The sequence below is a fragment of the Anas platyrhynchos genome, chromosome 11, assembly GCF_047663525.1.
Source record: "Anas platyrhynchos isolate ZD024472 breed Pekin duck chromosome 11, IASCAAS_PekinDuck_T2T, whole genome shotgun sequence".
NCBI lineage: Eukaryota > Metazoa > Chordata > Aves > Anseriformes > Anatidae > Anas > Anas platyrhynchos.
The window spans coordinates 2717478-2861656 of record NC_092597.1 but is presented as its reverse complement, the minus strand read 5'-3'; positions in this window follow the sequence as shown (position 1 = coordinate 2861656).

Here is a 144179-nt window from a genome sequence, read left to right as displayed (position 1 = left end):
CAGAGGAAGGCTTTGGGTACAACTGAACTCCCCAGGGGAGCCTTTACGCAGCCCCACATGCAACTGGACCCTCCTTGTTCACTGTTTACGAGCAACCCTAAATATAATCCTAGCCACCATGGCAGAAGACTGAAAACTCGGGCCACAGAAAATGCGTTTCAAGCCCCTTTCGCCCATCCAGAAGTGCCCCCAAAGGAAGGCTTTGGGTACAAGTGAACTCCCCAGGGGAGCCTTTATGCAGCCCCACATGCAACTGGACCCTCCGGGTTCCCTCTTTCACCGCAAGCCTAAATATAGCCCTCGGCGCAATGGGAGAAGACTGAAAAAGCAGGCCTCAGAAAACGCATTGCGATTCCCCTTGGACCATCCAAAAGTGCCCCCAAAGGAAGGCTTTGGGTACAACTGAACTCCCCAGGGGAGCCTTTACGCAGCCCCACATGCAACTGGACCCTCTGTATTCGCTCTTTACAGCAACCCTAAATATAATCCTAGCCAGCATGGCAGAAGACTGAAAACTCGGGCCACAGAAAATGCGTTTCAAGCCCCTTTCGCCCATCCAGAAGTGCCCCCAAAGGAAGGCTTTGGGTACAAGTGAACTCCCCAGGGGAGCCTTTATGCAGCCCCACATGCAACTGGACCCTCCGGGTTCACTCTTTCACCGCAAGCCTAAATATAGCCCTCGGCGCAATGGGAGAAGACTGAAAATTCGGGCCTCAGAAAACGCATTGCGATTCCCGTTGGACCATCCAAAAGTGCCCCCAAAGGAAATCTTTGGGTACAACTAGACTCCCCAGGGGAGCCTTAACGCAGCCCCACATGCAACTGGACCCTCCGTATTCGCTCTTTCACAGCAACCCTAAATATAGCCCTGGCCCGCCTGGCAGTCGACTGAAAACTCGGGCCCCAGAAAATGCATTAAAAGCCTAATTCGTCCATCCAAAAGTGCCCCCAGAGGAAGGCTTTGGGGACAAGTGAACTCCCCAGGGGAGCCTTTACGCAGCCCCACATGCAACTGGACCCTCCTTGTTCACTGTTTACGAGCAACCCTAAATATACCCCTAGCCACCTTGGCAGAAGACTGAAAACTCGGGCTCCAGAAAATGCGTTTCAAGCACCATTCACCCATCCAGAAGTGCCCCCAAAGGAAGGCTTTGGGTACAACTGAACTCCCCAGGGGAGCCTTTATGCAGCCCCACATGCAACTGGACCCTCCGGGTTCACTCTTTCACCGCAAGTCTAAATATAGCCCTAGCACGCCTGGCAGAAGACTGAAAACTCGGGCCACAGAAAAAGCGTTTCAAGCCCCTTTCGCCCATCCAGAAGTGCCCCCAAAGGAAGGCTTTGGGTACAAGTGAACTCCCCAGGGGAGCCTTTACGCAACCCCACATGCAACTGGACCCTCCGTATTCGCTCTTTCACAGCAACCCTAAATATAACCCTGGCCCGCATGGCAGACGACTGAAAAATCGGGCCCCAGAAAACGTGCTACAAGCCCCATTCGACCCTCCAAAAGTGCCCCCAAAGGAAGGCTTTGGGTACAACTGAACTCCCCAGGGGAGCCTTTATGCAGGCCCATACGCAACTGGACACCCCGTGTTCGCTGTTTACAAGCAACCGTAAATATAACGCTAGCCAGCATGGCAGAAAACTGAAAACTCGGGCCACAGAAAAAGCGTGTCAAGCCCCATACACCCATCCAGAAGTGCCCTCAAAGGAAGGCTTTGGGTACAAGTGAACTCCCCAGGGGAGCCTTTATGCAGCCCCACATGCAACTGGACCCTCCGGGTTCACTCTTTCACAGCAAGCCTAAATATAACCCTGGCCCGCCTGGCAGTCGACTGAAAACTCGGTCCCCAGAAAATGGGTTAAAAGCCTAATTCGCCCATCCAAAAGTGCCCCCAGAGGAAGGCTTTGGGTACAAGTGAACTCCCCAGGGGAGCCTTTATGCAGCCCCACATGCAACTGGACCCTCCGTATTCGCTCTTTCACAGCAACCCTAAATATAGCCCTGGCCCGCCTGGCAGTCGACTGAAAACTCGGGCCCCAGAAAATGCATTAAAAGCCTAATTCGCCCATCCAAAAGTGCCCCCAGAGGAAGGCTTTGGGTACAACTGAACTCCCCAGGGGAGCCTTTACGCAGCCCCACATGCAACTGGACCCTCCTTGTTCACTGTTTACGAGCAACCCTAAATATACCCCTAGCCACCATGGCAGAAGACTGAAAATTCGGGCTCCAGAAAATGCGTTTCAAGCCCCATTCACCCATCCAGAAGTGCCCCCAAAGGAAGGCTTTCGCTATAACTGAACTCCCCAGGGGAGCCTTTATGCAGCCCCACATGCAACTGGACCCTCCGGGTTCCCTCTTTCACCGCAAGCCTAAATATAGCCCTCGGCGCAATGGGAGAAGACTGAAAAAGCAGGCCTCAGAAAACGCATTGCGATTCCCCTTGGACCATCCAAAAGTGCCCCCAAAGGAAGGCTTTGGGTACAACTGAACTCCCCAGGGGAGCCTTTACGCAGCCCCACATGCAACTGGACCCTCTGTATTCGCTCTTTACAGCAACCCTAAATATAATCCTAGCCAGCATGGCAGAAGACTGAAAACTCGGGCCACAGAAAATGCGTTTCAAGCCCCTTTCGCCCATCCAGAAGTGCCCCCAAAGGAAGGCTTTGGGTACAAGTGAACTCCCCAGGGGAGCCTTTATGCAGCCCCACATGCAACTGGACCCTCCGGGTTCACTCTTTCACCGCAAGCCTAAATATATCCCTCGGCGCAATGGGAGAAGACTGAAAATTCGGGCCTCAGAAAACGCATTGCGATTCCCGTTGGACCATCCAAAAGTGCCCCCAAAGGAAATCTTTGGGTACAACTAGACTCCCCAGGGGAGCCTTAACGCAGCCCCACATGCAACTGGACCCTCCGTATTCGCTCTTTCACAGCAACCCTAAATATAGCCCTGGCCCGCCTGGCAGTCGACTGAAAACTCGGGCCCCAGAAAATGCATTAAAAGCCTAATTCGCCCATCCAAAAGTGCCCCCAGAGGAAGGCTTTGGGGACAAGTGAACTCCCCAGGGGAGCCTTTACGCAGCCCCACATGCAACTGGACCCTCCTTGTTCACTGTTTACGAGCAACCCTAAATATACCCCTAGCCACCTTGGCAGAAGACTGAAAACTCGGGCTCCAGAAAATGCGTTTCAAGCACCATTCACCCATCCAGAAGTGCCCCCAAAGGAAGGCTTTGGGTACAACTGAACTCCCCAGGGGAGCCTTTATGCAGCCCCACATGCAACTGGACCCTCCGGGTTCACTCTTTCACCGCAAGTCTAAATATAGCCCTAGCACGCCTGGCAGAAGACTGAAAACTCGGGCCACAGAAAAAGCGTTTCAAGCCCCTTTCGCCCATCCAGAAGTGCCCCCAAAGGAAGGCTTTGGGTACAAGTGAACTCCCCAGGGGAGCCTTTACGCAACCCCACATGCAACTGGACCCTCCGTATTCGCTCTTTCACAGCAACCCTAAATATAACCCTGGCCCGCAAGGCAAACGACTGAAAACTCGGGCCCCAGAAAACGTGCTACAAGCCCCATTCGACCATCCAAAAGTGCCCCCAAAGGAAGGCTTTGGGTACAACTGAACTCCCCAGGGGAGCCTTTACGCAGCCCCACATGCAACTGGACCCTCCTTGTTCACTGTTTACGAGCAACCCTAAATATACCCCTAGCCAGCATGGCAGAAAACTGAAAACTCGGGCTCCAGAAAATGTGTTTCAAGCCCCATTCACCCATCCAGAAGTGCCCCCAAAGGAAGGCTTTGGGTACAAGTGAACTCCCCAGGGGAGCCTTTATGCAGCCCCACATGCAACTGGACCCTCCGGGTTCACTCTTTCACCGCAAGCCTAAATATAGCCCTAGCACGCCTGGCAGTCGACTGAAAGCTCGGGCCACAGAAAATGTGTTACGAGCCCCATTCGCCCATCCAAAGGTGCACCCAAAGGAAGGCTTTGGGTACATCTGAACTCCCCAGGGGAGCCTTTATGCAGCCCCACATGCAACTGGACCCTCTGTGTTCGCTCTTTACAGCAACCCTAAATATAACCCTAGCCAGCATGGTAGAAGACTGAAAAGTCGGGCCACAGAAAAAGCGTTTCAAGCCCCTTTCGCCCATCCAGAAGTGCCCCCAAAGGAAGGCTTTGGGTACAAGTGAACTCCCCAGGGGAGCCTTTATGCAGCCCCACATGCAACTGGACCCTCCGTATTCGCTCTTTCACAGCAACCCTAAATATAGCCCTGGCCCGCCTGGTAGTCGACTGAAAACTCGGGCCTAAGAAAAACTGATAAAAGCCTAATTCGTCCATCCAAAAGTGCCCCCAGAGGAAGGCTTTGGATACAACTGAACTCCCCAGGGGGGCCTTTACGCAGCCCCACATGCAACTGGACACTTCTTGTTCACTGTTTACGAGCAACCCTAAATATAGCCCTGGCCCGCCTGGCAGTGGACTGAAAACTCGGGCCCCAGAAAATGCGTTAAAAGCCTAATTCGCCCCTCCAAAAGTGCCTCCAGAGGAAGGCTTTGGGTACAAGTGAACTCCCCAGGGGAGCCTTTATGCAGCCCCACATGCAACTGGACCCTCCTTGTTCACTGTTTACGAGCAACCCTAAATATACCCCTAGACACCATGGCAGAAGACTGAAAAATCGGGCTCCAGAAAATGTGTTTCAAGCCCCATTCACCCATCCAGAAGTGCCCCCAAAGGAAAGCTTTGGGTACAAGTGAACTCCCCAGGGGAGCCTTTATGCAGCCTCACATGCAACTGGACCCTCCGAGTTCACTCTTTCACCGCAAGCCTAAATATAGCCCTAGCACGCCTCGCAGTCGACTGAAAGCTCGGGCCACAGAAAATGTGTTACGAGCCCCATTCGCCCATCCAAAAGTGCCCCCAAAGGAAGGCTTTGGGTACATCTGAACTCCCCAGGGGAGCCTTTATGCAGCCCCACATGCAACTGGACCCTCTGTGTTCGCTCTTTACAGCAACCCTAAATATAACCCTAGCCAGCATGGCAGAAGACTGAAAACTCGGACCACAGAAAAAGCGTTTCAAGCCCCTTTCGCCCATCCAGAAGTGCCCCCAAAGGAAGGCTTTGGGTACAAGTGAACTCCCCAGGGGAGACTTTATGCAGCCCCACATGCAACTGGACCCTCCGTATTCGCTCTTTCACAGCAACCCTAAATATATATCTGGCCCGCCTGGCAGTCGACTGAAAACTCGGGCCCCAGAAAATGCATTAAAAGCCTAATTCGCCCATCCAAAAGTGCCCCCAGAGGAAGGCTTTGGGTACAACTGAACTCCCCAGGGGAGCCTTTACGCAGCCCCACATGCAACTGGACCCTCCTTGTTCACTGTTTACGAGCAACCCTAAATATACCCCTAGCCACCATGGCAGAAGACTGAAAACTCGGGCTCCAGAAAATGCGTTTCAAGCCCCATTCACCCATCCAGAAGTGCCCCCAAAGGAAGGCTTTGGGTACAACTGAACTCCCCCGGGGAGCCTTTATGCAGCCCCACATGCAACTGGACCCTCCGGGTTCTCTCTTTCACCGCAAGCCTAAATATAGCCCTCGGCGCAATGGGAGAAGACTGAAAAAGCGGGCCTCAGAAAACGCATTGCGATTCCCCTTGGACTATCCAAAAGTGCCCCCAAAGGAAGGCTTTGGCTACAACTGAACTCCCCAGGGGAGCCTTTATGCAGCCCCACATGTAACTGGACCCTCCGGGTTCGATCTTTCACAGCAACCCTAAATATAGCCCTGGCCCGCCTGGCAGTCGACTGAAAACTCGGGCCCCAGAAAATGCATTAAAAGCCTAATTCGCCCATCCAAAAGTGCCCCCAGAGGAAGGCTTTGGGTACAACTGAACTCCCCAGGAGAGCCTTTATGCAGCCCCACATGCAACTGGACCCTCCGTGTTCGCTCTTTACAGCAACCCTAAATATAACCCTAGCCAGCATGGCAGAAGACTGAAAACTCGGGCCACAGAAAAAGCGTTTCAAGCCCCTTTCGCCCATCCAGAAGTGCCCCCAAAGGAAGGCTTTGGGTACAAGTGAACTCCCCAGGGGAGCCTTTATGCAGCCCCACATGCAACTGGACCCTCCGGGTTCACTCTTTCACAGCAAGCCTAAATATAGCCCTGGCCCGCCTGGCAGTCGACTGAAAACTCGGGCCCCAGAAAACGTGCTACAAGCCCCATTCGACCATCCAAAAGTGCCCCCAAAGGAAGGCTTTGGGTACAACTGAACTCCCCAGGGGAGCCTTTACGCAGCGCCACATGCAACTGGACCCTCCTTGTTCACTGTTTACGAGCAACCCTAAATATACCCCTAGCCAGCATGGCAGAAAACTGAAAACTCGGGCTCCAGAAAATGTGTTTCAAGCCCCATTCACCCATCCAGAAGTGCCCCCAAAGGAAGGCTTTGGGTACAAGTGAACTCCCCAGGGGAGCCTTTATGCAGCCCCACATGCAACTGGACCCTCCGGGTTCACTCTTTCACCGCAAGCCTAAATATAGCCCTAGCACGCCTGGCAGTCGACTGAAAGCTCGGGCCACAGAAAATGTGTTACGAGCCCCATTCGCCCATCCAAAGGTGCCCCCAAAGGAAGGCTTTGGGTACATCTGAACTCCCCAGGGGAGCCTTTATGCAGCCCCACATGCAACTGGACCCTCCGGGTTCACTCTTTCACAGCAAGCCTAAATATAGCCCTGGCCCGCCTGGCAGTCGACTGAAAACTCGGGCCCCAGAAAATGCATTAAAAGCCTAATTCGCCCATCCAAAAGTGCCCCCAGAGGAAGGCTTTGGGTACAAGTGAACTCCCCAGGGGAGCCTTTATGCAGCCCCACATGCAACTGGACCCTCCGTATTCGCTCTTTCACAGCAACCCTAAATATAGCCCTGGCCCGCCTGGTAGTCGACTGAAAACTCGGGCCTAAGAAAAACTGATAAAAGCCTAATTCGTCCATCCAAAAGTGCCCCCAGAGGAAGGCTTTGGATACAACTGAACTCCCCAGGGGGGCCTTTACGCAGCCCCACATGCAACTGGACACTTCTTGTTCACTGTTTACGAGCAACCCTAAATATAGCCCTGGCCCGCCTGGCAGTGGACTGAAAACTCGGGCCCCAGAAAATGCGTTAAAAGCCTAATTCGCCCCTCCAAAAGTGCCTCCAGAGGAAGGCTTTGGGTACAAGTGAACTCCCCAGGGGAGCCTTTATGCAGCCCCACATGCAACTGGACCCTCCTTGTTCACTGTTTACGAGCAACCCTAAATATACCCCTAGACACCATGGCAGAAGACTGAAAAATCGGGCTCCAGAAAATGTGTTTCAAGCCCCATTCACCCATCCAGAAGTGCCCCCAAAGGAAAGCTTTGGGTACAAGTGAACTCCCCAGGGGAGCCTTTATGCAGCCTCACATGCAACTGGACCCTCCGAGTTCACTCTTTCACCGCAAGCCTAAATATAGCCCTAGCACGCCTGGCAGTCGACTGAAAGCTCGGGCCACAGAAAATGTGTTACGAGCCCCATTCGCCCATCCAAAAGTGCCCCCAAAGGATGGCTTTGGGTACATCTGAACTCCCCAGGGGAGCCTTTATGCAGCCCCACATGCAACTGGACCCTCTGTGTTCGCTCTTTACAGCAACCCTAAATATAACCCTAGCCAGCATGGCAGAAGACTGAAAACTCGGACCACAGAAAAAGCGTTTCAAGCCCCTTTCGCCCATCCAGAAGTGCCCCCAAAGGAAGGCTTTGGGTACAAGTGAACTCCCCAGGGGAGCCTTTATGCAGCCCCACATGCAACTGGACCCTCCGTATTCGCTCTTTCACAGCAACCCTAAATATATATCTGGCCAACCTGGCAGTCGACTGAAAACTCGGGCCCTAGAAAATGCATTAAAAGCCTAATTCGCCCATCCAAAAGTGAGCCCAGAGGAAGGCTTTGGGTACAACTGAACTCCCCAGGGGAGCCTTTACGCAGCCCCACATGCAACTGGACCCTCCTTGTTCACTGTTTACGAGCAACCCTAAATATACCCCTAGACACCATGGCAGAAGACTGAAAAATCGGGCTCCAGAAAATGCGTTTCAAGCCCCATTCACCCATCCAGAAGTGCCCCCAAAGGAAGGCTTTGGGTACAACTGAACTCCCCCGGGGAGCCTTTATGCAGCCCCACATGCAACTGGACCCTCCGGGTTCTCTCTTTCACCGCAAGCCTAAATATAGCCCTCGGCGCAATGGGAGAAGACTGAAAAAGCGGGCCTCAGAAAACGCATTGCGATTCCCCTTGGACTATCCAAAAGTGCCCCCAAAGGAAGGCTTTGGCTACAACTGAACTCCCCAGGGGAGCCTTTATGCAGCCCCACATGTAATTGGACCCTCCGGGTTCGATCTTTCACAGCAACCCTAAATATAGCCCTGGCCCGCCTGGCAGTCGACTGAAAACTCGGGCCCCAGAAAATGCATTAAAAGCCTAATTCGCCCATCCAAAAGTGCCCCCAGAGGAAGGCTTTGGGTACAAGTGAACTCCCCAGGGGAGCCTTTATGCAGCCCCACATGCAACTGGACCCTCCGTGTTCGCTCTTTACAGCAACCCTAAATATAACCCTAGCCAGCATGGCAGAAGACTGAAAACTCGGGCCACAGAAAAAGCGTTTCAAGCCCCTTTCGCCCATCCAGAAGTGCCCCCAAAGGAAGGCTTTGGGTACAAGTGAACTCCCCAGGGGAGCCTTTATGCAGCCCCACATGCAACTGGACCCTCCGGGTTCACTCTTTCACAGCAACCCTAAATATAGCCCTGGCCCGCCTGGCAGTCGACTGAAAACTCGGGCCCCAGAAAATGCGTTAAAAGCCTAATTCGCCCATCCAAAAGTGCCCCCAGAGGAAGGCTTTGGGTACAAGTGAACTCCCCAGGGGAGCCTTTATGCAGCCCCACATGCAACTGGACCCTCCGTATTCGCTCTTTCACAGCAACCCTAAATATAGCCCTGGCCCGCCTGGCAGTCGACTGAAAATTCGGGCCCCAGAAAAACTGATAAAAGCCTAATTCGTCCATCCAAAAGTGCCCCCAGAGGAAGGCTTTGGGTACAACTGAACTCCCCAGGGGGGCCTTTACGCAGCCCCACATGCAACTGGACCCTCCTTGTTCACTGTTTACGAGCAACCCTAAATAAAGCCCTGGCCCGCCTGGAAGTCGACTGAAAACTCGGGCCCCAGAAAATGCGTTAAAAGCCTAATTCGCCCCTCCAAAAGTGCCTCCAGAGGAAGGCTTTGGGTACAACTGAACTCCCCAGGGGAGCCTTTACGCAGCCCCACATGCAACTGGACCCTCCTTGTTCACTGTTTACGAGCAACCCTAAATATACCCCTAGCCAGCATGGCAGAAGACTGAAAACTCGGGCTCCAGAAAATGTGTTTCAAGCCCCATTCACCCATCCAGAAGTGCCCCCAAAGGAAGGCTTTGGGTACAAGTGAACTCCCCAGGGGAGCCTTTATGCAGCCTCACATGCAACTGGACCCTCCGGGTTCACTCTTTCACCGCAAGCCTAAATATAGCCCTAGCACGCCTGGCAGTCGACTGAAAGCTCGGGCCACAGAAAATGTGTTTCGAGCCCCATTCGCCCATCCAAAAGTGCCCCCAAAGGAAGGCTTTGGGTACATCTGAACTCCCCAGGGGAGCCTTTATGCAGCCCCACATGCAACTGGACCCTCTGTGTTCGCTCTTTACAGCAACCCTAAATATAACCCTAGCCAGCATGGTAGAAGACTGAAAACTCGGGCCACAGAAAAAGCGTTTCAAGCCCCTTTGGCCCATCCAGAAGTGCCCCCAAAAAAAGGCTTTGGGTACAAGTGAACTCCCCAGGGGAGCCTTTATGCAGCCCAACATGCAACTGGACCCTCCGTATTCGCTCTTTCACAGCAACCCTAAATATAGCCCTGGCCCGCCTGGCAGTCGACTGAAAACTCGGGCCTAAGAAAAACTGATAAAAGCCTAATTCGTCCATCCAAAAGTGCCCCCAGAGGAAGGCTTTGGATACAACTGAACTCCCCAGGGGGGCCTTTACGCAGCCCCACATGCAACTGGACACTTCTTGTTCACTGTTTACAAGCAACCCTAAATATAACCCTGGCCCTCCTGGCAGTCGACTGAAAACTCGGGCCCCAGAAAATGCGTTAAAAGCCTAATTCGCCCATCCAAAAGTGCCCCCAGAGGAAGGCTTTGGGTACAAGTGAACTCCCCAGGGGAGCCTTTATGCAGCCCCACATGCAACTGGACCCTCCGTGTTCGCTCTTTACAGCAACCCTAAATATAACCCTAGCCAGCATGGCAGAAGACTGAAAACTCGGGCCACAGAAAAAGCGTTTCAAGCCCCTTTCGCCCATCCAGAAGTGCCCCCAAAGGAAGGCTTTGGGTACAAGTGAACTCCCCAGGGGAGCCTTTATGCAGCCCCACATGCAACTGGACCCTCCGGGTTCACTCTTTCACAGCAACCCTAAATATAGCCCTGGCCCGCCTGGCAGTCGACTGAAAACTCGGGCCCCAGAAAATGCGTTAAAAGCCTAATTCGCCCATCCAAAAGTGCCCCCAGAGGAAGGCTTTGGGTACAAGTGAGCTCCCCAGGGGAGCCTTTACGCAGCCCCACATGCAACTGGACCCTCCGTATTCGCTCTTTCACAGCAACCCTAAATATAGCCCTGGCCCGCCTGGCAGTCGACTGAAAATTCGGGCCCCAGAAAAACTGATAAAAGCCTAATTCGTCCATCCAAAAGTGCCCCCAGAGGAAGGCTTTGGGTACAACTGAACTCCCCAGGGGGGCCTTTACGCAGCCCCACATGCAACTGGACCCTCCTTGTTCACTGTTTACGAGCAACCCTAAATAAAGCCCTGGCCCGCCTGGAAGTCGACTGAAAACTCGGGCCCCAGAAAATGCGTTAAAAGCCTAATTCGCCCCTCCAAAAGTGCCTCCAGAGGAAGGCTTTGGGTACAACTGAACTCCCCAGGGGAGCCTTTACGCAGCGCCACATGCAACTGGACCCTCCTTGTTCACTGTTTACGAGCAACCCTAAATATACCCCTAGCCAGCATGGCAGAAGACTGAAAACTCGGGCTCCAGAAAATGTGTTTCAAGCCCCATTCACCCATCCAGAAGTGCCCCCAAAGGAAGGCTTTGGGTACAAGTGAACTCCCCAGGGGAGCCTTTATGCAGCCTCACATGCAACTGGACCCTCCGGGTTCACTCTTTCACCGCAAGCCTAAATATAGCCCTAGCACGCCTGGCAGTCGACTGAAAGCTCGGGCCACAGAAAATGTGTTACGAGCCCCATTCGCCCATCCAAAGGTGCCCCCAAAGGAAGGCTTTGGGTACATCTGAACTCCCCAGGGGAGCCTTTATGCAGCCCCACATGCAACTGGACCCTCTGTGTTCGCTCTTTACAGCAACCCTAAATATAACCCTAGCCAGCATGGTAGAAGACTGAAAACTCGGGCCACAGAAAAAGCGTTTCAAGCCCCTTTGGCCCATCCAGAAGTGCCCCCAAAGGAAGGCTTTGGGTACAAGTGAACTCCCCAGGGGAGCCTTTATGCAGCCCCACATGCAACTGGACCCTCCGTATTCGCTCTTTCACAGCAACCCTAAATATAGCCCTGGCCCGCCTGGCAGTCGACTGAAAACTCGGGCCTAAGAAAAACTGATAAAAGCCTAATTCGTCCATCCAAAAGTGCCCCCAGAGGAAGGCTTTGGATACAACTGAACTCCCCAGGGGGGCCTTTACGCAGCCCCACATGCAACTGGACACTTCTTGTTCACTGTTTACAAGCAACCCTAAATATAACCCTGGCCCTCCTGGCAGTCGACTGAAAACTCGGGCCCCAGAAAATGCGTTAAAAGCCTAATTCGCCCCTCCAAAAGTGCCTCCAGAGGAAGGCTTTGGGTACAACTGAACTCCCCAGGGGAGCCTTTATGCAGCCCCACATGCAACTGGACCCTCCTTGTTCACTGTTTACGAGCAACCCTAAATATACCCCTAGCCAGCATGGCAGAAGACTGAAAACTCGGGCTCAAGAAAATGTGTTTCAAGCCCCTTTCGCCCATCCAGAAGTGCCCCCAAAGGAAAGCTTTGAGTACAAGTGAACTCCCCAGGGGAGCCTTTATGCAGCCTCACATGCAACTGGACCCTCCGGGTTCACTCTTTCACCGCAAGCCTAAATATAGCCCTAGCACGCCTGGCAGTCGACTGAAAGCTCGGGCCACAGAAAATGTGTTACGAGCCCCATTCGCCCATCCAAAAGTGCCCCCAAAGGATGGCTTTGGGTACATCTGAACTCCCCAGGGGAGCCTTTATGCAGCCCCACATGCAACTGGACCCTCTGTGTTCGCTCTTTACAGCAACCCTAAATATAACCCTAGCCAGCATGGCAGAAGACTGAAAACTCGGACCACAGAAAAAGCGTTTCAAGCCCCTTTCGCCCATCCAGAAGTGCCCCCAAAGGAAGGCTTTGGGTACAAGTGAACTCCCCAGGGGAGCCTTTATGCAGCCCCACATGCAACTGGACCCTCCGTATTCGCTCTTTCACAGCAACCCTAAATATAGCCCTGGCCCGCCTGGCAGTCGACTGAAAACTCGGGCCCCAGAAAATGCATTAAAAGCCTAATTCGCCCATCCAAAAGTGCCCCCAGAGGAAGGCTTTGGGTACAACTGAACTCCCCAGGGGAGCCTTTACGCAGCCCCACATGCAACTGGACCCTCCTTGTTCACTGTTTACGAGCAACCCTAAATATACCCCTAGCCACCATGGCAGAAGACTGAAAACTCGGGCTCCAGAAAATGCGTTTCAAGCCCCATTCACCAATCCAGAAGTGCCCCCAAAGGAAGGCTTTGGGTACAAGTGAACTCCCCCGGGGAGCCTTTATGCAGCCCCACATGCAACTGGACCCTCCGGGTTCCCTCTTTCACCGCAAGCCTAAATATAGCCCTCGGCGCAATGGGAGAAGACTGAAAAAGCGGGCCTCAGAAAACGCATTGCGATTCCCCTTGGACTATCCAAAAGTGCCCCCAAAGGAAGGCTTTGGCTACAACTGAACTCCCCAGGGGAGCCTTTATGCAGCCCCACATGCAACTGGACCCTCTGTGTTCGCTCTTTACAGCAACCCTAAATATAACCCTAGCCAGCATGGCAGAAGACTGAAAAGTCGGGCCACAGAAAAAACGTTTCAAGCCCCTTTCGCCCATCCAGAAGTGCCCCCAAAGGAAGGCTTTGGGTACAACTGAACTCCCCAGGGGAGCCTTTATGCAGCCCCACATGCAACTGGACCCTCCGGGTTCACTCTTTCACCGCAAGCCTAAATATAGCCCTCGGAGCAAAGGGAGAAGACTGAAAATTCGGGATTCAGAAAACGCATTGCGATTCCCCTTGGACCATCCAAAAGTGCCCCCAAAGGAAGGCTTTGGGTACAAGTGAACTCCCCAGGGGAGCCTTTATGCAGCCCCACATGCAACTGGACCCTCCGGGTTCACTCTTTCACCGCAAGCCTAAATATAGCCCTAGCACGCCTGGCAGTCGACTGAAAGCTCGGGCCACAGAAAATGTGTTACGAGCCCCATTCGCCCATCCAAAAGTGCCCCTAGAGGAAGGCTTTGGGTACAACTGAACTCCCCAGGGGAGCCTTTATGCAGCCCCACATGCAACTGGACCCTCCGTGTTCGCTCTTTACAGCAACCCTAAATATAACCCTAGCCAGCATGGCAGAAGACTGAAAACTCGGGCCACAGAAAAAGCGTTTCAAGCCCCTTTCGCCCATCCAGAAGTGCCCCCAAAGGAAGGCTTTGGGTACAAGTGAACTCCCCAGGGGAGCCTTTATGCAGCCCCACATGCAACTGGACCCTCCGTATTCGCTCTTTCACAGCAACCCTAAATATAGCCCTGGCCCGCCTGGCAGTCGACTGAAAACTCGGGCCTAAGAAAAACTGATAAAAGCCTAATTCGTCCATCCAAAAGTGCCCCCAGAGGAAGGCTTTGGATACAACTGAACTCCCCAGGGGGGCCTTTACGCAGCCCCACATGCAACTGGACACTTCTTGTTCACTGTTTACAAGCAACCCTAAATATAACCCTGGCCCTCCTGGCAGTCGACTGAAAACTCGGGCCCCAGAAAATGCGTTAAAAGCCTAATTCGCCCATCCAAAAGTGCCCCCAGAGGAAGGCTTTGGGTACAAGTGAACTCCCCAGGGGAGCCTTTATGCAGCCCCACATGCAACTGGACCCTCCGTGTTCGCTCTTTACAGCAACCCTAAATATAACCCTAGCCAGCATGGCAGAAGACTGAAAACTCGGGCCACAGAAAAAGCGTTTCAAGCCCCTTTCGCCCATCCAGAAGTGCCCCCAAAGGAAGGCTTTGGGTACAAGTGAACTCCCCAGGGGAGCCTTTATGCAGCCCCACATGCAACTGGACCCTCCGGGTTCACTCTTTCACAGCAACCCTAAATATAGCCCTGGCCCGCCTGGCAGTCGACTGAAAACTCGGGCCCCAGAAAATGCGTTAAAAGCCTAATTCGCCCATCCAAAAGTGCCCCCAGAGGAAGGCTTTGGGTACAAGTGAACTCCCCAGGGGAGCCTTTATGCAGCCCCACATGCAACTGGACCCTCCGTATTCGCTCTTTCACAGCAACCCTAAATATAGCCCTGGCCCGCCTGGCAGTCGACTGAAAATTCGGGCCCCAGAAAAACTGATAAAAGCCTAATTCGTCCATCCAAAAGTGCCCCCAGAGGAAGGCTTTGGGTACAACTGAACTCCCCAGGGGGGCCTTTACGCAGCCCCACATGCAACTGGACCCTCCTTGTTCACTGTTTACGAGCAACCCTAAATAAAGCCCTGGCCCGCCTGGAAGTCGACTGAAAACTCGGGCCCCAGAAAATGCGTTAAAAGCCTAATTCGCCCCTCCAAAAGTGCCTCCAGAGGAAGGCTTTGGGTACAACTGAACTCCCCAGGGGAGCCTTTACGCAGCCCCACATGCAACTGGACCCTCCTTGTTCACTGTTTACGAGCAACCCTAAATATACCCCTAGCCAGCATGGCAGAAGACTGAAAACTCGGGCTCCAGAAAATGTGTTTCAAGCCCCATTCACCCATCCAGAAGTGCCCCCAAAGGAAGGCTTTGGGTACAAGTGAACTCCCCAGGGGAGCCTTTATGCAGCCTCACATGCAACTGGACCCTCCGGGTTCACTCTTTCACCGCAAGCCTAAATATAGCCCTAGCACGCCTGGCAGTCGACTGAAAGCTCGGGCCACAGAAAATGTGTTACGAGCCCCATTCGCCCATCCAAAGGTGCCCCCAAAGGAAGGCTTTGGGTACATCTGAACTCCCCAGGGGAGCCTTTATGCAGCCCCACATGCAACTGGACCCTCTGTGTTCGCTCTTTACAGCAACCCTAAATATAACCCTAGCCAGCATGGTAGAAGACTGAAAACTCGGGCCACAGAAAAAGCGTTTCAAGCCCCTTTGGCCCATCCAGAAGTGCCCCCAAAGGAAGGCTTTGGGTACAAGTGAACTCCCCAGGGGAGCCTTTATGCAGCCCCACATGCAACTGGACCCTCCGTATTCGCTCTTTCACAGCAACCCTAAATATAGCCCTGGCCCGCCTGGCAGTCGACTGAAAACTCGGGCCTAAGAAAAACTGATAAAAGCCTAATTCGTCCATCCAAAAGTGCCCCCAGAGGAAGGCTTTGGATACAACTGAACTCCCCAGGGGGGCCTTTACGCAGCCCCACATGCAACTGGACACTTCTTGTTCACTGTTTACAAGCAACCCTAAATATAACCCTGGCCCTCCTGGCAGTCGACTGAAAACTCGGGCCCCAGAAAATGCGTTAAAAGCCTAATTCGCCCCTCCAAAAGTGCCTCCAGAGGAAGGCTTTGGGTACAACTGAACTCCCCAGGGGAGCCTTTATGCAGCCCCACATGCAACTGGACCCTCCTTGTTCACTGTTTACGAGCAACCCTAAATATACCCCTAGCCAGCATGGCAGAAGACTGAAAACTCGGGCTCAAGAAAATGTGTTTCAAGCCCCTTTCGCCCATCCAGAAGTGCCCCCAAAGGAAAGCTTTGAGTACAAGTGAACTCCCCAGGGGAGCCTTTATGCAGCCTCACATGCAACTGGACCCTCCGGGTTCACTCTTTCACCGCAAGCCTAAATATAGCCCTAGCACGCCTGGCAGTCGACTGAAAGCTCGGGCCACAGAAAATGTGTTACGAGCCCCATTCGCCCATCCAAAAGTGCCCCCAAAGGATGGCTTTGGGTACATCTGAACTCCCCAGGGGAGCCTTTATGCAGCCCCACATGCAACTGGACCCTCTGTGTTCGCTCTTTACAGCAACCCTAAATATAACCCTAGCCAGCATGGCAGAAGACTGAAAACTCGGACCACAGAAAAAGCGTTTCAAGCCCCTTTCGCCCATCCAGAAGTGCCCCCAAAGGAAGGCTTTGGGTACAAGTGAACTCCCCAGGGGAGCCTTTATGCAGCCCCACATGCAACTGGACCCTCCGTATTCGCTCTTTCACAGCAACCCTAAATATAGCCCTGGCCCGCCTGGCAGTCGACTGAAAACTCGGGCCCCAGAAAATGCATTAAAAGCCTAATTCGCCCATCCAAAAGTGCCCCCAGAGGAAGGCTTTGGGTACAACTGAACTCCCCAGGGGAGCCTTTACGCAGCCCCACATGCAACTGGACCCTCCTTGTTCACTGTTTACGAGCAACCCTAAATATACCCCTAGCCACCATGGCAGAAGACTGAAAACTCGGGCTCCAGAAAATGCGTTTCAAGCCCCATTCACCCATCCAGAAGTGCCCCCAAAGGAAGGCTTTGGGTACAAGTGAACTCCCCCGGGGAGCCTTTATGCAGCCCCACATGCAACTGGACCCTCCGGGTTCCCTCTTTCACCGCAAGCCTAAATATAGCCCTCGGCGCAATGGGAGAAGACTGAAAAAGCGGGCCTCAGAAAACGCATTGCGATTCCCCTTGGACTATCCAAAAGTGCCCCCAAAGGAAGGCTTTGGCTACAACTGAACTCCCCAGGGGAGCCTTTATGCAGCCCCACATGCAACTGGACCCTCTGTGTTCGCTCTTTACAGCAACCCTAAATATAACCCTAGCCAGCATGGCAGAAGACTGAAAAGTCGGGCCACAGAAAAAACGTTTCAAGCCCCTTTCGCCCATCCAGAAGTGCCCCCAAAGGAAGGCTTTGGGTACAACTGAACTCCCCAGGGGAGCCTTTATGCAGCCCCACATGCAACTGGACCCTCCGGGTTCACTCTTTCACCGCAAGCCTAAATATAGCCCTCGGAGCAAAGGGAGAAGACTGAAAATTCGGGATTCAGAAAACGCATTGCGATTCCCCTTGGACCATCCAAAAGTGCCCCCAAAGGAAGGCTTTGGGTACAAGTGAACTCCCCAGGGGAGCCTTTATGCAGCCCCACATGCAACTGGACCCTCCGGGTTCACTCTTTCACCGCAAGCCTAAATATAGCCCTAGCACGCCTGGCAGTCGACTGAAAGCTCGGGCCACAGAAAATGTGTTACGAGCCCCATTCGCCCATCCAAAAGTGCCCCTAGAGGAAGGCTTTGGGTACAACTGAACTCCCCAGGGGAGCCTTTATGCAGCCCCACATGCAACTGGACCCTCCGTGTTCGCTCTTTACAGCAACCCTAAATATAACCCTAGCCAGCATGGCAGAAGACTGAAAACTCGGGCCACAGAAAAAGCGTTTCAAGCCCCTTTCGCCCATCCAGAAGTGCCCCCAAAGGAAGGCTTTGGGTACAAGTGAACTCCCCAGGGGAGCCTTTATGCAGCCCCACATGCAACTGGACCCTCCGTATTTGCTCTTTCACAGCAACCCTAAATATAACCCTGGCCCTCATGGCAGACGACTGAAAAATCGGGACCCAGAAAACGTGCTACAAGCCCCATTCGACCATCCCAAAGTGCCCCCAAAGGAAGGCTTTGGGTACAACTGAACTCCCCAGGGGAGCCTTAACGCAGCCCCACATGCAACTGGACCCTCCGTATTCGCTCTTTCACAGCAACCCTAAATATAGCCCTAGCCCACCTGGCAGTCGACTGAAAACTCGGGCCCCAGAAAATGCGTTAAAAGACTAATTCGCCCATCCAAAAGTGCCACCAAAGGAAGGCTTTGGGTACAACTGAACTCCCCAGGGGAGCCTTTACGCAGCCCCACATGCTACTGGACCCTCTGTGTTCGCTCTTTACAGCAACCCTAAATATAACCCTAGCCAGCATGGCAGAAGACTGAAAACTCGGGCCACAGAAAAAGCGTTTCAAGCCCCTTTCGCCCATCCAGAAGTGCCCCCAAAGGAAGGCTTTGGGTACAAGTGAACTCCCCAGGGGAGCCTTTATGCAGCCCCACATGCAACTGGACCCTCCGTATTCGCTCTTTCACAGCAACCCTAAATATAACCCTGGCCCGCATGGCAGACGACTGAAAAATCGGGACCCAGAAAACGTGCTACAAGCCCCATTCGACCATCCAGAAGTGCCCCCAAAGGAAGGCTTTGGGTACAACTGAACTCCCCAGGGGAGCCTTTATGCAGCCCCACATGCAACTGGACCCTCCGTATTCGCTCTTTCACAGCAACCCTAAATATAGCCCTAGCCCGCCTGGCAGTCGACTGAAAACTCGGGCCCCAGAAAATGCGTTAAAAGCCTAATTCGCCCATCCAAAAGTGCTCCCAAAGGAAGGCTTTGGGTACAACTGAACTCCCCAGGGGAGCCTTAACGCAGCCCCACATGCAACTGGACCCTCCGGGTTCACTCTTTCACAGCAACCCTAAATATAGCCCTGGCCCGCCTGGCAGTCGACTGAAAACTCTGGCCCCAGAAAATGCGTTAAAAGACTAATTCGCCCATCCAAAAGTGCCCCCAAAGGAAGGCTTTATTTACAACTGAACTCCCCAGGGGAGCCTTTACGCAGCCCCACATGCTACTGGACCCTCTGTGTTCGCTCTTTACAGCAACCCTAAATATAACCCTAGCCAGCATGGCAGAAGACTTAAAAGTCGGGCCACAGAAAAAGCGTTTCAAGCCCCTTTCGCCCATCCAGAAGTGCCCCCAAAGGAAGGCTTTGGGTACAAGTGAACTCCCCAGGGGAGCCTTTATGCAGCCCCACATGCAACTGGACCCTCCTTGTTCACTGTTTACGAGCAACCCTAAATATACCCCTAGCCACCATGGCAGAAGACTGAAAACTCGGGCTCCAGAAAATGCATTTCAAGCCCCATTCACCCATCCAGAAGTGCCCCCAAAGGAAGGCTTTGGGTACAACTGAACTCCCCCGGGGAGCCTTTATGCAGCCCCACATGCAACTGGACCCTCCGGGTTCACTCTTTCACCGCAAGCCTAAATATAGCCCTCGGCGCAATGGGAGAAGACTGAAAATTCGGGCCTCAGAAAACACATTGCGATTCCCGTTGGACCATCCAGAAGTGCCCCCAAAGGAAGGCTTTGGGTACAACTGGACTCCCCAGGGGAGCCTTAACGCAGCCCCACATGCAACTGGACCCTCCGTATTCGCTCTTTCACAGCAACCCTAAATATAGCCCTGGCCCGCCTGTCAGTCGACTGAAAACTCGGGCCCCAGAAAATGCATTAAAAGCCTAATTCGCCCATCCAAAAGTGCCCCCAGAGGAAGGCTTTGGGTACAACTGAACTCCCCAGGGGAGCCTTTATGCAGCCCCACATGCAACTGGACCCTCCGGGTTCACTCTTTCACCGCAAGCCTAAATATAGCCCTAGCACGCCTGGCAGTCGACTGAAAGCTCGGGCCACAGAAAATGTGTTACGAGCCCCATTCGCCCATCCAAAAGTGCCTCCAAAGGAAGGCTTTGGGTACATCTGAACTCCCCAGGGGAGCCTTTATGCAGCCCCACATGCAACTGGACCCTCCGTGTTCGCTCTTTACAGCAACCCTAAATATAACCCTAGCCAGCATGGCAGAAGACTGAAAAGTCGGGCCACAGAAAAAGCGTTTCAAGCCCCATTCGACCATCCAGAAGTGCCCCCAAAGGAAGGCTTTGGGTACAACTGAACTCCCCAGGGGAGCCTTTATGCAGCCCCACATGCAACTGGACCCTCCGTATTCGCTCTTTCACAGCAACCCTAAATATAGCCCTAGCCCGCCTGGCAGTCGACTGAAAACTCGGGCCCCAGAAAATGCGTTAAAAGCCTAATTCGCCCATCCAAAAGTGCTCCCAAAGGAAGGCTTTGGGTACAACTGAACTCCCCAGGGGAGCCTTAACGCAGCCCCACATGCAACTGGACCCTCCGGGTTCACTCTTTCACAGCAACCCTAAATATAGCCCTGGCCCGCCTGGCAGTCGACTGAAAACTCGGGCCCCAGAAAATGCGTTAAAAGACTAATTCGCCCATCCAAAAGTGCCCCCAGAGGAAGGCTTTGGGTACAAGTGAACTCCCCAGGGGAGCCTTTATGCAGCCCCACATGCAACTGGACCCTCCTTGTTCACTGTTTACGAGCAACCCTAAATATACCCCTAGCCAGCATGGCAGAAGACTGAAAACTCGGGCTCCAGAAAATGCGTTTCAAGTCCCATTCGACCATCCAGAAGTGCCCCCAAAGGAAGGCTTTGGGTACAAGTGAACTCCCCCGGGGAGCCTTTATGCAGCCCCACATGCAACTGGACCCTCCGTATTCGCTCTTTCACCGCAAGCCTAAATATAGCCCTAGCACGCCTGGCAGTCGACTGAAAGCTCGGGCCACAGAAAATGTGTTACGAGCCCCATTCGCCCATCCAAAAGTGCCCCCAAAGGAAGGCTTTGGGTACATCTGAACTCCCCAGGGGAGCCTTTACGCAGCCCCACATGCAACTGGACCCTCCGTGTTCGCTCTTTTGAGCAACCCTAAATATAGCCCTCGGCGCAATGGGAGAAGACTGAAAATTCGGGCCTCAGAAAACACATTGCGATTCCCGTTGGACCATCCAGAAGTGCCCCCAAAGGAAGGCTTTGGGTACAACTGGACTCCCCAGGGGAGCCTTAACGCAGCCCCACATGCAACTGGACCCTCCGTATTCGCTCTTTCACAGCAACCCTAAATATAGCCCTGGCCCGCCTGTCAGTCGACTGAAAACTCGGGCCCCAGAAAATGCATTAAAAGCCTAATTCGCCCATCCAAAAGTGCCCCCAGAGGAAGGCTTTGGGTACAACTGAACTCCCCAGGGGAGCCTTTATGCAGCCCCACATGCAACTGGACCCTCCGGGTTCACTCTTTCACCGCAAGCCTAAATATAGCCCTAGCACGCCTGGCAGTCGACTGAAAGCTCGGGCCACAGAAAATGTGTTACGAGCCCCATTCGCCCATCCAAAAGTGCCTCCAAAGGAAGGCTTTGGGTACATCTGAACTCCCCAGGGGAGCCTTTATGCAGCCCCACATGCAACTGGACCCTCCGTGTTCGCTCTTTACAGCAACCCTAAATATAACCCTAGCCAGCATGGCAGAAGACTGAAAAGTCGGGCCACAGAAAAAGCGTTTCAAGCCCCATTCGACCATCCAGAAGTGCCCCCAAAGGAAGGCTTTGGGTACAACTGAACTCCCCAGGGGAGCCTTTATGCAGCCCCACATGCAACTGGACCCTCCGTATTCGCTCTTTCACAGCAACCCTAAATATAGCCCTAGCCCGCCTGGCAGTCGACTGAAAACTCGGGCCCCAGAAAATGCGTTAAAAGCCTAATTCGCCCATCCAAAAGTGCTCCCAAAGGAAGGCTTTGGGTACAACTGAACTCCCCAGGGGAGCCTTAACGCAGCCCCACATGCAACTGGACCCTCCGGGTTCACTCTTTCACAGCAACCCTAAATATAGCCCTGGCCCGCCTGGCAGTCGACTGAAAACTCGGGCCCCAGAAAATGCGTTAAAAGACTAATTCGCCCATCCAAAAGTGCCCCCAGAGGAAGGCTTTGGGTACAAGTGAACTCCCCAGGGGAGCCTTTATGCAGCCCCACATGCAACTGGACCCTCCTTGTTCACTGTTTACGAGCAACCCTAAATATACCCCTAGCCAGCATGGCAGAAGACTGAAAACTCGGGCTCCAGAAAATGCGTTTCAAGTCCCATTCGACCATCCAGAAGTGCCCCCAAAGGAAGGCTTTGGGTACAAGTGAACTCCCCCGGGGAGCCTTTATGCAGCCCCACATGCAACTGGACCCTCCGTATTCGCTCTTTCACCGCAAGCCTAAATATAGCCCTAGCACGCCTGGCAGTCGACTGAAAGCTCGGGCCACAGAAAATGTGTTACGAGCCCCATTCGCCCATCCAAAAGTGCCCCCAAAGGAAGGCTTTGGGTACATCTGAACTCCCCAGGGGAGCCTTTACGCAGCCCCACATGCAACTGGACCCTCCGTGTTCGCTCTTTTGAGCAACCCTAAATATAGCCCTCGGCGCAATGGGAGAAGACTGAAAATTCGGGCCTCAGAAAACGCATTGCGATTCCCGTTGGACCATCCAAAAGTGCCCCCAAAGGAAGGCTTTGGGTACAACTGGACTCCCCAGGGGAGCCTTAACGCAGCCAAACATGCAACTGGACCCTCCGTATTCGCTCTTTCACAGCAACCCTAAATATATCCCTGGCCCGCCTGGCAGTCGACTGAAAACTCGGGCCCCAGAAAATGCATTAAAAGCCTAATTCGCCCATCCAAAAGTGCCCCCAGAGGAAGGCTTTGGGTACAAGTGAACTCCCCAGGGGAGCCTTTACGCAGCCCCACATGCAACTGGACCCTCCTTGTTCACTGTTTACGAGCAACCCTAAATATACCCCTAGCCACCATGGCAGAAGACTGAAAACTCGGGCTCCAGAAAATGCCTTTCAAGCCCCATTCACCCATCCAGAAGTGCCCCCAAAGGAAGGCTTTGGGTACAACTGAACTCCCCAGGGGAGCCTTTACGCAGCCCCACATGCAACTGGACCCTCCTTGTTCACTGTTTACGAGCAACCCTAAATATACCCCTAGCCACCATGGCAGAAGACTGAAAACTCGGGCTCCAGAAAATGCGTTTCAAGTCCCATTCACCCATCCAGAAGTGCCCCCAGAGGAAGGCTTTGGGTACAAGTGAACTCCCCAGGGGAGCCTTTATGCAGCCCCACATGCAACTGGACCCTCCGTATTCGCTCTTTCACAGCAACCCTAAATATAACCCTGGCCCGCATGGCAGACGACTGAAAAATCGGGACCCAGAAAACGTGCTACAAGCCCCATTCGACCATCCAGAAGTGCCCCCAAAGGAAGGCTTTGGGTACAACTGAACTCCCCAGGGGAGCCTTTATGCAGCCCCACATGCAACTGGACCCTCCGTATTCGCTCTTTCACAGCAACCCTAAATATAGCCCTAGCCCGCCTGGCAGTCGACTGAAAACTCGGGCCCCAGAAAATGCGTTAAAAGCCTAATTCGCCCATCCAAAAGTGCTCCCAAAGGAAGGCTTTGGGTACAACTGAACTCCCCAGGGGAGCCTTAACGCAGCCCCACATGCAACTGGACCCTCCGGGTTCACTCTTTCACAGCAACCCTAAATATAGCCCTGGCCCGCCTGGCAGTCGACTGAAAACTCGGGCCCCAGAAAATGCGTTAAAAGATTAATTCGCCCATCCAAAAGTGCCCCCAGAGGAAGGCTTTGTTTACAACTGAACTCCCCAGGGGAGCCTTTATGCAGCCCCACATGCAACTGGACCCTCCGGGTTCACTCTTTCACCGCAAGCCTAAATATAGCCCTAGCACGCCTCGCAGTCGACTGAAAGCTCGGGCCACAGAAAATGTGTTACGAGCCCCATTCGCCCATCCAAAAGTGCACCCAAAGGATGGCTTTGGGTACATCTGAACTCCCCAGGGGAGCCTTTATGCAGCCCCACATGCAACTGGACCCTCTGTGTTCGCTCTTTACAGCAACCCTAAAAATAACCCTAGCCAGCATGGCAGAAGACTGAAAACTCGGACCACAGAAAAAGCGTTTCAAGCCCCTTTCGCCCATCCAGAAGTGCCCCCAAAGGAAGGCTTTGGGTACAAGTGAACTCCCCAGGGGAGCCTTTATGCAGCCCCACATGCAACTGGACCCTCCGTATTCGCTCTTTCACAGCAACCCTAAATATATATCTGGCCCGCCTGGCAGTCGACTGAAAACTCGGGCCCCAGAAAATGCATTAAAAGCCTAATTCGCCCATCCAAAAGTGCCCCCAGAGGAAGGCTTTGGGTACAACTGAACTCCCCAGGGGAGCCTTTACGCAGCCCCACATGCAACTGGACCCTCCTTGTTCACTGTTTACGAGCAACCCTAAATATACCCCTAGCCACCATGGCAGAAGACTGAAAACTCGGGCTCCAGAAAATGCGTTTCAAGCCCCATTCACCCATCCAGAAGTGCCCCCAAAGGAAGGCTTTGGGTACAAGTGAACTCCCCCGGGGAGCCTTTATGCAGCCCCACATGCAACTGGACCCTCCGGGTTCCCTCTTTCACCGCAAGCCTAAATATAGCCCTCGGCGCAATGGGAGAAGACTGAAAAAGCGGGCCTCAGAAAACGCATTGCGATTCCCCTTGGACTATCCAAAGTGCCCCCAAAGGAAGGCTTTGGCTACAACTGAACTCCCCAGGGGAGCCTTTATGCAGCCCCACATGTAACTGGACCCTCCGGGTTCGATCTTTCACAGCAACCCTAAATATAGCCCTGGCCCGCCTGGCAGTCGACTGAAAACTCGGGCCCCAGAAAATGCATTAAAAGCCTAATTCGCCCATCCAAAAGTGCCCCCAGAGGAAGGCTTTGGGTACAAGTGAACTCCCCAGGGGAGCCTTTATGCAGCCCCACATGCAACTGGACCCTCCGTGTTCGCTCTTTACAGCAACCCTAAATATAACCCTAGCCAGCATGGCAGAAGACTGAAAAGTCGGGCCACAGAAAAAGCGTTTCAAGCCCCTTTCGCCCATCCAGAAGTGCCCCCAAAGGAAGGCTTTGGGTACAAGTGAACTCCCCAGGGGAGCCTTTATGCAGCCCCACATGCAACTGGACCCTCCGTATTCGCTCTTTCACAGCAACCCTAAATATAACCCTGGCCAGCATGGCAGACGACTGAAAAATCGGGACCCAGAAAACGTGCTACAAGCCCCATTCGACCATCCAAAAGTGCCCCCAAAGGAAGGCTTTGGGTACAAGTGAACTCCCCAGGGGAGCCTTTATGCAGGCCCATACGCAACTGGACCCCCCGTGTTCGCTGTTTACAAGCAACCCTAAATATAACACTAGCCAGCATGGCAGAAAACTGAAAACTCGGGCCACAGAAAAAGCGTTTCAAGCCCCATTCACCCATCCAGAAGTGCCCCCAAAGGAAGGCTTTGGGTACAAGTGAACTCCCCAGGGGAGCCTTTATAAAGCCCCACATGCAACTGGACCCTCCGGGTTCACTCTTTCACAGCAAGCCTAAATATAACCCTGGCCCGCCTGGCAGACGACTGAAAACTCGGTTTCCAGAAAATGCGTTAAAAGCCTAATTCGCCCATCCAAAAGTTCCCCCAGAGGAAGGCTTTGGGTACAAGTGAACTCCCCAGGGGAGCCTTTATGCAGCCCCACATGCAACTGGACCCTCCGGGTTCGATCTTTCACAGCAACCCTAAATATAACCCTGGCCCGCCTGGCAGTCGACTGAAAACTCGGGCCCCAGAAAAACTGATAAAAGCCTAATTCGTCCATCCAAAAGTGCCCCCAGAGGAAGGCTTTGGGTACAACTGAACTCCCCAGGGGAGCCTTAACGCAGCCCCACATGCAACTGGACCCTCCGTATTCGCTCTTTACAGCAACCCTAAATATAACCCTAGCCAGCATGGCAGAAGACTGAAAACTCGGGCCACAGAAAAAGCGTTTCAAGCCCCTTTCGCCCATCCAGAAGTGCCCCCAAAGGAAGGCTTTGGGTACAAGTGAACTCCCCAGGGGAGCCTTTATGCAGCCCCACATGCAACTGGACCCTCCGTATTCGCTCTTTCACAGCAAACCTAAATATAACCCTGGCCCGCATGGCAGACGACTGAAAAATCGGGACCCAGAAAACGTGCTACAAGCCCCATTCGACCATCCAGAAGTGCCCCCAAAGGAAGGCTTTGGGTACAACTGAACTCCCCAGGGGAGCCTTTATGCAGCCCCACATGCAACTGGACCCTCTGTGTTCGCTCTTTACAGCAATCCTAAATATAACCCTAGACAGCATGGCAGAAGACTGAAAACTCGGGCCACAGAAAATGCGTTTCAAGCCCCTTTCGCCCATCCAGAAGTGCCCCCAAAGGAAGGCTTTGGGTACAAGTGAACTCCCCAGGGGAGCCTTTATGCAGCCCCACATGCAACTGGACCCTCCTTGTTCACTGTTTACGAGCAACCCTAAATATACCCCTAGCCACCATGGCAGAAGACTGAAAACTCGGGCTCCAGAAAATGCGTTTCAAGCCCCATTCACCCATCCAGAAGTGCCCCCAAAGGAAGGCTTTGGGTACAACTGAACTCCCCCGGGGAGCCTTTATGCAGCCCCACATGCAACTGGACCCTCCGGGTTCCCTCTTTCACCGCAAGCCTAAATATAGCCCTCGGCGCAATGGGAGAAGACTGAAAATTCGGGCCTCAGAAAACACATTGCGATTCCCGTTGGACCATCCAGAAGTGCCCCCAAAGGAAGGCTTTGGGTACAACTGGACTCCCCAGGGGAGCCTTAACGCAGCCCCACATGCAACTGGACCCTCCGTATTCGCTCTTTCACAGCAACCCTAAATATAGCCCTGGCCCGCCTGGCAGTCGATTGAAAACTCGGGCCCCAGAAAATGCATTAAAAGCCTAATTCGCCCATCCAAAAGTGCCCCCAGAGGAAGGCTTTGGGTACAACTGAACTCCCCAGGGGAGCCTTTATGCAGCCCCACATGCAACTGGACCATCCGGGTTCACTCTTTCACCGCAAGCCTAAATATAGCCCTAGCACGCCTGGCAGTCGACTGAAAGCTCGGGCCACAGAAAATGTGTTACGAGCCCCATTCGCCCATCCAAAAGTGCCTCCAAAGGAAGGCTTTGGGTACATCTGAACTCCCCAGGGGAGCCTTTATGCAGCCCCACATGCAACTGGACCCTCCGGGTTCGCTCTTTACAGCAACCCTAAATATAACCCTAGCCAGCATGGCAGAAGACTGAAAAGTCGGGCCACAGAAAAAGCGTTTCAAGCCCCATTCGACCATCCAGAAGTGCCCCCAAAGGAAGGCTTTGGGTACAACTGAACTCCCCAGGGGAGCCTTTATGCAGCCCCACATGCAACTGGACCCTCCGTATTCGCTCTTTCACCGCAACCCTAAATATAGCCCTAGCCCGCCTGGCAGTCGACTGAAAACTCGGGCCCCAGAAAATGCGTTAAAAGCCTAATTCGCCCATCCAAAAGTGCTCCCAAAGGAAGGCTTTGGGTACAACTGAACTCCCCAGGGGAGCCTTAACGCAGCCCCACATGCAACTGGACCCTCCGGGTTCACTCTTTCACAGCAACCCTAAATATAGCCCTGGCCCGCCTGGCAGTCGACTGAAAACTCGGGCCCCAGAAAATGCGTTAAAAGACTAATTCGCCCATCCAAAAGTGCCCCCAGAGGAAGGCTTTGTTTACAACTGAACTTCCCAGGGGAGCCTTTATGCAGCCCCACATGCAACTGGACCCTCCTTGTTCACTGTTTACGAGCAACCCTAAATATACCCCTAGCCACCATGGCAGAAGACTGAAAACTCGGGCTCCAGAAAATGCGTTTCAAGTCCCATTCACCCATCCAGAAGTGCCCCCAAAGGAAGGCTTTGGGTACAAGTGAACTCCCCAGGGGAGCCTTTATGCAGCCCCACATGCAACTGGACCCTCCGTATTCGCTCTTTCACCGCAAGCCTAAATATAGCCCTAGCACGCCTGGCAGTCGACTGAAAGCTCGGGCCACAGAAAATGTGTTACGAGCCCCATTCGCCCATCCAAAAGTGCCCCCAAAGGATGGCTTTGGATACATCTGAACTCCCCAGGGGAGCCTTTACGCAGCCCCACATGCAACTGGACCCTCAGTGTTCGCTCTTTTGAGCAACCCTAAATATAGCCCTCGGCGCAATGGGAGAAGACTGAAAATTCGGGCCTCAGAAAACGCATTGCGATTCCCGTTGGACCATCCAAAAGTGCCCCCAAAGGAAGGCTTTGGGTACAACTGGACTCCCCAGGGGAGCCTTAACGCAGCCCCACATGCAACTGGACCCTCCGTATTCGCTCTTTCACAGCAACCCTAAATATAGCCCTGGCCCGCCTGGCAGTCGACTGAAAACTCGGGCCCCAGAAAATGCATTAAAAGCCTAATTCGCCCATCCAAAAGTGCCCCCAGAGGAAGGCTTTGGGTACAAGTGAACTCCCCAGGGGAGCCTTTACGCAGCCCCACATGCAACTGGACCCTCCTTGTTCACTGTTTACGAGCAACCCTAAATATACCCCTAGCCACCATGGCAGAAGACTGAAAACTCGGGCTCCAGAAAATGCCTTTCAAGCCCCATTCACCCATCCAGAAGTGCCCCCAAAGGAAGGCTTTGGGTACAAGTGAACTCCCCAGGGGAGCCTTTACGCAGCCCCACATGCAACTGGACCCTCCTTGTTCACTGTTTACGAGCAACCCTAAATATACCCCTAGCCACCATGGCAGAAGACTGAAAACTCGAGCTCCAGAAAATGCGTTTCAAGTCCCATTCACCCATCCAGAAGTGCCCCCAAAGGAAGGCTTTGGGTACAAGTGAACTCCCCAGGGGAGCCTTTACGCAGCCCCACATGCAACTGGACCCTCCGTATTCGCTCTTTCACAGCAACCCTAAATATAACCCTGGCCCGCATGGCAGACGACTGAAAAATCGGGACCCAGAAAACGTGCTACAAGCCCCATTCGACCATCCAGAAGTGCCCCCAAAGGAAGGCTTTGGGTACAACTGAACTCCCCAGGGGAGCCTTTATGCAGCCCCACATGCAACTGGACCCTCCGTATTCGCTCTTTCACAGCAACCCTAAATATAGCCCTAGCCCGCCTGGCAGTCGACTGAAAACTCGGGCCCCAGAAAATGCGTTAAAAGCCTAATTCGCCCATCCAAAAGTGCTCCCAAAGGAAGGCTTTGGGTACAACTGAACTCCCCAGGGGAGCCTTAACGCAGCCCCACATGCAACTGGACCCTCCGGGTTCACTCTTTCACAGCAACCCTAAATATAGCCCTGGCCCGCCTGGCAGTCGACTGAAAACTCGGGCCCCAGAAAATGCGTTAAAAGACTAATTCGCCCATCCAAAAGTGCCCCCAGAGGAAGGCTTTGTTTACAACTGAACTCCCCAGGGGAGCCTTTATGCAGCCCCACATGCAATTGGACCCTCCGGGTTCACTCTTTCACCGCAAGCCTAAATATAGCCCTAGAACGCCTCGCAGTCGACTGAAAGCTCGGGCCACAGAAAATGTGTTACGAGCCCCATTCGCCCATCCAAAAGTGCCCCCAAAGGATGGCTTTGGGTACAACTGAACTCCCCAGGGGAGCCTTTATGCAGCCCCACATGCAACTGGACCCTCTGTGTTCGCTCTTTACAGCAACCCTAAATATAACCCTAGCCAGCATGGCAGAAGACTGAAAACTCGGACCACAGAAAAAGCGTTTCAAGCCCCTTTCGCCCATCCAGAAGTGCCCCCAAAGGAAGGCTTTGGGTACAACTGGACTCCCCAGGGGAGCCTTTATGCAGCCCCACATGCAACTGGACCCTCCGTATTCGCTCTTTCACAGCAACCCTAAATATATATCTGGCCCGCCTGGCAGTCGACTGAAAACTCGGGCCCCAGAAAATGCATTAAAAGCCTAATTCGCCCATCCAAAAGTGCCCCCAGAGGAAGGCTTTGGGTACAACTGAACTCCCCAGGGGAGCCTTTACGCAGCCCCACATGCAACTGGACCCTCCTTGTTCACTGTTTACGAGCAACCCTAAATATACCCCTAGCCACCATGGCAGAAGACTGAAAACTCGTGCTCCAGAAAATGCGTTTCAAGCCCCATTCACCCATCCAGAAGTGCCCCCAAAGGAAGGCTTTGGGTACAAGTGAACTCCCCCGGGGAGCCTTTATGCAGCCCCACATGCAACTGGACCCTCCGGGTTCCCTCTTTCACCGCAAGCCTAAATATAGCCCTCGGCGCAATGGGAGAAGACTGAAAAAGCGGGCCTCAGAAAACGCATTGCGATTCCCCTTGGACTATCCAAAGTGCCCCCAAAGGAAGGCTTTGGCTACAACTGAACTCCCCAGGGGAGCCTTTATGCAGCCCCACATGTAACTGGACCCTCCGGGTTCGCTCTTTCACAGCAACCCTAAATATAGCCCTGGCCCGCCTGGCAGTCGACTGAAAACTCGGGCCCCAGAAAATGCATTAAAAGCCTAATTCGCCCATCCAAAAGTGCCCCCAGAGGAAGGCTTTGGGTACAACTGAACTCCCCAGGGGAGCCTTTATGCAGCCCCACATGCAACTGGACCCTCCGTGTTCGCTCTTTACAGCAACCCTAAATATAACCCTAGCCAGCATGGCAGAAGACTGAAAAGTCGGGCCACAGAAAAAGCGTTTCAAGCCCCTTTCGCCCATCCAGAAGTGCCCCCAAAGGAAGACTTTGGGTACAAGTGAACTCCCCAGGGGAGCCTTTATGCAGCCCCACATGCAACTGGACCCTCCGTATTCGCTCTTTCACAGCAACCCTAAATATAACCCTGGCCAGCATGGCAGACGACTGAAAAATCGGGACCCAGAAAACGTGCTACAAGCCCCATTCGACCATCCAAAAGTGCCCCCAAAGGAAGGCTTTGGGTACAACTGAACTCCCCAGGGGAGCCTTTATGCAGGCCCATACGCAACTGGACCCCCCGTGTTCGCTGTTTACAAGCAACCCTAAATATAACACTAGCCAGCATGGCAGAAAACTGAAAACTCGGGCCACAGAAAAAGCGTTTCAAGCCCCATTCGCCCATCCAAAAGTGACTCCAAAGGAAGGCTTTGGGTACAACTGAACTCCCCAGGGGAGCCTTTATGCAGCCCCACATGCAACTGGACCCTCCGGGTTCACTCTTTCACCGCAAGCCTAAATATAGCACTCGGTGCAATGGGAGAAGACTGAAAATTCGGGATTCAGAAAACGCATTGCGATTCCCGTTGGACCATCCAAAAGTGCCCCCAAAGGAAGGCTTTGGGTACAAGTGAACTCCCCAGGGGAGCCTTAACGCAGCCCCACATGCAACTGGACCCTCCTTGTTCACTGTTTACGAGCAACCCTAAATATACCCCTAGCCACCATGGCAGAAGACTGAAAACTCGGGCTCCAGAAAATGCGTTTCAAGCCCCATTCACCCATCCAGAAGTGCCCCCAAAGGAAGGCTTTGGGTACAAGTGAACTCCCCAGGGGAGCCTTTATGCAGCCCCACATGCAACTGGACCCTCCGGGTTCACTCTTTCACCGAAAGCCTAAATATAGCCCTAGCACGCCTCGCAGTCGACTGAAAGCTCGGGCCACAGAAAATGTGTTACGAGCCCCATTCGCCCATCCAAAAGTGCCTCCAAATGAAGGCTTTGGGTACATCTGAACTCCCCAGGGGAGCCTTTACGCAGCCCCACATGCAACTGGACCCTCCGTGTTCGCTCTTTACAGCAACCCTAAATATAACCCTAGCCAGCATGGCAGAAGACTGAAAACTCGGGCCACAGAAAAAGCGTTTCAAGCCCCTTTCGCCCATCCAGAAGTGCCCCCAAAGGAAGGCTTTGGGTACAACTGAACTCCCCAGGGGAGCCTTTATGCAGCCCCACATGCAACTGGACCCTCCGTATTCGCTCTTTCACAGCAACCCTAAATATAACCCTGGCCCGCATGGCAGACGACTGAAAAATCGGGACCCAGAAAACGTGCTACAAGCCCCATTCGACCATCCCAAAGTGCCCCCAAAGGAAGGCTTTGGGTACAACTGAACTCCCCAGGGGAGCCTTTACGCAGCCCCACATGCAACTGGACCCTCCGTATTCGCTCTTTCACAGCAACCCTAAATATAGCCCTGGCCCGCCTGGCAGTCGACTGAAAACTCGGGCCCCAGAAAATGCGTTAAAAGCCTAATTCGCCCATCCAAAAGTGCCACCAAAGGAAGGCTTTGGGTACAACTGAACTCCCCAGGGGAGCCTTTACGCAGCCCCACATGCTACTGGACCCTCTGTGTTCGCTCTTTACAGCAACCCTAAATATAACCCTAGCCAGCATGGCAGAAGACTGAAAACTCGGGCCACAGAAAAAGCGTTTCAAGCCCCTTTCGCCCATCCAGAAGTGCCCCCAAAGGAAGGCTTTGGGTACAAGTGAACTCCCCAGGGGAGCCTTTATGCAGCCCCACATGCAACTGGACCCTCCGTATTCGCTCTTTCACAGCAACCCTAAATATAACCCTGGCCCGCATAGCAGACGACTAAAAAATCGGGACCCAGAAAACGTGCTACAAGCCCCATTCGACCATCCATAAGTGCCCCCAAAGGAAGGCTTTGGGTACAACTGAACTCCCCAGGGGAGCCTTTATGCAGCCCCACATGCAACTGGACCCTCTGTGTTCGCTCTTTACAGCAACCCTAAATATAACCCTAGCCAGCATTGCAGAAGACTGAAAACTCGGGCCACAGAAAATGCGTTTCAAGCCCCATTCACCCATCCAGAAGTGCCCCCAAAGGAAGGCTTTGGGTACAAGTGAACTCCCCAGGGGAGCCTTTATGCAGCCCCACATGCAACTGGACCCTCCTTGTTCACTGTTTACGAGCAACCCTAAATATACCCCTAGCCACCATGGCAGAAGACTGAAAACTCGGGCTCCAGAAAATGCGTTTCAAGCCCCATTCACCCATCCAGAAGTGCCCCCAAAGGAAGGCTTTGGGTACAAGTGAACTCCCCCGGGGAGCCTTTATGCAGCCCCACATGCAACTGGACCCTCCGGGTTCCCTCTTTCACCGCAAGCCTAAATATAGCCCTCGGCGCAATGGGAGAAGACTGAAAATTCGGGCCTCAGAAAACACATTGCGATTCCCGTTGGACCATCCAGAAGTGCCCCCAAAGGAAGGCTTTGGGTACAACTGGACTCCCCAGGGGAGCCTTAACGCAGCCCCACATGCAACTGGACCCTCCGTATTCGCTCTTTCACAGCAACCCTAAATATAGCCCTGGCCCGCCTGGCAGTCGACTGAAAACTCGGGCCCCAGAAAATGCATTAAAAGCCTAATTCGCCCATCCAAAAGTGCCCCCAGAGGAAGGCTTTGGGTACAAGTGAACTCCCCAGGGGATCCTTTATGCAGCCCCACATGCAACTGGACCCTCCGGGTTCACTATTTCACCGCAAGCCTAAATATAGCCCTAGCACGCCTGGCAGTCAACTGAAAGCTCGGGCCACAGAAAATGTGTTACGAGCCCCATTCGCCCATCCAAAAGTGCCTCCAAAGGAAGGCTTTGGGTACATCTGAACTCCCCAGGGGAGCCTTTATGCAGCCCCACATGCAACTGGACCCTCCGGGTTCGCTCTTTACAGCAACCCTAAATATAACCCTAGCCAGCATGGCAGAAGACTGAAAAGTCGGGCCACAGAAAAAGCGTTTCAAGCCCCTTTCGCCCATCCAGAAGTGCCCCCAAAGGAAGGCTTTGGGTACAAGTGAACTCCCCAGGGGAGCCTTTATGCAGCCCCACATGCAACTGGACCCTCCGTATTCGCTCTTTCACAGCAACCCTAAATATAACCCTGGCCCGCATGGCAGACGACTGAAAAATCGGGACCCAGAAAACGTGCTACAAGCCCCATTCGACCATCCAGAAGTGCCCCCAAAGGAAGGCTTTGGGTACAACTGAACTCCCCAGGGGAGCCTTTACGCAGCCCCACATGCAACTGGACCCTCCGTGTTCGCTCTTTTGAGCAACCCTAAATATAGCCCTCGGCGCAATGGGAGAAGACTGAAAATTCGGGCCTCAGAAAACGCATTGCGATTCCCGTTGGACCATCCAAAAGTGCCCCCAAAGGAAGGCTTTGGGTACAACTGGACTCCCCAGGGGAGCCTTAACGCAGCCCCACATGCAACTGGACCCTCCGTATTCGCTCTTTCACAGCAACCCTAAATATAGCCCTGGCCCGCCTGGCAGTCGACTGAAAACTCGGGCCCCAGAAAATGCATTAAAAGCCTAATTCGCCCATCCAAAAGTGCCCCCAGAGGAAGGCTTTGGGTACAACTGAACTCCCCAGGGGAGCCTTTACGCAGCCCCACATGCAACTGGACCCTCCTTGTTCACTGTTTACGAGCAACCCTAAATATAACCCTAGCCACCATGGCAGAAGACTGAAAACTCGGGCTCCAGAAAATGCGTTTCAAGCCCCATTCACCCATCCAGAAGTGCCCCCAAAGGAAGGCTTTGGGTACAAGTGAACTCTCCAGGGGAGCCTTTACGCAGCCCCACATGCAACTGGACCCTCCTTGTTCACTGTTTACGAGCAACCCTAAATATACCCCTAGCCACCATGGCAGAAGACTGAAAACTCGGGCCACAGAAAAAGCGTTTCAAGCCCCTTTCGCCCATCCAGAAGTGCCCCCAAAGGAAGGCTTTGGGTACAAGTGAACTCCCCAGGGGAGCCTTTATGCAGCCCCACATGCAACTGGACCCTCCGTATTCGCTCTTTCACAGCAACCCTAAATATAACCCTGGCCAGCATGGCAGACGACTGAAAAATCGGGACCCAGAAAACGTGCTACAAGCCCCATTCGACCATCCAAAAGTGCCCCCAAAGGAAGGCTTTGGGTACAAGTGAACTCCCCAGGGGAGCCTTTATGCAGGCCCATACGCAACTGGACCCCCCGTGTTCGCTGTTTACAAGCAACCCTAAATATAACACTAGCCAGCATGGCAGAAAACTGAAAACTCGGGGCACAGAAAAAGCGTTTCAAGCCCCATTCACCCATCCAGAAGTGCCCCCAAAGGAAGGCTTTGGGTACAAGTGAACTCCCCAGGGGAGCCTTTATAAAGCCCCACATGCAACTGGACCCTCCGGGTTCACTCTTTCACAGCAAGCCTAAATATAACCCTGGCCCGCCTGGCAGACGACTGAAAACTCGGTCCCCAGAAAATGCGTTAAAAGCCTAATTCGCCCATCCAAAAGTGCCCCCAGAGGAAGGCTTTGGGTACAAGTGAACTCCCCAGGGGAGCCTTTATGCAGCCCCACATGCAACTGGACCCTCCGGGTTCGATCTTTCACAGCAACCCTAAATATAGCCCTGGCCCGCCTGGCAGTCGACTGAAAACTCGGGCCCCAGAAAAACTGATAAAAGCCTAATTCGCCCATCCAAAAGTGCCCCCAGAGGAAGGCTTTGGGTACAACTGAACTCCCCAGGGGAGCCTTTACGCAGCCCCACATGCAACTGGACCCTCTGTGTTCGCTCTTTACAGCAACGGTAAATATAACCCTAGCCAACATGGCAGAAGACTGAAAACTCGGGCTCCAGAAAATGCGTTTCAAGCCCCATTCGCCCATCCAGAACTGCCCCCAAAGGAAGGCTTTGGGTACAACTGAACTCCCCAGGGGAGCCTTTATGCAGCCCCACATGCAACTGGACCCTCCGGGTTCACTCTTTCACCGCAAGCCTAAATATAGCCCTCGGAGCAATGGGAGAAGACTGAAAATTCGGGATTCAGAAAACGCATTGCGATTCCCGTTGGACCATCCAAAAGTGCCCCCAAAGGAAGGCTTTGGGTACAAGTGAACTCCCCAGGGGAGCCTTAACGCAGCCCCACATGCAACTGGACCCTCCGTATTCGCTCTTTCACAGCAACCCTAAATATAGCCCTGGCCCGCCTGGCAGTCGACTGAAAACTCGGGCCCCAGAAAATGCATTAAAAGCCTAATTCGCCCATCCAAAAGTGCCCCCAGAGGAAGGCTTTGGGTACAACTGAACTCCCCAGGGGAGCCTTTATGCAGCCCCACATGCAACTGGACCCTCCTTGTTCACTGTTTACGAGCAACCCTAAATATACCCCTAGCCACCTTGGCAGAAGACTGAAAACTCGGGCTCCAGAAAATGCGTTTCAAGCCCCATTCACCCATCCAGAAGTGCCCCCAAAGGAAGGCTTTGGGTACAAGTGAACTCCCCAGGGGAGCCTTTATGCAGCCCCACATGCAACTGGACCCTCCGGGTTCACTCTTTCACCGCAAGCCTAAATATAGCCCTAGCACGCCTGGCAGTCGACTGAAAGCTCGGGCCACAGAAAATGTGTTACGAGCCCCATTCGCCCATCCAAAAGTGCCTCCAAATGAAGGCTTTGGGTACATCTGAACTCCCCAGGGGAGCCTTTACGCAGCCCCACATGCAACTGGACCCTCCGTGTTCGCTCTTTACAGCAACCCTAAATATAAACCTAGCCAGCATGGCAGAAGACTGAAAACTCGGGCCACAGAAAAAGCGTTTCAAGCCCCTTTCGCCCATCCAGAAGTGCCCCCAAAGGAAGGCTTTGGGTACAAGTGAACTCCCCAGGGGAGCCTTTATGCAGCCCCACATGCAACTGGACCCTCCGTATTCGCTCTTTCACAGCAACCCTAAATATAACCCTGGCCCGCATGGCAGACGACTGAAAAATCGGGACCCAGAAAACGTGCTACAAGCCCCATTCGACCATCCCAAAGTGCCACCAAAGGAAGGCTTTGGGTACAACTGAACTCCCCAGGGGAGCCTTTACGCAGCCCCACATGCTACTGGACCCTCTGTGTTCGCTCTTTACAGCAACCCTAAATATAACCCTAGACAGCATGGCAGAAGACTGAAAACTCGGGCCACAGAAAATGCGTTTCAAGCCCATTTCGCCCATCCAGAAGTGCCCCCAAAGGAAGGCTTTGGGTACAAGTGAACTCCCCAGGGGAGCCTTTATGCAGCCCCACATGCAACTGGACCCTCCTTGTTCACTGTTTACGAGCAACCCTAAATATACCCCTAGCCACCATGGCAGAAGACTGAAAACTCGGGCTCCAGAAAATGCGTTTCAAGCCCCATTCACCCATCCAGAAGTGCCCCCAAAGGAAGGCTTTGGGTACAACTGAACTCCCCCGGGGAGCCTTTATGCAGCCCCACATGCAACTGGACCCTCCGGGTTCACTCTTTCACCGCAAGCCTAAATATAGCCCTCGGCGCAATGGGAGAAGACTGAAAATTCGGGCCTCAGAAAACACATTGCGATTCCCGTTGGACCATCCAGAAGTGCCCCCAAAGGAAGGCTTTGGGTACAACTGGACTCCCCAGGGGAGCCTTAACGCAGCCCCACATGCAACTGGACCCTCCGTATTCGCTCTTTCACAGCAACCCTAAATATAGCCCTGGCCCGCCTGGCAGTCGACTGAAAACTCGGGCCCCAGAAAATGCATTAAAAGCCTAATTCGCCCATCCAAAAGTGCCCCCAGAGGAAGGCTTTGGGTACAACTGAACTCCCCAGGGGAGCCTTTATGCAGCCCCACATGCAACTGGACCCTCCGGGTTCACTCATTCACCGCAAGCCTAAATATAGCCCTAGCACGCCTGGCAGTCGACTGAAAGCTCGGGCCACAGAAAATGTGTTACGAGCCCCATTCGCCCATCCAAAAGTGCCTCCAAAGGAAGACTTTGGGTACATCTGAACTCCCCAGGGGAGCGTTTATGCAGACCCACATACAACTGGACCCTCTGTGTTCGCTCTTTACAGCAACCCTAAATATAACCCTAGCCAGCATGGCAGAAGACTGAAAACTCGGGCCACAGAAAAAGCGTTTCAAGCCCCTTTCGCCCATCCAGAAGTGCCCCCAAAGGAAGGCTTTGGGTACAAGTGAACTCCCCAGGGGAGACTTTATGCAGCCCCACATGCAACTGGACCCTCCGTATTCGCTCTTTCACAGCAACCCTAAATATAACCCTGGCCCGCATGGCAGACGACTGAAAAATCGGGACCCAGAAAACGTGCTACAAGCCCCATTCGACCATCCAGAAGTGCCCCCAAAGGAAGGCTTTGGGTACAACTGAACTCCCCAGGGGAGCCTTTATGCAGCCCCACATGCAACTGGACCCTCTGTGTTCGCTCTTTACAGCAACCCTAAATATAATCCTAGCCAGCATGGCAGAAGACTGAAAAGTCGGGCCACAGAAAAAGCGTTTCAAGCCCCTTTCGCCCATCCAGAAGTGCCCCCAAAGGAAGGCTTTGGGTACAAGTGAACTCCCCAGGGGAGCCTTTATGCAGCCCCACATGCAACTGGACCCTCCTTGTTCACTGTTTACGAGCAACCCTAAATATACCCCTAGCCACCATGGCAGAAGACTGAAAACTCGGGCTCCAGAAAATGCGTTTCAAGCCCCATTCACCCATCCAGAAGTGCCCCCAAAGGAAGGCTTTGGGTACAAGTGAACTCCCCCGGGGAGCCTTTATGCAGCCCCACATGCAACTGGACCCTCCGGGTTCCCTCTTTCACCGCAAGCCTAAATATAGCCCTCGGCGCAATGGGAGAAGACTGAAAATTCGGGCCTCAGAAAACACATTGCGATTCCCGTTGGACCATCCAGAAGTGCCCCCAAAGGAAGGCTTTGGGTACAACTGGACTCCCCAGGGGAGCCTTAACGCAGCCCCACATGCAACTGGACCCTCCGTATTCGCTCTTTCACAGCAACCCTAAATATAGCCCTGGCCCGCCTGGCAGTCGACTGAAAACTCGGGCCCCAGAAAATGCATTAAAAGCCTAATTCGCCCATCCAAAAGTGCCCCCAGAGGAAGGCTTTGGGTACAACTGAACTCCCCAGGGGAGCCTTTATGCAGCCCCACATGCAACTGGACCCTCCTTGTTCACTGTTTACGAGCAACCCTAAATATACCCCTAGCCACCATGGCAGAAGACTGAAAACTCGGGCTCCAGAAAATGCGTTTCAAGCACCATTCACCCATCCAGAAGTGCCCCCAAAGGAAGGCTTTGGGTACAAGTGAACTCCCCAGGGGAGCCTTTATGCAGCCCCACATGCAACTGGACCCTCCGGGTTCCCTCTTTCACCGCAAGCCTAAATATAGCCCTAGCACGCCTGGCAGTCGACTGAAAGCTCGGGCCACAGAAAATGTGTTACGAGCCCCATTCGCCCATCCAAAAGTGCCTCCAAATGAAGGCTTTGGGTACATTTGAACTCCCCAGGGGAGCCTTTACGCAGCCCCACATGCAACTGGACCCTCCGTGTTCGCTCTTTACAGCAACCCTAAATATAAACCTAGCCACCATGGCAGAAGACTGAAAACTCGGGCCACAGAAAAAGCGTTTCAAGCCCCTTTCGCCCATCCAGAAGTGCCCCCAAAGGAAGGCTTTGGGTACAAGTGAACTCCCCAGGGGAGCCTTTATGCAGCCCCACATGCAACTGGACCCTCCGTATTCGCTCTTTCACAGCAACCCTAAATATAACCCTGGCCCGCATGGCAGACGACTGAAAAATCGGGACCCAGAAAACGTGCTACAAGCCCCATTCGACCATCCCAAAGTGCCACCAAAGGAAGGCTATGGGTACAACTGAACTCCCCAGGGGAGCCTTTACGCAGCCCCACATGCTACTGGACCCTCTGTGTTCGCTCTTTACAGCAACCCTAAATATAACCCTAGCCAGCATGGCAGAAGACTGAAAACTCGGGCCACAGAAAATGCATTTCAAGCCCCTTTCGCCCATCCAGAAGTGCCCCCAAAGGAAGGCTTTGGGTACAAGTGAACTCCCCAGGGGAGCCTTTATGCAGCCCCACATGCAACTGGACCCTCCTTGTTCACTGTTTACGAGCAACCCTAAATATACCCCTAGCCACCATGGCAGAAGACTGAAAACTCGGGCTCCAGAAAATGCGTTTCAAGCCCCATTCACCCATCCAGAAGTGCCCCCAAAGGAAGGCTTTGGGTACAACTGAACTCCCCCGGGGAGCCTTTATGCAGCCCCACATGCAACTGGACCCTCCGGGTTCCCTCTTTCACCGCAAGCCTAAATATAGCCCTCGGCGCAATGGGAGAAGACTGAAAATTCGGGCCTCAGAAAACACATTGCGATTCCCGTTGGACCATCCAGAAGTGCCCCCAAAGGAAGGCTTTGGGTACAACTGGACTCCCCAGGGGAGCCTTTACGCAGCCCCACATGCAACTGGACCCTCCGTATTCGCTCTTTCACAGCAACCCTAAATATAGCCCTGGCCCGCCTGGCAGTCGACTGAAAACTCGGGCCCCAGAAAATGCATTAAAAGCCTAATTCGCCCATCCAAAAGTGCCCCCAGAGGAAGGCTTTGGGTACAACTGAACTCCCCAGGGGAGCCTTTATGCAGCCCCACATGCAACTGGACCCTCCGGGTTCACTCATTCACCGCAAGCCTAAATATAGCCCTAGCACGCCTGGCAGTCGACTGAAAGCTCGGGCCACAGAAAATGTGTTACGAGCCCCATTCGCCCATCCAAAAGTGCCTCCAAAGGAAGACTTTGGGTACATCTGAACTCCCCAGGGGAGCCTTTATGCAGACCCACATGCAACTGGACCCTCTGTGTTCGCTCTTTACAGCAACCCTAAATATAACCCTAGCCAGCATGGCAGAAGACTGAAAACTCGGGCCACAGAAAAAGCGTTTCAAGCCCCTTTCGCCCATCCAGAAGTGCCCCCAAAGGAAGGCTTTGGGTACAAGTGAACTCCCCAGGGGAGCCTTTATGCAGCCCCACATGCAACTGGACCCTCCGTATTCGCTCTTTCACAGCAACCCTAAATATAACCCTGGCCCGCATGGCAGACGACTGAAAAATCGGGACCCAGAAAACGTGCTACAAGCCCCATTCGACCATCCAGAAGTGCCCCCAAAGGAAGGCTTTGGGTACAACTGAACTCCCCAGGGGAGCCTTTATGCAGCCCCACATGCAACTGGACCCTCCGGGTTCGCTCTTTACAGCAACCCTAAATATAACCCTAGCCAGCATGGCAGAAGACTGAAAACTCGGGCCACAGAAAATGCGTTTCAAGCCCCTTTCGCCCATCCAGAAGTGCCCCCAAAGGAAGGCTTTGGGTACAAGTGAACTCCCCAGGGGAGCCTTTATGCAGCCCCACATGCAACTGGACCCTCCTTGTTCACTGTTTACGAGCAACCCTAAATATACCCCTAGCCACCATGGCAGAAGACTGAAAACTCGGGCTCCAGAAAATGCGTTTCAAGCCCCATTCACCCATCCAGAAGTGCCCCCAAAGGAAGGCTTTGGGTACAAGTGAACTCCCCCGGGGAGCCTTTATGCAGCCCCACATGCAACTGGACCCTCCGGGTTCCCTCTTTCACCGCAAGCCTAAATATAGCCCTCGGCGCAATGGGAGAAGACTGAAAATTCGGGCCTCAGAAAACACATTGCGATTCCCGTTGGACCATCCAGAAGTGCCCCCAAAGGAAGGCTTTGGGTACAACTGGACTCCCCAGGGGAGCCTTAACGCAGCCCCACATGCAACTGGACCCTCCGTATTCGCTCTTTCACAGCAACCCTAAATATAGCCCTGGCCCGCCTGGCAGTCGACTGAAAACTCGGGCCCCAGAAAATGCATTAAAAGCCTAATTCGCCCATCCAAAAGTGCCCCCAGAGGAAGGCTTTGGGTACAACTGAACTCCCCAGGGGAGCCTTTATGCAGCCCCACATGCAACTGGACCCTCCGGGTTCACTATTTCACCGCAAGCCTAAATATAGCCCTAGCACGCCTGGCAGTCGACTGAAAGCTCGGGCCACAGAAAATGTGTTACGAGCCCCATTCGCCCATCCAAAAGTGCCTCCAAAGGAAGGCTTTGGGTACATCTGAACTCCCCAGGGGAGCCTTAACGCAGCCCCACATGCAACTGGACCCTCCGTATTCGCTCTTTCACAGCAACCCTAAATATAGCCCTGGCCCGCATGGCAGACGACTGAAAAATCGGGACCCAGAAAACGTGCTACAAGCCCCATTCGACCATCCAGAAGTGCCCCCAAAGGAAGGCTTTGGGTACAACTGAACTCCCCAGGGGAGCCTTTATGCAGCCCCACATGCAACTGGACCCTCCGTATTCGCTCTTTCACCGCAAGCCTAAATATAGCCCTAGCACGCCTGGCAGTCGACTGAAAGCTCGGGCCACAGAAAATGTGTTACGAGCCCCATTCGCCCATCCAAAAGTGCCCCCAAAGGAAGGCTTTGGGTACATCTGAACTCCCCAGGGGAGCCTTAACGCAGCCCCACATGCAACTGGACCCTCCGGGTTCACTCTTTCACAGCAACCCTAAATATAGCCCTGGCCCGCCTGGCAGTCGACTGAAAACTCGGGCCCCAGAAAATGCGTTAAAAGACTAATTCGCCCATCCAAAAGTGCCCCCAGAGGAAGGCTTTGTTTACAACTGAACTCCCCAGGGGAGCCTTTATGCAGCCCCACATGCAACTGGACCCTCCTTGTTCACTGTTTACGAGCAACCCTAAATATACCCCTAGCCACCATGGCAGAAGACTGAAAACTCGGGCTCCAGAAAATGCTTTTCAAGTCCCATTCACCCATCCAGAAGTGCCCCCAAAGGAAGGCTTTGGGTACAAGTGAACTCCCCAGGGGAGCCTTTATGCAGCCCCACATGCAACTGGACCCTCCGGCTTCACTCTTTCACCGCAAGCCTAAATATAGCCCTAGCACGCCTGGCAGTCGACTGAAAGCTCGGGCCACAGAAAATGTGTTACGAGCCCCGTTCGCCCATCCAAAAGTGCCCCCAAAGGAAGGCTTTGGATACATCTGAACTCCCCAGGGGAGGCTTTACGCAGCCCCACATGCAACTGGACCCTCCGTGTTCGCTCTTTTGAGCAACCCTAAATATAGCCCTCGGCGCAATGGGAGAAGACTGAAAATTCGGGACTCAGAAAACGCATTGCGATTCCCCTTGGACCATCCAAAAGTGCCCCCAAAGGAAGGCTTTGGGTACAACTGGACTCCCCAGGGGAGCCTTTACGCAGCCCCACATGCAACTGGACCCTCCGTATTCGCTCTTTCACAGCAACCCTAAATATAGCCCTGGCCCGCCTGGCAGTCGACTGAAAACTCGGGCCCCAGAAAATGCATTAAAAGCCTAATTCGCCCATCCAAAAGTGCCCCCAGAGGAAGGCTTTGGGTACAACTGAACTCCCCAGGGGAGCCTTTACGCAGCCCCACATGCAACTGGACCCTCCTTGTTCACTGTTTACGAGCAACCCTAAATATAACCCTAGCCACCATGGCAGAAGACTGAAAACTCGGGCTCCAGAAAATGCGTTTCAAGCCCCATTCACCCATCCAGAAGTGCCCCCAAAGGAAGGCTTTGGGTACAACTGAACTCCCCAGGGGAGCCTTTACGCAGCCCCACATGCAACTGGACCCTCCTTGTTCACTGTTTACGAGCAACCCTAAATATACCCCTAGCCACCATGGCAGAAGACTGAAAACTCGGGCTCCAGAAAATGCGTTTCAAGTCCCATTCACCCATCCAGAAGTGCCCCCAAAGGAAGGCTTTGGGTACAAGTGAACTCCCCAGGGGAGCCTTTATGCAGCCCCACATGCAACTGGACCCTCCGTATTCGCTCTTTCACAGCAACCCTAAATATAACCCTGGCCAGCTTGGCAGACGACTGAAAAATCGGGACCCAGAAAACGTGCTACAAGCCCCATTCGACCATCCAAAAGTGCCCCCAAAGGAAGGCTTTGGGTACAAGTGAACTCCCCAGGGGAGCCTTTATGCAGGCCCATACGCAACTGGACCCCCCGTGTTCGCTGTTTACAAGCAACCCTAAATATAACACTAGCCAGCATGGCAGAAAACTGAAAACTCGGGCCACAGAAAAAGCGTTTCAAGCCCCATTCACCCATCCAGAAGTGCCCCCAAAGGAAGGCTTTGGGTACAAGTGAACTCCCCAGGGGAGCCTTTATAAAGCCCCACATGCAACTGGACCCTCCGGGTTCACTCTTTCACCGCAACCCTAAATATAGCCCTGGCCCGCCTGGCAGTCGACTGAAAACTCGGGCCCCAGAAAATGCGTTAAAAGACTAATTCGCCCATCCAAAAGTGCCCCCAGAGGAAGGCTTTGTTTACAACTGAACTCCCCAGGGGAGCCTTTATGCAGCCCCACATGCAACTGGACCCTCCTTGTTCACTGTTTACAAGCAACCCTAAATATACCCCTAGCCACCATGGCAGAAGACTGAAAATTCGGGCTCCAGAAAATGCGTTTCAAGTCCCATTCACCCATCCAGAAGTGCCCCCAAAGGAAGGCTTTGGGTACAAGTGAACTCCCCAGGGGAGCCTTTATGCAGCCCCACATGCAACTGGACCCTCCGGGTTCACTCTTTCACCGCAAGCCTAAATATAGCCCTAGCACGCCTGGCAGTCGACTGAAAGCTCGGGCCACAGAAAATGTGTTACGAGCCCCATTCGCCCATCCAGAAGTGCCCCCAAAGGAAGGCTTTGGATACATCTGAACTCCCCAGGGGAGCCTTTATGCAGCCCCACATGCAACTGGACCCTCAGTGTTCGCTCTTTTGAGCAACACTAAATATAGCCCTCGGCGCAATGGGAGAAGACTGAAAATTCGGGCCTCAGAAAACGCATTGCGATTCCCGTTGGACCATCCAAAAGTGCCCCCAGAGGAAGGCTTTGGGTACAACTGGACTCCCCAGGGGAGCCTTAACGCAGCCCCACATGCAACTGGACCCTCCGTATTCGCTCTTTCACAGCAACCCTAAATATAACCCTGGCCCGCCTGGCAGTCGACTGAAAACTCGGGCCCCAGAAAATGCATTAAAAGCCTAATTCGCCCATCCAAAAGTGCCCCCAGAGGAAGGCTTTGGGTACAAGTGAACTCCCCAGGGGAGCCTTTACGCAGCCCCACATGCAACTGGACCCTCCTTGTTCACTGTTTACGAGCAACCCTAAATATACCCCTAGCCACCATGACAGAAGACTGAAAACTCGGGCTCCAGAAAATGCCTTTCAAGCCCCATTCACCCATCCAGAAGTGCCCCCAAAGGAAGGCTTTGGGTACAACTGAACTCCCCAGGGGAGCCTTTACGCAGCCCCACATGCAACTGGACCCTCCTTGTCCACTGTTTACGAGCAACCCTAAATATACCCCTAGCCACCATGGCAGAAGACTGAAAACTCGGGCTCCAGAAAATGCGTTTCAAGTCCCATTCACCCATCCAGAAGTGCCCCCAAAGGAAGGCTTTGGGTACAAGTGAACTCCCCAGGGGAGCCTTTATGCAGCCCCACATGCAACTGGACCCTCCGTATTCGCTCTTTCACAGCAACCCTAAATATAGCCCTAGCCCGCCTGGCAGTCGACTGAAAACTCGGGCCCCAGAAAATGCATTAAAAGCCTAATTCGCCCATCCAAAAGTGCTCCCAAAGGAAGGCTTTGGGTACAACTGAACTCCCCAGGGGAGCCTTAACGCAGCCCCACATGCAACTGGACCCTCCGGGTTCACTCTTTCACAGCAACCCTAAATATAGCCCTGGCCCGCCTGGCAGTCGACTGAAAACTCGGGCCCCAGAAAATGCGTTAAAAGACTAATTCGCCCATCCAAAAGTGCCCCCAGAGGAAGGCTTTGTTTACAACTGAACTCCCCAGGGGAGCCTTTATGCAGCCCCACATGCAACTGGACCCTCCTTGTTCACTGTTTACGAGCAACCCTAAATATACCCCTAGCCACCATGGCAGAAGACTGAAAACTCGGGCTCCAGAAAATGCGTTTCAAGTCCCATTCACCCATCCAGAAGTGCCCCCAAAGGAAGGCTTTGGGTACAAGTGAACTCCCCAGGGGAGCCTTTATGCAGCCCCACATGCAACTGGACCCTCCGGCTTCACTCTTTCACCGCAAGCCTAAATATAGCCCTAGCACGCCTGGCAGTCGACTGAAAGCTCGGGCCACAGAAAAAGCGTTTCAAGCCCCATTCACCCATCCAGAAGTGCCCCCAAAGGAAGGCTTTGGATACAACTGAACTCCCCAGGGGAGCCTTTATGCAGCCCCACATGCAACTGGACCCTCCTTGTTCACTGTTTACGAGCAACCCTAAATATACCCCTAGCCACCATGGCAGAAGACTGAAAACTCGGGCCTCAGAAAACGCATTGCGATTCCCGTTGGACCATCCAAAAGTGCCCCCAGAGGAAGGCTTTGGGTACAACTGGACTCCCCAGGGGAGCCTTAAGGCAGCCCCACATGCAACTGGACCCTCCGTATTCGCTCTTTCACAGCAACCCTAAATATACCCCTAGCCACCATGGCAGAAGACTGAAAACTCGGGCCACAGAAAACGTGCTACAAGCCCCATTCGACCATCCAAAAGTGCCCCCAAAGGAAGGCTTTGGGTACAAGTGAACTCCCCAGGGGAGCCTTTACGCAGCCCCACATGCAACTGGACCCTCCTTGTTCACTTTTTACGAGCAACCCTAAATATACCCCTAGCCACCATGGCAGTAGACTGAAAACTCGGGCCACAGAAAATGCGTTTCAAGCCCCATTCACCCATCCAGAAGTGCCCCCAAAGGAAGGCTTTGGGTACAACTGAACTCCCCAGGGGAGCCTTTATGCAGCCCCACATGCAACTGGACCCTCCGGGTTCACTCTTTCACCGCAAGCCTAAATATAGCCCTAGCACGCCTGGCAGTCGACTGAAAGCTCGGGCCACAGAAAATGTGTTACGAGCCCCATTCGCCCATCCAAAAGTGCCCCCAAAGGATGGCTTTGGGTACATCTGAACTCCCCAGGGGAGGCTTTACGCAGCCCCACATGCAACTGGACCCTCCGTGTTCGCTCTTTACAGCAACCCTAAATATAACCCTAGCCAGCATGGCAGAAGACTGAAAACTCGGGCCACAGAAAAAGCGTTTCAAGCCCCTTTCGCACATCCCAAAGTGCCCCCAAAGGAAGGCTTTGGGTACAAGTGAACTCGCCAGGGGAGCCTTTATGCAGCCCCACATGCAACTGGACCCTCCGTATTCGCTCTTTCACCGCAACCCTAAATATAGCCCTAGCCCGCCTGGCAGTCGACTGAAAACTCGGGCCCCAGAAAATGCGTTAAAAGCCTAATTCGCCAATCCAAAAGTGCTCCCAAAGGAAGGCTTTGTTTACAACTGAACTCCCCAGGGGAGCCTTAACGCAGCCCCACATGCAACTGGATTCTCCGGGTTCACTCTTTCACAGCAACCCTTAATATAGCCCTAGCCGGCCTGGCAGTCGACTGAAAACTCGGGCCCCAGAAAATGCGTTAAAAGCCTAATTCGCCCATCCAAAAGTGCCCCCAGAGGAAGGCTTTTTTTACAACTGAACTCCCCAGGGGAGCCTTTACGCAGCCCCACATGCAACTGGACCCTCCTTGTTCACTGTTTACGAGCAACCCTAAATATAACCCTAGCCAGAATGGCAGAAGACTGAAAACTCGGGCCCCAGAAAACGTGCTACAAGCCCCATTCGACCATCCAGAAGTGCCCCCAAAGGAAGGCTTTGGGTACAAGTGAACTCCCCAGGGGAGCCTTTATGCAGGCCCATACGCAACTGGACCCCCCGTGTTCGCTGTTTACAAGCAACACTAAATATAACACTAGCCAGCATGGCAGAAAACTGAAAACTCGGGCCACAGAAAAAGCGTTTCAAGCCCCATTCACCCATCCAGAAGTGCCCCCAAAGGAAGGCTTTGGGTACAACTGAACTCCCCAGGGGAGCCTTTATGCAGCCCCACATGCAACTGGACCCTCCTTGTTCACTGTTTACGAGCAACCCTAAATATACCCCTAGCCACCATGGCAGAAGACTGAAAACTCGGGCTCCAGAAAATGCGTTTCAAGCCCCATTCACCCATCCAGAAGTGCCCCCAAAGGAAGGCTTTGGGTACAAGTGAACTCCCCCGGGGAGCCTTTATGCAGCCCCACATGCAACTGGACCCTCCGGGTTCCCTCTTTCACCGCAAGCCTAAATATAGCCCTCGGCGCAATGGGAGAAGACTGAAAATTCGGGCCTCAGAAAACACATTGCGATTCCCGTTGGACCATCCAGAAGTGCCCCCAAAGGAAGGCTTTGGGTACAACTGGACTCCCCAGGGGAGCCTTAACGCAGCCCCACATGCAACTGGACCCTCCGTATTCGCTCTTTCACAGCAACCCTAAATATAGCCCTGGCCCGCCTGGCAGTCGACTGAAAACTCGGGCCCCAGAAAATGCATTAAAAGCCTAATTCGCCCATCCAAAAGTGCCCCCAGAGGAAGGCTTTGGGTACAACTGAACTCCCCAGGGGAGCCTTTATGCAGCCCCACATGCAACTGGACCCTCCGGGTTCACTCATTCACCGCAAGCCTAAATATAGCCCTAGCACGCCTGGCAGTCGACTGAAAGCTCGGGCCACAGAAAATGTGTTACGAGCCCCATTCGCCCATCCAAAAGTGCCTCCAAAGGAAGGCTTTGGGTACATCTGAACTCCCCAGGGGAGCCTTAACGCAGCCCCACATGCAACTGGACCCTCCGTATTCGCTCTTTCACAGCAACCCTAAATATAGCCCTGGCCCGCATGGCAGACGACTGAAAAATCGGGACCCAGAAAACGTGCTACAAGCCCCATTCGACCATCCAGAAGTGCCCCCAAAGGAAGGCTTTGGGTACAACTGAACTCCCCAGGGGAGCCTTTATGCAGCCCCACATGCAACTGGACCCTCCGTATTCGCTCTTTCACAGCAACCCTAAATATAGCCCTAGCCCGCCTGGCAGTCGACTGAAAACTCGGGCCCCAGAAAATGCATTAAAAGCCTAATTCGCCCATCCAAAAGTGCTCCCAAAGGAAGGCTTTGGGTACAACTGAACTCCCCAGGGGAGCCTTAACGCAGCCCCACATGCAACTGGACCCTCCGGGTTCACTCTTTCACAGCAACCCTAAATATAGCCCTGGCCCGCCTGGCAGTCGACTGAAAACTCGGGCCCCAGAAAATGCGTTAAAAGACTAATTCGCCCATCCAAAAGTGCCCCCAGAGTAAGGCTTTGTTTACAACTGAACTCCCCAGGGGAGCCTTTATGCAGCCCCACATGCAACTGGACCCTCCTTGTTCACTGTTTACGAGCAACCCTAAATATACCCCTAGCCACCATGGCAGAAGACTGAAAACTCGGGCCTCAGAAAACGCATTGCGATTCCCGTTGGACCATCCAAAAGTGCCCCCAGAGGAAGGCTTTGGGTACAACTGGACTCCCCAGGGGAGCCTTAAGGCAGCCCCACATGCAACTGGACCCTCCGTATTCGCTCTTTCACAGCAACCCTAAATATACCCCTAGCCACCATGGCAGAAGACTGAAAACTCGGGCCACAGAAAACGTGCTACAAGCCCCATTCGACCATCCAAAAGTGCCCCCAAAGGAAGGCTTTGGGTACAACTGAACTCCCCAGGGGAGCCTTTACGCAGCCCCACATGCAACTGGACCCTCCTTGTTCACTTTTTACGAGCAACCCTAAATATACCCCTAGCCACCATGGCAGTAGACTGAAAACTCGGGCCACAGAAAATGCGTTTCAAGCCCCATTCACCCATCCAGAAGTGCCCCCAAAGGAAGGCTTTGGGTACAACTGAACTCCCCAGGGGAGCCTTTATGCAGCCCCACATGCAACTGGACCCTCCGGGTTCACTCTTTCACCGCAAGCCTAAATATAGCCCTAGCACGCCTGGCAGTCGACTGAAAGCTCGGGCCACAGAAAATGTGTTACGAGCCCCATTCGCCCATCCAAAAGTGCCCCCAAAGGATGGCTTTGGGTACATCTGAACTCCCCAGGGGAGGCTTTACGCAGCCCCACATGCAACTGGACCCTCCGTGTTCGCTCTTTACAGCAACCCTAAATATTACCCTAGCCAGCATGGCAGAAGACTGAAAACTCGGGCCACAGAAAAAGCGTTTCAAGCCCCTTTCGCACATCCCAAAGTGCCCCCAAAGGAAGGCTTTGGGTACAAGTGAACTCGCCAGGGGAGCCTTTATGCAGCCCCACATGCAACTGGACCCTCCGTATTCGCTCTTTCACCGCAACCCTAAATATAGCCCTAGCCCGCCTGGCAGTCGACTGAAAACTCGGGCCCCAGAAAATGCGTTAAAAGCCTAATTCGCCAATCCAAAAGTGCTCCCAAAGGAAGGCTTTGTTTACAACTGAACTCCCCAGGGGAGCCTTAACGCAGCCCCACATGCAACTGGATTCTCCGGGTTCACTCTTTCACAGCAACCCTTAATATAGCCCTAGCCGGCCTGGCAGTCGACTGAAAACTCGGGCCCCAGAAAATGCGTTAAAAGCCTAATTCGCCCATCCAAAAGTGCCCCCAGAGGAAGGCTTTTTTTACAACTGAACTCCCCAGGGGAGCCTTTACGCAGCCCCACATGCAACTGGACCCTCCTTGTTCACTGTTTACGAGCAACCCTAAATATAACCCTAGCCAGAATGGCAGAAGACTGAAAACTCGGGCCCCAGAAAACGTGCTACAAGCCCCATTCGACCATCCAGAAGTGCCCCCAAAGGAAGGCTTTGGGTACAAGTGAACTCCCCAGGGGAGCCTTTATGCAGGCCCATACGCAACTGGACCCCCCGTGTTCGCTGTTTACAAGCAACCCTAAATATAACACTAGCCAGCATGGCAGAAAACTGAAAACTCGGGCCACAGAAAAAGCGTTTCAAGCCCCATTCACCCATCCAGAAGTGCCCCCAAAGGAAGGCTTTGGGTACAACTGAACTCCCCAGGGGAGCCTTTATGCAGCCCCACATGCAACTGGACCCTCCTTGTTCACTGTTTACGAGCAACCCTAAATATACCCCTAGCCACCATGGCAGAAGACTGAAAACTCGGGCTCCAGAAAATGCGTTTCAAGCCCCATTCACCCATCCAGAAGTGCCCCCAAAGGAAGGCTTTGGGTACAAGTGAACTCCCCCGGGGAGCCTTTATGCAGCCCCACATGCAACTGGACCCTCCGGGTTCCCTCTTTCACCGCAAGCCTAAATATAGCCCTCGGCGCAATGGGAGAAGACTGAAAATTCGGGCCTCAGAAAACACGTTGCGATTCCCGTTGGACCATCCAGAAGTGCCCCCAAAGGAAGGCTTTGGGTACAACTGGACTCCCCAGGGGAGCCTTAACGCAGCCCCACATGCAACTGGACCCTCCGTATTCGCTCTTTCACAGCAACCCTAAATATAGCCCTGGCCCGCCTGGCAGTCGACTGAAAACTCGGGCCCCAGAAAATGCATTAAAAGCCTAATTCGCCCATCCAAAAGTGCCCCCAGAGGAAGGCTTTGGGTACAACTGAACTCCCCAGGGGAGCCTTTATGCAGCCCCACATGCAACTGGACCCTCCGGGTTCACTATTTCACCGCAAGCCTAAATATAGCCCTAGCACGCCTGGCAGTCGACTGAAAGCTCGGGCCACAGAAAATGTGTTACGAGCCCCATTCGCCCATCCAAAAGTGCCTCCAAAGGAAGGCTTTGGGTACATCTGAACTCCCCAGGGGAGCCTTAACGCAGCCCCACATGCAACTGGACCCTCCGTATTCGCTCTTTCACAGCAACCCTAAATATAGCCCTGGCCCGCATGGCAGACGACTGAAAAATCGGGACCCAGAAAACGTGCTACAAGCCCCATTCGACCATCCAGAAGTGCCCCCAAAGGAAGGCTTTGGGTACAACTGAACTCCCCAGGGGAGCCTTTATGCAGCCCCACATGCAACTGGACCCTCCGTATTCGCTCTTTCACAGCAACCCTAAATATAGCCCTAGCCCGCCTGGCAGTCGACTGAAAACTCGGGCCCCAGAAAATGCATTAAAAGCCTAATTCGCCCATCCAAAAGTGCTCCCAAAGGAAGGCTTTGGGTACAACTGAACTCCCCAGGGGAGCCTTAACGCAGCCCCACATGCAACTGGACCCTCCGGGTTCACTCTTTCACAGCAACCCTAAATATAGCCCTGGCCCGCCTGGCAGTCGACTGAAAACTCGGGCCCCAGAAAATGCGTTAAAAGACTAATTCGCCCATCCAAAAGTGCCCCCAGAGTAAGGCTTTGTTTACAACTGAACTCCCCAGGGGAGCCTTTATGCAGCCCCACATGCAACTGGACCCTCCTTGTTCACTGTTTACGAGCAACCCTAAATATACCCCTAGCCACCATGGCAGAAGACTGAAAACTCGGGCTCCAGAAAATGCTTTTCAAGTCCCATTCACCCATCCAGAAGTGCCCCCAAAGGAAGGCTTTGGGTACAAGTGAACTCCCCAGGGGAGCCTTTATGCAGCCCCACATGCAACTGGACCCTCCGGCTTCACTCTTTCACCGCAAGCCTAAATATAGCCCTAGCACGCCTGGCAGTCGACTGAAAGCTCGGGCCACAGAAAATGTGTTACGAGCCCCATTCGCCCATCCAAAAGTGCCCCCAAAGGAAGGCTTTGGATACATCTGAACTCCCCAGGGGAGGCTTTACGCAGCCCCACATGCAACTGGACCCTCCGTGTTCGCTCTTTTGAGCAACCCTAAATATAGCCCTCGGCGCAATGGGAGAAGACTGAAAATTCGGGACTCAGAAAACGCATTGCGATTCCCCTTGGACCATCCAAAAGTGCCCCCAAAGGAAGGCTTTGGGTACAACTGGACTCCCCAGGGGAGCCTTTACGCAGCCCCACATGCAACTGGACCCTCCGTATTCGCTCTTTCACAGCAACCCTAAATATAGCCCTGGCCCGCCTGGCAGTCGACTGAAAACTCGGGCCCCAGAAAATGCATTAAAAGCCTAATTCGCCCATCCAAAAGTGCCCCCAGAGGAAGGCTTTGGGTACAAGTGAACTCCCCAGGGGAGCCTTTACGCAGCCCCACATGCAACTGGACCCTCCTTGTTCACTGTTTACGAGCAACCCTAAATATAACCCTAGCCACCATGGCAGAAGACTGAAAACTCGGGCTCCAGAAAATGCGTTTCAAGCCCCATTCACCCATCCAGAAGTGCCCCCAAAGGAAGGCTTTGGGTACAACTGAACTCCCCAGGGGAGCCTTTACGCAGCCCCACATGCAACTGGACCCTCCTTGTTCACTGTTTACGAGCAACCCTAAATATACCCCTAGCCACCATGGCAGAAGACTGAAAACTCGGGCTCCAGAAAATGCGTTTCAAGTCCCATTCACCCATCCAGAAGTGCCCCCAAAGGAAGGCTTTGGGTACAAGTGAACTCCCCAGGGGAGCCTTTATGCAGCCCCACATGCAACTGGACCCTCCGTATTCGCTCTTTCACAGCAACCCTAAATATAACCCTGGCCAGCTTGGCAGACGACTGAAAAATCGGGACCCAGAAAACGTGCTACAAGCCCCATTCGACCATCCAAAAGTGCCCCCAAAGGAAGGCTTTGGGTACAAGTGAACTCCCCAGGGGAGCCTTTATGCAGGCCCATACGCAACTGGACCCCCCGTGTTCGCTGTTTACAAGCAACCCTAAATATAACACTAGCCAGCATGGCAGAAAACTGAAAACTCGGGCCACAGAAAAAGCGTTTCAAGCCCCATTCACCCATCCAGAAGTGCCCCCAAAGGAAGGCTTTGGGTACAAGTGAACTCCCCAGGGGAGCCTTTATAAAGCCCCACATGCAACTGGACCCTCCGGGTTCACTCTTTCACCGCAACCCTAAATATAGCCCTGGCCCGCCTGGCAGTCGACTGAAAACTCGGGCCCCAGAAAATGCGTTAAAAGACTAATTCGCCCATCCAAAAGTGCCCCCAGAGGAAGGCTTTGTTTACAACTGAACTCCCCAGGGGAGCCTTTATGCAGCCCCACATGCAACTGGACCCTCCTTGTTCACTGTTTACAAGCAACCCTAAATATACCCCTAGCCACCATGGCAGAAGACTGAAAATTCGGGCTCCAGAAAATGCGTTTCAAGTCCCATTCACCCATCCAGAAGTGCCCCCAAAGGAAGGCTTTGGGTACAAGTGAACTCCCCAGGGGAGCCTTTATGCAGCCCCACATGCAACTGGACCCTCCGGGTTCACTCTTTCACCGCAAGCCTAAATATAGCCCTAGCACGCCTGGCAGTCGACTGAAAGCTCGGGCCACAGAAAATGTGTTACGAGCCCCATTCGCCCATCCAGAAGTGCCCCCAAAGGAAGGCTTTGGATACATCTGAACTCCCCAGGGGAGCCTTTATGCAGCCCCACATGCAACTGGACCCTCAGTGTTCGCTCTTTTGAGCAACACTAAATATAGCCCTCGGCGCAATGGGAGAAGACTGAAAATTCGGGCCTCAGAAAACGCATTGCGATTCCCGTTGGACCATCCAAAAGTGCCCCCAGAGGAAGGCTTTGGGTACAACTGGACTCCCCAGGGGAGCCTTAACGCAGCCCCACATGCAACTGGACCCTCCGTATTCGCTCTTTCACAGCAACCCTAAATATAACCCTGGCCCGCCTGGCAGTCGACTGAAAACTCGGGCCCCAGAAAATGCATTAAAAGCCTAATTCGCCCATCCAAAAGTGCCCCCAGAGGAAGGCTTTGGGTACAAGTGAACTCCCCAGGGGAGCCTTTACGCAGCCCCACATGCAACTGGACCCTCCTTGTTCACTGTTTACGAGCAACCCTAAATATACCCCTAGCCACCATGACAGAAGACTGAAAACTCGGGCTCCAGAAAATGCCTTTCAAGCCCCATTCACCCATCCAGAAGTGCCCCCAAAGGAAGGCTTTGGGTACAACTGAACTCCCCAGGGGAGCCTTTACGCAGCCCCACATGCAACTGGACCCTCCTTGTTCACTGTTTACGAGCAACCCTAAATATACCCCTAGCCACCATGGCAGAAGACTGAAAACTCGGGCTCCAGAAAATGCGTTTCAAGCCCCATTCACCCATCCAGAAGTGCCCCCAAAGGAAGGCTTTGGGTACAACTGAACTCCCCAGGGGAGCCTTTATGCAGCCCCACATGCAACTGGACCCTCCGCGTTCACTCTTTCACCGCAAGCATAAGTACAGCCCTAGCACGCCTGGCAGTCGACTGAAAGTTCGAGCCACAGAAAATGTGTTACGAGCCCCATTCGCCCATCCAAAAATGCCCCCAAAGGAAGGCTTTGGGTACATCTGAACTCCCCAGGGGAGCCTTTATGCAGCCCCACATGCAACTGGACCCTCCGTGTTCGCTCTTTACAGCAACCCTAAATATAACCCTAGCCAGCATGGCAGAAGACTGAAAGCTCGGGCCACAGAAAAAGCGTTTCAAGCCCCTTTCGCCCATCCAGAAGTGCCCCCAAAGGAAGGCTTTGGGTACAAGTGAACTCCCCAGGGGAGCCTTTATGCAGCCCCACATGCAACTGGACCCTCCTTGTTCACTGTTTACGAGCAACCCTAAATATACCCCTAGCCACCATGGCAGAAGACGGAAAACTCGGGCTCCAGAAAATGTGTTTCAAGCCCCATTCACCCATCCAGAAGTGCCCCCAAAGGAAGGCTTTGGGTACAACTGAACTCCCCAGGGGAGCCTTTATGCAGCCCCACATGCAACTGGACCCTCCGCGTTCACTCTTTCACCGCAAGCCTAAATATAGCCCTAGCACGCCTGGCAGTCGACTGAAAGTTCGAGCCACAGAAAATGTGTTACGAGCCCCATTCGCCCATCCCAAAGTGCCCCCAAAGGAAGGCTTTGGGTACATCTGAACTCCCCAGGGGAGCCTTTATGCAGCCCCACATGCAACTGGACCCTCCGTGTTCGCGCTTTACAGCAAGCCTAAATATAACATTAGCCAGCATACAGAAGACTGAAAGCTCGGGCCACAGAAAAAGCGTTTCAAGCCCCTTTCGCCCATCCAGAAGTGCCCCCAAAGGAAGGCTTTGGGTACAAGTGAACTCCCCAGGGGAGCCTTTATGCAGCCCCACATGCAACTGGACCTCCTTGTTCACTGTTTACGAGCAACACTAAATACACCCCTAGCCACCATGGCAGAAGACTGAAAACTTGGGCTCCAGAAAATGCGTTTCAAGCCCCATTCACCCATCCAGAAGTGCCCCCAAAGGAAGGCTTTGGGTACAACTGAACTCCCCAGGGGAGCCTTTATGCAGCCCCACATGCAACTGGACCCTCCGGGTTCACTCTTTCACCGCAAGCCAAATAAAACCATAGCCAGCATAGAGAAGACTGAAAGCTCGGGCCACAGAAAAAGCGTTTCAAGCCCCTTTCGCCCATCCAGAAGTGCCCCCAAAGGAAGGCTTTGGGTACAACTGAACTCCCCAGGGGAGCCTTTATGCAGCCCCACATGCAACTGGACCCTCCTTGTTCACTGTTTACGAGCAACCCTAAATATACCCCTAGCCACCATGGCAGAAGACTGAAAACTCGGGCTCCAGAAAATGCGTTTCAAGCCCCATTCACCCATCCAGAAGTGCCCCCAAAGGAAGGCTTTGGGTACAAGTGAACTCCCCAGGGGAGCCTTTATGCAGCCCCACATGCAACTGGAACCTCCGCGTTCACTCTTTCACCGCAAGCCTAAATATAGCCCTCGGCACAATGGGAGAAGACTGAAAAAGCGGGCCTCAGAAAACGCATTGCGATTCCCCTTGGACCATCCCAAAGTGCCCCCAAAGGAAGGCTTTGGGTACAACTGGACTCCCCAGGGGAGCCTTAACGCAGCCCCACATGCAACTGGACCCTCCGTATTCTCTCTTTCACAGCAGCCCTAAATATAGCCCTGGCCCGCCTGGCAGTCGACTGAAAACTCGGGCCCCAGAAAATGCATTAAAAGCCTAATTCGCCCATCCAAAAGTGCCCCCAGAGGAAGGCTTTGTTTACAACTGAACTCCCCAGGGGAGCCTTTATGCAGCCCCACATGCAACTGGACCCTCCTTGTTCACTGTTTACGAGCAACCTTAAATATACCCCTAGCCACCATGGCAGAAGACTGAAAATTCGGGCTCCAGAAAACGCGTTTCAAGCCCCATTCACCCATCCAGAAGTGCCCCCAAAGGAAGGCTTTGGGTACAACTGAACTCCCCAGGGGAGCCTTTATGCAGCCCCACATGCAACTGGACCCTCCGCGTTCACTCTTTCACCGCAAGCATAAGTACAGCCCTAGCACGCCTGGCAGTCGACTGAAAGTTCGAGCCACAGAAAATGTGTTACGAGCCCCATTCGCCCATCCAAAAATGCCCCCAAAGGAAGGCTTTGGGTACATCTGAACTCCCCAGGGGAGCCTTTATGCAGCCCCACATGCAACTGGACCCTCCGTGTTCGCTCTTTACAGCAACCCTAAATATAACCCTAGCCACCATGGCAGAAGACTGAAAGCTCGGGCCACAGAAAAAGCGTTTCAAGCCCCTTTCGCCCATCCAGAAGTGCCCCCAAAGGAAGGCTTTGGGTACAACTGAACTCCCCAGGGGAGCCTTTATGCAGCCCCACATGCAACTGGACCCTCCGGGTTCACTGTTTAAGAGCAACCCTAAATATACCCCTAGCCACCATGGCAGAAGACTGAAAACTCGGGCTCCAGAAAATGCGTTTCAAGCCCCATTCACCCATCCAGAAGTGCCCCCAAAGGAAGGCTTTGGGTACAACTGAACTCCCCAGGGGAGCCTTTATGCAGCCCCACATGCAACTCGACCCTCCGCGTTCACTCTTTCACCGCAAGCCTAAATATAGCCCTAGCAGGCCTGGCAGTCGACTGAAAGTTCGAGCCACAGAAAATGTGTTACGAGCCCCATTCGCCCATCCAAAAGTGCCCCCAAAGGAAGGCTTTGGGTACATCTGAACTCCCCAGGGGAGCCTTTATGCAGCCCCACATGCAACTGGACCCTCCGTGTTCGCGCTTTACAGCAACCCTAAATATAACATTAGCCAGCATACAGAAGACTGAAAGCTCGGGCCACAGAAAAAGCGTTTCAAGCCCCTTTCGCCCATCCAGAAGTGCCCCCAAAGGAAGGCTTTGGGTACAACTGAACTCCCCAGGGGAGCCTTTATGCAGCCCCACATGCAACTGGACCTCCTTGTTCACTGTTTACGAGCAACCCTAAATATACCCCTAGCCACCATGGCAGAAGACTGAAAACTTGGGCTCCAGAAAATGCGTTTCAAGCCCCATTCACCCATCCAGAAGTGCCCCCAAAGGAAGGCTTTGGGTACAACTGAACTCCCCAGGGGAGCCTTTATGCAGCCCCACATGCAACTGGACCCTCCGGGTTCACTCTTTCACCGCAAGCCAAATAAAACCATAGCCATCATAGAGAAGACTGAAAGCTCGGGCCACAGAAAAAGCGTTTCAAGCCCCTTTCGCCCATCCAGAAGTGCCCCCAAAGGAAGGCTTTGGGTACAACTGAACTCCCCAGGGGAGCCTTTATGCAGCCCCACATGCAACTGGACCCTCCTTGTTCACTGTTTACGAGCAACCCTAAATATACCCCTAGCCACCATGGCAGAAGACTGAAAACTCGGGCTCCAGAAAATGCGTTTCAAGCCCCATTCACCCATCCAGAAGTGCCCCCAAAGGAAGGCTTTGGGTACAAGTGAACTCCCCAGGGGAGCCTTTATGCAGCCCCACATGCAACTGGACCCTCCTTGTTCACTGTTTACGAGCAACCCTAAATATACCCCTAGCCACCATGGCAGAAGACTGAAAACTCGGGCTCCAGAAAATGTGTTTCAAGCCCCATTCACCCATCCAGAAGTGCCCCCAGAGGAAGGCTTTGGGTACAACTGAACTCCCCAGGGGAGCCTTTATGCAGCCCCACATGCAACTGGACCCTCCGTGTTCGCTCTTTACAGCAACCCTAAATATAACCCTAGCCAGCATACAGAAGACTGAAAGCTCGGGCCACAGAAAAAGCGTTTCAAGCCCCTTTCGCCCATCCAGAAGTGCCCCCAAAGGAAGGCTTTGGGTACAAGTGAACTCCCCAGGGGAGCCTTTATGCAGCCCCACATGCAACTGGACCCTCCGCGTTCACTCTTTCACCGCAAGCCTAAATATAGCCCTCGGCACAATGGGAGAAGACTGAAAAAGCGGGCCTCAGAAAACGCATTTCGATTCCCCTTGGACCATCCAAAAGTGCCCCCAAAGGAAGGCTTTGGGTACAACTGGACTCCCCAGGGGAGCCTTAACGCAGCCCCACATGCAACTGGACCCTCCGTATTCTCTCTTTCACAGCAAGCCTAAATATAGCCCTGGCCCGCCTGGCAGTCGACTGAAAACTCGGGCCCCAGAAAATGCATTAAAAGCCTAATTCGCCCATCCAGAAGTGCCCCCAGAGGAAGGCTTTGGGTACAAGTGAACTCCCCAGGGGAGCCTTTACGCAGCCCCACATGCAACTGGACCCTCCGTGTTCGCTCTTTACAGCAACCCCAAATGTAACCCTAGTAAGCATGGCAGAAGACTGAAAACTCGGGCCCCAGAAAAAGAGTTTCAAGCCCCTTTCGCCCATCCAAAAGTGCCCCCAGAGGAAGGCTTTGGGTACAAGTGAACTCCCCAGGGGAGCCTTTACGCAGCCCCACATGCAACTGGACCATCCGTGTTCGCTCTTTACAGCAACCCTAAATATAAGCCTAGCCAGCATGGCAGAGGACTGAAAACTCGGGCCCCAGAAAACGTGCTACAAGCCCCATTCGACCATCCAAAAGTGCCCCCAAAGGAAGGCTTTGGGTACAACTGAACTCCCCAGGGGAGCCTTTACGCAGCCCCACATGCAACTGGACCCTCCTTGTTCACTGTTTACGAGCAACCCTAAATATACCCCTAGCCACCATGGAAAAGACTGAAAATTCGGGCTCCAGAAAATGCGTTTCAAGCCCCATTCACCCATCCAGAAGTGCCCCCAAAGGAAGGCTTTGGGTACAACTGAACTCCCCAGGGGAGCCTTTATGCAGCCCCACATGCAACTGGACCCTCCGCGTTCACTCTTTCACCGCAAGCATATGTATAGCCCTAGCACGCCTGGCAGTCGACTGAAAGTTCGAGCAACAGAAAATGTGTTACGAGCCCCATTCGCCCATCCAAAAATGCCTCCAAAGGAAGGCTTTGGGTACATCTGAACTCCCCAGGGGAGCCTTTATGCAGCCCCACATGCAACTGGACACTCCGTGTTCGCGCTTTACAGCAACCCTAAATATAACCCTAGCCAGCATGGCAGAAGACTGAAAGCTCGGGCCACAGAAAAAGCGTTTCAAGCCCCTTTCGCCCATCCAGAAGTGCCCCCAAAGGAAGGCTTTGGGTACAAGTGAACTCCCCAGGGGAGCCTTTATGCAGCCCCACATGCAACTGGACCTCCTTGTTCACTGTTTACGAGCAACCCTATATATACCCCTAGCCACCATGGCAGAAGACTGAAAACTTGGGCTCCAGAAAATGCGTTTCAAGCCCCATTCACCCATCCAGAAGTGCCCCCAAAGGAAGGCTTTGGGTACAACTGAACTCCCCAGGGGAGCCTTTATGCAGCCCCACATGCAACTGGACCCTCCGGGTTCACTCTTTCACCGCAAGCCAAATAAAACCATAGCCAGCATAGAGAAGACTGAAAGCTCGGGCCACAGAAAATGCGTTTCAAGCCCCTTTCGCCCATCCAGAAGTGCCCCCAAAGGAAGGCTTTGGGTACAACTGAACTCCCCAGGGGAGCCTTTATGCAGCCCCACATGCAACTGGACCCTCCTTGTTCACTGTTTACGAGCAACCCTAAATATACCCCTAGCCACCATGGCAGAAGACTGAAAACTCGGGCTCCAGAAAATGCGTTTCAAGCCCCATTCACCCATCCAGAAGTGCCCCCAAAGGAAGGCTTTGGGTACAACTGAACTCCCCAGGGGAGCCTTTATGCAGCCCCACATGCAACTGGACCCTCCGCGTTCACTCTTTCACCGCAAGCCTAAATATAGCCCTCGGCACAATGGGAGAAGACTGAAAAAGCGGGCCTCAGAAAACGCATTGCGATTCCCCTTGGACCATCCCAAAGTGCCCCCAAAGGAAGGCTTTGGGTACAACTGGACTCCCCAGGGGAGCCTTAACGCAGCCCCACATGCAACTGGACCCTCCGTATTCTCTCTTTCACAGCAGCCCTAAATATAGCCCTGGCCCGCCTGGCAGTCGACTGAAAACTCGGGCCCCAGAAAATGCATTAAAAGCCTAATTCGCCCATCCAAAAGTGCCCCCAGAGGAAGGCTTTGGGTACAAGTGAACTCCCCAGGGGAGCCTTTACGCAGCCCCACATGCAACTGGACCCTCCGTGTTCGCTCTTTACAGCAACCCCAAATGTAACCCTAGTAAGCATGGCAGAAGACTGAAAACTCGGGCCCCAGAAAAAGAGTTTCAAGCCCCTTTCGCCCATCCAAAAGTGCCCCCAGAGGAAGGCTTTGGGTACAAGTGAACTCCCCAGGGGAGCCTTTACGCAGCCCCACATGCAACTGGACCATCCGTGTTCGCTCTTTACAGCAACCCTAAATATAAGCCTAGCCAGCATGGCAGAGGACTGAAAACTCGGGCCCCAGAAAACGTGCTACAAGCCCCATTCGACCATCCAAAAGTGCCCCCAAAGGAAGGCTTTGGGTACAACTGAACTCCCCAGGGGAGCCTTTACGCAGCCCCACATGCAACTGGACCCTCCTTGTTCACTGTTTACGAGCAACCCTAAATATACCCCTAGCCACCATGGAAAAGACTGAAAATTCGGGCTCCAGAAAATGCGTTTCAAGCCCCATTCACCCATCCAGAAGTGCCCCCAAAGGAAGGCTTTGGGTACAACTGAACTCCCCAGGGGAGCCTTTATGCAGCCCCACATGCAACTGGACCCTCCGCGTTCACTCTTTCACCGCAAGCATATGTATAGCCCTAGCACGCCTGGCAGTCGACTGAAAGTTCGAGCAACAGAAAATGTGTTACGAGCCCCATTCGCCCATCCAAAAATGCCTCCAAAGGAAGGCTTTGGGTACATCTGAACTCCCCAGGGGAGCCTTTATGCAGCCCCACATGCAACTGGACACTCCGTGTTCGCGCTTTACAGCAACCCTAAATATAACCCTAGCCAGCATGGCAGAAGACTGAAAGCTCGGGCCACAGAAAAAGCGTTTCAAGCCCCTTTCGCCCATCCAGAAGTGCCCCCAAAGGAAGGCTTTGGGTACAAGTGAACTCCCCAGGGGAGCCTTTATGCAGCCCCACATGCAACTGGACCTCCTTGTTCACTGTTTACGAGCAACCCTATATATACCCCTAGCCACCATGGCAGAAGACTGAAAACTTGGGCTCCAGAAAATGCGTTTCAAGCCCCATTCACCCATCCAGAAGTGCCCCCAAAGGAAGGCTTTGGGTACAACTGAACTCCCCAGGGGAGCCTTTATGCAGCCCCACATGCAACTGGACCCTCCGGGTTCACTCTTTCACCGCAAGCCAAATAAAACCATAGCCAGCATAGAGAAGACTGAAAGCTCGGGCCACAGAAAATGCGTTTCAAGCCCCTTTCGCCCATCCAGAAGTGCCCCCAAAGGAAGGCTTTGGGTACAACTGAACTCCCCAGGGGAGCCTTTATGCAGCCCCACATGCAACTGGACCCTCCTTGTTCACTGTTTACGAGCAACCCTAAATATACCCCTAGCCACCATGGCAGAAGACTGAAAACTCGGGCTCCAGAAAATGCGTTTCAAGCCCCATTCACCCATCCAGAAGTGCCCCCAAAGGAAGGCTTTGGGTACAACTGAACTCCCCAGGGGAGCCTTTATGCAGCCCCACATGCAACTGGACCCTCCGCGTTCACTCTTTCACCGCAAGCCTAAATATAGCCCTCGGCACAATGGGAGAAGACTGAAAAAGCGGGCCTCAGAAAACGCATTGCGATTCCCCTTGGACCATCCCAAAGTGCCCCCAAAGGAAGGCTTTGGGTACAACTGGACTCCCCAGGGGAGCCTTAACGCAGCCCCACATGCAACTGGACCCTCCGTATTCTCTCTTTCACAGCAGCCCTAAATATAGCCCTGGCCCGCCTGGCAGTCGACTGAAAACTCGGGCCCCAGAAAATGCATTAAAAGCCTAATTCGCCCATCCAAAAGTGCCCCCAGAGGAAGGCTTTGGGTACAAGTGAACTCCCCAGGGGAGCCTTTACGCAGCCCCACATGCAACTGGAGCCTCCGTGTTCGCTCTTTACAGCAACCCTAAATATAAGCCTAGCCAGCATGGCAGAGGACTGAAAACTCGGGCCCCAGAAAACGTGCTTCAAGCCCCATTCGACCATCCAAAAGTGCCCCCAAAGGAAGGCTTTGGGTACAACTGAACTCCCCAGGGGAGCCTTTATGCAGCCCCACATGCAACTGGACCCTCCGTGTTCGCTCTTTACAGCAACCCTAAATATAACCCTAGCCAGCATTGCAGAAGACTGAAAACTCGGGCCACAGAAAAAGCGTTTCAAGCCCCTTTCGCCCATCCAGAAGTGCCCCCAAAGGAAGGCTTTGGGTACAAGTGAACTCCCCAGGGGAGCCTTTATGCAGCCCCACATGCAACTGGACCCTCCGCGTTCACTCTTTCACCGCAAGCCTAAATATAGCCCTAGCATGCCTGGCAGTCGACTAAAAGTTCGAGCAACAGAAAATGTGTTACGAGCCCCATTCTCCCATCCAGAAGTGCCCGCAAAGGAAGGCTTTGGGTACAACTGAACTCCCCAGGGGAGCCTTTACGCAGCCCCACATGCAACTGGACCCTCCGTGTTCGCTCTTTACAGCAACCCTAAATATAACCCTAGCCAGCATGGCAGAAGACTGAAAACTCGGGCCACAGAAAAAGCGTTTCAAGCCCCTTTCGCCCATCCAGAAGTGCCCCCAAAGGAAGGCTTTGGGTACAAGTGAACTCCCCAGGGGAGCCTTTATGCAGCCCCACATGCAACTGGACCCTCCGCATTCACTCTTTCACCGCAAGCATAAGTATAGCCCTAGCACGCCTGGCAGTCGACTGAAAGTTCGAGCCACAGAAAATGTGTTACGAGCCCCATTCACCCATCCCAAAGTGCCCCCAAAGGAAGGCTTTGGGTACAACTTGACTCCCCAGGGGAGCCTTAACGCAGCCCCACATGCAACTGGACCCTCCGTGTTCGCTCATTACAGCAACCCTAAATATAACCCTAGCCAGCATGGCAGAAGACTGAAAACTCGGGCCCCATAAAACGTGCTTCAAGCCCCTTTCGACCATCCAAAAGTGCCCCCAAAGGAAGGCTTTGGGTACAACTGAACTCCCCAGGGGAGCCTTTACGCAGCCCCACATGCAACTGGACCCTCCTTGTTCACTGTTCACGAGCAACCCTAAATATACCCCTAGCCACCATGGCAGAAGACTGAAAATTCGGGCTCCAGAAAATGCGTTTCAAGCCCCATTCACCCATCCAGAAGTGCCCCCAAAGGAAGGCTTTGGGTACAAGTGAACTCCCCAGGGGAGCCTTTATGCAGCCCCACATGCAACTGGACCCTCCGCGTTCACTCTTTCACCGCAAGCATAAGTACAGCCCTAGCACGCCTGGCAGTCGACTGAAAGTTCGAGCCACAGAAAATGTGTTACGAGCCCCATTCGCCCATCCAAAAATGCCCCCAAAGGAAGGCTTTGGGTACATCTGAACTCCCCAGGGGAGCCTTTATGCAGCCCCACATGCAACTGGACCCTCCGTGTTCGCTCTTTACAGCAACCGTAAATATAACCCTAGTCAGCATGGCAGAAGACTGAAAGCTCGGGCCACAGAAAAAGCGTTTCAAGCCCCTTTCGCCCATCCAGAAGTGTCCCCAAAGGAAGGCTTTGGGTACAACTGAACTCCCCAGGGGAGCCTTTATGCAGCCCCACATGCAACTGGACCCTCTTTGTTCACTGTTTACGAGCAACCCTAAATATACCCCTAGCCACCATGGCAGAAGACGGAAAACTCGGGCTCCAGAAAATGTGTTTCAAGCCCCATTCACCCATCCAGAAGTGCCCCCAAAGGAAGGCTTTGGGTACAACTGAACTCCCCAGGGGAGCCTTTATGCAGCCCCACATGCAACTGGACCCTCCGCGTTCACTCTTTCACCGCAAGCCTAAATATAACCCTAGCACGCCTGGGAGTCGACTGAAAGTTCGAGCCACAGAAAATGTGTTACGAGCCCCATTCGCCCATCCAAAAGTGCCCCCAAAGGAAGGCTTTGGGTACAAGTGAACTCCCCAGGGGAGCCTTTATGCAGCCCCACATGCAACTGGACCCTCCGTGTTCGCTCTTTACAGCAACCCTAAATATAACCCTAGCCAGCATACAGAAGACTGAAAGCTCGGGCCACAGAAAAAGCGTTTCAAGCCCCTTTCGCCCATCCAGAAGTGCCCCCAAAGGAAGGCTTTGGGTACAAGTGAACTCCCCAGGGGAGCCTTTATGCAGCCCCACATGCAACTGGACCCTCCGCGTTCACTCTTTCACCGCAAGCCTAAATATAGCCCTCGGCACAATGGGAGAAGACTGAAAAAGCGGGCCTCAGAAAACGCATTGCGATTCCCCTTGGACCATCCCAAAGTGCCCCCAAAGGAAGGCTTTGGGTACAACTGGACTCCCCAGGGGAGCCTTAACGCAGCCGCACATGCAACTGGACCCTTCGTATTCTCTCTTTCACAGCAACCCTAAATATAGCCCTGGCCCGCCTGGCAGTCGACTGAAAACTCGGGCCCCAGAAAATGCATTAAAAGCCTAATTCGCCCATCCAGAAGTGCCCCCAGAGGAAGGCTTTGGGTACAAGTGAACTCACCAGGGGAGCCTTTACGCAGCCCCACATGCAACTGGACCCTCCGTGTTCGCTCTTTACAGCAACCCCAAATGTAACCCTAGTAAGCATGGCAGAAGACTGAAAACTCGGGCCCCAGAAAAAGAGTTTCAAGCCCCTTTCGCCCATCCAAAAGTGCCCCCAGAGGAAGGCTTTGGGTACAAGTGAACTCCCCAGGGGAGCCTTTACGCAGCCCCACATGCAACTGGACCATCCGTGTTCGCTCTTTACAGCAACCCTAAATATAAGCCTAGCGAGCATGGCAGAGGACTGAAAACTCGGGCCCCAGAAAACGTGCTACAAGCCCCATTCGACCATCCAAAAGTGCCCCCAAAGGAAGGCTTTGGGTACAAGTGAACTCCCCAGGGGAGCCTTTACGCAGCCCCACATGCAACTGGACCCTCCTTGTTCACTGTTTACGAGCAACCCTAAATATACCCCTAGCCACCATGGAAAAGACTGAAAATTCGGGCTCCAGAAAATGCGTTTCAAGCCCCATTCACCCATCCAGAAGTGCCCCCAAAGGAAGGCTTTGGGTACAACTGAACTCCCCAGGGGAGCCTTTATGCAGCCCCACATGCAACTGGACCCTCCGCGTTCACTCTTTCACCGCAAGCATAAGTATAGCCCTAGCACGCCTGGCAGTCGACTGAAAGTTCGAGCCACAGAAAATGTGTTACGAGCCCCATTCGCCCATCCAAAAATGCCTCCAAAGGAAGGCTTTGGGTACATCTGAACTCCCCAGGGGAGCCTTTATGCAGCCCCACATGCAACTGGACACTCCGTGTTCGCGCTTTACAACAACCCTGAATATAACCCTAGCCAGCATGGCAGAAGACTGAAAGCTCGGGCCACAGAAAAAGCGTTTCAAGCCCCTTTCGCCCATCCAGAAGTGCCCCCAAAGGAAGGCTTTGGGTACAAGTGAACTCCCCAGGGGAGCCTTTATGCAGCCCCACATGCAACTGGACCTCCTTGTTCACTGTTTACGAGCAACCCTATATATACCCCTAGCCACCATGGCAGAAGACTGAAAACTTGGGCTCCAGAAAATGCGTTTCAAGCCCCATTCACCCATCCAGAAGTGCCCCCAAAGGAAGGCTTTGGGTACAACTGAACTCCCCAGGGGAGCCTTTATGCAGCCCCACATGCAACTGGACCCTCCGGGTTCACTCTTTCACCGCAAGCCAAATAAAACCATAGCCAGCATAGAGAAGACTGAAAGCTCGGGCCACAGAAAAAGCGTTTCAAGCCCCTTTCGCCCATCCAGAAGTGCCCCCAAAGGAAGGCTTTGGGTACAACTGAACTCCCCAGGGGAGCCTTTATGCAGCCCCACATGCAACTGGACCCTCCGGGTTCACTCTTTCACCGCAAGCCTAAATATAGCCCTAGCACGCCTGGCAGTCGACTGAAAGCTCGGGCCACAGAAAATGTGTTACGAGCCCCATTCGCCCATCCAAAAGTGCCCCCAAAGGAAGGCTTTGGGTACAAGTAGGCTCCCCAGGGGAGCCTTTACACAGTCCCACATGCAACTGGACCCTCCGGGTTCACTCTTTCACCGCAAGCCTAAATATAGCCCTGGCCCGCCTGGCAGTCGACTGAAAACTCAGGCCCCAGAAAATGCGTTAAAAGCCTAATTCGCCCATCCAAAAGTGCCCCCAGAGGAAGGCTTTGGGTACAACTGAACTCCCCAGGGGAGCCTTAACGCAGCCCCACATGCAACTGGACCCTCCGTATTCGCTCTTTCACAGCAACCCTAAATATAACCCTGGCCCGCCTGGCAGTCGACTGAAAACTCGCGCCCCAGAAAATGCATGAAAAGCCTAATTCGCCCATCCAAAACTGCCCCCAGAGGAAGGCTTTGGGTACAACTGAACTCCCCAGGGGAGCCTTTACGCAGCCCCACATGCAACTGGACCCTCCTTGTTCCCTGTTTACGAGCAACCCTAAATATACCCCTAGCCACCATGGCAGAAGACTGAAAACTCGGGCTCCAGAAAATGCGTTTCAAGCCCCATTCACCCATCCAGAAGTGCCCCCAAAGGAAGGCTTTGGGTACAACTGAACTCCCCAGGGGAGCCTTTATGCAGCCCCACATGCAACTGGACCCTCCGGGTTCACTCTTTCACCGCAAGCCTAAATATAGCCCTAGCACGCCTGGCAGTCGACTGAAAGCTCGGGCCACAGAAAATGTGTTACGAGCCCCATTCGCCCATCCAAAAGTGCCCCCAAAGGAAGGCTTTGGGTACATCTGAACTCCCCAGGGGAGCCTTTACGCAGCCCCACATGCAACTGGACCCTCTGTGTTCGCTCTTTACAGCAACCCTGTTGTCGACGAAAGGAAGACCCAGACGCTCAATATGAGTGAACAGTGAACTTCAACTTTAATGGATAGCTCAGTCGCCTTTTGTCTAGTTTGAACATAATCAACTCATACGTATTGCAGAAACTAAGCTCAGGATTGGTTAACACTTCCCGGGCTTTTTCGTCTGGTCCTCCTTCTTTTGGCTACCTGTCCCACCTTAGGGACTTTCCCGATGGCCCAAGGGCATCGTGTCCTTGAGCCTGATTGGCCCTCAGCCAGCTGCATACGTGCCAAGGCTCATGTGAGTTGAGTACGGTGCTTCACCAGCCCATTGTCTCCCAACAGCTCAACATTCACATGTCCTGCCTCACTTAACGATTCCTCCACAATTCCCCCGTTTTTATTTTGCAGCAACTATAATCAATATAACTATAAGTAGAAAACGAAGTTCCTCTTTGACAAAGAAAAAACCATCCACCCATGTTCCCAAAAACAGATGTAAACCAACCTTCGAACCCACTATCTTTTACTACAATTTTTTGCGTATGATCCCTTAACCATTTCAAACATAATCAACTCATCAATGAAAGGATCAGACGCAGAAGCGAGGAATAGGCAAAATGAACTTTGTCCGGTTTGATTTGCCCAAGTGACCCACATATTGGTTTGAGGATAGATTTTGCTTAGGATGGCACTATTAAGTCCAACCGTCATTGTCAAAGATAATGCAACCAAAATCCCTTGTGCCGTTAGATCAGCCATGGTTGCTGTTATTCGTACTTGATGACTTTTCTTCAATGGCTGGTTTAACACACCAACTAGGCACCCAGGTTGGCCCTGTAGGGGAAGAGATACACACATAACCTCGCCCCATATAAATCACATCAGCAGGCCCCAGCCATTGTCCCGTTTTCATACCTCGGTACAGTACTCTCATAATACATTTATTATCATTTTCAGACTTAATGTAATGATGTGTCGCGGGTGGTTCATCATCATCACCAAATACACACAAATGATTGAGAACAAATAAGGTTTTATCCACCCTCTCTCTAATATCTGTAATGTCTTTATCTTGGGCTTGTAAAATTTGATGTTTCCAACCATACTCATCCTTCCAAGTCACTGCAGCAGTTCGAGAACGTTTTCCTGCGTCAGTGAAAACTGTCACTGCATTCTTAAGTGGGATAGACGATCGTTTTGGCTTAGTTATCCATCCCTGGTTTTCCATCCATGTCAGAGCTGTTGATTGTAATGTTTTTGCTACTATAGTAGCGCCATCCTGTAGTAGTGCAGCTTGTAACTCTTCAGAGTTTTGTATATACCATTCCAAATCGCCTGGCTTCATGGGTAACCAGATAATATTTGGAGGAACCCCATCCACTTGCAATATTCGATTCCTCCCCTTCTTTACTAATTCTGCTAATGTTGCAATTTTTTCTTGAATTTTTCGTCGAGGTTGTAACGGAGGAGCTATCCATTCTAATACCACAGTTTCTCCTCCCTTCTCCCCCGTTTTTATTTTTTGCTGTGTTATGGCACCCATCAGGCATTTTGAGCCACATAGAATGGTAAGATCGAGTGGCTTGTCAGATATACGTCGATGCGTGACACTCGTTGTGATCAAAGATGCGATTTGTTGTAGTATTTCTTGTTGTTTTTCTGATAGTGTCACTTTTGAAGCAGGATCAGTTCCTTTTAATAACGGCCGAAGGGGATTTAACAGTTCATTCGGAATCCCGACTACCGGCCTGATCCATTGTAAATCTCCCAGCAGTTTTTGAGCATCATTAAGAGTTTTGATATCTGATTGGATTGTAAGTTTTTGAGGCTGAATGGTGGAATCTGTAATTTTCCAACCCAAAAACTTCCAGGGACTTGTCTCCTGAACCTTTTCCGGTGCAAGTATGAGTCCCATTTGTTTTAAGGTCAGTGTTAAGTCATTTTTCTGTTGTAGACTTGATTCGAATGTAGGCCAATGTGGTGGCCAACTTTGCGCACTGATTATTGTCACATCTGCGCCAGTGTCCAACAATGCCTCAGTTTGCAGTTTCTCATCCTTTAAACATACTGTGATTTTTTGTCGTGGTCTCTGCTGCATGCCAAGCGTTAATAACGCTATTTTTCCTGTGGAGCCAAATGCTCCAAGTCCTCGGTCCTTATTGACCATTGGTGGTAGAGATGCTGCAAGGTGTGGCAACGGAATTAATTGAGCTATCTTTGTATTCCACGGCACATGCATTGGAGGAAACATTGCAGAAACTATAATCTGTATTTCCCCACAATAGTCTTTATCTATAAGTCCAACCAATATTTGTAATCCATTCAAGGTAGCAGACGATCTTCCGATCAATAAAGCTCCTACAGGATCACCATTGACAGTAACTGGTCCCATAACTCCTGTTCCTACCCTGGTGGGTTTAGAGTCCAATAACGTTACATCTACTGCTGTTGCCAAATCCAAGCCGAGACTCCCTCTGGTGACTGGTCGGAGGTAAACGGTGTCGTTCCGGCCGCTGTGGTAAATGCCGCTTTTTGTGTCGTCGCGGGGCGGTCCTTCCCGCTGCTCTGGCCGTTTCCCGACGCACCATACCGACAGATGACACCACACTGATCTCGTTTTGCACTCTCGTTTCCTATGTCTGGTGATCCCACAGCGAAAACAACGCGGTGGCAGTGAAGTCCCTCGGCCAGTAGGACGGCCTCCGGGCGTTTGCAAAGGAGCAAGGGCAGCGAATACTTGATTCTGCGATTGCTGTGCAGTCTCTCTGAATACCTGTGCCTGTTCTTTCATGCTATTCCCTAGTTGTTTTATTACATCTACCAGCATAGCCTGCGGACCCATGGGTACCTGAGCCATCCTTTCTAAACCCTCCTCAATTGTCCAAGTTCCCGGTAACGTAGCTAATATACTACGAGTTGAAGGGTTGCAGTTTTGAATTGCACACTGCTTTAGAATAGTGCCCTTTAGATCATCAGGTACCCCAGCCGCTTGTATTGCATTTGCTACTCGATCAATAAACAACCCAAATGGTTCCTCCCTTCCTTGCCTGATGCCCATATAGGATGGTATCCCCCCTGGCTCTCTAATTTGGTCCAAGGCTCTTCGAGCCAATCTCATTGATTCTTTAGCTTTGTCTGGACCCAGCAATGCTTGTGTCTCTAATCTATAATATGGTCCGAGTCCCATCAATTCCTCCAATGTGACACCATACAACGGATCTCCAGGTGCCCTTATCACAGCTACTGCCTCTTGACAAACACTTTGCCAATGCGCATTAAAAAGAAGCTGTTGATGTTGTGTTAGGATCAGCTTCATTATACCACGTATGTCCCCGGGGAGCAATATATTAGTTCCCCAAATATAATCTAACATTTGCTGAGTAGGTTCCCCCTTTAAACCAGAATCATTTACTGTAGATCGTAATCGAGTTAGTAGTTTCCAGTATAAATTTGTCATATTAACGGTCACATTACCCTGTGCATCTGTTGGCGAGTATACTACCGGAAAACCTTGTGTTAACTGTGCTGCCGTTTCATAATTCCCTTCACGCAGTGCCTCATTTGCTATTTGCCTCCATCGCTCCTTTCCAAGGCCAATAGGGCCTGGGTCAAAAGGCACGTTCAGGTCAACAGGGGGCGTAACAGCAAAGGCCTTCGATGGCTGCAGACCTTCTCTTCCCTGCGCCCCTGTTGTGAAGGGATTTATATTTGATAGAAATGAGTTAGCACTGGTCCTTTCACTTGCTCCTTCCTCACTTTCTATTGGAGCAGTTGGAGCTGTTGGTAGTGAGAGCTCCTCTTCTGCTACAGAGGACATTGTCACAGGCACCCCCAAAATTTCCGAGGCCCCCTGTGCAATAGTAAAAGTTCTAACGGAAGGTGGCAACGGGCAATCTGTTCCTTCCATATTTATTTGCTGTGGATTAACACTATTAACCCTGCTTGGTGGTCCTGACCACTCTGTTGCAGCAGCGGCAACTCTTTGTTCATCTTTATGTGTGGCTAATGCATTAGCCACTATTCTCCATGGCCTCATCAAATCTCCCAGTAAACTTAACATCGTTCCTAACATCATCAAACAATTTATTTCCAAATTTACGTCACTCTGTTCAAAAAACTGTATCAGGACTTGTAAAACAACCTTTAGCTATCCCATATACTAATAACCCTGGCAAATCTTTTTCTACAATCTGTATCTAAAATGCTCCGCTTTTCTAAAAAGCATTTGAGCAAATAATACGCCGCTTATCTTTTCATACCTTTATATACGTCGATTGCAGCCTTTGCAAAGACCTCGGCGGCGCTTTTCCGGCGGGACCCTAAATAGGCTCATCCCGGGTGCGGGGACTCCCTTTCACCTTCCGAGCTGCAGACCTCGGCGACGCGCAACCGGCGGGATCCACTCCCGGGTGCGGGGGCCTCCACGTCCTTTTCACCTTCCCGGCGCGGGTGCGGGGATTCTTGTCCCTTCCACCTCCTGGGCTGCGTTGCAGGACCGGCTTCTCCTTTATTCGTTCCAACCGTGGCCCTGGATCACTGCCAGCAGTGTCCAAATCCTGTTCAGATTTGTCCCTGCTCGGGCGCCAATTTGTTGTCGACGGAAGGAAGACCCAGACGCTCAATATGAGTGAACAGTGAACTTCAACTTTAATGGATAGCTCAGTCGCCTTTTATCTAGTTTGAACATAATCAACTCATACATATTGCAGAAACTAAGCTCAGGATTGGTTAACACTTCCCGGGCTTTTTCGTCTGGTCCTCCTTCTTTTGGCTACCTGTCCCACCTTAGGAACTTTCCCGATGGCCCAAGGGCATCGTGTCCTTGAGCCTGATTGGCCCTCAGCCAGCTGCATACGTGCCAAAGCTCATGTGAGTTGAGTACGGTGCTTCACCAGCCCATTGTCTCCCAACAGCTCAACATTCACACGTCCTGCCTCACTTAACGATTCCTCCACACAACCCTAAATATAACCCTAGCCAGCATGGCAGAAGACTGAAAACTCGGGCCACAGAAAAAGCGTTTCAAGCCCCTTTCGCCCATCCAGAAGTGCCCCCAAAGGAAGGCTTTGGGTACAAGTGAACTCCCCAGGGGAGCCTTTATGCAGCCCCACATGCAACTGGAACCTCCTTGTTCACTGTTTACGAGGAACCCTAAATATACCCCTAGCCACCATGGCAGAAGACTGAAAACTCGGGCTCCAGAAAATGCATTAAAAGCCTAATTCGCCCATCCAAAAGTGCCGCCAGAGGAAGGCTTTGGGTAAAACTGAACTCCCCAGGGGAGCCTTTACGCAGCCCCACATGCAACTGGACCCTCCTTGTTCACTGTTTACGAGCAACCCTAAATATACCCCTAGCCACCATGGCAGAAGACTGAAAATTCGGGCTCCAGAAAATGCGTTTCAAGCCCCATTCACCCATCCAGAAGTGCCCCCAAAGGAAGGCTTTGGGTACAAGTGAACTCCCCAGGGGAGCCTTTATGCAGCCCCACATGCAACTGGACCCTCCGGGTTCACTCTTTCACCGCAAGCCTAAATATAGCCCTCGGCGCAATGGGAGAAGAATGAAAAATCAAGCCTCAGAAAACGCATTGCGATTCCCCTTGGACCATCCAAAAGTGCCCCCAAAGGAAGGCTTTGGGTACAACTGGACTCCCCAGGGGAGCCTTAACACAGCCCAACATGCAACTGGACCCTCCGTATTCGCTCTTTCACAGCAACCCTAAATATAACCCCGGCCCGCATGGCAGACGACTGAAAAATCGGGCTCCAGAAAACGTGCTACAAGCCCTATTCGACCATCCAAAAGTGCCCCCAAAGGAAGGCTTTGGGTACAAGTGAACTCCCCAGGGGAGCCTTTATGCAGGCCCATACGCAACTGGACCCCCCGTGTTCGCTGTTTACAAGCAACCCTAAATATAACACTAGCCAGCATGGCAGAAAACTGAAAACTCGGGCCACAGAAAAAGCGTTTCAAGCCCCATTCACCCATCCAGAAGTGCCCCCAAAGGAAGGCTTTGGGTACAACTGAACTCCCCAGGGGAGCCTCTATGCAGCCCCACATGCAACTGGACCCTCCGGGTTCACTCTTTCACAGCAACCCTAAATATAGCCCTGGCCCGCCTGGCAGTCGACTGAAAACTCGGGCCACAGAAAACGTGATACAAGCCCCATTCGCCCATCCAAAAGTGCCCCCAGAGGAAGGCTTTGGGTACAAGTGAACTCCCCAGGGGAGCCTTTACGCAGCCCCACGTGCAACTGGACCCTCCGGGTTCACTATTTACGAGCAACCCTAAATATACCCCTAGCCACCATGGCAGAAGACTGAAAACTCGGGCTCCAGAAAATGCGTTTCAAGCCCCATTCACCCATCCAGAAGTGCCCCCAAAGGAAGGCTTTGGGTACAACTGAACTCCCCAGGGGAGCCTTTATGCAGCCCCACATGCAACTGGACCCTCAGTGTTCGCTCTTTACAGCAACCCTAAATATACCCCTAGCCACCATGGCAGAAGACTGAAAATTCGGGCCACAGAAAAAGCGTTTCAAGTCCCTTTCGCCCATCCAGAAGTGCCCCCAAAGGAAGGCTTTGGGTTCAACTGAACTCCCCAGGGGAGCCTTTATGCAGCCCCACATGCAACTGGACCCACCGGGTTCACTCTTTCACAGCAACCCTAAATATAGCCCTCGGTGCAATGGGAGAAGACTGAAAAAGCGGGCCTCAGAAAACGCATTGCGATTCCCCTTGGACCATCCAAAAGTGCCCCCAAAGGAAGGCTTTGGGTACAACTGGACTCCCCAGGGGAGCCTTAACGCAGCCCCACATGCAACTGGACCCTCCGTATTCGCTCTTTCACAGCAACCCTAAATATAGCCCTGGCCCGCCTGTCAGTCGACTGAAAACTCGGGCCCCAGAAAATGCATTAAAAGCCTAATTCGCCCATCCAAAAGTGCCCCCAGAGGAAGGCTTTGGGTACAACTGAACTCCCCAGGGGAGCCTTTACGCAGCCCCACATGCAACTGGACCCTCCGGGTTCCCTCTTTCACCGCAAGCCTAAATATAGCCCTAGTACGCCTGGCATTCGACTGAAAGATCGGGCCACAGAAAATATGTTACGAGCCCCATTCGTCCATCCAAAAGTGCCCCCAAAGGAAGGCTTTGGGTACAAGTGAACTCCCCAGTGGAGCCTTTACGCAGCCCCACATGCAACTGGACCCTCCGTGTTCGCTCTTTCACCACAAGCCTAAGTATAGACCTTGGCGCAATGGGAGAAGACTGAAAAAGCGGGCCTCAGAAAACGCATTGCGATTCCCCTTGGACCATCCAAAAGTGCCCCCAAAGGAAGGCTTTGGGTACAACTGGACTCCCCAGGGGAGCCTTTACGCAGCCCCACATGCAACTGGACCCTCCGTGTTCGCTCTTTCACCACAAGCCTAAGTATAGACCTTGGCGCAATGGGAGAAGACTGAAAAAGCGGGCCTCAGAAAACGCATTGCGATTCCCCTTGGACCATCCAAAAGTGCCCCCAAAGGAAGGCTTTGGGTACAACTGGACTCCCCAGGGGAGCCTTAACGCAGCCCCACATGCAACTGGACCCTCCGTATTCGCTCTTTCACAGCAACCCTAAATATAGCTCTGGCCCGCCTGGCAGTCGACTGAAAACTCGGGCCCCAGAAAATGCATTAAAAGCCTAATTCGCCCATCCAAAACTGCCCCCAGAGGAAGGCTTTGGGTACAACTGAACTCCCCAGGGGAGCCTTTACGCAGCCCCACATGCAACTGGACCCTCCTTGTTCACTGTTTACGAGCAACCTAAATATACCCCTAGCCACCATGGCAGAAGACTGAAAACTCGGGCTCCAGAAAATGCATTTCAAGCCCCATTCACCCATCCAGAAGTGCCCCCAAAGGAAGGCTTTGGGTACAAGTGAACTCCCCAGGGGAGCCTTTATGCAGCCCCACATGCAACTGGACCCTCCGTATTCGCTCTTTCACCGCAAGCCTAAATATAGCCCTAGCACGCCTGGCAGTCAACTGAAAGCTCGGGCCACAGAAAATGTGTTACGAGCACCATTCGCCCATCCAAAAGTGCCCCCAAAGGAAGGCTTTGGGTACATCTGAACTCCCCAGGGGAGCCTTTACGTAGCCCCACATGCAACTGGACCCTCCGTGTTCGCTCTTTAGAGCAACCCTAAATATAACCCTAGCCAGCATGGCAGAAGACTGAAAACTCGGGCCACAGAAAAAGCGTTTCAAGCCCCTTTCGCCCATCCAGAAGTGCCCCCAAAGGAAGGCTTTGGGTACAAGTGAACTCCCCAGGGGAGCCTTTACGCAGCCCCACATGCAACTGGACCCTCCTTGTTCACTGTTTACGAGCAACCCTAAATATAGCCCTGGCCCGCCTGGCAGTCGACTGAAAACTCGGGCCCCAGAAAATGCATTAAAAGCCTAATTCGCCCATCCAGAAGTGCCCCCAAAGGAAGGCTTTGGGTACAACTGAACTCCCCAGGGGAGCCTTTATGCAGCCCCACATGCAACTGGACCGTCCGGATTCACTCTTTCACCGCAAGCCTAAATATAGCCCTAGCACGCCTGGCATTAGACTGAAAGCTCGGGCCACAGAAAATATGTTACGAGCCCCATTCGCCCATCCAAAAGTGCCCCCAAAGGAAGGCTTTGGGTACAAGTAGGCTCCCCAGGGGAGCCTTTACACAGTCCCACATGCAACTGGACCCTCCGGGTTCACTCTTTCACAGCAACCCTAAATATAGCCCTCGGCGCAATGGGAGAAGACTGAAAAAGCGGGCCTCAGAAAACGCATTGCGATTCCCCTTGGACCATCCAAAAGTGCTCCCAAAGGAAGGTTTGGGTACAACTGGACTCCCCAGGGGAGCCTTAACGCAGCCCCACATGCAACTGGACCCTCCGTATTCTCTCTTTCAAAGCAACCCTAAATATAGCCCTGGCCCGCCTGGCAGTCGACTGAAAACTCGCGCCCCAGAAAATGCATGAAAAGCCTAATTCGCCCATCCAAAAGTGCCCCCAGAGGAAGGCTTTGGGTACAACTGAACTCCCCAGGGGAGCCTTTATGCAGCCCCACATGCAACTGGACCCTCCTTGTTCACTGTTTACGAGCAACCCTAAATATACCCCTAGCCACCATGGCAGAAGACTGAAAGCTCGGGCTCCAGAAAATGTGTTTCAAGCCCCATTCACCCATCCAGAAGTGCCCCCAAAGGAAGGCTTTGGGAACAACTGAACTCCCCAGGGGAGCCTTTATGCAGCCCCACATGCAACTGGACCCTCCGGGTTCACTCTTTCACCGCAAGCCTAAATATAGCCCTCGGCGCAATGGGAGAAGACTGAAAAAGCGGGCCTCAGAAAACGCATTGCGATTTTCCTTGGACCATGCAAAAGTGCCCCCAAAGGAAGGCTTTGGGTACAACTGGACTCCCCAGGGGAGCCTTAACGCAGCCCCACATGCAACTGGACCCTCCGTATTCGCTCTTTCACAGCAACCCTAAATATAGCCCTGGCCCGCCTGGCAGTCGACTGAAAACTCGGGCCCCAGAAAATGCAATAAAAGCCTAATTCGCCCATCCAAAAGTGCCCCCAGAGGAAGGCTTTGGGTACAACTGAACTCCCCAGGGGAGCCTTTACGCAACCCCACATGCAACTGGACCCTCCTTGTTCACTGTTTACGAGCAACCCTAAATATACCCCTAGCCACCATGGCAGAAGACTGAAAACTCGGGCTCCAGAAAATGCGTTTCAAGCCCCATTCACCCATCCAGAAGTGCCCCCAAAGGAAGGCTTTGGGTACAACTGAACTCCCCAGGGGAGCCTTTATGCAGCCCCACATGCAACTGGACCCTCCGGGTTCCCTCTTTCACCGCAAGCCTAAATATAGTCCTAGCACGCCTGGCAGTCGACTGAAAGCTCGAGCCACAGAAAATGTGTTACGAGCCCCATTCGCCCATCCAGAAGTGCCCCCAAAGGAAGGCTTTGGGTACATCTGAACTCCTCAGGGGAGCCTTTATGCAGCCCCACATGCAACTGCACCCTCCGGGTTCACTCTTTCACCGCAAGCCTAAATATAGCCCTAGCACACCTGGCATTAGACTGAAAGCTCGGGCCCCAGAAAATATGTTACGAGCCCCATTCGCCCATCCAAAAGTGCCCCCAGAGGAAGGCTTTGGGTACAACTGAACTCCCCAGGGGAGCCTTTACGCAGCCCCACATGCAACTGGACCCTCCTTGTTCACTGTTTACGAGCAACCCTAAATATACCCCTAGCCACAATGGCAGAAGACTGAAAACTCGGGCTCCAGAAAATGCGTTTCAAGCCCCATTCACCCATCCAGAAGTGCCCCCAAAGGAAGGCTTTGGGTACAAGTGAACTCCCCAGGGGAGCCTTTATGCAGCCCCACATGCAACTGGACCCTCCGGGTTCCCTCTTTCACCGCAAGCCTAAATATAGCCCTAGTACTCCTGGTAGTCCACTGAAAGCCCGGGCCACAGAAAATGTGTTACGAGCCCCATTCACCCATCCAAAAGTGCCCCCAGAGGAAGGCTTTGGGTACATCTGAAATCCCCAGGGGAGCCTTTACGCAGCCCCACATGCAACTGGACCCTCTGTGTTCGCTGTTTACAGCAACCCTAAATATAACCCTAGCCAGCATGGCAGAAGACTGAAAACTCGGGCCACAGAAAAAGCGTTTCAAGCCCCATTCGCCCATCCAGAAGTGCCCCCAAAGGAAGGCTTTGGGTACAAGTGAACTCCCCAGGGGAGCCTTAACGCAGCCCCACATGCAACTGGACCCTCCGTATTCGCTCTTTCACAGCAACCCTAAATATAGCCCTGGCCCGCCTGGCAGTCGACTGAAAACTCGGGCCCCAGAAAATGCATTAAAAGCCTAATTCACCCATCCAGAAGTGCCCCCAAAGGAAGGCTTTGGGTACAACTGAACTCCCCAGGGGAGCCTTTATGCAGCCCCACATGCAACTGCACCCTCCGGGTTAACTCTTTCACCGCAAGCCTAAACATAACCCTTGCAAGCCTGGCATTAGACTGAAAGCTCGGGCCACAGAAAATATGTTACGAGCCCCATTCGCCCATCCAAAACTGCCCACAAAGGAAGGCTTTGGGTACAAGTGAACTCCCCAGTGGAGCCTTTACGCAGCCCCACATGCAACTGGACCGTCCGGGTTCACTCTTTCACCGCAAGCCTAAATATAGCCCTCGGCGCAATGGGAGAAGTCTGAAAAAGCGGGCATAAGAAAAAGCATTGCGATTCCCTTTGGACCATCCAAAAGTGCTCCCAAAGGAAGGCTTTGGGTACAACTGGACTCCCCAGGGGAGCCTTAACGCAGCCCCACATGCAACTGGACCCTCCGTATTCTCTCTTTCACAGCAACCCTAAATATAGCCCTGGCCCGCCTGGCAGTCGACTGAAAACTCGGGACTCAGAAAATGCATTAAAAGCCTAATTCGACCATCCAAAAGTGCCCCCAGAGGAAGGCTTTGGGTACAACTGAACTCTCCAGGGGAGCATTTACGCAGTCCCACATGCAACTGGACCCTCCTTGTTCACTGTTTAAGAGCAACCCTAAATATACCCCTAGCCACCATGGCAGAAGACTGAAAACTCAGGCTCCAGAAAATGCGTTTCAAGCCCCATTCACCCATCCAGAAGTGCCCCCAAAGGAAGGCTTTGGGTACAACTGAACTCCCCAGGGGAGCCTTTACGCAGCCCCACATGCAACTGGACCCTCCGGGTTCACTCTTTCACCGCAAGCCTAAATATAGCCCTAGCATGCCTGGCAGTCGACTGAAAGCTCGGGCCACAGAAAATGTGTTACGAGCCCCATTCGCCCATCCAAAAGTGCCCCCAAAGGAAGGCTTTGGGTATAAGTGAACTGCCCGGGTGAGCCTTTACGCAGCCCCACATGCAACTGGACCCTCCGTGTTCGCTATTTACAGCAACCCTAAATAAAACCCTAGCCAGCATGGCAGAAGACTGAAAACTCGGGCCACAGAAAAAGCGTTTCAAGTCCCTTTCGCCCATCCAGAAGTGCCCCCAAAGGAAGGCTTTGGGTATAAGTGAACTGCCCGGGTGAGCCTTTACGCAGCCCCACATGCAACTGGACCCTCCGTATTCGCTCTTTCACAGCAACCCTAAATATAACCCTGGCCCGCATGGCAGTCGACTGAAAACTCGGGCCCCAGAAAACGTGCTACAAGCCCCATTCGCCCATCCAAAAGTGCCCCCAAAGGAAGGCTTTGGGTACAACTGAACTCCCCTGGGTAGCCTTTATGCAGGCCCATACGCAACTGGACCCTCGTGTTCGCTGTTTACAAGCAACCCTAAATATACCCCTAGCCACCATGGCAGAAGACTGAAAACTCGGGCTCCAGAAAATGCGTTTCAAGCTCCATTCACCCATCCAGAAGTGCCCCAAAGGAAGGCTTTGGGTAAAAGTGAACTCCCCAGGGGAGCCTTTATGCAGCCCCACATGCAACTGGACCCTCCGCGTTCAATCTTTCACCGCAAGCCTAAAGATATCCCTCGGCGCATTGGGAGAACACTGAAAATGCGGGCCTCAGAAAACGCATTGCGATTCCCCTTGGATCATCCAAAAGTGCCCCAAAAGGAAGGCTTTGGGTACAACTGGACTCCCCAGGGGAGCCTTAACGCAGCCCCACATGCAACTGGACCCTCCGTATTCGCTCTTTCACAGCAACCCTAAATATAGCCCTGGCCCGCCTGGCAGTTGACTGAAAACTCGGGCCCCAGAAAATGCATTAAAAGCCTAATTCGCCCATCCAAAAGTGCCCCCAGAGGAAGGCTTTGGGTACAAGTGAACTCCCCAGGGGAGCCTTTACGCAGCCCCACATGCAACTGGACCCTCCTTGTTCGCTCTTTACAGCAACCCTAAATATAACCCTAGCCAGCATGGCAGAAGACTGAAAACTCGGGCCAAAGAAAAAGCGTTTCAAGCCCCATTCACCCATCCAGAAGTGCCCCCAAAGGAAGGCTTTGGGTACAACTGAACTCCCCAGGGGAGCCTTTATGCAGCCCCACATGCAACTGGACCCTCCGTATTCCCTCTTTCACAGCAACCCTAAATATAACCGTGGCCCGCATGGCAGACGACTGAAAAATCGGGCCCCAGAAAACGTGCTACAAGCCCCATTCGACCATCCAAAAGTGCCCCCAAAGGAAGGCTTTGGGTACAAGTGAACTCCCCAGGGGAGCCTTTATGCAGCCCCACATGCAACTGGACCCTCCGTATTCGCTCTTTCACAGCAACCCTAAATATATACCTGGCCCGCCTGGCAGTCGACTGAAAACTCGGGACCCAGAAAAACTGTTAAAAGCCTAATTCGCCCATCCAAAAGTGCCCCCAGAGGAAGGCTTTGGGTACACCTGAACTCCCCAGGGGAGCCTTTACGCAGCCCCACATGCAACTGGACCCTCCGTATTCGCTCTTTCACAGCAACCATAAATATAACCGTGGCCCGCATGGCAGACGACTGAAAAATCGGGCCCCAGAAAACGTGCTACAAGCCCCATTCGACCATCCAAAAGTGCCCCCAAAGGAAGGCTTTGGGTACAACTGAACTCCCCAGGGGAGCCTTTATGCAGCCCCACATGCAACTGGACCCTCCGGGTTCACTCTTTCACCGCAAGCCTAAATATAGCCCTCGGAGCAATGGGAGAAAACTGAAAAAGCGGGCCTCAAAAACGCATTGCGATTCCCCTTGGACCATCCCAAAGTGCCCCCAAAGGAAGGCTTTGGGTACAACTGGACTCCCCAGGGGAGCCTTAACGCAGCCCCACATGCAACTGGACCCTCCGTATTCGCTCTTTTACAGCAACCCTAAATATAGCCCTGGCCCGCCTGGCATTCGACTGAAAACTCGGGCCCCAGAAAATGCATTAAAAGCCTAATTCGCCCATCCAAAAGTGCCCCCAAAGGAAGGCTTTGGGTACAACTGAACTCCCCAGGGGAGCCTTTATGCAGCCCCACATGCAACTGCACCCTCCGGGTTCACTCTTTCACCGCAAGCCTAAACATAACCCTTGCAAGCCTGGCATTAGACTGAAAGCTCGGGCCACAGAAAATATGTTACGAGCCCCATTCGCCCATCCAAAACTGCCCACAAAGGAAGGCTTTGGGTACAAGTGAACTCCCCAGTGGAGCCTTTACGCAGCCCCACATGCAACTGGACCGTCCGGGTTCACTCTTTCACCGCAAGCCTAAATATAGCCCTCGGCGCAATGGGAGAAGTCTGAAAAAGCGGGCATAAGAAAAAGCATTGCGATTCCCTTTGGACCATCCAAAAGTGCTCCCAAAGGAAGGCTTTGGGTACAACTGGACTCCCCAGGGGAGCCTTAACGCAGCCCCACATGCAACTGGACCCTCCGTATTCTCTCTTTCACAGCAACCCTAAATATAGCCCTGGCCCGCCTGGCAGTCGACTGAAAACTCGGGACTCAGAAAATGCATTAAAAGCCTAATTCGACCATCCAAAAGTGCCCCCAGAGGAAGGCTTTGGGTACAACTGAACTCTCCAGGGGAGCATTTACGCAGTCCCACATGCAACTGGACCCTCCTTGTTCACTGTTTAAGAGCAACCCTAAATATACCCCTAGCCACCATGGCAGAAGACTGAAAACTCAGGCTCCAGAAAATGCGTTTCAAGCCCCATTCACCCATCCAGAAGTGCCCCCAAAGGAAGGCTTTGGGTACAACTGAACTCCCCAGGGGAGCCTTTACGCAGCCCCACATGCAACTGGACCCTCCGGGTTCACTCTTTCACCGCAAGCCTAAATATAGCCCTAGCATGCCTGGCAGTCGACTGAAAGCTCGGGCCACAGAAAATGTGTTACGAGCCCCATTCGCCCATCCAAAAGTGCCCCCAAAGGAAGGCTTTGGGTATAAGTGAACTGCCCGGGTGAGCCTTTACGCAGCCCCACATGCAACTGGACCCTCCGTGTTCGCTATTTACAGCAACCCTAAATAAAACCCTAGCCAGCATGGCAGAAGACTGAAAACTCGGGCCACAGAAAAAGCGTTTCAAGTCCCTTTCGCCCATCCAGAAGTGCCCCCAAAGGAAGGCTTTGGGTATAAGTGAACTGCCCGGGTGAGCCTTTACGCAGCCCCACATGCAACTGGACCCTCCGTATTCGCTCTTTCACAGCAACCCTAAATATAACCCTGGCCCGCATGGCAGTCGACTGAAAACTCGGGCCCCAGAAAACGTGCTACAAGCCCCATTCGCCCATCCAAAAGTGCCCCCAAAGGAAGGCTTTGGGTACAACTGAACTCCCCTGGGTAGCCTTTATGCAGGCCCATACGCAACTGGACCCTCGTGTTCGCTGTTTACAAGCAACCCTAAATATACCCCTAGCCACCATGGCAGAAGACTGAAAACTCGGGCTCCAGAAAATGCGTTTCAAGCTCCATTCACCCATCCAGAAGTGCCCCAAAGGAAGGCTTTGGGTAAAAGTGAACTCCCCAGGGGAGCCTTTATGCAGCCCCACATGCAACTGGACCCTCCGCGTTCAATCTTTCACCGCAAGCCTAAAGATATCCCTCGGCGCATTGGGAGAACACTGAAAATGCGGGCCTCAGAAAACGCATTGCGATTCCCCTTGGATCATCCAAAAGTGCCCCAAAAGGAAGGCTTTGGGTACAACTGGACTCCCCAGGGGAGCCTTAACGCAGCCCCACATGCAACTGGACCCTCCGTATTCGCTCTTTCACAGCAACCCTAAATATAGCCCTGGCCCGCCTGGCAGTTGACTGAAAACTCGGGCCCCAGAAAATGCATTAAAAGCCTAATTCGCCCATCCAAAAGTGCCCCCAGAGGAAGGCTTTGGGTACAAGTGAACTCCCCAGGGGAGCCTTTACGCAGCCCCACATGCAACTGGACCCTCCTTGTTCGCTCTTTACAGCAACCCTAAATATAACCCTAGCCAGCATGGCAGAAGACTGAAAACTCGGGCCAAAGAAAAAGCGTTTCAAGCCCCATTCACCCATCCAGAAGTGCCCCCAAAGGAAGGCTTTGGGTACAACTGAACTCCCCAGGGGAGCCTTTATGCAGCCCCACATGCAACTGGACCCTCCGTATTCCCTCTTTCACAGCAACCCTAAATATAACCGTGGCCCGCATGGCAGACGACTGAAAAATCGGGCCCCAGAAAACGTGCTACAAGCCCCATTCGACCATCCAAAAGTGCCCCCAAAGGAAGGCTTTGGGTACAAGTGAACTCCCCAGGGGAGCCTTTATGCAGCCCCACATGCAACTGGACCCTCCGTATTCGCTCTTTCACAGCAACCCTAAATATATACCTGGCCCGCCTGGCAGTCGACTGAAAACTCGGGACCCAGAAAAACTGTTAAAAGCCTAATTCGCCCATCCAAAAGTGCCCCCAGAGGAAGGCTTTGGGTACACCTGAACTCCCCAGGGGAGCCTTTACGCAGCCCCACATGCAACTGGACCCTCCGTATTCGCTCTTTCACAGCAACCATAAATATAACCGTGGCCCGCATGGCAGACGACTGAAAAATCGGGCCCCAGAAAACGTGCTACAAGCCCCATTCGACCATCCAAAAGTGCCCCCAAAGGAAGGCTTTGGGTACAACTGAACTCCCCAGGGGAGCCTTTATGCAGCCCCACATGCAACTGGACCCTCCGGGTTCACTCTTTCACCGCAAGCCTAAATATAGCCCTCGGAGCAATGGGAGAAAACTGAAAAAGCGGGCCTCAAAAACGCATTGCGATTCCCCTTGGACCATCCCAAAGTGCCCCCAAAGGAAGGCTTTGGGTACAACTGGACTCCCCAGGGGAGCCTTAACGCAGCCCCACATGCAACTGGACCCTCCGTATTCGCTCTTTTACAGCAACCCTAAATATAGCCCTGGCCCGCCTGGCATTCGACTGAAAACTCGGGCCCCAGAAAATGCATTAAAAGCCTAATTCGCCCATCCAAAAGTGCCCCCAGAGGAAGGCTTTGGGTACAACTGAACTCCCCAGGGGAGCCTTTACGCAGCCCCACATGCAACTGGACCCTCCGTGTTCGCTCTTTACAGCAACCCTAAATATAACCCTAGCCAGCATGGCAGAAGACTGAAAACTCGGGCCACAGAAAAAGCGTTTCAAGCCCCTTTCGCCCATCCAGAAGTGCCCACAAAGGAAGGCTTTGGGTACAACTGAACTCCCCAGGGGAGCCTTAACGCAGCCCCACATGCAACTGGACCCTCCGGGTTCGCTCTTTCACCGCAAGCCTAAATATAGCCCTCAGTGCAATGGGAGAAGACTGAAAAAGCGGGCCTCAGAAAACGCATTGCGATTCCCCTTGGACCATCCAAAAGTGCCCCCAAAGGAAGGCTTTGGGTACAACTGGACTCCCCAGGGGAGCCTTTACGCAGCCCCACATGCAACTGGACCCTCCTTATTCGCTCTTTCACAGCAACCCTAAATATAGCCCTGGCCCGCCTGGCAGTCGACTGAAAACTCGGGCCCCAGAAAATGCATTAAAAGCCTAATTCGCCCATCCAAAAGTGCCTCCAGAGGAAGGCTTTGAGTACAACTGAACTCCCCAGGGGAGCCTTTACGCAGCCCCACATGCAACTGGACCCTCCGTGTTCGCTCTTTACAGCAACCCTAAATATAACCCTAGCCAGCATGGCAGAAAACTGAAAACTCGGGCCACAGAAAACGTGCTACAAGCCCCATTCGACCATCCAAAAGTGCCCCCAAAGGAAGGCTTTGGGAACAAGTGAACTCCCCAGGGGAGCCTTTATGCAGGCCCATACGCAACTGGACCCCCCGTGTTCGCTCTTTACAAGCAACCCTAAATATAACACTAGCCAGCATGGCAGAAAACTGAAAACTCGGGATCCAGAAAATGCGTTTCAAGCCACATTCACCATCCAGAAGTGCACCCAGAGGAAGGCTTTGGGTACAAGTGAACTCCCCAGGGGAGCCTTTACGCAGCCCCACATGCAACTGGACCCTCCGGGTTCACTCTTTCACCGCAACCCTTAATATAGCCCTGGCCCGCCTGGCAGTCGACTGAAAACTCGGGCCCCAGAAAATGCATTAAAAGCCTAATTCGCCCATCCAAAAGTGCCCCCAGAGGAAGGCTTTGGGTACAACTGAACTCCCCAGTGGAGCCTTTATGCAGCCCCACATGCAACTGGACCCTCCTTGTTCACTGTTTACGAGCAACCCTAAATATACCCCTAGCCACCATGGCAGAAGACTGAAAACTCGGGCTCCAGAAAATGCGCTTCAAGCCCCTTTCGCCCATCCAGAAGTGCCCCCAAAGGAAGGCTTTGGGTACAACTGGACTCCCCAGGGGAGCCTTTACACAGCCCCACATGCAACTGGACCCTCCGTATTCGCTCTTTCACAGCAAGCCTAAATATAACCCTGGCCCGCATGGCAGACGACTGAAAAATCGGGCCCCAGAAAACGTGCTACAAGCCCCATTCGACCATCCAAAAGTGCCCCCAGAGGAAGGCTTTGGGTACAACTGAACTCCCCAGGGGAGCCTTTATGCAGGCCCATACGCAACTGGACCCCCCGTGTTCGCTGTTTACAAGCAAGGTAAATATAACCCTAGCCAGCATGGCAGAAAACTGAAAACTCGGGCCACAGAAAAAGAGTTTCAAGCCCCATTCACCCATCCAGAAGTGCCCCCAAAGGAAGGCTTTGGGTACAACTGAACCCCCCAGGGGAGCGTTTAGGCAGCCCCACATGCAACTGGACCCTCCGGGTTCACTCTTTCAGCAAGCCTAAATATAGCCCTCGGCGCAATGGGAGAAGACTGAAAAAGCGGGCCTCAGAAAAAGCATTGCGATTCCCCTTGGACCATCCAAAAGTGCCCCCAAAGGAAGGCTTTGGGTACAACTGGACTCCCCAGGGGAGCCTTAACGCAGCCCCACATGCAACTGGACCCTCCGTATTCGCTCTTTCACAGCAACCCTAAATATATCCCTGGCCCGCCTGGCAGTCGACTGAAAACTCGGGCCCCAGAAAATGCAATAAAAGCCTAATTCGCCCATCCAAAAGTGCCCCCAGAGGAAGGCTTTGGGTACAACTGAACTCCCCAGGGGAGCCTTAACGCAGCCCCACATGCAACTGGACCATCCTTGTTCACTGTTTACGAGCAACCCTAAATATACCCCTAGCCACGATGGCAGAACACTGAAAACTCAGGCTCCAGAAAAAGCGTTTCAAGCCCCTTTCGCCCATCCAGAAGTGTTCCCAAAGGAAGGCTTTGGGTACAAGTGAACTCCCCAGGGGAGCCTTTATGCAGCCCCACATGCAACTGGACCCTCCGGGTTCACTCTTTCACAGCAAGCCTAAATATAACCCTGGCCCGCATGGCAGACGACTGAAAAATCGGGCCCCAGAAAAAGTGCTACAAGCCCCATTCGACCATCCAAAAGTGCCCCCAAAGGAAGGCTTTGGGTACAACTGAACTCCCCAGGGGAGCCTTTATGCAGGCCCATACGCAACTGGACCCCCCGTGTTCGCTCTTTACAAGCAACCCTAAATATAACACTAGCCAGCATGGCAGAAAACTGAAAACTCGGGCTCCAGAAAATGCGTTTCAAGCCACATTCACCATCCAGAAGTGCCCCCAGAGGAAGGCTTTGGGTACAAGTGAACTCCCCAGGGGAGCCTTTATGCAGCCCCACATGCAACTGGACCCTCCGGGTTCACTCTTTCACCGCAACCCTAAATATAACCCTAGAACGCCTGGCAGTCGACTGAAAGCTCGGGCCACAGAAAATGTGTTACGAGCCCCATTCGCCCATCCAAAAGTGCCCCCAAAGGAAGGCTTTGGGTAAAAGTGAACTCCCCAGGGGAGCCTTTATGCAGCCCCACATGCAACTGGACCCTCTGCGTTCAATCTTTCACCGCAAGCCTAAATATATCCCTCGGCGCAATGGGAGAAGACTGAAAATGTGGGCCTCAGAAAACGCATTGCGATTCCCATTGGATCATCCAAAAGTGCCCCCAAAGGAAGGCTTTGGGTACAACTGGACTCCCCAGGGGAGCCTTAACGCAGCCCCACATGCAACTGGACCCTCCGTATTCGCTCTTTCACAGCAACCCTAAATATAACCCTGGCCCGCCTGGCAGTCGACTGAAATCTCGGGCCACAGAAAATGCATTAAAAGCCTAATTCGCCCATCCAAAAGTGCCCCCAGAGGAAGGCTTTGGGTACAAGTGAACTCCCCAGGGGAGCCTTTACGCAGCCCCACATGCAACTGGACCCTCCTTGTTCACTGTTTACGAGCAACCCTAAATATAACCCTAGCCACCATGGCAGAAGACTGAAAACTCGGGCTCCAGAAAATGCGTTTCAAGCCCCATTCACCCATCCAGAAGTGCCCCCAAAGGAAGGCTTTGGGAACAACTGAACTCCCCAGGGGAGCCTTTATGCAGCCCCACATGCAACTGGATCCTCCGGGTTCACTCTTTCACCGCAAGCCTAAATATAGCCCTAGCACGCCTGGCAGTCGACTGAAAGCTTGGGCCACAGAAAATGTGTTACGAGCCCCATTCGCCCATCCAAAAGTGCCCCCAAAGGAAGGCTTTGGGTACAAGTGAACTCCCCAGGTGAGCCTTTATGCAGCCCCACATGCAACTGGACCCTCCGTATTCTCTCTTTCACAGCAACCATAAATATAACCCTGGCCCGCATGGCAGACGACTGAAAAATCGGGACCCAGAAAACGTGCTACAAGCCCCATTCGACCATCCAGAAGTGCCCCCAAAGGAAGGCTTTGGGTACAACTGAACTCCCCAGGGGAGCCTTTATGCAGCCCCACATGCAACTGGACCCTCCGTGTTCGCTCTTTTGAGCAACCCTAAATATAGCCCTCGGCGCAATGGGAGAAGACTGAAAATTCGGGCCTCAGAAAACGCATTGCGATTCCCGTTGGACCATCCAAAAGTGCCCCCAAAGGAAGGCTTTGAGTACAACTGGACTCCCCAGGGGAGCCTTAACGCAGCCCCACATGCAACTGGACCCTCCGTATTCGCTCTTTCACAGCAACCCTAAATATATCCCTGGCCCGCCTGGCAGTCGACTGAAAACTCGGGCCCCAGAAAATGCATTAAAAGCCTAATTCGCCCATCCAAAAGTGCCCCCAGAGGAAGGCTTTGGGTACAACTGAACTCCCCAGGGGAGCCTTTACGCAGCCCCACATGCAACTGGACCCTCCTTGTTCACTGTTTACGAGCAACCCTAAATATAACCCTAGCCACCATGGCAGAAGACTGAAAACTCGGGCTCCAGAAAATGCCTTTCAAGCCCCATTCACCCATCCAGAAGTGCCCCCAAAGGAAGGCTTTGGGTACAAGTGAACTCTCCAGGGGAGCCTTTACGCAGCCCCACATGCAACTGGACCCTCCTTGTTCACTGTTTACGAGCAACCCTAAATATACCCCTAGCCACCATGGCAGAAGACTGAAAACTCGGGCCACAGAAAAAGCGTTTCAAGCCCCTTTCGCCCATCCAGAAGTGCCCCCAAAGGAAGGCTTTGGGTACAAGTGAACTCCCCAGGGGAGCCTTTATGCAGCCCCACATGCAACTGGACCCTCCGTATTCGCTCTTTCACAGCAACCCTAAATATAACCCTGGCCAGCATGGCAGACGACTGAAAAATCGGGACCCAGAAAACGTGCTACAAGCCCCATTCGACCATCCAAAAGTGCCCCCAAAGGAAGGCTTTGGGTACAAGTGAACTCCCCAGGGGAGCCTTTATGCAGGCCCATACGCAACTGGACCCCCCGTGTTCGCTGTTTACAAGCAACCCTAAATATAACACTAGCCAGCATGGCAGAAAACTGAAAACTCGGGCCACAGAAAAAGCGTTTCAAGCCCCATTCACCCATCCAGAAGTGCCCCCAAAGGAAGGCTTTGGGTACAAGTGAACTCCCCAGGGGAGCCTTTATAAAGCCCCACATGCAACTGGACCCTCCGGGTTCACTCTTTCACAGCAAGCCTAAATATAACCCTGGCCCGCCTGGCAGACGACTGAAAACTCGGTCCCCAGAAAATGCGTTAAAAGCCTAATTCGCCCATCCAAAAGTGCCCCCAGAGGAAGGCTTTGGGTACAAGTGAACTCCCCAGGGGAGCCTTTATGCAGCCCCACATGCAACTGGACCCTCCGGGTTCGATCTTTCACAGCAACCCTAAATAAAGCCCTGGCCCGCCTGGCAGTCGACTGAAAACTCGGGCCCCAGAAAAACTGATAAAAGCCTAATTCGCCCATCCAAAACTGCCCCCAGAGGAAGGCTTTGGGTACAACTGAACTCCCCAGGGGAGCCTTTACGCAGCCCCACATGCAACTGGACCCTCTGTGTTCGCTCTTTACAGCAACCCTAAATATAACCCTAGCCAACATGGCAGAAGACTGAAAACTCGGGCTCCAGAAAATGTGTTTCAAGCCCCATTCGCCCATCCAGAACTGCCCCCAAAGGAAGGCTTTGGGTACAACTGAACTCCCCAGGGGAGCCTTTATGCAGCCCCACATGCAACTGGACCCTCCGGGTTCACTCTTTCACCGCAAGCCTAAATATAGCCCTCGGAGCAATGGGAGAAGACTGAAAATTCGGGATTCAGAAAACGCATTGCGATTCCCGTTGGACCATCCAAAAGTGCCCCCAAAGGAAGGCTTTGGGTACAAGTGAACTCCCCAGGGGAGCCTTAACGCAGCCCCACATGCAACTGGACCCTCCGTATTCGCTCTTTCACAGCAACCCTAAATATAGCCCTGGCCCGCCTGGCAGTCGACTGAAAACTCGGGCCCCAGAAAATGCATTAAAAGCCTAATTCGCCCATCCAAAAGTGCCCCCAGAGGAAGGCTTTGTTTACAACTGAACTCCCCAGGGGAGCCTTTATGCAGCCCCACATGCAACTGGACCCTCCTTGTTCACTGTTTACGAGCAACCCTAAATATACCCCTAGCCACCTTGGCAGAAGACTGAAAACTCGGGCTCCAGAAAATGCGTTTCAAGCCCCATTCACCCATCCAGAAGTGCCCCCAAAGGAAGGCTTTGGGTACAAGTGAACTCCCCAGGGGAGCCTTTATGCAGCCCCACATGCAACTGGACCCTCCGGGTTCACTCTTTCACCGCAAGCCTAAATATAGCCCTAGCACGCCTGGCAGTCGACTGAAAGCTCGGGCCACAGAAAATGTGTTACGAGCCCCATTCGCCCATCCAAAAGTGCCTCCAAATGAAGGCTTTGGGTACATCTGAACTCCCCAGGGGAGCCTTTACGCAGCCCCACATGCAACTGGACCCTCCGTGTTCGCTCTTTACAGCAACCCTAAATATAAACCTAGCCACCATGGCAGAAGACTGAAAACTCGGGCCACAGAAAAAGCGTTTCAAGCCCCTTTCGCCCATCCAGAAGTGCCCCCAAAGGAAGGCTTTGGGTACAAGTGAACTCCCCAGGGGAGCCTTTATGCAGCCCCACATGCAACTGGACCCTCCGTATTCGCTCTTTCACAGCAACCCTAAATATAACCCTGGCCCGCATGGCAGACGACTGAAAAATCGGGACCCAGAAAACGTGCTACAAGCCCCATTCGACCATCCCAAAGTGCCACCAAAGGAAGGCTTTGGGTACAACTGAACTCCCCAGGGGAGCCTTTACGCAGCCCCACATGCTACTGGACCCTCTGTGTTCGCTCTTTACAGCAACCCTAAATATAACCCTAGCCAGCATGGCAGAAGACTGAAAACTCGGGCCACAGAAAATGCGTTTCAAGCCCCTTTCGCCCATCCAGAAGTGCCCCCAAAGGAAGGCTTTGGGTACAAGTGAACTCCCCAGGGGAGCCTTTATGCAGCCCCACATGCAACTGGACCCTCCTTGTTCACTGTTTACGAGCAACCCTAAATATAACCCTAGCCACCATGGCAGAAGACTGAAAACTCGGGCTCCAGAAAATGCGTTTCAAGCCCCATTCACCCATCCAGAAGTGCCCCCAAAGGAAGGCTTTGGGTACAACTGAACTCCCCCGGGGAGCCTTTATGCAGCCCCACATGCAACTGGACCCTCCGGGTTCACTCTTTCACCGCAAGCCTAAATATAGCCCTCGGCGCAATGGGAGAAGACTGAAAATTCGGGCCTCAGAAAACACATTGCGATTCCCGTTGGACCATCCAGAAGTGCCCCCAAAGGAAGGCTTTGGGTACAACTGGACTCCCCAGGGGAGCCTTAACGCAGCCCCACATACAACTGGACCCTCCGTATTCGCTCTTTCACAGCAACCCTAAATATAGCCCTGGCCCGCCTGGCAGTCGACTGAAAACTCGGGCCCCAGAAAATGCATTAAAAGCCTAATTCGCCCATCCAAAAGTGCCCCCAGAGGAAGGCTTTGGGTACAACTGAACTCCCCAGGGGAGCCTTTATGCAGCCCCACATGCAACTGGACCCTCCGGGTTCACTCATTCACCGCAAGCCTAAATATAGCCCTAGCACGCCTGGCAGTCGACTGAAAGCTCGGGCCACAGAAAATGTGTTACGAGCCCCATTCGCCCATCCAAAAGTGCCTCCAAAGGAAGACTTTGGGTACATCTAAACTCCCCAGGGGAGCGTTTATGCAGACCCACATACAACTGGACCCTCTGTGTTCGCTCTTTACAGCAACCCTAAATATAACCCTAGCCAGCATGGCAGAAGACTGAAAACTCGGGCCACAGAAAAAGCGTTTCAAGCCCCTTTCGCCCATCCAGAAGTGCCCCCAAAGGAAGGCTTTGGGTACAAGTGAACTCCCCAGGGGAGCCTTTATGCAGCCCCACATGCAACTGGACCCTCCGTATTCGCTCTTTCACAGCAACCCTAAATATAACCCTGGCCCGCATGGCAGACGACTGAAAAATCGGGACCCAGAAAACGTGCTACAAGCCCCATTCGACCATCCAGAAGTGCCCCCAAAGGAAGGCTTTGGGTACAACTGAACTCCCCAGGGGAGCCTTTATGCAGCCCCACATGCAACTGGACCCTCTGTGTTCGCTCTTTACAGCAACCCTAAATATAACCCTAGCCAGCATGGCAGAAGACTGAAAACTCGGGCCACAGAAAATGCGTTTCAAGCCCCTTTCGCCCATCCAGAAGTGCCCCCAAAGGAAGGCTTTGGGTACAAGTGAACTCCCCAGGGGAGCCTTTATGCAGCCCCACATGCAACTGGACCCTCCTTGTTCACTGTTTACGAGCAACCCTAAATATACCCCTAGCCACCATGGCAGAAGACTGAAAACTCGGGCTCCAGAAAATGCGTTTCAAGCCCCATTCACCCATCCAGAAGTGCCCCCAAAGGAAGGCTTTGGGTACAAGTGAACTCCCCCGGGGAGCCTTTATGCAGCCCCACATGCAACTGGACCCTCCGGGTTCCCTCTTTCACCGCAAGCCTAAATATAGCCCTCGGCGCAATGGGAGAAGACTGAAAATTCGGGCCTCAGAAAACACATTGCGATTCCCGTTGGACCATCCAGAAGTGCCCCCAAAGGAAGGCTTTGGGTACAACTGGACTCCCCAGGGGAGCCTTAACGCAGCCCCACATGCAACTGGACCCTCCGTATTCGCTCTTTCACAGCAACCCTAAATATAGCCCTGGCCCGCCTGGCAGTCGACTGAAAACTCGGGCCCCAGAAAATGCGTTAAAAGCCTAATTCGCCCATCCAAAAGTGCCCCCAGAGGAAGGCTTTGGGTACAACTGAACTCCCCAGGGGAGCCTTTATGCAGCCCCACATGCAACTGGACCCTCCTTGTTCACTGTTTACGAGCAACCCTAAATATACCCCTAGCCACCATGGCAGAAGACTGAAAACTCGGGCTCCAGAAAATGCGTTTCAAGCACCATTCACCCATCCAGAAGTGCCCCCAAAGGAAGGCTTTGGGTACAAGTGAACTCCCCAGGGGAGCCTTTATGCAGCCCCACATGCAACTGGACCCTCCGGGTTCCCTCTTTCACCGCAAGCCTAAATATAGCCCTAGCACGCCTGGCAGTCGACTGAAAGCTCGGGCCACAGAAAATGTGTTACGAGCCCCATTCGCCCATCCAAAAGTGCCTCCAAATGAAGGCTTTGGGTACATCTGAACTCCCCAGGGGAGCCTTTACGCAGCCCCACATGCAACTGGACCCTCCGTGTTCGCTCTTTACAGCAACCCTAAATATAAACCTAGCCACCATGGCAGAAGACTGAAAACTCGGGCCACAGAAAAAGCGTTTCAAGCCCCTTTCGCCCATCCAGAAGTGCCCCCAAAGGAAGGCTTTGGGTACAAGTGAACTCCCCAGGGGAGCCTTTATGCAGCCCCACATGCAACTGGACCCTCCGTATTCGCTCTTTCACAGCAACCCTAAATATAACCCTGGCCCGCATGGCAGACGACTGAAAAATCGGGACCCAGAAAACGTGCTACAAGCCCCATTCGACCATCCCAAAGTGCCACCAAAGGAAGGCTTTGGGTACAACTGAACTCCCCAGGGGAGCCTTTACGCAGCCCCACATGCTACTGGACCCTCTGTGTTCGCTCTTTACAGACACCCTAAATATAACCCTAGCCAGCATGGCAGAAGACTGAAAACTCGGGCCACAGAAAATGCATTTCAAGCCCCTTTCGCCCATCCACAAGTGCCCCCAAAGGAAGGCTTTGGGTACAAGTGAACTCCCCAGGGGAGCCTTTATGCAGCCCCACATGCAACTGGACCCTCCTTGTTCACTGTTTACGAGCAACCCTAAATATACCCCTAGCCACCATGGCAGAAGACTGAAAACTCGGGCTCCAGAAAATGCGTTTCAAGCCCCATTCACCCATCCAGAAGTGCCCCCAAAGGAAGGCTTTGGGTACAACTGAACTCCCCCGGGGAGCCTTTATGCAGCCCCACATGCAACTGGACCCTCCGGGTTCCCTCTTTCACCGCAAGCCTAAATATAGCCCTCGGCGCAATGGGAGAAGACTGAAAATTCGGGCCTCAGAAAACACATTGCGATTCCCGTTGGACCATCCAGAAGTGCCCCCAAAGGAAGGCTTTGGGTACAACTGGACTCCCCAGGGGAGCCTTTACGCAGCCCCACATGCAACTGGACCCTCCGTATTCGCTCTTTCACAGCAACCCTAAATATAGCCCTGGCCCGCCTGGCAGTCGATTGAAAACTCGGGCCCCAGAAAATGCATTAAAAGCCTAATTCGCCCATCCAAAAGTGCCCCCAGAGGAAGGCTTTGGGTACAACTGAACTCCCCAGGGGAGCCTTTATGCAGCCCCACATGCAACTGGACCCTCCGGGTTCACTCTTTCACCGCAAGCCTAAATATAGCCCTAGCACGCCTGGCAGTCGACTGAAAGCTCGGGCCACAGAAAATGTGTTACGAGCCCCATTCGCCCATCCAAAAGTGCCTCCAAAGGAAGACTTTGGGTACATCTGAACTCCCCAGGGGAGCCTTTATGCAGACCCACATGCAACTGGACCCTCTGTGTTCGCTCTTTACAGCAACCCTAAATATAACCCTAGCCAGCATGGCAGACGACTGAAAAATCGGGACCCAGAAAACGTGCTACAAGCCCCATTCGACCATCCAGAAGTGCCCCCAAAGGAAGGCTTTGGGTACAACTGAACTCCCCAGGGGAGCCTTTATGCAGCCCCACATGCAACTGGACCCTCCGTATTCGCTCTTTCACAGCAACCCTAAATATAGCCCTAGCCCGCCTGGCAGTCGACTGAAAACTCGGGCCCCAGAAAATGCATTAAAAGCCTAATTCGCCCATCCAAAAGTGCTCCCAAAGGAAGGCTTTGGGTACAACTGAACTCCCCAGGGGAGCCTTAACGCAGCCCCACATGCAACTGGACCCTCCGGGTTCACTCTTTCACAGCAACCCTAAATATAGCCCTGGCCCGCCTGGCAGTCGACTGAAAACTCGGGCCCCAGAAAATGCGTTAAAAGACTAATTCGCCCATCCAAAAGTGCCCCCAGAGGAAGGCTTTGTTTACAACTGAACTCCCCAGGGGAGCCTTTATGCAGCCCCACATGCAACTGGACCCTCCTTGTTCACTGTTTACGAGCAACCCTAAATATACCCCTAGCCACCATGGCAGAAGACTGAAAACTCGGGCTCCAGAAAATGCTTTTCAAGTCCCATTCACCCATCCAGAAGTGCCCCCAAAGGAAGGCTTTGGTTACAAGTGAACTCCCCAGGGGAGCCTTTATGCAGCCCCACATGCAACTGGACCCTCCGGCTTCACTCTTTCACCGCAAGCCTAAATATAGCTCTAGCACGCCTGGCAGTCGACTGAAAGCTCGGGCCACAGAAAATGTGTTACGAGCCCCATTCGCCCATCCAAAAGTGCCCCCAAAGGAAGGCTTTGGATACATCTGAACTCCCCAGGGGAGGCTTTACGCAGCCCCACATGCAACTGGACCCTCCGTGTTCGCTCTTTTGAGCAACCCTAAATATAGCCCTCGGCGCAATGGGAGAAGACTGAAAATTCGGGACTCAGAAAACGCATTGCGATTCCCGTTGGACCATCCAAAAGTGCCCCCAAAGGAAGGCTTTGGGTACAACTGGACTCCCCAGGGGAGCCTTTACGCAGCCCCACATGCAACTGGACCCTCCGTATTCGCTCTTTCACAGCAACCCTAAATATAGCCCTGGCCCGCCTGGCAGTCGACTGAAAACTCGGGCCCCAGAAAATGCATTAAAAGCCTAATTCGCCCATCCAAAAGTGCCCCCAGAGGAAGGCTTTGGGTACAAGTGAACTCCCCAGGGGAGCCTTTACGCAGCCCCACATGCAACTGGACCCTCCTTGTTCACTGTTTACGAGCAACCCTAAATATAACCCTAGCCACCATGGCAGAAGACTGAAAACTCGGGCTCCAGAAAATGCGTTTCAAGCCCCATTCACCCATCCAGAAGTGCCCCCAAAGGAAGGCTTTGGGTACAACTGAACTCCCCAGGGGAGCCTTTACGCAGCCCCACATGCAACTGGACCCTCCTTGTTCACTGTTTACGAGCAACCCTAAATATACCCCTAGCCACCATGGCAGAAGACTGAAAACTCGGGCTCCAGAAAATGCGTTTCAAGTCCCATTCACCCATCCAGAAGTGCCCCCAAAGGAAGGCTTTGGGTACAAGTGAACTCCCCAGGGGAGCCTTTATGCAGCCCCACATGCAACTGGACCCTCCGTATTCGCTCTTTCACAGCAACCCTAAATATAACCCTAGCCAGCTTGGCAGACGACTGAAAAATCGGGACCCAGAAAACGTGCTACAAGCCCCATTCGACCATCCAAAAGTGCCCCCAAAGGAAGGCTTTGGGTACAAGTGAACTCCCCAGGGGAGCCTTTATGCAGGCCCATACGCAACTGGACCCCCCGTGTTCGCTGTTTACAAGCAACCCTAAATATAACACTAGCCAGCATGGCAGAAAACTGAAAACTCGGGCCACAGAAAAAGCGTTTCAAGCCCCATTCACCCATCCAGAAGTGCCCCCAAAGGAAGGCTTTGGGTACAAGTGAACTCCCCAGGGGAGCCTTTATAAAGCCCCACATGCAACTGGACCCTCCGGGTTCACTCTTTCACCGCAACCCTAAATATAGCCCTGGCCCGCCTGGCAGTCGACTGAAAACTCGGGCCCCAGAAAATGCGTTAAAAGACTAATTCGCCCATCCAAAAGTGCCCCCAGAGGAAGGCTTTGTTTACAACTGAACTCCCCAGGGGAGCCTTTATGCAGCCCCACATGCAACTGGACCCTCCTTGTTCACTGTTTACAAGCAACCCTAAATATACCCCTAGCCACCATGGCAGAAGACTGAAAATTCGGGCTCCAGAAAATGCGTTTCAAGTCCCATTCACCCATCCAGAAGTGCCCCCAAAGGAAGGCTTTGGGTACAAGTGAACTCCCCAGGGGAGCCTTTATGCAGCCCCACATGCAACTGGACCCTCCGGGTTCACTCTTTCACCGCAAGCCTAAATATAGCCCTAGCACGCCTGGCAGTCGACTGAAAGCTCGGGCCACAGAAAATGTGTTACGAGCCCCATTCGCCCATCCAGAAGTGCCCCCAAAGGAAGGCTTTGGATACATCTGAACTCCCCAGGGGAGCCTTAACGCAGCCCCACATGCAACTGGACCCTCCGTATTCGCTCTTTCACAGCAACCCTAAATATAACCCTGGCCCGCCTGGCAGTCGACTGAAAACTCGGGCCCCAGAAAATGCATTAAAAGCCTAATTCGCCCATCCAAAAGTGCCCCCAGAGGAAGGCTTTGGGTACAAGTGAACTCCCCAGGGGAGCCTTTACGCAGCCCCACATGCAACTGGACCCTCCTTGTTCACTGTTTACGAGCAACCCTAAATATACCCCTAGCCACCATGACAGAAGACTGAAAACTCGGGCTCCAGAAAATGCCTTTCAAGCCCCATTCACCCATCCAGAAGTGCCCCCAAAGGAAGGCTTTGGGTACAACTGAACTCCCCAGGGGAGCCTTTACGCAGCCCCACATGCAACTGGACCCTCCTTGTTCACTGTTTACGAGCAACCCTAAATATACCCCTAGCCACCATGGCAGAAGACTGAAAACTCAGGCTCCAGAAAATGCGTTTCAAGTCCCATTCACCCATCCAGAAGTGCCCCCAAAGGAAGGCTTTGGGTACAAGTGAACTCCCCAGGGGAGCCTTTATGCAGCCCCACATGCAACTGGACCCTCCGTATTCGCTCTTTCACAGCAACCCTAAATATAGCCCTAGCCCGCCTGGCAGTCGACTGAAAACTCGGGCCCCAGAAAATGCATTAAAAGCCTAATTCGCCCATCCAAAAGTGCTCCCAAAGGAAGGCTTTGGGTACAACTGAACTCCCCAGGGGAGCCTTAACGCAGCCCCACATGCAACTGGACCCTCCGGGTTCACTCTTTCACAGCAACCCTAAATATAGCCCTGGCCCGCCTGGCAGTCGACTGAAAACTCGGGCCCCAGAAAATGCGTTAAAAGACTAATTCGCCCATCCAAAAGTGCCCCCAGAGGAAGGCTTTGTTTACAACTGAACTCCCCAGGGGAGCCTTTATGCAGCCCCACATGCAACTGGACCCTCCTTGTTCACTGTTTACGAGCAACCCTAAATATACCCCTAGCCACCATGGCAGAAGACTGAAAACTCGGGCTCCAGAAAATGCGTTTCAAGTCCCATTCACCCATCCAGAAGTGCCCCCAAAGGAAGGCTTTGGGTACAAGTGAACTCCCCAGGGGAGCCTTTATGCAGCCCCACATGCAACTGGACCCTCCGGCTTCACTCTTTCACCGCAAGCCTAAATATAGCCCTAGCACGCCTGGCAGTCGACTGAAAGCTCGGGCCACAGAAAATGTGTCACGAGCCCCATTCGCCCATCCAAAAGTGCCCCCAAAGGAAGGCTTTGGATACATCTGAACTCCCCAGGGGAGCCTTTACGCAGCCCCACATGAAACTGGACCCTCCGTGTTCGCTCTTTTGAGCAACCCTAAATATAGCCCTCGGCGCAATGGGAGAAGACTGAAAATTCGGGCCTCAGAAAACGCATTGCGATTCCCGTTGGACCATCCAAAAGTGCCCCCAGAGGAAGGCTTTGGGTACAACTGGACTCCCCAGGGGAGCCTTTACGCAGCCCCACATGCAACTGGACCCTCCGTATTCGCTCTTTCACAGCAACCCTAAATATACCCCTAGCCACCATGGCAGAAGACTGAAAACTCGGGCCACAGAAAACGTGCTACAAGCCCCATTCGACCATCCAAAAGTGCCCCCAAAGGAAGGCTTTGGGTACAAGTGAACTCCCCAGGGGAGCCTTTACGCAGCCCCACATGCAACTGGACCCTCCTTGTTCACTTTTTACGAGCAACCCTAAATATACCCCTAGCCACCATAGCAGTAGACTGAAAACTCGGGCCACAGAAAATGCGTTTCAAGCCCCATTCACCCATCCAGAAGTGCCCCCAAAGGAAGGCTTTGGGTACAACTGAACTCCCCAGGGGAGCCTTTATGCAGCCCCACATGCAACTGGACCCTCCGGGTTCACTCTTTCACCGCAAGCCTAAATATAGCCCTAGCACGCCTGGCAGTCGACTGAAAGCTCGGGCCACAGAAAATGTGTTACGAGCCCCATTCGCCCATCCAAAAGTGCCCCCAAAGGATGGCTTTGGGTACATCTGAACTCCCCAGGGGAGGCTTTACGCAGCCCCACATGCAACTGGACCCTCCGTGTTCGCTCTTTACAGCAACCCTAAATATAACCCTAGCCAGCATGGCAGAAGACTGAAAACTCGGGCCACAGAAAAAGCGTTTCAAGCCCCTTTCGCCCATCCCAAAGTGCCCCCAAAGGAAGGCTTTGGGTACAAGTGAACTCGCCAGGGGAGCCTTTATGCAGCCCCACATGCAACTGGACCCTCCGTATTCGCTCTTTCACCGCAACCCTAAATATAGCCCTAGCCCGCCTGGCAGTCGACTGAAAACTCGGGCCCCAGAAAATGCGTTAAAAGCCTAATTCGCCAATCCAAAAGTGCTCCCAAAGGAAGGCTTTGTTTACAACTGAACTCCCCAGGGGAGCCTTAACGCAGCCCCACATGCAACTGGATTCTCCGGGTTCACTCTTTCACAGCAACCCTTAATATAGCCCTAGCCGGCCTGGCAGTCGACTGAAAACTCGGGCCCCAGAAAATGCGTTAAAAGACTAATTCGCCCATCCAAAAGTGCCCCCAGAGGAAGGCTTTTTTTACAACTGAACTCCCCAGGGGAGCCTTTACGCAGCCCCACATGCAACTGGACCCTCCTTGTTCACTGTTTACGAGCAACCCTAAATATAACCCTAGCCAGAATGGCAGAAGACTGAAAACTCGGGCCCCAGAAAACGTGCTACAAGCCCCATTCGACCATCCAGAAGTGCCCCCAAAGGAAGGCTTTGGGTACAAGTGAACTCCCCAGGGGAGCCTTTATGCAGGCCCATACGCAACTGGACCCCCCGTGTTCGCTGTTTACAAGCAACACTAAATATAACACTAGCCAGCATGGCAGAAAACTGAAAACTCGGGCCACAGAAAAAGCGTTTCAAGCCCCATTCACCCATCCAGAAGTGCCCCCAAAGGAAGGCTTTGGGTACAACTGAACTCCCCAGGGGAGCCTTTATGCAGCCCCACATGCAACTGGACCCTCCTTGTTCACTGTTTACGAGCAACCCTAAATATACCCCTAGCCACCATGGCAGAAGACTGAAAACTCGGGCTCCAGAAAATGCGTTTCAAGCCCCATTCACCCATCCAGAAGTGCCCCCAAAGGAAGGCTTTGGGTACAACTGAACTCCCCCGGGGAGCCTTTATGCAGCCCCACATGCAACTGGACCCTCCGGGTTCCCTCTTTCACCGCAAGCCTAAATATAGCCCTCGGCGCAATGGGAGAAGACTGAAAATTCGGGCCTCAGAAAACACATTGCGATTCCCGTTGGACCATCCAGAAGTGCCCCCAAAGGAAGGCTTTGGGTACAACTGGACTCCCCAGGGGAGCCTTAACGCAGCCCCACATGCAACTGGACCCTCCGTATTCGCTCTTTCACAGCAACCCTAAATATAGCCCTGGCCCGCCTGGCAGTCGACTGAAAACTCGGGCCCCAGAAAATGCATTAAAAGCCTAATTCGCCCATCCAAAAGTGCCCCCAGAGGAAGGCTTTGGGTACAACTGAACTCCCCAGGGGAGCCTTTATGCAGCCCCACATGCAACTGGACCCTCCGGGTTCACTATTTCACCGCAAGCCTAAATATAGCCCTAGCACGCCTGGCAGTCGACTGAAAGCTCGGGCCACAGAAAATGTGTTACGAGCCCCATTCGCCCATCCAAAAGTGCCTCCAAAGGAAGGCTTTGGGTACATCTGAACTCCCCAGGGGAGCCTTAACGCAGCCCCACATGCAACTGGACCCTCCGTATTCGCTCTTTCACAGCAACCCTAAATATAGCCCTGGCCCGCATGGCAGACGACTGAAAAATCGGGACCCAGAAAACGTGCTACAAGCCCCATTCGACCATCCAGAAGTGCCCCCAAAGGAAGGCTTTGGGTACAACTGAACTCCCCAGGGGAGCCTTTATGCAGCCCCACATGCAACTGGACCCTCCGTATTCGCTCTTTCACAGCAACCCTAAATATAGCCCTAGCCCGCCTGGCAGTCGACTGAAAACTCGGGCCCCAGAAAATGCATTAAAAGCCTAATTCGCCCATCCAAAAGTGCTCCCAAAGGAAGGCTTTGGGTACAACTGAACTCCCCAGGGGAGCCTTAACGCAGCCCCACATGCAACTGGACCCTCCGGGTTCACTCTTTCACAGCAACCCTAAATATAGCCCTGGCCCGCCTGGCAGTCGACTGAAAACTCGGGCCCCAGAAAATGCGTTAAAAGACTAATTCGCCCATCCAAAAGTGCCCCCAGAGGAAGGCTTTGTTTACAACTGAACTCCCCAGGGGAGCCTTTATGCAGCCCCACATGCAACTGGACCCTCCTTGTTCACTGTTTACGAGCAACCCTAAATATACCCCTAGCCACCATGGCAGAAGACTGAAAACTCGGGCTCCAGAAAATGCTTTTCAAGTCCCATTCACCCATCCAGAAGTGCCCCCAAAGGAAGGCTTTGGGTACAAGTGAACTCCCCAGGGGAGCCTTTATGCAGCCCCACATGCAACTGGACCCTCCGGCTTCACTCTTTCACCGCAAGCCTAAATATAGCCCTAGCACGCCTGGCAGTCGACTGAAAGCTCGGGCCACAGAAAATGTGTTACGAGCCCCATTCGCCCATCCAAAAGTGCCCCCAAAGGAAGGCTTTGGATACATCTGAACTCCCCAGGGGAGGCTTTATGCAGCCCCACATGCAACTGGACCCTCCGTGTTCGCTCTTTTGAGCAACCCTAAATATAGCCCTCGGCGCAATGGGAGAATACTGAAAATTCGGGACTCAGAAAACGCATTGCGATTCCCGTTGGACCATCCAAAAGTGCCCCCAAAGGAAGGCTTTGGGTACAACTGGACTCCCCAGGGGAGCCTTTACGCAGCCCCACATGCAACTGGACCCTCCGTATTCGCTCTTTCACAGCAACCCTAAATATAGCCCTGGCCCGCCTGGCAGTCGACTGAAAACTCGGGCCCCAGAAAATGCATTAAAAGCCTAATTCGCCCATCCAAAAGTGCCCCCAGAGGAAGGCTTTGGGTACAAGTGAACTCCCCAGGGGAGCCTTTACGCAGCCCCACATGCAACTGGACCCTCCTTGTTCACTGTTTACGAGCAACCCTAAATATAACCCTAGCCACCATAGCAGTAGACTGAAAACTCGGGCCACAGAAAATGCGTTTCAAGCCCCATTCACCCATCCAGAAGTGCCCCCAAAGGAAGGCTTTGGGTACAACTGAACTCCCCAGGGGAGCCTTTATGCAGCCCCACATGCAACTGGACCCTCCGGGTTCACTCTTTCACCGCAAGCCTAAATATAGCCCTAGCACGCCTGGCAGTCGACTGAAAGCTCGGGCCACAGAAAATGTGTTACGAGCCCCATTCGCCCATCCAAAAGTGCCCCCAAAGGATGGCTTTGGGTACATCTGAACTCCCCAGGGGAGGCTTTACGCAGCCCCACATGCAACTGGACCCTCCGTGTTCGCTCTTTACAGCAACCCTAAATATAACCCTAGCCAGCATGGCAGAAGACTGAAAACTCGGGCCACAGAAAAAGCGTTTCAAGCCCCTTTCGCCCATCCCAAAGTGCCCCCAAAGGAAGGCTTTGGGTACAAGTGAACTCGCCAGGGGAGCCTTTATGCAGCCCCACATGCAACTGGACCCTCCGTATTCGCTCTTTCACCGCAACCCTAAATATAGCCCTAGCCCGCCTGGCAGTCGACTGAAAACTCGGGCCCCAGAAAATGCGTTAAAAGCCTAATTCGCCAATCCAAAAGTGCTCCCAAAGGAAGGCTTTGTTTACAACTGAACTCCCCAGGGGAGCCTTAACGCAGCCCCACATGCAACTGGATTCTCCGGGTTCACTCTTTCACAGCAACCCTTAATATAGCCCTAGCCGGCCTGGCAGTCGACTGAAAACTCGGGCCCCAGAAAATGCGTTAAAAGACTAATTCGCCCATCCAAAAGTGCCCCCAGAGGAAGGCTTTTTTTACAACTGAACTCCCCAGGGGAGCCTTTACGCAGCCCCACATGCAACTGGACCCTCCTTGTTCACTGTTTACGAGCAACCCTAAATATAACCCTAGCCAGAATGGCAGAAGACTGAAAACTCGGGCCCCAGAAAACGTGCTACAAGCCCCATTCGACCATCCAGAAGTGCCCCCAAAGGAAGGCTTTGGGTACAAGTGAACTCCCCAGGGGAGCCTTTATGCAGGCCCATACGCAACTGGACCCCCCGTGTTCGCTGTTTACAAGCAACACTAAATATAACACTAGCCAGCATGGCAGAAAACTGAAAACTCGGGCCACAGAAAAAGCGTTTCAAGCCCCATTCACCCATCCAGAAGTGCCCCCAAAGGAAGGCTTTGGGTACAACTGAACTCCCCAGGGGAGCCTTTATGCAGCCCCACATGCAACTGGACCCTCCTTGTTCACTGTTTACGAGCAACCCTAAATATACCCCTAGCCACCATGGCAGAAGACTGAAAACTCGGGCTCCAGAAAATGCGTTTCAAGCCCCATTCACCCATCCAGAAGTGCCCCCAAAGGAAGGCTTTGGGTACAACTGAACTCCCCCGGGGAGCCTTTATGCAGCCCCACATGCAACTGGACCCTCCGGGTTCCCTCTTTCACCGCAAGCCTAAATATAGCCCTCGGCGCAATGGGAGAAGACTGAAAATTCGGGCCTCAGAAAACACATTGCGATTCCCGTTGGACCATCCAGAAGTGCCCCCAAAGGAAGGCTTTGGGTACAACTGGACTCCCCAGGGGAGCCTTAACGCAGCCCCACATGCAACTGGACCCTCCGTATTCGCTCTTTCACAGCAACCCTAAATATAGCCCTGGCCCGCCTGGCAGTCGACTGAAAACTCGGGCCCCAGAAAATGCATTAAAAGCCTAATTCGCCCATCCAAAAGTGCCCCCAGAGGAAGGCTTTGGGTACAACTGAACTCCCCAGGGGAGCCTTTATGCAGCCCCACATGCAACTGGACCCTCCGGGTTCACTATTTCACCGCAAGCCTAAATATAGCCCTAGCACGCCTGGCAGTCGACTGAAAGCTCGGGCCACAGAAAATGTGTTACGAGCCCCATTCGCCCATCCAAAAGTGCCTCCAAAGGAAGGCTTTGGGTACATCTGAACTCCCCAGGGGAGCCTTAACGCAGCCCCACATGCAACTGGACCCTCCGTATTCGCTCTTTCACAGCAACCCTAAATATAGCCCTGGCCCGCATGGCAGACGACTGAAAAATCGGGACCCAGAAAACGTGCTACAAGCCCCATTCGACCATCCAGAAGTGCCCCCAAAGGAAGGCTTTGGGTACAACTGAACTCCCCAGGGGAGCCTTTATGCAGCCCCACATGCAACTGGACCCTCCGTATTCGCTCTTTCACAGCAACCCTAAATATAGCCCTAGCCCGCCTGGCAGTCGACTGAAAACTCGGGCCCCAGAAAATGCATTAAAAGCCTAATTCGCCCATCCAAAAGTGCTCCCAAAGGAAGGCTTTGGGTACAACTGAACTCCCCAGGGGAGCCTTAACGCAGCCCCACATGCAACTGGACCCTCCGGGTTCACTCTTTCACAGCAACCCTAAATATAGCCCTGGCCCGCCTGGCAGTCGACTGAAAACTCGGGCCCCAGAAAATGCGTTAAAAGACTAATTCGCCCATCCAAAAGTGCCCCCAGAGGAAGGCTTTGTTTACAACTGAACTCCCCAGGGGAGCCTTTATGCAGCCCCACATGCAACTGGACCCTCCTTGTTCACTGTTTACGAGCAACCCTAAATATACCCCTAGCCACCATGGCAGAAGACTGAAAACTCGGGCTCCAGAAAATGCTTTTCAAGTCCCATTCACCCATCCAGAAGTGCCCCCAAAGGAAGGCTTTGGGTACAAGTGAACTCCCCAGGGGAGCCTTTATGCAGCCCCACATGCAACTGGACCCTCCGGCTTCACTCTTTCACCGCAAGCCTAAATATAGCCCTAGCACGCCTGGCAGTCGACTGAAAGCTCGGGCCACAGAAAATGTGTTACGAGCCCCATTCGCCCATCCAAAAGTGCCCCCAAAGGAAGGCTTTGGATACATCTGAACTCCCCAGGGGAGGCTTTATGCAGCCCCACATGCAACTGGACCCTCCGTGTTCGCTCTTTTGAGCAACCCTAAATATAGCCCTCGGCGCAATGGGAGAATACTGAAAATTCGGGACTCAGAAAACGCATTGCGATTCCCGTTGGACCATCCAAAAGTGCCCCCAAAGGAAGGCTTTGGGTACAACTGGACTCCCCAGGGGAGCCTTTACGCAGCCCCACATGCAACTGGACCCTCCGTATTCGCTCTTTCACAGCAACCCTAAATATAGCCCTGGCCCGCCTGGCAGTCGACTGAAAACTCGGGCCCCAGAAAATGCATTAAAAGCCTAATTCGCCCATCCAAAAGTGCCCCCAGAGGAAGGCTTTGGGTACAAGTGAACTCCCCAGGGGAGCCTTTACGCAGCCCCACATGCAACTGGACCCTCCTTGTTCACTGTTTACGAGCAACCCTAAATATAACCCTAGCCACCATGGCAGAAGACTGAAAACTCGGGCTCCAGAAAATGCGTTTCAAGCCCCATTCACCCATCCAGAAGTGCCCCCAAAGGAAGGCTTTGGGTACAACTGAACTCCCCAGGGGAGCCTTTACGCAGCCCCACATGCAACTGGACCCTCCTTGTTCACTGTTTACGAGCAACCCTAAATATACCCCTAGCCACCATGGCAGAAGACTGAAAACTCGGGCTCCAGAAAATGCGTTTCAAGTCCCATTCACCCATCCAGAAGTGCCCCCAAAGGAAGGCTTTGGGTACAAGTGAACTCCCCAGGGGAGCCTTTATGCAGCCCCACATGCAACTGGACCCTCCGTATTCGCTCTTTCACAGCAACCCTAAATATAACCCTGGCCAGCTTGGCAGACGACTGAAAAATCGGGACCCAGAAAACGTGCTACAAGCCCCATTCGACCATCCAAAAGTGCCCCCAAAGGAAGGCTTTGGGTACAAGTGAACTCCCCAGGGGAGCCTTTATGCAGGCCCATACGCAACTGGACCCCCCGTGTTCGCTGTTTACAAGCAACCCTAAATATAACACTAGCCAGCATGGCAGAAAACTGAAAACTCGGGCCACAGAAAAAGCGTTTCAAGCCCCATTCACCCATCCAGAAGTGCCCCCAAAGGAAGGCTTTGGGTACAACTGAACTCCCCCGGGGAGCCTTTATGCAGCCCCACATGCAACTGGACCCTCCGGGTTCACTCTTTCACCGCAACCCTAAATATAGCCCTGGCCCGCCTGGCAGTCGACTGAAAACTCGGGCCCCAGAAAATGCGTTAAAAGACTAATTCGCCCATCCAAAAGTTCCCCCAGAGGAAGGCTTTGTTTACAACTGAACTCCCCAGGGGAGCCTTTATGCAGCCCCACATGCAACTGGACCCTCCTTGTTCACTGTTTACAAGCAACCCTAAATATACCCCTAGCCACCATGGCAGAAGACTGAAAATTCGGGCTCCAGAAAATGCGTTTCAAGTCCCATTCACCCATCCAGAAGTGCCCCCAAAGGAAGGCTTTGGGTACAAGTGAACTCCCCAGGGGAGCCTTTATGCAGCCCCACATGCAACTGGACCCTCCGGGTTCACTCTTTCACCGCAAGCCTAAATATAGCCCTAGCACGCCTGGCAGTCGACTGAAAGCTCGGGCCACAGAAAATGTGTTACGAGCCCCATTCGCCCATCCAGAAGTGCCCCCAAAGGAAGGCTTTGGATACATCTGAACTCCCCAGGGGAGCCTTTATGCAGCCCCACATGCAACTGGACCCTCAGTGTTCGCTCTTTTGAGCAACACTAAATATAGCCCTCGGCGCAATGGGAGAAGACTGAAAATTCGGGCCTCAGAAAACGCATTGCGATTCCCGTTGGACCATCCAAAAGTGCCCCCAGAGGAAGGCTTTGGGTACAACTGGACTCCCCAGGGGAGCCTTAACGCAGCCCCACATGCAACTGGACCCTCCGTATTCGCTCTTTCACAGCAACCCTAAATATAACCCTGGCCCGCCTGGCAGTCGACTGAAAACTCGGGCCCCAGAAAATGCATTAAAAGCCTAATTCGCCCATCCAAAAGTGCCCCCAGAGGAAGGCTTTGGGTACAAGTGAACTCCCCAGGGGAGCCTTTACGCAGCCCCACATGCAACTGGACCCTTCTTGTTCACTGTTTACGAGCAACCCTAAATATACCCCTAGCCACCATGACAGAAGACTGAAAACTCGGGCTCCAGAAAATGCCTTTCAAGCCCCATTCACCCATCCAGAAGTGCCCCCAAAGGAAGGCTTTGGGTACAACTGAACTCCCCAGGGGAGCCTTTATGCAGCCCCACATGCAACTGGACCCTCCTTGTTCACTGTTTACGAGCAACCCTAAATATACCCCTAGCCACCATGGCAGAAGACTGAAAACTCGGGCTCCAGAAAATGCGTTTCAAGTCCCATTCACCCATCCAGAAGTGCCCCCAAAGGAAGGCTTTGGGTACAAGTGAACTCCCCAGGGGAGCCTTTATGCAGCCCCACATGCAACTGGACCCTCCGGCTTCACTCTTTCACCGCAAGCCTAAATATAGCCCTAGCACGCCTGGCAGTCGACTGAAAGCTCGGGCCACAGAAAATGTGTCACGAGCCCCATTCGCCCATCCAAAAGTGCCCCCAAAGGAAGGCTTTGGATACATCTGAACTCCCCAGGGGAGCCTTTACGCAGCCCCACATGAAACTGGACCCTCCGTGTTCGCTCTTTTGAGCAACCCTAAATATAGCCCTCGGCGCAATGGGAGAAGACTGAAAATTCGGGCCTCAGAAAACGCATTGCGATTCCCGTTGGACCATCCAAAAGTGCCCCCAGAGGAAGGCTTTGGGTACAACTGGACTCCCCAGGGGAGCCTTAAGGCAGCCCCACATGCAACTGGACCCTCCGTATTCGCTCTTTCACAGCAACCCTAAATATACCCCTAGCCACCATGGCAGAATACTGAAAACTCGGGCCACAGAAAACGTGCTACAAGCCCCATTCGACCATCCAAAAGTGCCCCCAAAGGAAGGCTTTGGGTACAAGTGAACTCCCCAGGGGAGCCTTTACGCAGCCCCACATGCAACTGGACCCTCCTTGTTCACTTTTTACGAGCAACCCTAAATATACCCCTAGCCACCATGGCAGTAGACTGAAAACTCGGGCCACAGAAAATGCGTTTCAAGCCCCATTCACCCATCCAGAAGTGCCCCCAAAGGAAGGCTTTGGGTACAACTGAACTCCCCAGGGGAGCCTTTATGCAGCCCCACATGCAACTGGACCCTCCGGGTTCACTCTTTCACCGCAAGCCTAAATATAGCCCTAGCACGCCTGGCAGTCGACTGAAAGCTCGGGCCACAGAAAATGTGTTACGAGCCCCATTCGCCCATCCAAAAGTGCCCCCAAAGGATGGCTTTGGGTACATCTGAACTCCCCAGGGGAGGCTTTACGCAGCCCCACATGCAACTGGACCCTCCGTGTTCGCTCTTTACAGCAACCCTAAATATAACCCTAGCCAGCATGGCAGAAGACTGAAAACTCGGGCCACAGAAAAAGCGTTTCAAGCCCCTTTCGCCCATCCCAAAGTGCCCCCAAAGGAAGGCTTTGGGTACAAGTGAACTCCCCAGGGGAGCCTTTATGCAGCCCCACATGCAACTGGACCCTCCGTATTCGCTCTTTCACCGCAACCATAAATATAGCCCTAGCCCGCCTGGCAGTCGACTGAAAACTCGGGCCCCAGAAAATGCGTTAAAAGCCTAATTCGCCAATCCAAAAGTGCTCCCAAAGGAAGGCTTTGTTTACAACTGAACTCCCCAGGGGAGCCTTAACGCAGCCCCACATGCAACTGGATTCTCCGGGTTCACTCTTTCACAGCAACCCTTAATATAGCCCTAGCCGGCCTGGCAGTCGACTGAAAACTCGGGCCCCAGAAAATGCGTTAAAAGACTAATTCGCCCATCCAAAAGTGCCCCCAGAGGAAGGCTTTTTTTACAACTGAACTCCCCAGGGGAGCCTTTACGCAGCCCCACATGCAACTGGACCCTCCTTGTTCACTGTTTACGAGCAACCCTAAATATAACCCTAGCCAGAATGGCAGAAGACTGAAAACTCGGGCCCCAGAAAACGTGCTACAAGCCCCATTCGACCATCCAGAAGTGCCCCCAAAGGAAGGCTTTGGGTACAAGTGAACTCCCCAGGGGAGCCTTTATGCAGGCCCATACGCAACTGGACCCCCCGTGTTCGCTGTTTACAAGCAACACTAAATATAACACTAGCCAGCATGGCAGAAAACTGAAAACTCGGGCCACAGAAAAAGCGTTTCAAGCCCCATTCACCCATCCAGAAGTGCCCCCAAAGGAAGGCTTTGGGTACAACTGAACTCCCCAGGGGAGCCTTTATGCAGCCCCACATGCAACTGGACCCTCCGGGTTCACTCTTTCACCGCAAGACTAAATATATCCCTAGCACGCCTGGCAGTCGACTGAAAGCTCGGGCCACAGAAAATGTGTTATGAGCCCCATTCGCCCACCTAAAAGTGCCTCCAATGGAACGCTTTGCATACATCTGAACTACCCAGGGGAGCCTTAACGCAGCCCCACATGCAACTGGACCCTCCGTGTTCGCTCTTTACAGCAACCCTAAATATAACCGTAGCCAGCATGGCAGTCGACTGAAACCTCGGGCCCCAGAAAACGTGCTACAAGCCCCATTCGCCCATCCAGAAGTGCCCCCAAAGGAAGGCTTTGGGTAGAAGTGAACTCCCCAGGGGAGCCTTTATGCAGCCCCACATGCAACTGGACCCTCCGTGTTCGCTCTTTTGAGCAACCCTAAATATAGCCCTCGGCGCAATGGGAGAAGACTGAAAATTCAGGCCTCAGAAAACGCATTGCGATTCCCGTTGGACCATCCAAAAGTGCCCCCAGAGGAAGGCTTTGGGTACAAGTGAACTCCCCAGGGGAGCCTTTACGCAGCCCCACATGCAACTGGACCCTCCTTGTTCACTGTTTACGAGCAACCCTAAATATACCCCTAGCCACCATGGCAGAAGACTGGAAAATCGGGCCACAGAAAACGTGCTACAAGCCCCATTCGACCATCCAAAAGTGCCCCCAAAGGAAGGCTTTGGGTACAAGTGAACTCCCCAGGGGAGCCTTTACGCAGCCCCACATGCAACTGGACCCTCCTTGTTCACTGTTTACGAGCAATCCTAAATATACCCCTAGCCAACATGGCAGAAGACTGAAAACTCGGGCTCCAGAAAATGCCTTTCAAGCCCCATTCACCCATCCAGAAGTGCCCCCAAAGGAAGGCTTTGGGTACAACTGAACTCCCCAGGGGAGCCTTTACGCAGCCCCACATGCAACTGGACCCTCCTTGATCACTGTTTACGAGCAACCCTAAATATACCCCTAGCCACCATGGCAGAAGACTGAAAACTCGGGCTCCAGAAAATGCGTTTCAAGTCCCATTCACCCATCCAGAAGTGCCCCCAAAGGAAGGCTTTGGGTACAAGTGAACTCCCCAGGGGAGCCTTTATGCAGCCCCACATGCAACTGGACCCTCCGGCTTCACTCTCACCGCAAGCCTAAATATAGCCCTAGCACGCCTGGCAGTCGACTGAAAGCTCGGGCCACAGAAAATGTGTTACGAGCCCCATTCGCCCATCCAAAAGTGCCCCCAAAGGAAGGCTTTGGATACATCTGAACTCCCCAGGGGAGCCTTTACGCAGCCCCACATGCAACTGGACCCTCCGTGTTCGCTCTTTACAGCAACCCTAAATATAGCCCTCGGCGCAATGGGAGAAGACTGAAAATTCGGGCCTTAGAAAATGAATTCCGATTCCCCTTGGACCATCCAAAAGTGCCCCCAAAGGAAGGCTTTAGGTACAACTGGACTCCCCAGGGGAGCCTTAACGCAGCCCCACATGCAACTGGACCCTCCGTATTCGCTCTTTCACAGCAACCCTAAATATAGCCTTGGCCCGCCTGGCAGTCGACTGAAAACTCGGGCCCCAGAAAATGTATTAAAAGCCTAATTCGCCCATCCAAAAGTGCCCCCAGAGGAAGGCTTTGGGTACAACTGAACTCCCCAAGGGAGCCTTTACGCAGCCCCACATGCAACTGGACCCTCCTTGTTCACTGTTTACGAGCAACCCTAAATATACCCCTAGCCACCATGGCAGAAGACTGAAAACTCGGGCCCCAGAAAATGCGTTTCAAGCCCCATTCACCCATATAGAAGTGCCCCCAAAGGAAGGCTTTGGGTAGAAGTGAACTCCCCAGGGGAGCCTTTATGCAGGCCCATACGCAACTGGACCCCCCGTGTTCGCTGTTTACGAGCAACACTAAATATAACACTAGCCAGCATGGCAGAAAACTGAAAACTCGGGCCACAGAAAAAGCGTTTCAAGCCCCATTCACCCATCCAGAAGTGCCCCCAAAGGAAGGCTTTGGGTACAAGTGAACTCCCCAGGGGAGTCTTTATGCAGCCCCACATGCAACTGGACCCCCCGTGTTCGCTGTTTACAAGCAACCCTAAATATAACACTAGCCAGCGTGGCAGAAGACTGAAAACTCGGGCCACAGAAAAAGCGTTTCAAGCCCCATTCACCCATCCAGAAGTGCCCCCAAAGGAAGGCTTTGGGTACAAGTGAACTCCCCAGGGGAGCCTTTATGCAGCCCCACATGCAACTGGACCCTCCGGCTTCACTCTTTCACCGCAAGCCTAAATATAGCCCTAGCACGCCTGGCAGTCGACTGAAAGCTCGGGCCACAGAAAATGTGTTACGAGCCCCATTCGCCCACCCAAAAGTGCCCCCAAAGGAAGGCTTTGGGTACATCTGAACTCCCCAGGGGAGCCTTTACGCAGCCCCACATGCAACTGGACCCTCGGTGTTCGCTCTTTACAGCAACCCTAAATTTAACCGTAGCCAGCATGGCAGACGACTGAAAATTCGGGCCACAGAAAACGTGCTACAAGCCCCATTCGACCATCGAAAAGTGCCCCCAAAGGAAGGCTTTGGGTAGAAGTGAAATCCCCAGGGGAGCCTTTATGCAGGCCCATACGCAACTGGACCCCCCTTGTTCGCTCTTTACAAGCAACCCTAAATATAGCACTAGCCAGCATGGCAGAAAACTGAAAACTCGTGCCACAGAAAATGTGTTACGAGCCCCATTCGCCCACCTAAAAGTGCCTCCAATGGAACGCTTTGCGTACATCTGAACTCCCCAGGGGAGCCTTTACGCAGCCCCACATGCAACTGGACCCTCCGTGTTCGCTCTTTACAGCAACCCTAAATATAACCGTAGCCAGCATGGCAGTCGACTGAAACCTCGGGCCCCAGAAAACGTGCTACAAGCCCCATTCGCCCATCCAAAAGTGCCCCCAAAGGAAGGCTTTGGGTAGAAGTGAACTCCCCAGGGGAGCCTTTATGCAGCCCCACATGCAACTGGACCCTCCGTGTTCGCTCTTTTGAGCAACCCTAAATATAGCCCTCGGCGCAATGGGAGAAGACTGAAAATTCGGGCCTCAGAAAACGCATTGCGATTCCCGTTGGACCATCCAAAAGTGCCCCCAGAGGAAGGCTTTGGGTACAAGTGAACTCCCCAGGGGAGCCTTTACGCAGCCCCACATGCAACTGGACCCTCCTTGTTCACTGTTTACGAGCAACCCTAAATATACCCCTAGCCACCATGGCAGAAGACTGGAAAATCGGGCCACAGAAAACGTGCTACAAGCCCCATTCGACCATCCAAAAGTGCCCCCAAAGGAAGGCTTTGGGTACAACTGAACTCCCCAGGGGAGCCTTTACGCAGCCCCACATGCAACTGGACCCTCCTTGTTCACTGTTTACGAGCAATCCTAAATATACCCCTAGCCACCATGGCAGAAGACTGAAAACTCGGGCTCCAGAAAATGCCTTTCAAGCCCCATTCACCCATCCAGAAGTGCCCCCAAAGGAAGGCTTTGGGTACAACTGAACTCCCCAGGGGAGCCTTTACGCAGCCCTACATGCAACTGGACCCTCCTTGATCACTGTTTACGAGCAACCCTAAATATACCCCTAGCCACCATGGCAGAAGACTGAAAACTCGGGCTCCAGAAAATGCCTTTCAAGCCCCATTCACCCATCCAGAAGTGCCCCCAAAGGAAGGCTTTGGGTACAACTGAACTCCCCAGGGGAGCCTTTACGCAGCCCCACATGCAACTGGACCCTCCTTGATCACTGTTTACGAGCAACCCTAAATATACCCCTAGCCACCATGGCAGAAGACTGAAAACTCGGGCTCCAGAAAATGCGTTTCAAGTCCCATTCACCCATCCAGAAGTGCCCCCAAAGGAAGGCTTTGGGTACAAGTGAACTCCCCAGGGGAGCCTTTATGCAGCCCCACATGCAACTGGACCCTCCGGCTTCACTCTCACCGCAAGCCTAAATATAGCCCTAGCACGCCTGGCAGTCGACTGAAAGCTCGGGCCACAGAAAATGTGTTACGAGCCCCATTCGCCCATCCAAAAGTGCCCCCAAAGGAAGGCTTTGGATACATCTGAACTCCCCAGGGGAGCCTTTACGCAGCCCCACATGCAACTGGACCCTCCGTGTTCGCTCTTTAGAGCAACCCTAAATATAGCCCTCGGCGCAATGGGAGAAGACTGAAAATTCGGGCCTTAGAAAATGAATTGCGATTCCCCTTGGACCATCCAAAAGTGCCCCCAAAGGAAGGCTTTAGGTACAACTGGACTCCCCAGGGGAGCCTTAACGCAGCCCCACATGCAACTGGACCCTCCGTATTCGCTCTTTCACAGCAACCCTAAATATAGCCTTGGCCCGCCTGGCAGTCGACTGAAAACTCGGGCCCCAGAAAATGCATTAAAAGCCTAATTCGCCCATCCAAAAGTGCCCCCAGAGGAAGGCTTTGGGTACAACTGAACTCCCCAAGGGAGCCTTTACGCAGCCCCACATGCAACTGGACCCTCCTTGTTCACTGTTTACGAGCAACCCTAAATATACCCCTAGCCACCATGGCAGAAGACTGAAAACTCGGGCCCCAGAAAATGCGTTTCAAGCCCCATTCACCCATATAGAAGTGCCCCCAAAGGAAGGCTTTGGGTAGAAGTGAACTCCCCAGGGGAGCCTTTATGCAGGCCCATACGCAACTGGACCCCCCGTGTTCGCTGTTTACGAGCAACACTAAATATAACACTAGCCAGCATGGCAGAAAACTGAAAACTCGGGCCACAGAAAAAGCGTTTCAAGCCCCATTCACCCATCCAGAAGTGCCCCCAAAGGAAGGCTTTGGGTACAAGTGAACTCCCCAGGGGAGTCTTTATGCAGCCCCACATGCAACTGGACCCCCCGTGTTCGCTGTTTACAAGCAACCCTAAATATAACACTAGCCAGCGTGGCAGAAGACTGAAAACTCGGGCCACAGAAAAAGCGTTTCAAGCCCCATTCACCCATCCAGAAGTGCCCCCAAAGGAAGGCTTTGGGTACAAGTGAACTCCCCAGGGGAGCCTTTATGCAGCCCCACATGCAACTGGACCCTCCGGCTTCACTCTTTCACCGCAAGCCTAAATATAGCCCTAGCACGCCTGGCAGTCGACTGAAAGCTCGGGCCACAGAAAATGTGTTACGAGCCCCATTCGCCCACCCAAAAGTGCCCCCAAAGGAAGGCTTTGGGTACATCTGAACTCCCCAGGGGAGCCTTTACGCAGCCCCACATGCAACTGGACCCTCGGTGTTCGCTCTTTACAGCAACCCTAAATTTAACCGTAGCCAGCATGGCAGACGACTGAAAATTCGGGCCACAGAAAACGTGCTACAAGCCCCATTCGACCATCGAAAAGTGCCCCCAAAGGAAGGCTTTGGGTAGAAGTGAAATCCCCAGGGGAGCCTTTATGCAGGCCCATACGCAACTGGACCCCCCTTGTTCGCTCTTTACAAGCAACCCTAAATATAGCACTAGCCAGCATGGCAGAAAACTGAAAACTCGTGCCACAGAAAATGTGTTACGAGCCCCATTCGCCCACCTAAAAGTGCCTCCAATGGAACGCTTTGCGTACATCTGAACTCCCCAGGGGAGCCTTTACGCAGCCCCACATGCAACTGGACCCTCCGTGTTCGCTCTTTACAGCAACCCTAAATATAACCGTAGCCAGCATGGCAGTCGACTGAAACCTCGGGCCCCAGAAAACGTGCTACAAGCCCCATTCGCCCATCCAAAAGTGCCCCCAAAGGAAGGCTTTGGGTAGAAGTGAACTCCCCAGGGGAGCCTTTATGCAGCCCCACATGCAACTGGACCCTCCGTGTTCGCTCTTTTGAGCAACCCTAAATATAGCCCTCGGCGCAATGGGAGAAGACTGAAAATTCGGGCCTCAGAAAACGCATTGCGATTCCCGTTGGACCATCCAAAAGTGCCCCCAGAGGAAGGCTTTGGGTACAAGTGAACTCCCCAGGGGAGCCTTTACGCAGCCCCACATGCAACTGGACCCTCCTTGTTCACTGTTTACGAGCAACCCTAAATATACCCCTAGCCACCATGGCAGAAGACTGGAAAATCGGGCCACAGAAAACGTGCTACAAGCCCCATTCGACCATCCAAAAGTGCCCCCAAAGGAAGGCTTTGGGTACAACTGAACTCCCCAGGGGAGCCTTTACGCAGCCCCACATGCAACTGGACCCTCCTTGTTCACTGTTTACGAGCAATCCTAAATATACCCCTAGCCACCATGGCAGAAGACTGAAAACTCGGGCTCCAGAAAATGCCTTTCAAGCCCCATTCACCCATCCAGAAGTGCCCCCAAAGGAAGGCTTTGGGTACAACTGAACTCCCCAGGGGAGCCTTTACGCAGCCCTACATGCAACTGGACCCTCCTTGATCACTGTTTACGAGCAACCCTAAATATACCCCTAGCCACCATGGCAGAAGACTGAAAACTCGGGCTCCAGAAAATGCGTTTCAAGTCCCATTCACCCATCCAGAAGTGCCCCCAAAGGAAGGCTTTGGGTACAAGTGAACTCCCCAGGGGAGCCTTTATGCAGCCCCACATGCAACTGGACCCTCCGGCTTCACTCTCACCGCAAGCCTAAATATAGCCCTAGCACGCCTGGCAGTCGACTGAAAGCTCGGGCCACAGAAAATGTGTTACGAGCCCCATTCGCCCATCCAAAAGTGCCCCCAAAGGAAGGCTTTGGATACATCTGAACTCCCCAGGGGAGCCTTTACGCAGCCCCACATGCAACTGGACCCTCCGTGTTCGCTCTTTACAGCAACCCTAAATATAGCCCTCGGCGCAATGGGAGAAGACTGAAAATTCGGGCCTTAGAAAATGAATTGCGATTCCCCTTGGACCATCCAAAAGTGCCCCCAAAGGAAGGCTTTAGGTACAACTGGACTCCCCAGGGGAGCCTTAACGCAGCCCCACATGCAACTGGACCCTCCGTATTCGCTCTTTCACAGCAACCCTAAATATAGCCTTGGCCCGCCTGGCAGTCGACTGAAAACTCGGGCCCCAGAAAATGCATTAAAAGCCTAATTCGCCCATCCAAAAGTGCCCCCAGAGGAAGGCTTTGGGTACAACTGAACTCCCCAAGGGAGCCTTTACGCAGCCCCACATGCAACTGGACCCTCCTTGTTCACTGTTTACGAGCAACCCTAAATATACCCCTAGCCACCATGGCAGAAGACTGAAAACTCGGGCCCCAGAAAATGCGTTTCAAGCCCCATTCACCCATATAGAAGTGCCCCCAAAGGAAGGCTTTGGGTACAACTGAACTCCCCAGGGGAGCCTTTATGCAGCCCCACATGCAACTGGACCCTCCGGCTTCACTCTTTCACAGCAACCCTAAATATAGCCCTAGCACGCCTGGTGGTCGACTGAAAGCTCGGGCCACAGAAAATGTGTTACGACCCCATTCGCCCATCCAGAAGTGCCCCCAAAGGAAGGCTTTGGGTACAACTGAACTCCCCAGGGGAGCCTTTATGCAGCCCCACATGCAACTGGACCTTCCGTGTTCGCTCTTTTGAGCAACCCTAAATATAACCCTAGCCAGAATGGCAGAAGACTGAAAACTCGGGCCACAGAAAACGTGCTACAAGCCCCATTCGCCCATCCAAAAGTGCGCCCAAAGGAAGGCTTTGGGTAGAAGTGAACTCCCCAGGGGAGCCTTTATGCAGGCCCATACGCAACTGGACCCCCCGTGTTCGCTGTTTACGAGCAACCGTAAATATAACACTAGCCAGCATGGCAGAAAACTGAAAACTCGGGCCACAGAAAAAGCGTTTCAAGCCCCATTCACCCATCCAGAAGTGCCCCCAAAGGAAGGCTTTGGGTACAAGTGAACTCCCCAGGGGAGTCTTTATGCAGCCCCACATGCAACTGGACCCCCCGTGTTCGCTGTTTACAAGCAACCCTAAATATAACACTAGCCAGCGTGGCAGAAGACTGAAAACTCGGGCCACAGAAAAAGCGTTTCAAGCCCCATTCACCCATCCAGAAGTGCCCCCAAAGGAAGGCTTTGGGTACAAGTGAACTCCCCAGGGGAGCCTTTATGCAGCCCCACATGCAACTGGACCCTCCGGCTTCACTCTTTCACAGCAACCCTAAATATAGCCCTAGCACGCCTGGCAGTCGACTGAAAGCTCGGGCCACAGAAAATGTGTTACGAGCCCCATTCGCCCACCCAAAAGTGCCCCCAAAGGAAGGCTTTGGGTACATCTGAACTCCCCAGGGGAGCCTTTACGCAGCCCCACATGCAACTGGACCCTCGGTGTTCGCTCTTTACAGCAACCCTAAATTTAACCGTAGCCAGCATGGCAGACGACTGAAAATTCGGGCCACAGAAAACGTGCTACAAGCCCCATTCGACCATCGAAAAGTGCCCCCAAAGGAAGGCTTTGGGTAGAAGTGAAATCCCCAGGGGAGCCTTTATGCAGGCCCATACGCAACTGGACCCCCCTTGTTCGCTCTTTACAAGCAACCCTAAATATAGCACTAGCCAGCATGGCAGAAAACTGAAAACTCGTGCCACAGAAAATGTGTTACGAGCCCCATTCGCCCACCTAAAAGTGCCTCCAATGGAACGCTTTGCGTACATCTGAACTCCCCAGGGGAGCCTTTACGCAGCCCCACATGCAACTGGACCCTCCGTGTTCGCTCTTTACAGCAACCCTAAATATAACCGTAGCCAGCATGGCAGTCGACTGAAACCTCGGGCCCCAGAAAACGTGCTACAAGCCCCATTCGCCCATCCAAAAGTGCCCCCAAAGGAAGGCTTTGGGTAGAAGTGAACTCCCCAGGGGAGCCTTTATGCAGCCCCACATGCAACTGGACCCTCCGTGTTCGCTCTTTTGAGCAACCCTAAATATAGCCCTCGGCGCAATGGGAGAAGACTGAAAATTCGGGCCTCAGAAAACGCATTGCGATTCCCGTTGGACCATCCAAAAGTGCCCCCAGAGGAAGGCTTTGGGTACAAGTGAACTCCCCAGGGGAGCCTTTACGCAGCCCCACATGCAACTGGACCCTCCTTGTTCACTGTTTACGAGCAACCCTAAATATACCCCTAGCCACCATGGCAGAAGACTGGAAAATCGGGCCACAGAAAACGTGCTACAAGCCCCATTCGACCATCCAAAAGTGCCCCCAAAGGAAGGCTTTGGGTACAAGTGAACTCCCCAGGGGAGCCTTTACGCAGCCCCACATGCAACTGGACCCTCCTTGTTCACTGTTTACGAGCAATCCTAAATATACCCCTAGCCACCATGGCAGAAGACTGAAAACTCGGGCTCCAGAAAATGCCTTTCAAGCCCCATTCACCCATCCAGAAGTGCCCCCAAAGGAAGGCTTTGGGTACAAGTGAACTCCCCAGGGGAGCCTTTATGCAGCCCCACATGCAACTGGACCCTCCGGGTTCACTCTTTCACCGCAAGCCTAAATATAGCCCTAGCACGCCTGGCAGTCGACTGAAAGCTCGGGCCACAGAAAATGTGTTACGAGCCCCATTCGCCCATCCAGAAGTGCCCCCAAAGGAAGGCTTTGGATACATCTGAACTCCCCAGGGGAGCCTTTATGCAGCCCCACATGCAACTGGACCCTCAGTGTTCGCTCTTTTGAGCAACACTAAATATAGCCCTCGGCGCAATGGGAGAAGACTGAAAATTCGGGCCTCAGAAAACGCATTGCGATTCCCGTTGGACCATCCAAAAGTGCCCCCAGAGGAAGGCTTTGAGTACAACTGGACTCCCCAGGGGAGCCTTAACGCAGCCCCACATGCAACTGGACCCTCCGTATTCGCTCTTTCACAGCAACCCTAAATATAACCCTGGCCCGCCTGGCAGTCGACTGAAAACTCGGGCCCCAGAAAATGCATTAAAAGCCTAATTCGCCCATCCAAAAGTGCCCCCAGAGGAAGGCTTTGGGTACAAGTGAACTCCCCAGGGGAGCCTTTACGCAGCCCCACATGCAACTGGACCCTCCTTGTTCACTGTTTACGAGCAACCCTAAATATACCCCTAGCCACCATGACAGAAGACTGAAAACTCGGGCTCCAGAAAATGCCTTTCAAGCCCCATTCACCCATCCAGAAGTGCCCCCAAAGGAAGGCTTTGGGTACAACTGAACTCCCCAGGGGAGCCTTTACGCAGCCCCACATGCAACTGGACCCTCCTTGTTCACTGTTTACGAGCAACCCTAAATATACCCCTAGCCACCATGGCAGAAGACTGAAAACTCGGGCTCCAGAAAATGCGTTTCAAGTCCCATTCACCCATCCAGAAGTGCCCCCAAAGGAAGGCTTTGGGTACAAGTGAACTCCCCAGGGGAGCCTTTATGCAGCCCCACATGCAACTGGACCCTCCGTATTCGCTCTTTCACAGCAACCCTAAATATAGCCCTAGCCCGCCTGGCAGTCGACTGAAAACTCGGGCCCCAGAAAATGCATTAAAAGCCTAATTCGCCCATCCAAAAGTGCTCCCAAAGGAAGGCTTTGGGTACAACTGAACTCCCCAGGGGAGCCTTAACGCAGCCCCACATGCAACTGGACCCTCCGGGTTCACTCTTTCACAGCAACCCTAAATATAGCCCTGGCCCGCCTGGCAGTCGACTGAAAACTCGGGCCCCAGAAAATGCGTTAAAAGACTAATTCGCCCATCCAAAAGTGCCCCCAGAGGAAGGCTTTGTTTACAACTGAACTCCCCAGGGGAGCCTTTATGCAGCCCCACATGCAACTGGACCCTCCTTGTTCACTGTTTACGAGCAACCCTAAATATACCCCTAGCCACCATGGCAGAAGACTGAAAACTCGGGCTCCAGAAAATGCGTTTCAAGTCCCATTCACCCATCCAGAAGTGCCCCCAAAGGAAGGCTTTGGGTACAAGTGAACTCCCCAGGGGAGCCTTTATGCAGCCGCACATGCAACTGGACCCTCCGGCTTCACTCTTTCACCGCAAGCCTAAATATAGCCCTAGCACGCCTGGCAGTCGACTGAAAGCTCGGGCCACAGAAAATGTGTCACGAGCCCCATTCGCCCATCCAAAAGTGCCCCCAAAGGAAGGCTTTGGATACATCTGAACTCCCCAGGGGAGCCTTTACGCAGCCCCACATGAAACTGGACCCTCCGTGTTCGCTCTTTTGAGCAACCCTAAATATAGCCCTCGGCGCAATGGGAGAAGACTGAAAATTCGGGCCTCAGAAAACGCATTGCGATTCCCGTTGGACCATCCAAAAGTGCCCCCAGAGGAAGGCTTTGGGTACAACTGGACTCCCCAGGGGAGCCTTTACGCAGCCCCACATGCAACTGGACCCTCCGTATTCGCTCTTTCACAGCAACCCTAAATATACCCCTAGCCACCATGGCAGAAGACTGAAAACTCGGGCCACAGAAAACGTGCTACAAGCCCCATTCGACCATCCAAAAGTGCCCCCAAAGGAAGGCTTTGGGTACAAGTGAACTCCCCAGGGGAGCCTTTACGCAGCCCCACATGCAACTGGACCCTCCTTGTTCACTTTTTACGAGCAACCCTAAATATACCCCTAGCCACCATGGCAGTAGACTGAAAACTCGGGCCACAGAAAATGCGTTTCAAGCCCCATTCACCCATCCAGAAGTGCCCCCAAAGGAAGGCTTTGGGTACAAGTGAACTCCCCAGGGGAGCCTTTATGCAGCCCCACATGCAACTGGACCCTCCGGCTTCACTCTTTCACCGCAAGCCTAAATATAGCCCTAGCACGCCTGGCAGTCGACTGAAAGCTCGGGCCACAGAAAATGTGTTACGAGCCCCATTCGCCCATCCAAAAGTGCCCCCAAAGGATGGCTTTGGGTACATCTGAACTCCCCAGGGGAGGCTTTACGCAGCCCCACATGCAACTGGACCCTCCGTGTTCGCTCTTTACAGCAACCCTAAATATAACCCTAGCCAGCATGGCAGAAGACTGAAAACTCGGGCCACAGAAAAAGCGTTTCAAGCCCCTTTCGCCCATCCCAAAGTGCCCCCAAAGGAAGGCTTTGGGTACAAGTGAACTCGCCAGGGGAGCCTTTATGCAGCCCCACATGCAACTGGACCCTCCGTATTCGCTCTTTCACCGCAACCCTAAATATAGCCCTAGCCCGCCTGGCAGTCGACTGAAAACTCGGGCCCCAGAAAATGCGTTAAAAGCCTAATTCGCCAATCCAAAAGTGCTCCCAAAGGAAGGCTTTGTTTACAACTGAACTCCCCAGGGGAGCCTTAACGCAGCCCCACATGCAACTGGATTCTCCGGGTTCACTCTTTCACAGCAACCCTTAATATAGCCCTAGCCGGCCTGGCAGTCGACTGAAAACTCGGGCCCCAGAAAATGCGTTAAAAGACTAATTCGCCCATCCAAAAGTGCCCCCAGAGGAAGGCTTTTTTTACAACTGAACTCCCCAGGGGAGCCTTTACGCAGCCCCACATGCAACTGGACCCTCCTTGTTCACTGTTTACGAGCAACCCTAAATATAACCCTAGCCAGAATGGCAGAAGACTGAAAACTCGGGCCCCAGAAAAAGTGCTACAAGCCCCATTCGACCATCCAGAAGTGCCCCCAAAGGAAGGCTTTGGGTACAAGTGAACTCCCCAGGGGAGCCTTTATGCAGGCCCATACGCAACTGGACCCCCCGTGTTCGCTGTTTACAAGCAACACTAAATATAACACTAGCCAGCATGGCAGAAAACTGAAAACTCGGGCCACAGAAAAAGCGTTTCAAGCCCCATTCACCCATCCAGAAGTGCCCCCAAAGGAAGGCTTTGGGTACAACTGAACTCCCCAGGGGAGCCTTTATGCAGCCCCACATGCAACTGGACCCTCCTTGTTCACTGTTTACGAGCAACCCTAAATATACCCCTAGCCACCATGGCAGAAGACTGAAAACTCGGGCTCCAGAAAATGCGTTTCAAGCCCCATTCACCCATCCAGAAGTGCCCCCAAAGGAAGGCTTTGGGTACAAGTGAACTCCCCCGGGGAGCCTTTATGCAGCCCCACATGCAACTGGACCCTCCGGGTTCCCTCTTTCACCGCAAGCCTAAATATAGCCCTCGGCGCAATGGGAGAAGACTGAAAATTCGGGCCTCAGAAAACACATTGCGATTCCCGTTGGACCATCCAGAAGTGCCCCCAAAGGAAGGCTTTGGGTACAACTGGACTCCCCAGGGGAGCCTTAACGCAGCCCCACATGCAACTGGACCCTCCGTATTCGCTCTTTCACAGCAACCCTAAATATAGCCCTGGCCCGCCTGGCAGTCGACTGAAAACTCGGGCCCCAGAAAATGCATTAAAAGCCTAATTCGCCCATCCAAAAGTGCCCCCAGAGGAAGGCTTTGGGTACAACTGAACTCCCCAGGGGAGCCTTTATGCAGCCCCACATGCAACTGGACCCTCCGGGTTCACTATTTCACCGCAAGCCTAAATATAGCCCTAGCACGCCTGGCAGTCGACTGAAAGCTCGGGCCACAGAAAATGTGTTACGAGCCCCATTCGCCCATCCAAAAGTGCCTCCAAAGGAAGGCTTTGGGTACATCTGAACTCCCCAGGGGAGCCTTAACGCAGCCCCACATGCAACTGGACCCTCCGTATTCGCTCTTTCACAGCAACCCTAAATATAGCCCTGGCCCGCATGGCAGACGACTGAAAAATCGGGACCCAGAAAACGTGCTACAAGCCCCATTCGACCATCCAGAAGTGCCCCCAAAGGAAGGCTTTGGGTACAACTGAACTCCCCAGGGGAGCCTTTATGCAGCCCCACATGCAACTGGACCCTCCGTATTCGCTCTTTCACAGCAACCCTAAATATAGCCCTAGCCCGCCTGGCAGTCGACTGAAAACTCGGGCCCCAGAAAATGCATTAAAAGCCTAATTCGCCCATCCAAAAGTGCTCCCAAAGGAAGGCTTTGGGTACAACTGAACTCCCCAGGGGAGCCTTAACGCAGCCCCACATGCAACTGGACCCTCCGGGTTCACTCTTTCACAGCAACCCTAAATATAGCCCTGGCCCGCCTGGCAGTCGACTGAAAACTCGGGCCCCAGAAAATGCGTTAAAAGACTAATTCGCCCATCCAAAAGTGCCCCCAGAGGAAGGCTTTGTTTACAACTGAACTCCCCAGGGGAGCCTTTATGCAGCCCCACATGCAACTGGACCCTCCTTGTTCACTGTTTACGAGCAACCCTAAATATACCCCTAGCCACCATGGCAGAAGACTGAAAACTCGGGCTCCAGAAAATGCTTTTCAAGTCCCATTCACCCATCCAGAAGTGCCCCCAAAGGAAGGCTTTGGGTACAAGTGAACTCCCCAGGGGAGCCTTTATGCAGCCCCACATGCAACTGGACCCTCCGGCTTCACTCTTTCACCGCAAGCCTAAATATAGCCCTAGCACGCCTGGCAGTCGACTGAAAGCTCGGGCCACAGAAAATGTGTTACGAGCCCCATTCGCCCATCCAAAAGTGCCCCCAAAGGAAGGCTTTGGATACATCTGAACTCCCCAGGGGAGGCTTTACGCAGCCCCACATGCAACTGGACCCTCCGTGTTCGCTCTTTTGAGCAACCCTAAATATAGCCCTCGGCGCAATGGGAGAAGACTGAAAATTCGGGACTCAGAAAACGCATTGCGATTCCCGTTGGACCATCCAAAAGTGCCCCCAAAGGAAGGCTTTGGGTACAACTGGACTCCCCAGGGGAGCCTTTACGCAGCCCCACATGCAACTGGACCCTCCGTATTCGCTCTTTCACAGCAACCCTAAATATAGCCCTGGCCCGCCTGGCAGTCGACTGAAAACTCGGGCCCCAGAAAATGCATTAAAAGCCTAATTCGCCCATCCAAAAGTGCCCCCAGAGGAAGGCTTTGGGTACAAGTGAACTCCCCAGGGGAGCCTTTACGCAGCCCCACATGCAACTGGACCCTCCTTGTTCACTGTTTACGAGCAACCCTAAATATAACCCTAGCCACCATGGCAGAAGACTGAAAACTCGGGCTCCAGAAAATGCGTTTCAAGCCCCATTCACCCATCCAGAAGTGCCCCCAAAGGAAGGCTTTGGGTACAACTGAACTCCCCAGGGGAGCCTTTACGCAGCCCCACATGCAACTGGACCCTCCTTGTTCACTGTTTACGAGCAACCCTAAATATACCCCTAGCCACCATGGCAGAAGACTGAAAACTCGGGCTCCAGAAAATGCGTTTCAAGTCCCATTCACCCATCCAGAAGTGCCCCCAAAGGAAGGCTTTGGGTACAAGTGAACTCCCCAGGGGAGCCTTTATGCAGCCCCACATGCAACTGGACCCTCCGTATTCGCTCTTTCACAGCAACCCTAAATATAACCCTGGCCAGCTTGGCAGACGACTGAAAAATCGGGACCCAGAAAACGTGCTACAAGCCCCATTCGACCATCCAAAAGTGCCCCCAAAGGAAGGCTTTGGGTACAAGTGAACTCCCCAGGGGAGCCTTTATGCAGGCCCATACGCAACTGGACCCCCCATGTTCGCTGTTTACAAGCAACCCTAAATATAACACTAGCCAGCATGGCAGAAAACTGAAAACTCGGGCCACAGAAAAAGCGTTTCAAGCCCCATTCACCCATCCAGAAGTGCCCCCAAAGGAAGGCTTTGGGTACAAGTGAACTCCCCAGGGGAGCCTTTATAAAGCCCCACATGCAACTGGACCCTCCGGGTTCACTCTTTCACCGCAACCCTAAATATAGCCCTGGCCCGCCTGGCAGTCGACTGAAAACTCGGGCCCCAGAAAATGCGTTAAAAGACTAATTCGCCCATCCAAAAGTGCCCCCAGAGGAAGGCTTTGTTTACAACTGAACTCCCCAGGGGAGCCTTTATGCAGCCCCACATGCAACTGGACCCTCCTTGTTCACTGTTTACAAGCAACCCTAAATATACCCCTAGCCACCATGGCAGAAGACTGAAAATTCGGGCTCCAGAAAATGCGTTTCAAGTCCCATTCACCCATCCAGAAGTGCCCCCAAAGGAAGGCTTTGGGTACAAGTGAACTCCCCAGGGGAGCCTTTATGCAGCCCCACATGCAACTGGACCCTCCGGGTTCACTCTTTCACCGCAAGCCTAAATATAGCCCTAGCACGCCTGGCAGTCGACTGAAAGCTCGGGCCACAGAAAATGTGTTACGAGCCCCATTCGCCCATCCAGAAGTGCCCCCAAAGGAAGGCTTTGGATACATCTGAACTCCCCAGGGGAGCCTTTATGCAGCCCCACATGCAACTGGACCCTCAGTGTTCGCTCTTTTGAGCAACACTAAATATAGCCCTCGGCGCAATGGGAGAAGACTGAAAATTCGGGCCTCAGAAAACGCATTGCGATTCCCGTTGGACCATCCAAAAGTGCCCCCAGAGGAAGGCTTTGGGTACAACTGGACTCCCCAGGGGAGCCTTAACGCAGCCCCACATGCAACTGGACCCTCCGTATTCGCTCTTTCACAGCAACCCTAAATATAACCCTGGCCCGCCTGGCAGTCGACTGAAAACTCGGGCCCCAGAAAATGCATTAAAAGCCTAATTCGCCCATCCAAAAGTGCCCCCAGAGGAAGGCTTTGGGTACAAGTGAACTCCCCAGGGGAGCCTTTACGCAGCCCCACATGCAACTGGACCCTCCTTGTTCACTGTTTACGAGCAACCCTAAATATACCCCTAGCCACCATGACAGAAGACTGAAAACTCGGGCTCCAGAAAATGCCTTTCAAGCCCCATTCACCCATCCAGAAGTGCCCCCAAAGGAAGGCTTTGGGTACAACTGAACTCCCCAGGGGAGCCTTTACGCAGCCCCACATGCAACTGGACCCTCCTTGTTCACTGTTTACGAGCAACCCTAAATATACCCCTAGCCACCATGGCAGAAGACTGAAAACTCGGGCTCCAGAAAATGCGTTTCAAGTCCCATTCACCCATCCAGAAGTGCCCCCAAAGGAAGGCTTTGGGTACAAGTGAACTCCCCAGGGGAGCCTTTATGCAGCCCCACATGCAACTGGACCCTCCGGCTTCACTCTTTCACCGCAAGCCTAAATATAGCCCTAGCACGCCTGGCAGTCGACTGAAAGCTCGGGCCACAGAAAATGTGTCACGAGCCCCATTCGCCCATCCAAAAGTGCCCCCAAAGGAAGGCTTTGGATACATCTGAACTCCCCAGGGGAGCCTTTACGCAGCCCCACATGAAACTGGACCCTCCGTGTTCGCTCTTTTGAGCAACCCTAAATATAGCCCTCGGCGCAATGGGAGAAGACTGAAAATTCGGGCCTCAGAAAACGCATTGCGATTCCCGTTGGACCATCCAAAAGTGCCCCCAGAGGAAGGCTTTGGGTACAACTGGACTCCCCAGGGGAGCCTTAAGGCAGCCCCACATGCAACTGGACCCTCCGTATTCGCTCTTTCACAGCAACCCTAAATATACCCCTAGCCACCATGGCAGAATACTGAAAACTCGGGCCACAGAAAACGTGCTACAAGCCCCATTCGACCATCCAAAAGTGCCCCCAAAGGAAGGCTTTGGGTACAAGTGAACTCCCCAGGGGAGCCTTTACGCAGCCCCACATGCAACTGGACCCTCCTTGTTCACTTTTTACGAGCAACCCTAAATATACCCCTAGCCACCATGGCAGTAGACTGAAAACTCGGGCCACAGAAAATGCGTTTCAAGCCCCATTCACCCATCCAGAAGTGCCCCCAAAGGAAGGCTTTGGGTACAACTGAACTCCCCAGGGGAGCCTTTATGCAGCCCCACATGCAACTGGACCCTCCGGGTTCACTCTTTCACCGCAAGCCTAAATATAGCCCTAGCACGCCTGGCAGTCGACTGAAAGCTCGGGCCACAGAAAATGTGTTACGAGCCCCATTCGCCCATCCAAAAGTGCCCCCAAAGGATGGCTTTGGGTACATCTGAACTCCCCAGGGGAGGCTTTACGCAGCCCCACATGCAACTGGACCCTCCGTGTTCGCTCTTTACAGCAACCCTAAATATAACCCTAGCCAGCATGGCAGAAGACTGAAAACTCGGGCCACAGAAAAAGCGTTTCAAGCCCCTTTCGCCCATCCCAAAGTGCCCCCAAAGGAAGGCTTTGGGTACAAGTGAACTCCCCAGGGGAGCCTTTATGCAGCCCCACATGCAACTGGACCCTCCGTATTCGCTCTTTCACCGCAACCATAAATATAGCCCTAGCCCGCCTGGCAGTCGACTGAAAACTCGGGCCCCAGAAAATGCGTTAAAAGCCTAATTCGCCAATCCAAAAGTGCTCCCAAAGGAAGGCTTTGTTTACAACTGAACTCCCCAGGGGAGCCTTAACGCAGCCCCACATGCAACTGGATTCTCTGGGTTCACTCTTTCACAGCAACCCTTAATATAGCCCTAGCCGGCCTGGCAGTCGACTGAAAACTCGGGCCCCAGAAAATGCGTTAAAAGACTAATTCGCCCATCCAAAAGTGCCCCCAGAGGAAGGCTTTTTTTACAACTGAACTCCCCAGGGGAGCCTTTACGCAGCCCCACATGCAACTGGACCCTCCTTGTTCACTGTTTACGAGCAACCCTAAATATAACCCTAGCCAGAATGGCAGAAGACTGAAAACTCGGGCCCCAGAAAACGTGCTACAAGCCCCATTCGACCATCCAGAAGTGCCCCCAAAGGAAGGCTTTGGGTACAAGTGAACTCCCCAGGGGAGCCTTTATGCAGGCCCATACGCAACTGGACCCCCCGTGTTCGCTGTTTACAAGCAACACTAAATATAACACTAGCCAGCATGGCAGAAAACTGAAAACTCGGGCCACAGAAAAAGCGTTTCAAGCCCCATTCACCCATCCAGAAGTGCCCCCAAAGGAAGGCTTTGGGTACAACTGAACTCCCCAGGGGAGCCTTTATGCAGCCCCACATGCAACTGGACCCTCCGGGTTCACTCTTTCACCGCAAGACTAAATATATCCCTAGCACGCCTGGCAGTCGACTGAAAGCTCGGGCCACAGAAAATGTGTTATGAGCCCCATTCGCCCACCTAAAAGTGCCTCCAATGGAACGCTTTGCATACATCTGAACTACCCAGGGGAGCCTTAACGCAGCCCCACATGCAACTGGACCCTCCGTGTTCGCTCTTTACAGCAACCCTAAATATAACCGTAGCCAGCATGGCAGTCGACTGAAACCTCGGGCCCCAGAAAACGTGCTACAAGCCCCATTCGCCCATCCAGAAGTGCCCCCAAAGGAAGGCTTTGGGTAGAAGTGAACTCCCCAGGGGAGCCTTTATGCAGCCCCACATGCAACTGGACCCTCCGTGTTCGCTCTTTTGAGCAACCCTAAATATAGCCCTCGGCGCAATGGGAGAAGACTGAAAATTCAGGCCTCAGAAAACGCATTGCGATTCCCGTTGGACCATCCAAAAGTGCCCCCAGAGGAAGGCTTTGGGTACAAGTGAACTCCCCAGGGGAGCCTTTACGCAGCCCCACATGCAACTGGACCCTCCTTGTTCACTGTTTACGAGCAACCCTAAATATACCCCTAGCCACCATGGCAGAAGACTGGAAAATCGGGCCACAGAAAACGTGCTACAAGCCCCATTCGACCATCCAAAAGTGCCCCCAAAGGAAGGCTTTGGGTACAAGTGAACTCCCCAGGGGAGCCTTTACGCAGCCCCACATGCAACTGGACCCTCCTTGTTCACTGTTTACGAGCAATCCTAAATATACCCCTAGCCAACATGGCAGAAGACTGAAAACTCGGGCTCCAGAAAATGCCTTTCAAGCCCCATTCACCCATCCAGAAGTGCCCCCAAAGGAAGGCTTTGGGTACAACTGAACTCCCCAGGGGAGCCTTTACGCAGCCCCACATGCAACTGGACCCTCCTTGATCACTGTTTACGAGCAACCCTAAATATACCCCTAGCCACCATGGCAGAAGACTGAAAACTCGGGCTCCAGAAAATGCGTTTCAAGTCCCATTCACCCATCCAGAAGTGCCCCCAAAGGAAGGCTTTGGGTACAAGTGAACTCCCCAGGGGAGCCTTTATGCAGCCCCACATGCAACTGGACCCTCCGGCTTCACTCTCACCGCAAGCCTAAATATAGCCCTAGCACGCCTGGCAGTCGACTGAAAGCTCGGGCCACAGAAAATGTGTTACGAGCCCCATTCGCCCATCCAAAAGTGCCCCCAAAGGAAGGCTTTGGATACATCTGAACTCCCCAGGGGAGCCTTTACGCAGCCCCACATGCAACTGGACCCTCCGTGTTCGCTCTTTACAGCAACCCTAAATATAGCCCTCGGCGCAATGGGAGAAGACTGAAAATTCGGGCCTTAGAAAATGAATTGCGATTCCCCTTGGACCATCCAAAAGTGCCCCCAAAGGAAGGCTTTAGGTACAACTGGACTCCCCAGGGGAGCCTTAACGCAGCCCCACATGCAACTGGACCCTCCGTATTCGCTCTTTCACAGCAACCCTAAATATAGCCTTGGCCCGCCTGGCAGTCGACTGAAAACTCGGGCCCCAGAAAATGTATTAAAAGCCTAATTCGCCCATCCAAAAGTGCCCCCAGAGGAAGGCTTTGGGTACAACTGAACTCCCCAAGGGAGCCTTTACGCAGCCCCACATGCAACTGGACCCTCCTTGTTCACTGTTTACGAGCAACCCTAAATATACCCCTAGCCACCATGGCAGAAGACTGAAAACTCGGGCCCCAGAAAATGCGTTTCAAGCCCCATTCACCCATATAGAAGTGCCCCCAAAGGAAGGCTTTGGGTAGAAGTGAACTCCCCAGGGGAGCCTTTATGCAGGCCCATACGCAACTGGACCCCCCGTGTTCGCTGTTTACGAGCAACACTAAATATAACACTAGCCAGCATGGCAGAAAACTGAAAACTCGGGCCACAGAAAAAGCGTTTCAAGCCCCATTCACCCATCCAGAAGTGCCCCCAAAGGAAGGCTTTGGGTACAAGTGAACTCCCCAGGGGAGTCTTTATGCAGCCCCACATGCAACTGGACCCCCCGTGTTCGCTGTTTACAAGCAACCCTAAATATAACACTAGCCAGCGTGGCAGAAGACTGAAAACTCGGGCCACAGAAAAAGCGTTTCAAGCCCCATTCACCCATCCAGAAGTGCCCCCAAAGGAAGGCTTTGGGTACAAGTGAACTCCCCAGGGGAGCCTTTATGCAGCCCCACATGCAACTGGACCCTCCGGCTTCACTCTTTCACCGCAAGCCTAAATATAGCCCTAGCACGCCTGGCAGTCGACTGAAAGCTCGGGCCACAGAAAATGTGTTACGAGCCCCATTCGCCCACCCAAAAGTGCCCCCAAAGGAAGGCTTTGGGTACATCTGAACTCCCCAGGGGAGCCTTTACGCAGCCCCACATGCAACTGGACCCTCGGTGTTCGCTCTTTACAGCAACCCTAAATTTAACCGTAGCCAGCATGGCAGACGACTGAAAATTCGGGCCATAGAAAACGTGCTACAAGCCCCATTCGACCATCGAAAAGTGCCCCCAAAGGAAGGCTTTGGGTAGAAGTGAAATCCCCAGGGGAGCCTTTATGCAGGCCCATACGCAACTGGACCCCCCTTGTTCGCTCTTTACAAGCAACCCTAAATATAGCACTAGCCAGCATGGCAGAAAACTGAAAACTCGTGCCACAGAAAATGTGTTACGAGCCCCATTCGCCCACCTAAAAGTGCCTCCAATGGAACGCTTTGCGTACATCTGAACTCCCCAGGGGAGCCTTTACGCAGCCCCACATGCAACTGGACCCTCCGTGTTCGCTCTTTACAGCAACCCTAAATATAACCGTAGCCAGCATGGCAGTCGACTGAAACCTCGGGCCCCAGAAAACGTGCTACAAGCCCCATTCGCCCATCCAAAAGTGCCCCCAAAGGAAGGCTTTGGGTAGAAGTGAACTCCCCAGGGGAGCCTTTATGCAGCCCCACATGCAACTGGACCCTCCGTGTTCGCTCTTTTGAGCAACCCTAAATATAGCCCTCGGCGCAATGGGAGAAGACTGAAAATTCGGGCCTCAGAAAACGCATTGCGATTCCCGTTGGACCATCCAAAAGTGCCCCCAGAGGAAGGCTTTGGGTACAAGTGAACTCCCCAGGGGAGCCTTTACGCAGCCCCACATGCAACTGGACCCTCCTTGTTCACTGTTTACGAGCAACCCTAAATATACCCCTAGCCACCATGGCAGAAGACTGGAAAATCGGGCCACAGAAAACGTGCTACAAGCCCCATTCGACCATCCAAAAGTGCCCCCAAAGGAAGGCTTTGGGTACAACTGAACTCCCCAGGGGAGCCTTTACGCAGCCCCACATGCAACTGGACCCTCCTTGTTCACTGTTTACGAGCAATCCTAAATATACCCCTAGCCACCATGGCAGAAGACTGAAAACTCGGGCTCCAGAAAATGCCTTTCAAGCCCCATTCACCCATCCAGAAGTGCCCCCAAAGGAAGGCTTTGGGTACAACTGAACTCCCCAGGGGAGCCTTTACGCAGCCCTACATGCAACTGGACCCTCCTTGATCACTGTTTACGAGCAACCCTAAATATACCCCTAGCCACCATGGCAGAAGACTGAAAACTCGGGCTCCAGAAAATGCGTTTCAAGTCCCATTCACCCATCCAGAAGTGCCCCCAAAGGAAGGCTTTGGGTACAAGTGAACTCCCCAGGGGAGCCTTTATGCAGCCCCACATGCAACTGGACCCTCCGGCTTCACTCTCACCGCAAGCCTAAATATAGCCCTAGCACGCCTGGCAGTCGACTGAAAGCTCGGGCCACAGAAAATGTGTTACGAGCCCCATTCGCCCATCCAAAAGTGCCCCCAAAGGAAGGCTTTGGATACATCTGAACTCCCCAGGGGAGCCTTTACGCAGCCCCACATGCAACTGGACCCTCCGTGTTCGCTCTTTACAGCAACCCTAAATATAGCCCTCGGTGCAATGGGAGAAGACTGAAAATTCGGGCCTTAGAAAATGAATTGCGATTCCCCTTGGACCATCCAAAAGTGCCCCCAAAGGAAGGCTTTAGGTACAACTGGACTCCCCAGGGGAGCCTTAACGCAGCCCCACATGCAACTGGACCCTCCGTATTCGCTCTTTCACAGCAACCCTAAATATAGCCTTGGCCCGCCTGGCAGTCGACTGAAAACTCGGGCCCCAGAAAATGCATTAAAAGCCTAATTCGCCCATCCAAAAGTGCCCCCAGAGGAAGGCTTTGGGTACAACTGAACTCCCCAAGGGAGCCTTTACGCAGCCCCACATGCAACTGGACCCTCCTTGTTCACTGTTTACGAGCAACCCTAAATATACCCCTAGCCAGCATGGCAGAAGACTGAAAACTCGGGCCCCAGAAAATGCGTTTCAAGCCCCATTCACCCATATAGAAGTGCCCCCAAAGGAAGGCTTTGGGTACAACTGAACTCCCCAGGGGAGCCTTTATGCAGCCCCACATGCAACTGGACCTTCCGTGTTCGCTCTTTTGAGCAACCCTAAATATAACCCTAGCCAGAATGGCAGAAGACTGAAAACTCGGGCCACAGAAAACGTGCTACAAGCCCCATTCGCCCATCCAAAAGTGCGCCCAAAGGAAGGCTTTGGGTAGAAGTGAACTCCCCAGGGGAGCCTTTATGCAGGCCCATACGCAACTGGACCCCCCGTGTTCGCTGTTTACGAGCAACCGTAAATATAACACTAGCCAGCATGGCAGAAAACTGAAAACTCGGGCCACAGAAAAAGCGTTTCAAGCCCCATTCACCCATCCAGAAGTGCCCCCAAAGGAAGGCTTTGGGTACAAGTGAACTCCCCAGGGGAGTCTTTATGCAGCCCCACATGCAACTGGACCCCCCGTGTTCGCTGTTTACAAGCAACCCTAAATATAACACTAGCCAGCGTGGCAGAAGACTGAAAACTCGGGCCACAGAAAAAGCGTTTCAAGCCCCATTCACCCATCCAGAAGTGCCCCCAAAGGAAGGCTTTGGGTACAAGTGAACTCCCCAGGGGAGCCTTTATGCAGCCCCACATGCAACTGGACCCTCCGGCTTCACTCTTTCACAGCAACCCTAAATATAGCCCTAGCACGCCTGGCAGTCGACTGAAAGCTCGGGCCACAGAAAATGTGTTACGAGCCCCATTCGCCCACCCAAAAGTGCCCCCAAAGGAAGGCTTTGGGTACATCTGAACTCCCCAGGGGAGCCTTTACGCAGCCCCACATGCAACTGGACCCTCGGTGTTCGCTCTTTACAGCAACCCTAAATTTAACCGTAGCCAGCATGGCAGACGACTGAAAATTCGGGCCACAGAAAACGTGCTACAAGCCCCATTCGACCATCGAAAAGTGCCCCCAAAGGAAGGCTTTGGGTAGAAGTGAAATCCCCAGGGGAGCCTTTATGCAGGCCCATACGCAACTGGACCCCCCTTGTTCGCTCTTTACAAGCAACCCTAAATATAGCACTAGCCAGCATGGCAGAAAACTGAAAACTCGTGCCACAGAAAATGTGTTACGAGCCCCATTCGCCCACCTAAAAGTGCCTCCAATGGAACGCTTTGCGTACATCTGAACTCCCCAGGGGAGCCTTTACGCAGCCCCACATGCAACTGGACCCTCCGTGTTCGCTCTTTACAGCAACCCTAAATATAACCGTAGCCAGCATGGCAGTCGACTGAAACCTCGGGCCCCAGAAAACGTGCTACAAGCCCCATTCGCCCATCCAAAAGTGCCCCCAAAGGAAGGCTTTGGGTAGAAGTGAACTCCCCAGGGGAGCCTTTATGCAGCCCCACATGCAACTGGACCCTCCGTGTTCGCTCTTTTGAGCAACCCTAAATATAGCCCTCGGCGCAATGGGAGAAGACTGAAAATTCGGGCCTCAGAAAACGCATTGCGATTCCCGTTGGACCATCCAAAAGTGCCCCCAGAGGAAGGCTTTGGGTACAAGTGAACTCCCCAGGGGAGCCTTTACGCAGCCCCACATGCAACTGGACCCTCCTTGTTCACTGTTTACGAGCAACCCTAAATATACCCCTAGCCACCATGGCAGAAGACTGGAAAATCGGGCCACAGAAAACGTGCTACAAGCCCCATTCGACCATCCAAAAGTGCCCCCAAAGGAAGGCTTTGGGTACAACTGAACTCCCCAGGGGAGCCTTTACGCAGCCCCACATGCAACTGGACCCTCCTTGTTCACTGTTTACGAGCAATCCTAAATATACCCCTAGCCACCATGGCAGAAGACTGAAAACTCGGGCTCCAGAAAATGCGTTTCAAGCCCCATTCACCCATCCAGAAGTGCCCCCAAAGGAAGGCTTTGGGTACAACTGAACTCCCCAGGGGAGCCTTTACGCAGCCCCACATGCAACTGGACCCTCCTTGATCACTGTTTACGAGCAACCCTAAATATACCCCTAGCCACCATGGCAGAAGACTGAAAACTCGGGCTCCAGAAAATGCGTTTCAAGTCCCATTCACCCATCCAGAAGTGCCCCCAAAGGAAGGCTTTGGGTACAAGTGAACTCCCCAGGGGAGCCTTTATGCAGCCCCACATGCAACTGGACCCTCCGGCTTCACTCTCACCGCAAGCCTAAATATAGCCCTAGCACGCCTGGCAGTCGACTGAAAGCTCGGGCCACAGAAAATGTGTTACGAGCCCCATTCGCCCATCCAAAAGTGCCCCCAAAGGAAGGCTTTGGATACATCTGAACTCCCCAGGGGAGCCTTTACGCAGCCCCACATGAAACTGGACCCTCCGTGTTCGCTCTTTACAGCAACCCTAAATATAGCCCTCGGCGCAATGGGAGAAGACTGAAAATTCGGGCCTTAGAAAATGAATTGCGATTCCCGTTGGACCATCCAAAAGTGCCCCCAAAGGAAGGCTTTAGGTACAACTGGACTCCCCAGGGGAGCCTTAACGCAGCCCCACATGCAACTGGACCCTCCGTATTCGCTCTTTCACAGCAACCCTAAATATAGCCTTGGCCCGCCTGGCAGTCGACTGAAAACTCGGGCCCCAGAAAATGCATTAAAAGCCTAATTCGCCCATCCAAAAGTGCCCCCAGAGGAAGGCTTTGGGTACAACTGAACTCCCCAAGGGAGCCTTTACGCAGCCCCACATGCAACTGGACCCTCCTTGTTCACTGTTTACGAGCAACCCTAAATATACCCCTAGCCACCATGGCAGAAGACTGAAAACTCGGGCTCCAGAAAATGCGTTTCAAGCCCCATTCACCCATCCAGAAGTGCCCCCAAAGGAAGGCTTTGGGTACAACTGAACTCCCCAGGGGAGCCTTTACGCAGCCCCACATGCAACTGGACCCTCCTTGTTCACTGTTTACGAGCAACCCTAAATATACCCCTAGCCACCATGGCAGAAGACTGAAAACTCGGGCTCCAGAAAATGCGTTTCAAGTCCCATTCACCCATCCAGAAGTGCCCCCAAAGGAAGGCTTTGGGTACAAGTGAACTCCCCAGGGGAGCCTTTATGCAGCCCCACATGCAACTGGACCCTCCGTGTTCGCTCTTTTGAGCAACCCTAAATATAACCCTAGCCAGAATGGCAGAAGACTGAAAACTCGGGCCACAGAAAACGTGCTACAAGCCCCATTCGCCCATCCAAAAGTGCGCCCAAAGGAAGGCTTTGGGTAGAAGTGAACTCCCCAGGGGAGCCTTTATGCAGGCCCATACGCAACTGGACCCCCCGTGTTCGCTGTTTACGAGCAACCGTAAATATAACACTAGCCAGCATGGCAGAAAACTGAAAACTCGGGCCACAGAAAAAGCGTTTCAAGCCCCATTCACCCATCCAGAAGTGCCCCCAAAGGAAGGCTTTGGGTACAAGTGAACTCCCCAGGGGAGTCTTTATGCAGCCCCACATGCAACTGGACCCCCCGTGTTCGCTGTTTACAAGCAACCCTAAATATAACACTAGCCAGCGTGGCAGAAGACTGAAAACTCGGGCCACAGAAAAAGCGTTTCAAGCCCCATTCACCCATCCAGAAGTGCCCCCAAAGGAAGGCTTTGGGTACAAGTGAACTCCCCAGGGGAGCCTTTATGCAGCCCCACATGCAACTGGACCCTCCGGCTTCACTCTTTCACCGCAAGCCTAAATATAGCCCTAGCACGCCTGGCAGTCGACTGAAAGCTCGGGCCACAGAAAATGTGTTACGAGCCCCATTCGCCCACCCAAAAGTGCCCCCAAAGGAAGGCTTTGGGTACATCTGAACTCCCCAGGGGAGCCTTTATGCAGCCCCACATGCAACTGGACCCTCGGTGTTCGCTCTTTACAGCAACCCTAAATTTAACCGTAGCCAGCATGGCAGACGACTGAAAATTCGGGCCACAGAAAACGTGCTACAAGCCCCATTCGACCATCGAAAAGTGCCCCCAAAGGAAGGCTTTGGGTAGAAGTGAAATCCCCAGGGGAGCCTTTATGCAGGCCCATACGCAACTGGACCCCCCTTGTTCGCTCTTTACAAGCAACCCTAAATATAGCACTAGCCAGCATGGCAGAAAACTGAAAACTCGTGCCACAGAAAATGTGTTACGAGCCCCATTCGACCATCCAAAAGTGCCCCCAAAGGAAGGCTTTGGGTACAAGTGAACTACCCAGGGGAGCCTTTATGCAGCCCCACATGCAACTGGACCCTCCGGGTTGACTCTTTCACAGCAACCCTAAATGACGCCATCGGCGCAATGGGAGAAGACTGAAAAAGTGGGCCTCAAAAAACGCATTGCGCTTCCCCTTGGACCATGCAAAAGTGCCCCCAAAGGAAGGCTTTGGGTACAACTGGACTCCCCAGGGGAGCCTTAACGCAGCCCCACATGCAACTGGACCCTCCGTATTCGCTCTTTCACAGCAACCCTAAATATAGCCCTAGCCCGCCTGGCAGTCGACTGAAAACTCGGGCCCCAGAAAAACTTTTAAAAGCCTAATTCGCGCATCCAAAAGTGCCCCCAGAGGAAGGCTTTGGGTACAACTGAACTCCCCAGGGGAGCCTTTACGCAGCCCCACATGCAACTGGACCCTCCTTGTTCACTGTTTACGAGCAACCCTAAATATACCCCTAGCCACCATGGCAGAAGACTGAAAACTCGGGCTCCAGAAAATGCGTTTCAAGCCCCATTCACCCATATAGAAGTGCCCCCAAAGGAAGGCTTTGTGTACAACTGAACTCCCCAGGGGAGCCTTTATGCAGCCCCACATGCAACTGGACCCTCCGGGTTCACTCTTTCACCGCAAGCCTAAATATAGCCCTAGCACGCCTGGCAGTCGACTGAAAGCTCGGGCCACAGAAAATGTGTTACGACCCCATTCGCCCATCCAAAAGTGCCCCCAAAGGAAGGCTTTGGGTACAGCTGAACTCCCCAGGGGAGCCTTTATGCAGGCCCATACGCAACTGGACCCTCCTTGTTCACTGTTTACGAGCAACCCTAAGTATACCCCTAGCCAGCATGGCAGAAAACTGAAAACTCGGGCCCCAGAAAATGCATTAAAAGCCGAATTCGCCCATCCATAAGTGCCCCCAGAGGAAGGTTTTGGGTACAACTGAACTCCCCAGGGGAGCCTTTATGCAGCCCCTCATGCAACTAGGTCCTAGTGCAGCTAGCACACACGTCGCGCAGGACTGGAGCCCAGGGTCCACATCCGGACGCCTGCCGCTCTGGACTGTCAGAATCCCCGGTCCCCGGCACTGCGTAACTCCGAGCCGCTGAACGAGAGCCTGACGCTTCCCGGCAAGTCTGGCTCCCATGCCGCTCGTGGCCGGACAACCGTGTCATGGGATCGTTGTCCCTAGTCCTCCCGAAACGGGATTCTTACCCTTGCGCGGCTAGCATACACGTCTCCCAGGACCGGAGTCTTGGCGTTCGGGAAAGACGGCGGCCACTCCGGGACGAATAGTTGCCGAGAGAACGGAACATAGCCTCTTCTTCGCGGCAAGGCTGGCACTCACACCGCTTGTGGCCGCACAACCGTGTCTTGCGATCACTTTCGTCGAGACGCCCAAGGCGGGACCCGGACCCCGGTGCGGCTAGCACACACATCGCCCGGGACCGGAGCATGGCTGTTCGGGAAGGACGGCCGCCGCTCCGGACAGGACAGAAGCTTTCGTCTCGGGGACAACCAGCCCCCGAGCCAGAGGATGACAGCCTCTTGTTTCACGACACGGCTGCTACGCATGCAGCTCGTGGCCGGACCACTGTGTCGTGCGATCTCCTTCCCCGATTCGCCCAAGACAGAACCCGGACCCCAGTGCGGCTAGCACACACGTCGCCCAGGATAGGAGCGTGGTTGTTCGGGACGGACGGCTGCCGCTCCGGAGAGGGCAGAACCCCTTGGCCCCGCGACTGCCAGCCCACGAGCCGGCGGTGGACAGCCGCACGCTTCGCGGCAAGTCTGGCTCCCATGCCGCTCGTGGCCGGACAACCGTGTCATGGGATCGTTGTCCCCAGTCCTCCCGAAACGGGATTCTTACCCTTGCGCGGCTAGCATACACGTCTCCCAGGACCGGAGTCTTGGCGTTCGGGAAAGACGGCGGCCACTCCGGGACGAATAGTTGCCGAGAGAACGGAACATAGCCTCTTCTTCGCGGCAAGGCTGGCACCCACACCGCTTGTGGCCGGTTACCCGTGTCTTGCGATCACTTTCGTCGAGCCGCCCAAGGCGGGACCCGGACCCCGGTACGGCTAGCACACACGTCGCCCAGGACCGGAGCCTAGGGGCTCGGGAAGCCGAACCCACGCTGCCCGTGGAGGGACACTCGAGTCGTGCGATCGAAATAGTTGTGCCGACCGAGGTCCCACCCGGACCCCAGTGCGGCTAGCACACACGTCGCCCAGGATAGGAGCGTGGTTTTTCGGGACGGACGGCTGCCGCTCCGGAGAGGACAGAACCCCATGTCCCCGCGACTGCCAGCCCACGAGCCGGCGGAGGACAGCCACACGCTTCGCGGCAAGGCTGGCACCCACACCGCTTGTGGACGGACAACCGTGTCTTGCGATCACTTTCGTCGAGCCGCCCAAGGCGGGACACGGACCCCGGTGCGGCTAGCACACACGTCGCGCAGGACCGGAGCCTAGGGGCTCGGGAAGCCGGACCCACGCAGCCCGTAGACGGACACACGTTTCCTGCGATCGAAATAGCGGAGCCGACAGAGGTTCGACCGGGTCCTAGTGCGGCTAGCACACACATCGCCCGGGACCGGAGCGTGGCTGTTCGGGAAGGACGGCCGCCGCTCCGGACAGGACAGAAGCTTTCGTCTCGGGGACAAGCAGCCCCCGAGCCAGAGGATGACAGCCTCCTGTTTCACGACACGGCTTCTACGCATGCAGCTCGTGGCCGGACCACTGTGTCGTGGGATCTCCTTCCCCGATTCGCCCAAGACAGAACCCGGACCCCAGTGCGGCTAGCACACACGTCGCCCAGGATAGGAGCGTGGTTGTTCGGGACGGACGGCTGCCGCTCCGGAGAGGACAGAACCCCATGTCCCCGCGACTGCCAGCCCACGAGCCGGCGGAGGACAGCCACACGCTTCGCGGCAAGGCTGGCACCCACACCGCTTGTGGACGGACTACCGTGTCTTGCGATCACTTTCGTCGAGCCGCCCTAGGCGGGACCCGGACCCCGGTGCGGCTAGCACACACGTCGCCCAGGACCGGAGCGTGGCTGTTCGGGAAGGACGGCTGCCGCTCCGGACAGGACAGAAGCTTTCGTCTCGGGGACAACCAGTACGCGAGCCAGCGGATCACAGCCTCCTGTTTCACGACACGGCTTCTACGCATGCAGCTCGTGGCCGGACCACTGTGTCGTGCGATCTCCTTCCCCGAGCCGCCCAAGACAGAACCCGGACACCCGTGCAGCTAGCACACACGTCGCGCAGGACCGGAGCCCAGTGTCCACATCCGGACGCCTGCCGCTCTGGACTGTCAGAATCCCCGGTCCCCGGCACTGCGTAACTCCGAGACGCTGAACGAGAGCCTGACGCTTCGCGGCAAGTCTGGCTCCCATGCCGCTCGTGGCCGGACAACCGTGTCATGGGATCGTTGTCCCCAGTCCGCCCGAAACGGGATTCTTACCCTTGCGCGGCTAGCATACACGTCTCCCAGGACCGGAGTCTTGGCGTTCGGGAAAGACGGCGGCCACTCCGGGACGAATAGTTGCCGAGAGAACGGAACATAGCCTCTTCTTCGCGGCAAGGCTGGCACCCACACCGCTTGTGGCCGGTTACCCGTGTCTTGCGATCACTTTCGTCGAGCCGCCCAAGGCGGGACCCGGACCCCGGTGCGGCTAGCACACACGTCGCCCAGGATAGGAGCGTGGTTGTTCGGGACAGACGGCTGCCGCTCCGGAGAGGGCAGAAACCCTTGGCCCCGCGACTGCCAGCCCACGAGCCGGCGGTGGACAGCCGCACGCTTCGCGGCAAGTCTGGCTCCCATGCCGCTCGTGGCCGGACAACCGTGTCATGGGATCGTTGTCCCTAGTCCTCCCGAAACGGGATTCTTACCCTTGCGCGGCTAGCATACACGTCTCCCAGGACCGGAGTCCTGGCGTTCGGGAAAGACGGCGGCCACTCCGGGACGAATAGTTGCCGAGAGAACGGAACATAGCCTCTTCTTCGCGGCAAGGCTGGCACTCACACCGCTTGTGGCCGCACAACCGTGTCTTGCAATCACTTTCGTCGAGACGCCCAAGGCGGGACCCGGACCCCGGTGCGGCTAGCACACACATCGCCCGGGACCGGAGCATGGCTGTTCGGGAAGGACGGCCGCCGCTCCGGACAGGACAGAAGCTTTCGTCTCGGGGACAACCAGCCCCCGAGCCAGAGGATGACAGCCTCTTGTTTCACGACACGGCTGCTACGCATGCAGCTCGTGGCCGGACCACTGTGTCGTGCGATCTCCTTCCCCGATTCGCCCAAGACAGAACCCGGACCCCAGTGCGGCTAGCACACACGTCGCCCAGGATAGGAGCGTGGTTGTTCGGGACAGACGGCTGCCGCTCCGGAGAGGGCAGAACCCCTTGGCCCCGCGACTGCCAGCCCACGAGCCGGCGGTGGACAGCCGCACGCTTCGCGGCAAGTCTGGCTCCCATGCCGCTCGTGGCCGGACAACCGTGTCATGGGATCGTTGTCCCTAGTCCTCCCGAAACGGGATTCTTACCCTTGCGCGGCTAGCATACACGTCTCCCAGGACCGGAGTCTTGGCGTTCGGGAAAGACGGCGGCCACTCCGGGACGAATAGTTGCCGAGAGAACGGAACATAGCCTCTTCTTCGCGGCAAGGCTGGCACTCACACCGCTTGTGGCCGCACAACCGTGTCTTGCAATCACTTTCGTCGAGACGCCCAAGGCGGGACCCGGACCCCGGTGCGGCTAGCACACACATCGCCCGGGACCGGAGCGTGGCTGTTCGGGAAGGACGGCCGCCGCTCCGGACAGGACAGAAGCTTTCGTCTCGGGGACAACCAGCCCCCGAGCCAGAGGATGACAGCCTCTTGTTTCACGACACGGCTGCTACGCATGCAGCTCGTGGCCGGACCACTGTGTCGTGCGATCTCCTTCCCCGATTCGCCCAAGACAGAACCCGGACCCCAGTGCGGCTAGCACACACGTCGCCCAGGATAGGAGCGTGGTTGTTCGGGACGGACGGCTGCCGCTCCGGAGAGGGCAGAACCCCTTGGCCCCGCGACTGCCAGCCCACGAGCCGGCGGTGGACAGCCGCACGCTTCGCGGCAAGTCTGGCTCCCATGCCGCTCGTGGCCGGACAACCGTGTCATGGGATCGTTGTCCCCAGTCCTCCCGAAACGGGATTCTTACCCTTGCGCGGCTAGCATACACGTCTCCCAGGACCGGAGTCTTGGCGTTCGGGAAAGACGGCGGCCACTCCGGGACGAATAGTTGCCGAGAGAACGGAACATAGCCTCTTCTTCGCGGCAAGGCTGGCACCCACACCGCTTGTGGCCGGTTACCCGTGTCTTGCGATCACTTTCGTCGAGCCGCCCAAGGCGGGACCCGGACCCCGGTGCGGCTAGCACACACGTCGCGCAGGACCGGAGCCTAGGGGCTCGGGAAGCCGAACCCACGCTGCCCGTGGAGGGACACTCGAGTCGTGCGATCGAAATAGTTGTGCCGACCGAGGTCCCACCCGGACCCCAGTGCGGCTAGCACACACGTCGCCCAGGATAGGAGCGTGGTTTTTCGGGACGGACGGCTGCCGCTCCGGAGAGGACAGAACCCCATG